At 42.6% G+C, this 144179-nt stretch overlaps 1 protein-coding gene and 1 long non-coding RNA gene across 2 annotated transcripts; one reads left to right on the top strand and one right to left on the bottom strand.

Moving 5' to 3' along the window:
• The first annotated feature begins 46723 nt into the window (after positions 1 to 46723).
• Positions 46724 to 108824, top strand: LOC139749433 (uncharacterized). Its single transcript, XM_071663285.1, has 3 exons — positions 46724 to 47037; positions 105214 to 106046; positions 106984 to 108824. The coding sequence occupies exons 2-3, from the start codon at positions 105214 to 105216 to the stop codon at positions 107441 to 107443; spliced, it is 1293 nt and encodes a 430-aa protein (XP_071519386.1). The 5' UTR covers positions 46724 to 47037; the 3' UTR covers positions 107444 to 108824.
• Positions 60390 to 94723, bottom strand: LOC139749434 (uncharacterized). The gene is made up of 3 exons (XR_011712972.1): positions 94639 to 94723; positions 94013 to 94275; positions 60390 to 60497 (listed from the first exon to the last, which is right to left on the bottom strand). It is a non-coding gene; the product is annotated as an uncharacterized lncRNA (long non-coding RNA).
• Positions 108825 to 144179: the final 35355 nt, after the last annotated feature.

The raw sequence follows: 144179 nt of genomic DNA on the forward strand, positions 1-144179 counted from the left end.
TTTTTTTTCCTAGACATCTCAGTGAGTGTGCGTGTGATGCCGACCTGAGTGCTGCAGGAGCCTCATAAAGATTTAATGGACTTCTGGGGAAGGAGGATAAGGTAAGAGTGCGTGTATAACTACCTACTTGTACTGTGCAGGAAAGGAGTTTTACACTTGTGGTCCCCCGCGTATTTGTGGTTGTGTGTGTGTGTGTGTGTGTGTGTGTGTGTAAACGGACTGTGCCTGCTAGCGATCACACTTTAGCAAGGCTGTATCATCATCACATGATGATAGTGATACAGTCTTGCCAAGAACCTTTTCGCTTCAAAGGAGTCGAACATTTCGCTGTAAGCCTTGTAGTTGGAACAACCCTATACAAGGAGCCCTGGAATAATGATAGTAATACTACTACTACTACTACTACTACTACTACTACTACTACTACTAACAATAATAATAATAATAATAATGATAATAATGATAATTAATGATAATGAAATCCGGAAAGGTGACGGGCTTGGATGGTATTGCTGTAGAATTTATCAAAAAAGGGGGCAACAGTATTGTTGATTTGTTTGTGAGGCTATGTAGGCATGGATCATGGCGAAGTGCCTGAGGACTGGCGGGATGCATGCATAACGCCATTGTACAAAAGCAAAGGGGATAAAGGTGAGAGTTCAAACTACAGAGGCATAAGTTTGTTGAGTATTTCTGGGAAATTATATGGGAGGGTACTGACTGAAAGGGTGAAGGCTTGTACAGAATGTCAGATTGGGGAAGAGCAGTGGGGTTTCAGAAGTGGTAAAGGATGTGTGGATCAGGTGTTTGCTTTGAAGAATGTATGTGAGAAGTACTTAGAAAAACAGAGGGATTTGTATGTAGGGTTGAGAGAGATGCTTTGTGGAAGGTTTTAATAGTATATGGTGTGGGAGGTAAGTTGTTAGAAGCAGTGAAAAGTTTCTACTAAGGATTTAAGGCATGTGCACGAGTAGGAAGAAAGGAGAGTGACTGGTTCCTAGTGAATATCGGTTTGCGACAGGGGTGTGTGATGTCCCCTTGGTTGTTTAACCTATTTATGGATGGGGTTGTTAGGGAGGTGAATGCAAGAGTTTTGGAGAGAGGGGCGGATACGCAGTCTGTTATGGATGAGATGGCCTGGGAAGTGCGTCAGTTTTTCTTAGCAGATAATACAGCTCTAGTGGCTGATTCGGGTGAGAAACTGCAGAAGCTGGTGACTGAGTTTGAAAAAGCGTGTGAAAGGAGAAAGTTGAGAGTAAATGTGAATTAAAGCAAGGTTATTAGCTTTAGTAGGGTTGAGAGGTTAGTCCATTGGAATGTACGTTTGAATGGAGAAATATTGGAGGAAGCGAAGTGTTTTAGATATCTGGGAGTGGACTTAGCAGCGGATGGAACCAAGGAAGCGGAAGTGAGTCACAGGGTGGGGAAGGGGGACAAGGTTCTGGGAGCGATTGTTACAGTTACCACCTATTTCCCAATAATAGTTCCAGTTTTCCATTATATCTTATTCAGTTTTCTTTGAGGAATGATATATTCAGTTTTCTAAGTTTCATTATCCAGGATACATTATGCTGTTTAGAGGGTCTTACTATTGTATGTTAATATAGGAGATTTTGTTTATTAGAGCGTTAACAAATTTAGAGTAAATATTTTCAATACCATTACAAATCATGGAAGGACAAAACATATGTAAGAGACAAAAGGAAGTGATATGAAGAAACTGGAAGAAGGCCAAGGTCAATCCTGTCTTACAGAATGGCCACAGAGAAAAGATGTGATACAAAACTGTTGGGTGGACTTATATTGTAATCTGTACACATCTCAGTCATTTCAAAAACTTATGTCATATAAATGAGGCCAGTATATTTGCCAAAGAGTTGTTAAGTAAAGTATCAAGTATGAGCTGTATTATTCATGTTGCGGGAGAGCCATCTTATTTTTGCTAGTATGAATATATTTTTATAGATTTTTATCTGTGTTTGGTATTTGACCATCGTAACAAAAATCAAAAGTAGGTATAGTATTACGGCTGTCAGCTGTCAGGAGATGTTAGCCAGATGGAAAGGGAATCTGTGTCTAGCTCGCAATTCTCTATTAACAGAAGTCCTTATATCAGAGTTTTCTGTTTTGATGGGCCTAGGGTGATTATACACCCTTTGATGTAAGGGGTGGAGGCAGTACGTAACATGGGGGCCAGTCCGCGATCTGAATACGTGAAAGCCTGCTTTCCGGGAGAAGAATATATGAAATAGTCAAGGAAGTTTAAATTGTGAAACTAATTGTATGTAATTCAAGCTGTCCGAAGTGTTGTAGGTTAGTACTCTACTGTGCCCTCTTGAAGTGTAAGAAGATTTCTCCAAACAAGTGTAATCAAGATGAGCTGAACCAGGGGGCACTTCATTTTTGAATTTCTCTGCTGACACATGTCAAGAGTGACATGCAAAGAGAATTGATAGATCAGTTGGTGTCCTTATCAATATTGAAGGAACCTCAAGATCATGCGGGACAAATAAGAGAAAAAATGGAAATAGAGAGATTAAGGTTAGAATTTGAACTTAAAAGAAAATGCAAACAGAGGCAGAAAAGGAGAGAATACAGGCAGAAGCAGAGAGGGAGAGAATACAGGCTGAAATAGAAAAAGAGAGAAATCAGGTTGATAAAGAAGTAAGGCTTAGACAATTAGAAATAGAGGAAAGGAAAGGGACAGAGAGAAGAATTGGAGATAAGATAATAGAGTAAGTCAGTCACCTGAGTTTATAGAAGAAAAAGCTGCGGACTTCTTTATTCAATTTGAAAAACTTGCAACTATTAAAAAATGGGGTGAAATTGACTGGGCTATGTTGGTACAGAAAATCACCAAAGCCCACAGGATTAAATGTTGCTTGGGAACAGAAACATGATATCAGCTAATATTCCCACCACAACCTCTCATGGTATCATTCCCACCACAATCTGACATGGTACCATTCCTATCATACCCTCATCAGGTACCATTCCCACCAGCACCTCCCGTGGACCATCTCCCACCACCACCTCTCGTGGACCATCTCCCACCACCCCTTCCAGAGGAGGAACACCCACCACCTCCTCCAGAGGAATTACTCCCAAAACTGCCTCCAGAGGAATTACTCCCAAAGCTACCTCCAGAGGAATTACTCCCACAACCGCCTCCAGAGGAAGTACTCCCACCACCCACTCCATAGAAGGCACTCCCAGCATCCATCCCATAAAACATTCAATTAGACTCTATCAAACGCTTTATGCAGATCCATAAATGCTCCATACACCTTCTTACCTTTCGCTATATACTTTTCCTGCTATAGACCACTGCACTTTTTTATCCTTTCCCTTCTATCCTCCATACCCATGCATGAAAGAAATGTTGCTATGCCTTCTCCCATACTGATATGTTCTTCAATATAGTCTTTCCATCTTCATTTTAGTTGCTTCTTTTGTTTCAGCAACTACCTTCCTCACATCTCAAATTTTTATTTCCACTCTTACATCCACGTCTTTCCTTTTGTCACCTCCTTCTAAAGTAATGTCTTATTTTCCCTAAACGATTATCTCTTTCCTTTCCTCTGTTAACTTTCCAACATTCCACTTCATTACTGTATCTTCAAGAACAACTGGATACAGTGACCGTCCAACTGTATCTTCCCTACCACTGAGATTACAGTAACTGCATTACTATATCCTTAAAACTGGATTAGAGTAACTTACTGTATCTCCTCTATAAACAACTAAACAACAGTGACCATCATACTGTATCTTCACTACCACTGAAAATTCAGTAAATGCATTACTATATCCATAAAACTGGATTAGAGTAACTTCCTTAATGAATCTTCACGAAAATCTGGACTACAGTGACCATACCCTTTATCTTCACTACCACTGAGGTTACACTAACTACATTACTATATCATTAGAATTATGATCGGAATATCTTCCTTACTGTATCTTCATCAACAATTGCAAAACAGTGATAGACTCACGTTATCTTCACTACCACTGAGGTTACACTAACTGCATTACTATATCATTAGAATTATGATCAGAATATCTTCCTTACTGTATCTTCACCAACAATTGGAAAACAGTGACCGCCTCACTGTATCTTCACTACCACTGGGATTACAGTAACTTCACAACTATATCCGTAAAATTCCATTAAAGTTACTGTATCTTCATAAACAACTGGGCAACAGTGACTGTCATACTGTATCTTCACTACCATTGAAATTACAATGAATGCATTACTATATCTATAAGACTGAATTAGAACAACTCCCTTAATATATCTTTATTAACAACTGGACAACAGTGACCGTTGAACTGTATCTTCACTACTACTAAGATTTCAGTAACTGCATTACTATATCATTAAAATTATGATCAGAATATGTTCCTTACTATATCTTCACTAACAACTGGAAAACAGTGACCGCCTCACGGTATCTTCACTACCACTGGGGTTACAATAACTTCACAACTACATCCTTAAAACTGGATTAGAGTAAGTTTCTGTATCTTCACAAACAACTGGACAACAGTGACCGTCATACTGTATCTTCACTACAACTAAAATTACAGTAAATGCATTACTATATCCATAAGACTGGATTAGAATGACTTTCTTAATATATCTTCACAAACAGCTTGACAACAGTGACCGTTCAACTGTATCTTCACTACTACTGAGAGTAAAGTAACAGCATTTCTATATCCTTGATACTGGATTCAAATAACTTCCTGATTATATCTTCACTACCAACTAGGGTATAGTCACTTTATTCATATACCTCCAATGCAGTACTTGTTTTCATTGCCAGTAGTGTACATATAACAAATATCTATTCATATATTCCCAGTCTGGGCTGTCATACACACAGTACCTAAAGAAGTTATTTCCTTTATTTGCTCTCGTTCTCTCAGTGTCCCCAAAGATCCAACACCAAAAAACATCATTGACCTAAGAAAGTCTCAGTCTATCTTTCGTGGTTTTTGTTTGAAACATATAACTTCACTACTATCTGAGAGTTGAAATTCACCATATTTCCGAAAGTATCCAGGATATACTTCGTAATGACTGGTTTCCATCTTGTTCAAGTTAAGAGTTGGAGATTATCGATAGCAATGCAAGACACAGTCGGTTATATAGAAAGACCAAGGTTTTGGGAAATGTTGGAACCAAAGCCCCAAAGAGATCCCCGAAGAAGACGACGACGACCACGACGACCACGATCACACCACCAGCAGAGAGTGGACTATTCCACATATACCGAGGGTTATGAAATAGGAGAACAATACACGACCATGCAGGTTCCAGAAGAAACTCCAATGGTGCCTGACATGGGACCATTCCCATCATACCCTGACATGGTACCATTCCCACCACATCCTGGTATGGTAGAATACATACCACAACCTCAGATGGTAACATTCCCACCACACACTCATATGGGAGAATACACACCACAACCTCAGATGGTAACATTCCCACCACACCCTAACATGGTACCATTCCCACCACACCCTGGTATGATATCATTCCAACCACACCCTGATATAGTACCATTCCCACCACACCCTGACATGGTACCATACCCTGAGATGGTACAATTCCCACCACACCCTGATATGACACCATTCCAACCACAACCTCTCATGGGACCATTCCCGCCACACCCTGATATGGGAGGATACCAATCACAGCCTCAGATGGTACCATTGCCACCACACCCTAACATGGTACCATTCCAACCACACCCTGACATGGTAGTATTCCCACAATCCCCTCACATGTTCCAGGGTCATATAGAAAGTCCAGGGGTTGGGGAAATGTTGGAACCTGAGACCCAAAGAGTTCCCCGAAGAAGACGACGACGACGACGACGACGACCACGCCACCAGCAGAGAGTGGACCATCCACCATCCCCTACAGTGGAAGCACTCCCACCACCCCCTCCACAGGAAGTACTCCCACCACCCCCTCCACAAGAAGTAATCCCACCACCCCGTCCCCGGGAACTTCCTACACCAACCCGTTCCCAGAAACTTCTCCCTCTACCCCGTTCCGTGGAGATTCTCCCAGTACCCCGTCCCCTCTCTCTACTCCCACTACTCCGTTCTCGCCAACTTCCACCACCCCTTCCCCTGGAACTTCTCCCACCACCCACTCCCCTGGTTATCATCCCACCATCCCGTCCCCTGGCTCTCCTCCCATCAACCAGAACCAGTCACCTGTCTCTCCTCCCACTACCCTTTCCCCTCCTTCTCCCAGCACGCCGTCTCTTGGCTCTACTCCCACCACCCCGTCTATTGACTACACTCCCACCACCCCGTCTCCTGGCTCTACTCCCACCACCCAAACGCTTGGATATCCCAGTACTCCTGTCCCCAGGTAATATTTCCACCACCCCGTCCCCTGGCACAACTCCCACTGCCCCTGTCTCCCGCCTCGACCTTGGAGTTTCCGGAGAAGCCTCCAGAGGAGACTCTTGCCATGGTCCTAGTGAGTCCAGAAGAAAGCCTCGCTCCACTTTCCGACGTACCTTATCCCGTTGTCTCAAGTGGCTCGGCAGGATCACTTGTCCCTGTTGTGTTAGACGTCCTCGGGTTTCTGGTCATTGAGAGCCAGGCAGGCACTGACAACTTTTAGTTATCCCCAACGCCATGACCTGGCAGCTAAAATGGATATTTCATTTTTAAAATGGCTGTAAATATGTACTGTAGCTGTAGTAAATAGAGAAACTCAACTGTGTCATATACACCCCAGCTGCAGTGAACAGAAAATGATGACAAGACATATGCATATGCAATCTGCCACAGTCAACAGAAAAAATAAAATTGCAGGTGTATATGTCCCGTCTACAGTGAAAGGTGTTACACGTGTCTACTAAGTTGGAGTATGTCATAAGTATCTATCCATATATCTATCTATCTTTCTATCTTTCTATTTGTCCATAACTCTGATACCTATTCCCATCAGGAACTCCCATCAAGGTGGTGGCCTCAGCAAAAGTCTCCACTTATCTCTGTCCTTTCTTGCCTCTCTCGTATATACCATTACACACATTCTTCCACTATTTCTATTCCACTCTATTTCTCCATGCCAGTTATGGTCTTCCTTTCACACCAACCCTTCTCTTTCATTCTCTTTCCCCATGTCACCGGTGGTCTTCCTCTCACATCAACCTTTTTAACTCTACTATCAAACACTCTGTAAACTCCACATCTTCAATTCCACCCACGAGCCCAAACCACCTCAAAGTATGTTTCACCTAGTCTTCCACTTCACAATTCATTCCATTTACATTCCCTATCGCACCAGATCTCTCATACACCCCATCATTTCATATTTCACTCCATTTAGTCATACCACATGCTCCTATCATATAGCTCATTTCCACAGCCTGGATTCTTTGTCTTTGATACTCGCTGTTCCTTAATTCTTCTTCACTTTCATACACATCTACCCTTCATTATTCTATTAAGGGAGCTAATAACTCTTCTACCCTCTACTAATCTTCTCTGCATCTCACTTATCATATCACCAAACTCATCAAAATTACCACACAAATACGTAAATCGTCTCATCTTTTCCAGTCTTTCTTCCCCCATATCTATAACAGAATTTAGTACACTTTCTTCCTTCACTGTATGGGGCTTTGGAAAATCTATACCTTAACTCTGTTTCCTTTCAAACAACATCACATTTTGCTTTTGATCATATTTACCTTCATTGGCCTACGCTTACAAATATAAATTGCACTTACAGCTTCTGGAGCTCTTCATACTTAGTAAACAAATGAGTAACATCCACAGTGAGGCTTTTCACTTGCCAGCAAACCTCACCACCACAATCAGTCCCTATACCCCAGTTCCTTTGGTTTTCATCTATTATCACTTTATTCTCCACATGATAAAACGCCACAGTGGCATCACACAACTCCACCTCATGCCCAAATGTATACCAAAACTTATACTCCTTTCTCAATCCACTCTTACAAATTAAGTTGTTCCTCTATAGAAGGCTCTCACACCATATATATACATATATATATATATGAAAGAAATGGCCCAACCCCCCCCCATACACATGTACATACGTCCACACACGCAAATATACATACCTACACAGCTTTCCATGGTTTACCCCAGACGCTTCACATGCCTTGATTCAATCCACTGACAGCAGGTCAACCCCTGTATACCACATCGCTCCAATTCACTCTATTACTTGCCCTCCTTTCACCCTCCTGCATGTTCAGGCCCCGATCACACAAAATCTTTTTCACTCCATCTTTCCACCTCCAATTTGGTCTCCCTCTTCTCCTCGTTCCCTCCACCTCCGACACATATATCCTCTTGGTCAATCTTTCCTCACTCATTCTCTCCATGTGCCCAAACCATTTCAAAACACCCTCTTCTGCTCTCTCAACCACGCTCTTTTTATTTCCACACATCTCTCTTACCCTTACGTTACTCACTCGCTCAAACCACCTCACACCACACATTGTCCTCAAACATCTCATTTCCAGCACATCCATCCTCCTGCGCACATCTCTTATATATATATATATATATATATATATATATATATATATATATATATATATATATGTGAAAAAAGGAGAGATAGATAGTATGTTTGAGGAGAGGAACCTGGATGTTTTGGCTCTGAGTGAAACGAAGCTCAAGGGTGAAGGGGAAGAGTGGTTTGGGAATGTCTTGGGAGTAAAGTCAGGGGTTAGTGAGAGGACAAGAGTAAGGGAAGGAGTAGCAGCACTCCTGAAACAGGAGTTGTGGGAGTATGTGATAGAATGTAAGAAAGTAAATTCTCGATTAATATGGGTAAAACTGAAAGTTGATGGAGAGAGATGGGTGATTATTGGTGCATATGCACCTGGGCATGAGAAGAAAGATCATGAGAGGCAAGTGTTTTGGGAGCAGCTGAATGAGTGTGTTAGTGGTTTTGATGCACGAGACCGGGTTATAGTGATGGGTGATTTGAATGCAAAGGTGAGTAATGTGGCAGTTGAGGGAATAATTGGTATACATGGGGTGTTCAGTGTTGTAAATGGAAATGGTGAAGAGCTTGTAGATTTATGTGCTGAAAAAGGACTGATGATTGGGAATACCTGGTTTAAAAAGCGAGATATACATAAGTATACTTATGTAAGTAGGAGAGATGGCCAGAGAGCGTTATTGGATTAGGTGTTAATTGACAGGCGCGCGAAAGAGAGACTTTTGGATGTTAATGTGCTGAGAGGTGAAACTGGAGGGATGTCTGATCATTATCTTGTGGAGGCTAAGGTGAAGATTTGTATGGGTTTTCAGAAAAAAAGAGTGAATGTTGGGGTGAAGAGTGTGGTGAGAGTAAGTGAGCTTGGGAAGGAGACTTGTGTGAGGAAGTACCAGGAGAGACTGAGTACAGAATGGAAAAAGGTGAGAACAATGGAAGTAAGGGGAGTGGGGGAGGAATGGGATGTATTTAGGGAATCAGTGATGGATTGCGCAAAAGATGCTTGTGGCATGAGAAGAGTGGGAGGTGGGTTGATTAGAAAGGGTAGTGAGTGGTGGGATGAAGAAGTAAGAGTATTAGTGAAAGAGAAGAGAGAGGCATTTGGACGTATTTGCAGGGAAAAAATGCAATTGAGTGGGAGACGTATAAAAGAAAGAGACAGGAGGTCAAGAGAAAGGTGCAAGAGGTGAAAAAAAGGGCAAATGAGAGTTGGGGTGAGAGAGTATCATTAAATTTTAGGGAGAATAAAAAGATGTTCTGGAAGGAGTTAAATAAAGTGCGTAAGACAAGGGAGCAAATGGGAACTTCAGTGAAGGGCGCAAATGGGGAGGTGATAACAAGTAGTGGTGATGTGAGAAGGAGATGGAGTGAGTATTTTCAAGGTTTGTTGAATGTGTTTGATGATAGAGTGGCAGATTTAGGGTGTTTTGGTCGAGGTGGTGTGCAAAGTGAGAGGGTTAGGGAAATGATTTGGTAAACAGAGAAGAGGTAGTAAAATCTTTGCGGAGGATGAAAGCCGGCAAGGCAGCAGGTTTGGATGGTATTGCAGTGGAATTTATTAAAAAAGGGGGTGACTGTATTGTTGACTGGTTGGTAAGGTTATTTAATGTATGTATGACTCACGGTGAGGTGCCTGAGGATTGGCGGAATGCGTGCATAGTGCCATTGAACAAAGGCAAAGGGGATAAGAGTGATTGCTCAAATTACAGAGGTATAAGTTTGTTGAGTATTCCTGGTAATTTTATATGGGAGGGTATTGATTGAGAGGGTGAAGGCATGTACAGAGCATCAGATTGGGGAAGAGCAGTGTGGTTTCAGAAGTGGTAGAGGATGTGTGGATCAGGTGTTTGCTTTGAAAAATGTATGTGAGAAATACTTAGAAAAGCAAATAGATTTGTATGTAGCATTTATGGATCTGGAGAAGGCATATGATAGAGTTGATAGAGATGCTCTGTGGAAGGTATTAAGAATATATGGTGTGGGAGGCAAGTTGTCAGAAGCAGTGAAAAGTTTTTATCGAGGATGTAAGGCATGTGTACGTGTAGGAAGAGAGGAAAGTGATTGGTTCTCAGTGAATGTAGGTTTGCGGCAGGGGTGTGTGATGTCTCCATGGTTGTTTAATTTGTTTATGGATGGGGTTGTTAGGGAGGTGAATGCAAGAGTTTTGGAAAGAGGGGCAAGTATGAAGTCTGTTGGGGATGAGAGAGCTTGGGAAGTGAGTCAGTTGTTGTTCGCTGATGATACAGCGCTGGTGGCTGATTCATGTGAGAAACTGCAGAAGCTGGTGACTGAGTTTGGTAAAGTGTGTGGAAGAAGAAAGTTAAGAGTAAATGTGAATAAGAGCAAGGTTATTAGGTACAGTAGGGTTGAGGGTCAAGTCAACTGGGAGGTGAGTCTGAATGGAGAAAAACTGGAGGAAGTGAAGTGTTTTAGATATCTGGGAGTGGATCTGGCAGGGGATGGAACCATGGAAGCGGAAGTGGATCATAGGGTGGAGGAGGGGGCGAAAATTCTGGGAGCCTTGAAGAATGTATGGAAGTCGAGAACATTATCTTGGAAAGCAAAAATGGGTATGTTTGAAGCAATAGTGGTTCCAACAATGTTGTATGGTTGCGAGGCGTGGGCTATGGATAGGGTTGTGCGCAGGAGGATGGATGTGAAGGAAATGAGATGTTTGAGGACAATGTGTGGTGTGAGGTGGTTTGATCGAGTAAGTAACGTAAGGGTAAGAGAGATGTGTGGAAATAAAAAGAGCGTGGTTGAGAGAGCAGAAGAGGGTGTTTTGAAATGGTTTGGGCACATGGAGAGAATGAGTGAGGAAAGATTGACCAAGAGGATATATGTGTCGGAGGTGGAGGGAACGAGAAGAGGGAGACCAAATTGGAGGTGGAAAGATGGAGTGAAAAAGATTTTGTGTGATCGGGGCCTGAACATGCAGGAGGGTGAAAGGAGGGCAAGGAATAGAGTGAATTGGAGCGATGTGGTATACCGGGGGTGACGTGCTGTCAGTGGATTGAATCAAGGCATGTGAAACGTCTGGGGTAAACCATGGAAAGCTGTGTAGGTATGTATATTTGCGTGTGTGGACGTATGTATATACATGTGTATGGGGGTGGGTTGGGCCATTTCTTTCGTCTGTTTCCTTGCGCTACCTCGCAAACGCAGGAGACAGCGACAAAGCAAAAAAAAAAAAAAAAAAAATATATATATATATATATATATATATATATATATATATATATATATATATATATATATATATATATATATATATATACATACACATATATGCATACAGCACACAAATCTACAAGCTCTTCACCATTTCCATTTACAACACTGAACACCCCATATACACCAATTATTCCCTCAACTGCCACATTACTCATATGTATATATATATATATATATATATATATATATATATATATATATATATATATATATATATATATATATATATATACATTGTAGTGGAATTTATTAAAAAAGGGGGTGACTGTATTATTGACTGGTTGGTAAGGTTATTTAATGTATGTATGACTCATGGTGAGGTGCCTGAGGATTGGCGGAATGCGTGCATAGTGCCATTGTACAAAGGCAAAGGGGATAAGAGTGAGTGCTCAAATTACAGAGGTATAAGTTTGTTGAGTATTCCTAGTAAATTATATGGGAGGGTATTGATTGAGAGGGTGAAGGCATGTACAGAGCATCAGATTGGGGAAGAGCAGTGTGGTTTCAGAAGTGGTAGAGGATGTGTGGATCAGGTGTTTGCTTTGAAGAATGTATGTAAGAAATACCTAGAAAAGGAAATGGATTTGTATGTAGCATATATGGATCTGGAGAAGGCATATGATAGAGTTGATATAGATGCTCTGTGGAAGGTATTAAGAATATATGGTGTGGGAGGCAAGTTGTTAGAAGAAGTGAAAAGTTTTAATCGAGGATGTAAGGCATGTGTACGTGTAGAAAGAGAGGAAAGTGATTGGTTCTCAGTGAATGTAGGTTTGCAGGGGTGTGTGATGTCTCCATGGTTGTTTAATTTGTTTATGGATGGGGTTGTTAGGGAGGTGAATGCAAGAGTTTTGGAAAGAGGGGCAAGTATGAAGTCTGTTGTGGATGAGAGAGCTTGGGAAGTGAGTCAGTTGTTGTTCGCTGATGATACAGCGCTGGTGGCTGATTCATGTGAGAAACTGCATAAGCTGGTGACTGAGTTTGGTAAAGTGTGTGAAAGAAGAAAGTTAAGAGTAAATGTGAATAAGAGCAAGGTTATTAGGTACAGTAGGGTTGAGGGTCAAGTCAATTGGGAGGTAAGTTTGAATGGAGAAAAACTGGAGGAAGTAAAGTGTTTTAGATATCTGGGAGTGGATCTGGCAGCGGATGGAACCATGGAAGCGGAGTGAATCATAGGTTGGGGGAGGGGGCAGAAATCCTGGGAGCCTTGAAGAATGTGTGGAAGTCAAGAACATTATCTCGGAAAGCAAAAATGGGTATGTTTGAAGGAATAGTGGTTCCAACAATATTGTATGGTTGCGAGGCGTTGGCTATGGATAGAGTTGTGCGCAGGAGGGTGGATGTGCTGGAAATGAGATGTTTGAGGACAATGTGTGGTGTGAGGTGGTTTGATCGAGTAAGTAATGTAAGGGTAAGAGAGATGTGTTGAAATAAAAAGAGCGTGGTTGAGAGAGCAGAAGAGGGTGTTTTGAAATGGTTTGGGCACATGGAGAGAATGAGTGAGGAAAGATTGACCAAGAGGATATATGTGTCGGAGGTGGAGGGCACGAGGAGAAGTGGGAGACCAAATTGGAGGTGGAAAGATGGAGTGAAAAAGATTTTGTGTGATCGGGGCCTGAACATGCAGGAGGGTGAAAGGAGGGCAAAGAATAGAGTGAATTGGAGCGATGTGGTATACCGGGGTTGACGTGCTGTCAGTGGATTGAATCAAGGCATGTGTATGGGGGTGGCTTGGGCCATTTCTTTCGTCTGTTTCCTTACGCTACCTCGCAAACGCGGGAGACAGCGACAAAGCAAAAAAAAAAAAAAAAAAAAAAAAAATATATATATATATATATATATATATATATATATATATATATATATATATATATATATATATATATATATTTATATATCCCTGGGGATAGGGGAGAAAGAATACTTCCCACGTATTCCCTGCGTGTCGTAGAAGGCGACTAAAAGGGAAGGGAGCGGGGGGCTGGAAATCCTCCCCTCTTGTTTTTTTTTTTTTTTCTCAAAGAAGGAACAGAGAAGGGGGCCAGATGAGGATATTCCCTCAAAGGCCCAGTCCTCTGTTCTTAACGCTACCTCGCTAACGCGGGAAATGGCGAATAGTATGAAAGAAAGAATATATATATATATATATATATATATATATATATATATATATATATATATATATATATATATATATATATATATATATATATATATATGGTGTGAGAGCCTTCTATAGAGGAACAACTTTATTTGTAAGAGTGGAGTGAGAGAGGATTATAAGTTTTGGTATACATTTGGTCATGAGGTGGAGTTGTGTAATGCCACTGTGGCGTTTTATCATGTGGAGAATAAAGTGATAATAGATGAAAACCAAAGGAACTGGGGTATAGGGATTGATTGTGGTGGTGAGGTTTGCTGGCAAGTGAAAAGCCTCACTGTGGATGTTACTCATTTGTTTACTAAGTATGAAGAGTTCCAGAAGTTGTAAGTGCATTTTATATTTGTGAGCGTAGGCCATTGAGGGTAGATATGATCAAAAGCAAAATGTGATGTTGTTTGAAAGGAAACAGAGTTAAGGTATAGATTTTCCAAAGCCCCATACAGTGAAGGAAGAAAGTGTACTAAATTCTGTTATAGATATGGGGGAAGAAAGACTGGAGAAGGTGAGATGATTTAAGTATTTGTTTTCTAATTTTGATGAGTTTGGTGGTATGATAAGTGAGATGCACAAGAGATTAGTAGAGGGTCGAAGAGTTCTTAGCTCCCTTAATAGAATAATGAAGTGTAAATGTGTATGAAAGTGAAGAAGAATTAAGGAACAGCATCATTCTCTCGACCGTAACCCATGGATCCGAAACATGGGAAAAAAATGAGTCTCAAAGACAAAGAATCCGGGCTGTGGAAAGGAGCTATATGATAGGGGCATGTGGTGTGACTAGATGGATTGAAATATGAAATGATGGGGTGTATGAGAGATCTGGTATGACAGGGAATGTAAAGGAAATGAATTGTGAAGTGGTATACTAGGTGAAACATACTTTGAGGTGGTTTGGGCTCATGAGTGGAATGGAAGATGTGGAGTTTACAGAGTGTGTGATAGTAGAGTTAAAGAGGTTGATGTGAAAGGAAGACCACATGTGACATGGGGAAAGAGAATGAAAAAGAAGGGTTGGAGTGAAAGGAAGACCATAACTGGCATGGGGAAATAGAGTGGAAGAGAAATAGTGGAAGAATATGTGTAATGGTATATACGAGAGAGGCAAGAAAGGACAGAGATAAGTGGAGACTTTTGCTGAGGCCACCCCCTTGATGGGAGTTCCTGGTGGGAATAGGTATCAGAGTTATGGACAAATAGAAAGATAGAAAGACAGATAGATAGATAGATAGATAGATAGATAGATAGATACTTATGACATACTCCAACGTAGTAGACATGTGTAAACCTTTCACTGTAGACGGGACATATACACCTGCAATTTTGTTTTTTCTGTTGACTGTGGCAAGATTGCATATGCATATGTCTTGTCATTATTTTCTGTTCACTGCAGCTGCGGTGTATATGACACAGTCGAGTTTCTCTATTTACTGCAGCCACAGTACATATTTACAGCCATTTTAAAAATGAAATATCCATTTTAGCTGCCAGGTCATGGCGTTGGGGATAACTAAAAGTTGTCAGTGCCTGCCTGGCTCTCAATGACCAGAAACCCGAGGACGTCCAACACAACAGGGACAAGTGATCCTGCCGAGCCACTTGAGACAACGGGATAAGGTACGTCGGAAAGTGGAGCGAGGCTTTCTTCTGGACTCACTAGGACCATGGCAAGAGTCTCCTCTGGAGGCTTCTCCGGAAACTCCAAGGTCGAGGCGGGAGACAGGGGTAGTGGGAGTTGTGCCAGGGGACGGGGTGGTGGAAATATTACCTTGGGACAGGAGTATTGGGATTTCCAAGCGTTTGGGTGGTGGGAGTAGAGCCAGGAGACGGGGTGGTGGGAGTGTAGTCAATAGACGGGGTGGTGGGAGTAGAGCCAAGAGACGGCGTGCTGGGAGAAGGAGGGGAAAGGGTAGTGGGAGGAGAGACAGGTGACTGGTTCTGGTTGATGGGAGGAGAGCCAGGGGACGGGATGGTGGGATGATAACCAGGGGAGTGGGTGGTGGGAGAAGTTCCAGGGGAAGGGGTGGTGGAAGTTGGCGAGAACGGAGTAGTGGGAGTAGAGAGAGGGGACGGGGTATAGGGAGAATCTCCACGGAACGGGGTAGAGGGAGAAGTTCCTGGGAACGGGTTGGTGTAGGAAGTTCCCGGGGACGGGGTGGTGGGATTACTTCCTGTGGAGGGGGTGGTGGGATTATTTCTTGTGGAGGGGGTGGTGGGAGTACTTCTTGTGGAGGGGGTGGTGGGAGTACTTCCTGTGGAGGGGGTGGTGGGAGTACTTCCTGTGGAGGGGGTGGTGGGAGTACTTCCTCTGTAGGGGATGGTGGATGGTCCACTCTCTGCTGGTGGCGTGGTCGTCGTCGTCGTCGTCGTCGTCGTCTTCGGGGAACTCTTTGGGTCTCAGGTTCCAGTATTTCCCCAACCCCTGGACTTTCTATATGACCCTGGAACATGTGAGGGGATTGTGGGAATACTACCATGTCAGGGTGTGGTTGGAATGGTACCATGTTAGGGTGTGGTGGCAATGGTACCATCTGAGGCTGTGATTGGTATCCTCCCATATCAGGGTGTGGCGGGAATGGTCCCGTGAGAGGTTGTGGTTGGAATGGTATCATATCAGGGTGTGGTGGGAATTGTACCATCTCAGGGTATGATACCATGTCAGGGTGTGGTGGGAATGGTACTATATCAGGGTTTGGTTGGAATGGTATCATATCAGGGTGTGGTGGGAACGGTACCATGTCAGGGTGTGGTGGGAATGTTACCATCTGAGGTTGTGGTGTGTATTCTCCCATATCAGGGTGTGGTGGGAATGTTACCATCTGAGGTTGTGGTGTGTATTCTACCATACCAGGATGTTGTGGGAATGGTACCATGTGAGGTTGTGGTATGTATTCTACCATACCAGGGTGTGGTGGGAATGGTACCATGTCAGGTTGTGGTGGGAATGTTACCATCTGAGGTTGTGGTGTGTATTCTACCATATCAGGGTGTGGTGGGAATGTTACCATCTGAGGGTGTGGTATGTATTCTACCATACCAGGGTGTGGTGGGAATGGTACCATGTCTGGCACCATTGGAGTTTCTTCTGGAACCTGCATGGTCGTGTACTGTTCTCCTATTTCATAACCCTCGGTATATGTGGAATGGTCCACTCTCTGCTGGTGTTGTGATCGTGGTCGTCGTGGTCGTCGTCGTCTTCTTCGGGGATCTCTTTGGGGCTTTGGTTCCAACATTTCCCCAAACCTTGGTCTTTCTATATAACCGATTGTGTCTTGCATTGCTATCGATAATCTCCAACTCTTAACTTGAACAAGATGGAAACCAGTCATTACAAAGTATATCCTGGATACTTTCGGAAATATGGTGAATTTCAACTCTCAGATAGTAGTGAAGTTATATGTTTCAATCAAAAATCACGAAAGATAGACTGAGACTTTCTTAGGTCAATGATGTTTTTTGGTGTTGGATCTTTGGGGACACTGAGAGAACGAGAGCAAATAAAGGAAATAACTTCTTTAGGTACTGTGTGTATGACAACCCAGACTGGGAATATATGAATAGATATTTGTTATATGTACACTACTGGCAATGAAAACAAGTACTGCATTGGAGGTATATGAATAAAGTGACTATACCCTAGTTGGTAGTGAAGATATAATCAGGAAGTTATTTGAATCCAGTATCAAGGATATAGAAATGCTGTTACTTTACTCTCAGTGGTAGTGAAGATACAGTTGAACGGTCACTGTTGTCCAGTTGTTAATGAAGATATATTAAGAAATCCAGTCTTATGGATATAGTAATGCATTTACTGTAATGTTAGTGGTAGTGAAGATACAGTATGACAGTCACTGTTGTCCAGTTGTTTATGAAGATACAGTAACTTTAATGGAATTTTAAGGATATAGTTGTGAAGTTATTGTAATCCCAGTGGTAGTGAAGATACCGTGAGGCGGTCACTGTTTTCCAATTGTTGGTGAAGACACAGTAAGGAAGATATTCTGATCATAATTCTAATGATGTAGTAATGCAGTTAGTGTAACCTCAGTGGTAGTGAAGATAAAGGGTATGGTCACTGTAGTCCAGATTTTCGTGAAGATTCATTAAGGAAGTTACTCTAATCCAGTTTTATGGATATAGTAATGCATTTACTGAAATTTCAGTGGTAGTGAAGATACAGTATGATGGTCACTGTTGTTTAGTTGTTTATAGAGGATGATACAGTAAGTTACTCTAATCCAGTTTTAAGGATATAGTATAGTAATGCAGTCTTATTTTCCCTAAACGATTATCTCTTTCCTTTCCTCTGTTAACTTTCTAACATTCCACTTCATCACTGTATCTTCAAGAACAACTGGATACAGTGACCGTCCAACTGTATCTTCTTTACCACTGAAATTACAGTTACTGCATTACTATATCCTTAAAACTGGATTAGAGTAACTTACTGTATCTCCTCTATAAACAACTAAATAACAGTGACCATCATACTGTATCTTCACTACCACTGAAATTTCAGTAAATGCATTACTATATCCATAAAACTGGATTAGAGTAACTTCCTTAATGAATCTTCACGAAAATCTGGACTACAGTGACCATACCCTTTATCTTCACTACCACTGAGGTTACACTAACTGCATTACTATATCATTAGAATTATGATCAGAATATCTTCCTTACTGTATCTTCACCAACAATTGGAAAACAGTGACCGCCTCACGGTATCTTCACTACCACTGGGATTACAATAACTTCACAACTATATCCTTAAAATTCCATTAAAGTTACTGTATCTTCATAAACAACTGGACAACAGTGACTGTCATACTGTATCTTCACTACCACTAACATTACACTAAATGCATTACTATATCCATAAGACTGGATTTCTTAATATATCTTCATTAACAACTGGACAACAGTGACCGTTCAACTGTATCTTCACTACCACTGAGAGTAAAGTAACAGCATTTCTATATCCTTGATACTGGATTCAAATAACTTCCTGATTATATCTTCACTACCAACTAGGGTATAGTCACTTTATTCATATACCTCCAATGCAGTACTTGTTTTCATTGCCAGTAGTGTACATATAACAAATATCTATTCATATATTCCCAGTCTGGGTTGTCATACACACAGTACCTAAAGAAGTTATTTCCTTTATTTGCTCTCGTTCTCCCAGTGTCCACAAAGATCCAATACCAAAAAACATCATTGACCTAAGAAAGTCTCAGTCTATCTTTCGTGATTTTTGATTGAAACATATAACTTCACTACTATCTGAGAATTGAAATTCACCATATTTCCGAAAGTATCCAGGATATACTTTGTAATGACTGGTTTCCATCTTGTTCAAGTTAAGAGTTGGAGATTATCGATAGCAATGCAAGACACAATCGGTTATATAGAAAGACCAAGGTTTGGGGAAATGTTGGAACCAAAGCCCCAAAGAGATCCCCGAAGAAGACGACGACGACCACGACGACCACGATCACAACACCAACAGAGAGTGGACTATTCCACATATACCGAGGGTTATGAAATAGGAGAACAATACACGACCATGCAGGTTCCAGAAGAAACTCCAATGGTGCCTGACATGGTACCATTCCCACCACACCCTGGTATGGTAGAATACATACCACACCCTCAGATGGTAACATTCCCACCACACCCTGATATGGGAGAATACACACCACAACCTCAGATGGTAACATTCCCACCACACCCTGACATGGTACCATTCCCACCACACCCTGGTATGGTAGAATACATACCACAACCTCACATGGTACCATTCCCACAACATCCTGGTATGGTAGAATACACACCACAACCTCAGATGGTAACATTCCCACCACACCCTGATATGGGAGAATACACACCACAACCTCAGATGGTAACATTCCCACCACACCCTGACATGGTACCGTTCCCACCACAACCTGATATGATACCATTCCAACCACACCCTGATATAGTACCATTCCCACCACACCCTGACATGGTACCATACCCTGAGATGGTACAATTCCCACCACACCCTGATATGATACCATTCCAACCACAACCTCTCATGGGACCATTCCCGCCACACCCTGATATGGGAGAATACACACCACAACCTCAGATGGTAACATTCCCACCACACCCTGACATGGTACCATTCCCACCACACCCTGACATGGTACCATTCCCACCACACCCTGACATGGTACCATTCCCACCACACCCTGACATGGTACCATACCCTGAGATGGTACAATTCCCACCACACCCTGATATGGGAGAATACACACCACAACCTCAGATGGTAACATTCCCACCACACCCTGACATGGTACCATTCCCACCACACCCTGACATGGTACCATTCCCACCACACCCTGACATGGTACCATTCCCACCACACCCTGACATGGTACCATTCCCACCACACCCTGACATGGTACCATTCCCACCACACCCTGACATGGTACCATTCCCACCACACCCTGACATGGTACCATTCCCACCACACCCTGACATGGTACCATTCCCACCACACCCTGACATGGTACCATTCCCACCACACCCTGACATGGTACCATTCCCACCACACCCTGACATGGTACCATTCCCACCACACCCTGACATGGTACCATTCCCACCACACCCTGACATGGTACCATTCCCACCACACCCTGACATGGTACCATTCCCACCACACCCTGACATGGTACCATTCCCACCACACCCTGACATGGTACCATTCCCACCACACCCTGACATGGTACCATTCCCACCACACCCTGACATGGTACCATTCCCACCACACCCTGACATGGTACCATTCCCACCACACCCTGACATGGTACCATTCCCACCACACCCTGACATGGTACCATTCCCACCACACCCTGACATGGTACCATTCCCACCACACCCTGACATGGTACCATTCCCACCACACCCTGACATGGTACCATTCCCACCACACCCTGACATGGTACCATTCCCACCACACCCTGACATGGTACCATTCCCACCACACCCTGACATGGTACCATTCCCACCACACCCTGACATGGTACCATTCCCACCACACCCTGACATGGTACCATTCCCACCACACCCTGACATGGTACCATTCCCACCACACCCTGACATGGTACCATACCCTGAGATGGTACAATTCCCACCACACCCTGACATGGTACCATACCCTGAGATGGTACAATTCCCACCACACCCTGACATGGTACCATACCCTGAGATGGTACAATTCCCACCACACCCTGACATGGTACCATTCCCACCACACCCTGACATGGTACCATTCCCACCAAACCCTGACATGCTACCATTCCCACCACACCCTGACATGGTACCATACCCTGAGATGGTACAATTCCCACCACACCCTGACATGGTACCATTCCCACCACACCCTGACATGGTACCATACCCTGAGATGGTACAATTCCCACCACACCCTGACATGGTACCATTCCCACCACACCCTGACATGGTACCATTCCCACCACACCCTGACATGGTACCATTCCCACCACACCCTGACATGGTACCATACCCTGAGATGGTACAATTCCCACCACACCCTGACATGGTACCATACCCTGAGATGGTACAATTCCCACCACACCCTGACATGGTACCATTCCCACCAAACCCTGACATGCTACCATTCCCACCACACCCTGACATGGTACCATACCCTGAGATGGTACAATTCCCACCACACCCTGACATGGTACCATTCCCACCACACCCTGACATGGTACCATTCCCACCACACCCTGACATGGTACCATTCCCACCACACCCTGACATGGTACCATTCCCACCACACCCTGATATGGGAGAATACACACCACAACCTCAGATGGTAACATTCCCACCACACCCTGACATGGTACCATTCCCACCACACCCTGATATGGGAGAATACACACCACAACCTCAGATGGTAACATTCCCACCACACCCTGACATGGTACCATTCCCACCACACCCTGACATGGTACCATTCCCACCACACCCTGACATGGTACCATTCCCACCACACCCTGACATGGTACCATTCCCACCACACCCTGATATGGGAGAATACACACCACAACCTCAGATGGTAACATTCCCACCACACCCTGACATGGTACCATTCCCACCACACCCTGACATGGTACCATTCCCACCACACCCTGACATGGTACCATTCCCACCACACCCTGACATGGTACCATTCCCACCACACCCTGACATGGTACCTTAAAACCCCGAAGGGTTTTCCAAATTCCCCCCCCACCCTGACATGGTCCCCTTTTTCCCGAGATGGTACTTCCCACCACACCCTGAATGGTACCATTTCCCCCCCCCAAACCCTCATGGGGCCATTCCCCCACACCCCGAATGGGAAAACCCAACCCCACCCCCAATTTGGTTTCCATTCCCCCCACACCCCAAAATGGTACCATTCCCAAAAAAAACCCTGACATGGTAATTCCCACCACCCCTACATGGGCCATTCCCCCCAAATGCATTGGGGGGAAATTTTCCCAAACCCCAAACCCCGAATGGGAAAATTTCCCACCACACCCCGACCCGGAATTCCCACCACCCCCCTACCCGGGAATTCCCCCCACCCCCTACAGGGTACCTTCCCCCCACCCCCTCCCCTGGTAATTCCCCCCACCCCTCCCGGGGGGCCTTCCCCCCAAACCCTTCCCCGGAAAATTCCCCCACCCCTTCCTGGGTTTCCCCTTCCCCCCCCCTCTTACCCCCCTACCCGGTTTTTCCCAAATTTCCCCCCCCCCCTGGACCTTTCCCACCACCCCTTCCCCCGGTTTTCCCTCCCAATGGGCCCTTCCCCCCACAACCCGAACCCTTCCCCCCTTTTCCCCCACACCCTTTCCCTTCCTTCCCCCACACCCTCTTTGGTCCATTTCCCCCCCCACCCCAATTTGGTACCCCTTTCCCCCCACCCCTCAGGTCCATTCCCCCCACCCCGCTTTGGTACCATACCCTGGAAGGTAAATTTTCCCCCCCCCCACCCTGGGGCATTACCTTCCCCCCCCCCTTTTACCTTGGGTTTTTAAATTTCCCAAAACCCTTGGATTTTTGGGAAAAAAATCCCCCCCACAAACCTTTTGTGGTTAAATTCCCAACCCCCCCTGTTGGGAGGGTCCCCCAAACCCAGGGGGTAACATTCCCCCAACCCTGACCTGGCCCAACCCTTAAAAAGGTACATTTTTAAAATGGCTGTAAATATTTTACTGGGCCCGCAGTAAATAGAGAAATCCCCTGTGTCCCTATAAAAACCCCCCGCTGCAGTGAACGAAAAATAATGACAAGAAAATGCTATGCAATCTTGCCCAGTCCCAAAGAAAAAACAAAATTGTAGGGTGTATATGTCCCGTCTACAGTGAAAGGTGTTACCCCAAAGTTACTACGTTGGAGTATTTTCATAAGTTTTTCTATTATCTATCATCTATCTATTATCTAATCTATCTTTCTTTCTATCTTTCATTTGTCCATAACTCTGATACCTATTCCCACCAGGAACTCCCATCAAGGGGGTGGCCTCAGCAAAAGTCTCCACTTATCTCTGTCCTTTCTTGCCTCTCTCGCATACACCATAACACACACATATTCTTCCACTATTTCTCTTCCACTCTATTTCCCCATGCCAGTTATGGGCTTCCTTTCACACCAACCCTTCTCTTTCATTCTCTTTCCCCATGTCACATGTGGTCTTCCTCTCACATCAACCTCTTTAACTCTACCATCACACACTCTGTAAACTCCACATCTTACATTCTACCCACGAGCCCAAACCACCTCAAAGTATGTTTCATCTAGTCTACCACTTCACAATTCATTTCCTTTACATTCCCTGTCATACCAGATCTCTCATACACCCGATCATTTCATATTTCACTCCATCAAGTCATACCACATGCTCCTATCATATAGCTCATTTCCACAACCTGGATTCTTTGTCTTTGTGACTCATTTTTTCCCATGTTTCGGATCCATGGGTTACGGTCGAGAGGACTATGCTGTTCCTTAATTCTTCTTCACTTTCATACACCTCTACCCTTCATTATTCTGTTAAGGGAGCTATTAACTCATGTACCTTCTACCCTCTGCATCTCTCCTACTATACCACCAAACTCATCAAAAGCAGCTCCCAAATACTTAAATTGTCTTACCTTTTTCATTATTTCTTCCCCATATCTATAACAGAATTTAGTACACTTTCTTCTCTCACTGTATGGAGCTTCGCAAAATCTAAACTTTAACTGTGTTTCTTTCCAAACAGCATCTCATTTTACTTTTGATCATATCTACTTTCAAAGTCCCTTGCTTACACATGTAAAATGCACTTACAACTTCTGAAACTCTTCATACTTAGTAAACAAAAGAGTAACATCCACAGTGAGGCTTTTCACTTGCCAGGAAACCTCACCACCACACTCAATCCCTATACCCCAGTTCCTTTGATTTGCTTTCATCTATTATCACTTTATTCTACTGCTGTTAAAACGCCACAGTGGCACCACACAGCTCCATCGCATACCGAAATGTATACCAAAACTTGTACTCTTCCCTAAATTCATTCTTACAAATGAATTTGTTACTCTATAGAAGGCTTTCACATCATCTAACAGCTGTGCCCCTACACCCATATATATATATATATATATATATATATATATATTCCTAACACATCTCATAAAGCATTCCATTCGACTCTGTCAAACGCTTTATCTGGATACATAAATGCTCCATACAGCTTACTTACCTTTCGGTACATACTTTTCCACAGTCTTTCTCATAACAAAAATCTGCACTATACATCCCCTACCTTTTCTAAAACCCCTTTCTCCTCTTTTAATCTGTATGCAGTTATTTCCATCACTCTTGCATACACTTTTCACAGTCCAGTTAACAGACTGTTTCCCTATATTTTGTGATTACATCCTTTGTACCTTTTCCAATATATCAAGGAACAATTATACCTTTCATCCAATCCTCTGCTGTTATGTAATCTATGTTCCTGGCTATGAAATCTAACATTTGGTTGCCTTTTTTACATGCTGCATCATACTGTTTAGCGTACTTCAGATTGTTGCTAATGACAACTCCAAGATCCTTTCTTCATTTACTTTAGTTAGAGTTTCCGAATAGTTTGTAGTCATAACGCATACTCGTCACTAAAGTGTATAACTTTACACTTGTCTACATTAAACTTCATTTGCCATCTGTCTGACCACTCTGCTAGGAAGTTAAGATTTTGTTACGAATCCTCCTGCTGAGAATGGTCGTCAGCTACGCACACGGATAACTCTATCTTAGTGTTATGGGATCAAATCAAAGACCAGTATGAAAACTACTTATAATCCAAGAAATAAAGAGTACAAAATAACAGAAGCACATTAATCAGGCAAAAATCATTTACGTTAACACTGAACATGAGTTCAATATTCCAGGTGAGATTTCAAGCAAGGAGATCTCTTCTCTTTATGACAATTTGACTCTAGCAACATGATTCAGGATACACTAATTCGTTGGACACTTCTATGACACGTTACAATATGCTATGACACTCGGAACTAAATGACGGAAGCAGTGCAACACCGTAGAGTTTCGTAAAGTGCCACTTTACAATGATCATAGGCTACGGGCTTGAGACAAAGGGGAAACCCACTTACCTTGCTGGGCTACGGGGTATGAGAGGAATCGTGGCCCAGCTGGTGACAGAGGTTTTTATTGTAGGGAGGAGCGAGCCAAGAGCAGCCTGCCCCGCCCTGCTGCCCTAGTCTCAGGTGGGATTGGCGAAGGGTGACCCATAGTGCCACTCTTGATTGGCTAAAGGCCTAAGGTCCAATTGTAATTGAAGGCGGGTGGTACATAGTGCCACTCCTACTTGGCTGGATTCCTAAGGTCCGGCTGTGACTGGAGGAGGGTGGCTCATAGTGCCACTCCTGGTTGGCTGGAGGGTCTTAGGTCCGGCCTTAATCTTGCCTAAGGCCCAAGCTCCTCTTGTCCTGACGGTAACGACGATATACAGGAAGCCACATTTCCTAGCTGACCTCCTGTCTTGACCCCGAGTCGTCTGGTGCCCTCGGACGGGGGAGTAATAACAGGCCCAAGTGTTGAGGGTGACTGGAATTAATGGCCCCGGCGTGACCCCTGCTCTTGACCTCGGCCATCTGGTTCCTCGTGTATGGGAGAGACGGCAGGCCTAAGGGTTGAGAGTGCCTGAACTGATGACCCGGCCAGGGGAGTGAAACCCAAGCCGAGATAACAGAGGCCCTGGCCCCTTCTCTACGTAATTTTCTTTGAATCATTTCGCAGTCCCGCCAGTTTACAGCTCTACCTCCTAGTTTAGTATCGTCACCAAATTTGGAGATCTTAAATACGAGACCGAGTTCTAGGTCATTAATATATATTATGAAAAGCATAGGGCCTAGGACCGACCCCTGTGGCACAGCACTCGTTACGTTCAGCCAGTCTGAAGCTTCGCCGTTTAATACTACACACTGCTTTCTTCCGGTAAGCCAGTCTCTGATCCATGTACAGCGTTCTCCACCGATTCAGTGTGCTTTGAATTTATGTAAAAGTCTCTTGTGTAGTACTTTATCAAAAGTCTTTTGGAAATCTAAATATACTACATCAGACGGTACTCTATCGTCTCAATTCTGATAATATTGATAAGAAATTCCAGCTAATTTGCCGGGAAGAATCTGCTATTGCGGAAACCGTGTTGGTTGTAATTGGACTGTAGTTCAAAGCATACTTTTTGTCTCCTTTATTTTCTCTATACATAGGAGTAAAATTTGCTAGTTTCCAGTCAGTTGGCACCTGACCATCCGATAGAGATCTGTTGAATTTTTTTGATATGGGGTATATCAGCTGTGTCCTGACCTCCTTTTAAAAATCTTGGATCTAAATTACTTGGACCCTTGGATTTGTTAAGATTTGATTGGTCCAGGCATTCAAGTACTTCAGAACTCTTTATTTCTCTCACCTTCAACTCTTCATCATCAGATCCTTGAAACATTTTCATTGGTTGCGGTGTTCCATTGTGAGTACAGAGTTTAAAAGATATTTTAGTATGGTGGCCATTTCCTTGTCGTCAGTAGTTAGTGTGTCATATTGGTTTCGTAATGGTCCAATTCCTTCTCTTACTGTCTTGCTTTGTCTTATATATTTGAAGAATTCCTAAGGATTATTCTTAACTTTCAAGGAAATTTTTTTTTCTTACTAGCGCTTACTCTCTTAAGACCTTCTTACACTCTCTTTGGATTTTGATCAATTCCTGGCGATTTTCATCGGTTCTCATGATTTGAATTTCTTTTATGTTTTCTTATTTTGGCAAATTAGTCCTTCTGTTCTCCTATTCATCTATGATGTCTTTGAAATATTGAAAGTTCTCTTCAAAATTTGTAGAATGTTTATTTTCAATCTTGAGTTGTGTGTTAGAAGTATTCCACATTTCCTTTACTGTGCGAACGTCGAGAAGTTTTATCCAATGGGAATTGCGAATTTCGTGTCTAATGTTTTCAAAATTTGCTCGTCTCTAATCTGGGATCAAGAGTTTGTTGTCATTTATTTCATAATCATATTTTTCCTCTAATCTAATCAAACGGTGATCGCTGTTTGACACACTGTCGGCCGTACTTCGCAAGAGTTGATGAGTTTGTGTCACTGGCGAGGACAAGATCAAGAATGTTTTTACTAATCTTTTTTAGTCAACCGTTCTAGAAAAGCGTCTTCAATCAGTTCCATTAGTCTCCGTTCCCTCTCGGTCTCCTGTTGAAGTCTCCTACCATTATAACCTCTTTACCTTTTACTATAATATTGATGTCAGTGTACAGCTTTTTATCGTCGTCTTCTCTTTGCTCAGAAGGTCTGTAAATAACGCTGAGACGTAGTTTAATTTTGAACTTGTCGGTAATGTTAATATAAAGAGTCGTAAGTATTTGTGTGCGTCTATTTTGCTGATCTTAATACCATTTAAATTATCAACGTAAAGCGAAACTCCACCACCTACCCTGTGTATAAGCGATCTTTGGTAAATAGTTTGTATCCGGGCACTGCTAACCCGGCGATTGTTTGTTCTCAGTGTTTCGTAATGATGCTCCGGGCATTTGTGTATATCAAACACATTTTCCGTTGTAATTATTGGACTGAATTTGCCTTTTCTGCTGTCGGTATGTGTTTGTATCATCACAGTTAATGTCTGCGTGTGTAGCAGCGGCTCGTCGCATTACTTCAGGACCTCACTTGCCTTAGTAACTGTGCTAACCCGCTGCTTATACTGCCTGAGTTGTCCCTAACTGACCCTGCTCGACCTTTCTTCGCAAATTCCTCTGCCTGTGAGGTTACTGCTACTCCCCAAGGATCCCTGTCGTCAAGGTCCCAGCCATCCTCTACCGCTACCCTTACAGTGGTCATATGGGAAGCCTTGTTCCTCAGATCCCTTTCACACTCAACCAACACCGAACCACCTACCACACCCTCTCCCTCACCCTCCCCCTCTCTCCTAGTTCCTTCGTTAGCTCAACCGTGATTTTCTCTTTTGAGTGGTTCATCTGTATCGGAAAAAAAGCCTAATTTTCTCAGCTAATACTCTGCCAAGGCGGGCTTTCCCTATTCCATTTACGTGAAGACCATTCCAAGCGTATGACTAAAATGGTCCCACAGGTCTATATTAAACACACTATCCTCCTCCGTACAAAGAGCTTCGATTCCTCTATTCAATCCCAGCATTCTACTGAGGGTACAGGAATCGACGTCATACCTTGGCAGCAATCCCGATTTTATAAGCTTCCTACGACTTTCTTTAAACTTACTAATAAGTTCCCTATACTTCGCTGATATTTCTTCAGATCCCCCATTAACTGCATTGTTCTCCCCACCTGAATGACAAAAATCACATTCCTGGGGAATGTTTTGAGACCTTGTCGTCAAACTTATCAAGGACGTGTTCAATCCTAGCACCTGCGTAACACTAGTTGTTAATATTTCTACCATTCGCACAGAACTCCAGGTGATGTCTGACTATAGAGTCCCCGACCAGGATGACGCTACCATCTTCCTGTACTTCATCATCTAGTGCGCTAAACCTAATATGAGTGGAGAGTTCGTTGCCAGTAGTTGTTTGGTAATGCAGCGGCAAATTTTCCTTGCAGGTTGGAAAGTATCTTCTAACTTCGTCTCAACAGTTGCAATCCTACTATCTATCTACCGTAGATGATATAGCTGTGTCTGTTTCCTGTATCGCAACCGCTTTCGCCGCTAAGAACCCAGTCTCCTCTTCCTACCCTTTCATCCTGACATTAGTTTCTTTCCAAGGCTTCGCTGTTTTTCTTAACACCCACCAAAAGATTATCAAACACGTTGAAGAACAAACAAGAAATGCGCTCTCCTCCTCTGAGGAGAAAAATCCCTGGTGAAATCTCAGTGGCATTTAGGGCAGGCAACTCGAGAAGCTGGAGCTATCTTCGAGGATTTCACTAAGATTAAAGATTTCACCCAAAAAAAGATCCAAAGATTTCACTAAGTCACGTGGGTCACTAAGCGGCACACAAAATGACCTGTTAGAAACTGGGTCTGCGAGAGCGTCGCTCGAGCACATCAGTCCTCGACAAGGGTTGGCGGGCCACTTATTTGGAATGGGTTCTGTTCAATGCCTGGTGTGAATAGTACATATGGATCAAATGAAAGGCGTGAAATGAATTTCCAAAAGTACACTAACACGCTTTTACAACTTCACTGGAGCCAGTAGCAGGAACACAACTCAGTCAACATTCGTCCCACTGTAAGATGTTACTTTAAATAACATCGAATACTTAAGTTCTGGGATGATGTCTCTCTTCTTGGTCTTATGTATCCTCAATGTCACCCAGGTTCACTTAATCTTATGGGTTTCCTGTCTTTCATAGTTATATTTATCTGTCACCGTAACTAATTGACAGAAATTTCGCTTCGCACTGTTTCCACCATAGCGCCGTCATGGGCTAGCTAGCAGCTGTCTCATGTGGTAGGCGATTGGTACTTGAGGGTTGAAGGTCAAGATTCGAGTGACCGCAGTATTTACCACACTGCGGTGCGGCCATGTCAGCGGGACGTTACTCCGCAGCCTCAGAGTTGCCAACTCAAAATTTCAGTTTGCGCTAAATTCACTCCCGAAAAACGTTAAAAAGCTCTAAACTTACTGAAATGACAGCGAAAAAATGCTCTTCGAATTATTTCTGCTCTTGATCGTGTCAAATTATGAATAACAGGTACGACTGACTGCTATAACACTAAAACACCTACCATTATTCTAGATTTGCTAATTTCCAATTTGCAATCTCTTCGTCCTCGGGTGTCCTGGGGTTGTGGTGGTCTATGCGAGGGTTGTGGTGGCGGTGGCGATGACCCGTATGGTTTCAATGACCAAATGTTTTTCAGTACTTCCTCAGGCAGTTTAAAATCATAACAACAGTCTGCTAATTCTTCTCAGTCCATACTTGATAGTTAGTATTGCATTTAAGCTTTAGATAGTCTATTTTGAAGCTTTCATTTCACGGTGTTCATATGACTAAAGATACGCTCTACATCAGCGTTGGAGAGGGAATGTTAGCACAGTCAAAGCCAACTCAGAGAAGTCACTGATGGGATTTTCTGCAGTTGCATCCCTGTACGAGGCTATTTCAGCCCAGATGCTAAGGTGCCAGTGTTCTGTTTCCACAATACATGATGAAGCTTCCTCCACTGGAACTCAATGCGTGTGAGAATTTCTTCGTTATCAGTAAACGTCTTCGCTGATTTCAATATTCCAGGCTTTATGAGTTGCAGGCATTCAGTTGTACTCAGTGATGACATCGACTGTAACACATGGACATTGTCTGGCAAACGTTGACGAAGCTGTTTCACCAGCTCCACTGCAACAAACTGTATTCATCTTCCTCGAATATCATATTCATTAAGAAACTTACATTGTGCCATCTCCTTTTCAAACTACGACGTACCCCAGGCGCGGATGTGGGTCTAAGTAGTTCTCTACTGAATCTCCTTCCTTTAATTTTTTGCCTTTAATGAGGACCTTAGAACTTAGAATCAATAAGTTGAATAGGATCACTTAGCATTTTGGTTGGATCCTGTTATCTACACGCTGACTTTCTCCAAGAATATGCTTTAGGAATATCAGGAGGGCATAGTTTTTCTTGTCACAATATATGTCAATAGAGTAAGCTGTGTAACAACTTTCACCATTTCTTGCCATGAAACTTTCAAAGTGGTTTGAAGTTCAACCCATTACTGCAGTATGCTGACAATTGCTGATTAGTTGACATCCATCAAGTCTGTCTTAACTGTATTGATTTCAATAGGGCTTGACCATCATTGATCAAAGAAAAGATCTCCTTGTACCTTGCTTGGCGAATGGCAGATTGGGAGAACCAATTAAAGGTCTCTCTGATCATAAAATCCAGGTTCCTAAGGAGACACTGCTGCAGCATGAGACACAGTTAGCTGTAGAGAATGGCACACACACTTGAATGAATCATACCGTAGCTCATTCTCAAGGCTGATGATGGTTGACTGTGTGGTTGAATGATTTTTACCGCAAGAGCAGCAAATTTATTGTACACACCCACCCATCTTGTGGACGGTGGCACGAAAGAGGATACAGGGTGCAAAGGTCCAGGTACTGGTGGGCCTCAATGAATCATTTGGCAATTACACGTTAAGTGAAGATTACAACAGCTGAACAACAATGATTGGGTTACCTATCTAGATAGACAAGAAAAGAACTATTTACAATGAGCAAAGCTATGATACTTTTCAAGTATCCTATGAAGAACATTGCTATGGATGACATGTTTGCACATATCTTGTAATGTTTGGTAGTATTATCTCTGAACTCAATGATTTTAAAATAATCAGAGATGACATGCACCATGGTATGAGCATTACTTTGTCGGGAAAGTTCACATTTGGTAGTTCCTTATCAACAAGAGGGACAAAAACTCCCATGGGTATCAATAGCCCAGCCTAAATCAGGCGACGATAACATCGAGGTGTCTACTGATCCTTTTGGTGGAACTATATGTATATGGATCTTTTCCCATGATACTGTGGTGGTCAGTGGACCTACTCGTGTTAATTTCACTGCTCTTTCAGTGAGAAATATATTATTCATGCTCTTTCCTCATGATGGCTTTTAAGGCTACTCAAAAGTCGACCCAGGGGGTAACCAACTTCATCTTTCAAGGTATATGTTTTGGCTAGGTCATCTGTTTTATCATGCATTCTGAGTCCAATATGGGATGGAACCCAGAGAAAGTGGACTCTTAGCCTAGCTAGACTTTGTTATTCCTATGTCGTGCTTCAGACACAAGCATATTACAATCATAACAAAGCGAGTTTAAGACAGTTAATTAATGAAAGAGAATAACTTACAATGAGACGATCACACTTAAAATTTTCAACATATTTAAGGGCCATAAGGATGGCAAATAAATCCGTTTGGAGTGTAACTTCCCAGATATTGACCCTAAGTCCCAAGGCTATAGCACAAACTGTAAGGACGTGTTACAACAATCGCACTTTCGGCAGTACCAGTAGTTTGTTGCAGTCTGTAGGGGATAACAGTTGGTGCATGGTTTCAGTTTGGTAATGAGCGTCATTATTTACTCTTAACACTAACTCAGGCTGTGATCTGAGAGGTTCTGGGAGGAATGCGATAATAGTTATATCAAACAGGTTAATTTCCCGTGGGGCAGAACAGTGCGATTCTTGTCTCTCATGGTAAAGTTCATGAATACCAGACATTCTAAGTCCATCCAAAGTTGTAGTAACCCATCTGGATGAATGTCTCCCATTTGAGAGAAGGTCTGGAAGATTTCATTACATGGACTGGGATATGTTTGTCTGAGCATCCGGATCCTAATTAAAAGACTGATTTCAGTTATCTCTGATACTAGGAAGACCAAGCTCTTTCCTTACGTGTAAAATCTTTGCTTTTAATGGAAGCAAAAGAATGATTCTCATAGCTTCATTTTTCATGTTATCAAGCCTTCCAAGCCTTTTCTCAGACGTTAAAGCAAACAGAGGCGCAGCATAATCAATCACAGAACTGATGTAATCGATGTACATATTCTAAACTATTCTTACATTGGCCCCAAATATGCTGAGGGTTGGGGCTAGCTACAGCTCTGAGTGCCTTAACCCTCTCTCTACATTAGTAGTAAAGTTTCGTTACGACATGTCCAAGGATTGATGCCTCTAACCCAAAATACCGGTACCTTGTTACATAATCAATCAGGGACCCGTTATATAACCGAATCTCTCTAATGACACCCTCTCTTTTAGGGAGATGTCTGTTGAGGATTTTGGTTTTGTTAGCAGAGATGACAAGACCTAACTTTTCACAGGTATCTGATACATGACTGAGTATAGTGAGTGTATTGTTATAAGCAGAGGTGTTAATCATGATATCGGCAGTATAACTATGTATTACGGTGTTCGGTATTCACGGGCGAGAACTGAAGAAGCGGTTAATTAGAACATTGAGTAGGTGGGGCTAAGTAAACCGACCCGCGGAGTACTTATTTCAATTTCTTTTATTTCACTTCTGTGTACCTGAAACAAAACGGATGATTGCCTGTTAACAGGTAACCAGAGCTCCATCGCAAAAGTTAGCGCCATATATCTATTTTGGTAAGTTCATACGTGTCGACTGGCTATGTTAAAGCAGCTTTAAGGTCAAGGAAGGTGGTTTAACTGTACTCTGTATGGAGAATTAAAAAAGTGATGATGCAGTGATGTATATCGTATTTGTATATACAACCATAAAAATTGGGCGACAGACGCGCTCTAATTCTATGTAGAAGACGACTGAGTACCATCCTTTCAAAGGTTTTGCAAAAGCAACTTGTCAAGGATGTGGGTCTAATAGCATCAGGTTGGTTGGGTTAGGGTACTGGAATGATACGCCTGTTATTCCAAGAGGTAGGGAGAATTCCTGTCACCATAGTCCGTGTTGTACAGTACAAGGAGAGGATCGCCGGGTACGTTGCGTAGGAACCTTAAAATTTCATAGATGATACAATCCGCTCCTGAGGAAGTAGCTTTGCTAAGCGTAAAGTTTGAAATCATTGAATAAGGTACTGGGTTGTGACACGACACTAGCGGCCTCAGTATCGTCTGCTGGTCGTCTATCCAAGATGATGATGACGTTGTGAGGAATTTAGACTGTTACCTTGGTTACGGTTCACACTTGATCCGATTCTCTGTAGCAGGTGACTCTTCCTCCAGAAATCGTTGAGAGGCGCGCGTGGGGGTTCCTTAGCATCTCTTCAACATAGCGTCCGTGGTCCGCTGGTCCCAACACGGCTGGAACTCGGCGACGTCTATGCTTTTCCCAACCCGGCGTCATTCCCTTCGTAAATTGCTAAAAGAAAATTTCGGTCTTGGCCCCCCTCGTATAAGAGGCGAACACGTCTCTTGTGGGGTCCTGTGTGGAATCAACTGACCTTGAGCCTCTTAGCAAGTTTCAGTACATGGGTACTGGCGTGCCCCTTCTGATTGGTCCTGGCACTCTAATGTCACTATAGGTCTCGTCTAAAATCACTGGGTGACTGGCCTATTGATAGACTGAGATATCAGCACTCACACATTACACACACACCCACACACACACACACACACAACATTAACATTGCTTGACAGCACTTGGAGTTAGTATGAGCCTCGATGTACTCTCGACAGAGTAGTCCATGTTAAATCTTGGTCGCTGGAGATATTCACAAAGCAGATAATTTTGCACCTACAATGATTTGCTGCAGGTTTCGATGCTCGTGACTTAAAGTGGATGTATCAGGCGCCACAGGCTGCAGGGTCATCTTGTCTAGCCTATCTTTGTGTACGCATATATCCTCGAGCGACACCGTGCCACCATGTTTGTCCCATCGTGGGACGCCTTGAGGCGGTGTAGGGCACTGAACCTATGTTCTGCCGTCGCTGTCATCCGTGGAATGATGTTAAACACCCATACCACGGAAGTAACCCCGCAAAACAAGACAGGTGGTTTATCAATGAGCCTAACTACCACCTTCATGTTCTTTGTTGTCTCAGTTGTTCCAACCTGATTCTTCATGTCGGAAAGCACAGTCAACTGGTACTCGAATCTCCTTGAGTCAACATTACCCTCATACTGAAGTTCGTTCGGTATACTCGATTCTTCATCGTAGATTTGCTGATCTAAGCAGATATGATTCCATGTGATTTGCCGGTAGGAAAGTGCTGGCCAAAGTTGACCCAGTGAATAGTTCAACACCTGATGAACTGACGTATGTGGTAGTCAGGTGCTGTCCATACAGAACTGACGTATGTGGTAGTCAGGGGCGATCCGTACAGATGGTTACGGTATCAGGAGTTTCGTCCAGTATTCTCTTTTGGCTTACGTTGACGGGTGGTGGGGTAGCCTTGGTTTTCTCTCGTGTTTTGCTATTTCACTTAGAATCGCGTCATATGTGAAACACGGACTTTTCCCACTCTTCTACAAATGCTTGTAACTTTTCACATTACACACCAAATCGACTCGATTGAAACAAGCTTTTCCATTCGTGCCACCTACACACACACCAGACTCTTCCGTTGCATCCATCCCCTATCATTCCTCTAGCATCTTCACCTGAAACATATGAAGCCCTTGACAATTCTCTTGCTCCATCTGTCCATCTCCACAGCCTTCTACTTTTCCTTCTTGCACCTTCTACTGTACTCTTGAATCCCTTCTTGACACGTTCTACATCACATGTCATCCATGCACCATCCTTTGGCTTCTCCACACCACATGACCTTCTCACATATTCATTCTATCTATCCTCCTAGTTTCAACTATATCAAACAAGTTATTCATCTCTATCATTAATATTTCTGACCAAGTCTGAACCATACACACTTGAATTTTACATCCATACATCAGCCATGAAACAAGCGGTAATCAAGGAGGCTTCTTGCACTCTGTACACTAGTAGTCATCATATAATCAATAACATTAGTAAAGGATTTAAAGGTAATTACCATCATAGTTACGATAGATCTAGTTACCATAGTTACCATAGATCTAGTAAGTGTCTTTCTCAAAGTTGAGTTTGTGTATCAATCAGTAGATACACAAAAACTGATCTGAATAAAAACTTATTACCACTTTATGCTGGACAGTGATGATGCCGCATTGGTGTCCCTAAACACAACACATATATGATACCGACTTTGGGGATCCATAGTCAATTTCATTAACTATTGTGTAAGTTTTTGCTTCACAAATTGACGAATCATACGATGACATTGAGGTACGATTATTATTATCTTTTTTCATCTTCAGTAGAGATGACGTTTATGGAGTTCAGAACCCCTCTTTAACCCTGTCATGTTGACCACACGAGACTTTACAAATGACTGAGAGACATTTCTCGCCAGTTTCTGGATTATGTTACTCCAACAAACAGTTTTATTTCTTTAGATGTACTAAACTCCTCTTTCGTGAAGTGAGGTAACAGATGATCCATAGGTATCTGTCAGCAGGACAGCATCTTGTCACAATAAGCTCACTTAGATCAGGAACTGTGGTATGTTTGACCAGCTTTGTAGTAAAGCCGTGACCAGTGCTCAATGGCCTCATGAATGGCTTTTCACCTATGTGAACCTTCATATGCCGGACTATATAACTCTTCTGGCGAAACGTGTTTTGGCAACGTAAACACTCTCTTAGATTATCTCCTGTTTAAACAATACAGTGCCTCAGTACATACCTCCTGAAGTCAAAGGTCATTAGGTACTGGTAACGTTTATAACGCTTTTTGCCTGTATGAGCGTCATATGATGCAATGAATCAATCCGGTAGGAGAATGTCTTTTTAACACTGAACAATGATATGGCTTCTTTCCAGTATGAATATCTGTGCTTTACTAAACTACTTTTCTGGAAGGTCTTTGCCTGTGTGAACATTATCATAACTTATTTCGTAAATGAATATATTTTGGTTCTCTAAAGTACTTCTTTATGAGAAGGTCTTGGTACTGTGAAAATTCGTATGGCTTGTCTCCTGTCTGCTACTCCAGGTGATTCCTCTGACAGAAGGTCTTAGGGTACTGTAAACATTCATATAGTTTGTCTCCTTTACAAACGGTTGTGAGGTTCGCATGAGTTCTCTGGGAGAAGGACTTCTGCCTATGTGAACACTTATGTAACTTCTTTTCTGTGCTGCATTAGATGAATATTCACAATAAAGATATTTAGATACCACAAACATTGAAATAGCTTCTCTCTTCTATGAGCATTCATGTGCCTAAATCATTCTTTTGGGATACAGCCTTTTGGTATTGGTAACATTCATGTGGCTCCTTTCCTGTATGAATACTCATATGCTCTACTAAAGTATTCTTCCAGGAGAAAAACTTGGCAACTTGAACGAGGCAATGTCTTCTCTCCTGCATAAATAGTTATGCGAGGCATTATATTACAAAACAGGGAGAGAAATTTGTCATTGGGAACACTCATGTGGTTTCTCTTCTGTGTGAATATTCATGTGCTTCACTAACATAATCCTCTAAGTGTTCTTCTTGTACTGTGAATACTCTTATGGTTTCTCTCCTATATGAATAGTTATGTGCTGCAGTAAATCATCTCTCTAGGATATATATATATATATATATATATATATATATATATATATATATATATATATATATATATATATGTGTGTGTGTGTGTGTGTGTGTGTGTGTGTGTGTGCGTGTGTGTGTGTGTGTGTGTGTGTGTGTGTTATCTGTGTGTCTTGAGTGCTCAGGGCCTGAATGTGCAAAGCGGTGTAAGGTGTGCAAGGGACATATTGAATTAATGTGGTATGTAAGGGACAAACTCCCATCAGACTGAACTAAGGCATGTGAAGCTATCAGAGAAAATAACTGAAACATCTGTGGGGCCTGCTTGATGTGGTTTTGAAGCACTACACATGAAAGCTAGAGAATGGACAGGGGCAAAAGAGGCCTTTTCTTCGTCTGTTTCTGGCGCTACTTTGCGAACGCAGGAGGCAGCGAACAAGTATATAAAAAGAGATGGTCAAAGGGCATTATTAGATTACATGTTAATTCCTAGGCGTGTAAAAGAGATACTTATGTGCTGAGAGGGGCAGCTGGTGGGATGTCTGAACACTGTCTTCTGGAGGAGAAAGTGAAGATTTGAGAGTTTCTCAAAAAAGAAGAGACGATGTAGGGGAGAAGAGAGTGGTGAGAGTAAGTGAGCTTGGAAAGGAGACGTGTGAGGAAGTACCAGGAAAGATTGACTGCCGAATGGCAAAAGGTGAGAGCAAATGACGTAAGGGGAGTGGGTGAGGAATGGGATGTATTTACGGTAGCAGTGATGCACGTGCAAGAGATTCATGTGACATGAGAAAGGTGGAAGGTGGGCAGATGAGAAAGGGTAGTGAGTGGTGGAATGAAGTAGCAAAGTTGTTAGTGAAAGAGTAAAGAGAGGCGTTTGGACAGTACTAACAAGGGAGGAGTGAAAATGACTGGAAGATATATAAGAGAAAGCGGCAGGAGGTCAAGAGAAAGGTACAAGAGTCGAAAAAAGGGCAAATGAGAGTTAAGGTGAAAGGGTATCATTAAACTTTAGGGAGAATAAAAAGATGTTTTGGAAGGTGTGTAAGACAATAAAACAAATGGGAACATCGGTGAAGGGGGCAAGGAGGGAAGTGATAACAGGTTGTGATGAAGTGAAGAAGAGATGGAGCGAGTATTTTGAAGGATTGTTGAATGTGTTTGATGTCAGAGGGGCAGAAGTACGGCGTTTTGGTCGCGGTGGTATGCGTAGCGAGAGTCAGGGAGAAAGGTTTGGTGAAGAGAGAAAAGGTGGTGAAAGTCTTGCGAAAGATGAAATCCGGTAAGGCGGCGGGATTGGATGGTACTATAGTTCAATTTATCAAGAAAGGGAGTGACTGTGTTGTTGAAAGGTTGGTAAGGATGTTCAGTATATGTAAGGATCATGAAGTGCCTGAGGATTGGAGGAATGTAAGTATAGTGCCATTGTACAAAGCAAAGGGGTTAGACGTGAGTGTTCGAAGTACTAATGCATAAGTTTGTCAAGTACTTCTGGAAAATTGTATGGGAAGGTATTGAACGAGGGTGAAGGCATGTACAGAGCATCAGAATGGGGAGGAGCAGTGTGATTTCAGAAGTGGTAAAGGATATGTGGATCAGGTGTTTACGGTGAAGAATGTATGAGAAATACCTAGAAAAACAGATGGATCTGTATGTAGCATTTATGGATTTGGAGAAGGCATATGATAGTTTTGATAGAGATGCTTTGTGGAAGGTCTTAAGAATATATGGTGAGGGAGGTAAGCCGCTAGAAGCAGTATGAAGTATTTATCAAGGGTGTTGGGCATGTGTTCGAGAAGGAAAAGAGAGTGATTGGTTCCCAGTGAAAGTGTGTCTGCGGCAGGGGTGTGTGATGTTCCCATGGTTGTTTAATTTGTTTATGGATGGGGTGGTTAGGGAGGTAGATGCAAGAGTTTTGGAGAGAGAGAGAGAGAGAGAGAGAGAGAGAGAGAGAGAGAGAGAGAGAGAGAGAGAGAGAGAGAGAGAGAGAGAGAGAGGGGGGGGGGGGTATGCTCTCTGTTGGGGATGAAAGGGTCTAGGAATTGAGTCAATTGTTGTTCGCCGATGATGGAGTCTGATTCGAGTGAGAAACTGCAGAAGTTGGTGACTGATTTTGAAAAAGATTTTGAAAAGAGAAAATTGAGAATGAATGTGAATAAGAGCAAGGTTATTAGGTTTAGCAGAGTTGAGGGACAAGCTAACTGGGATGCGAGTTTGAGGGGAGAAAAATTGGCGTAAGTGAAGTGTTTAAGAAATCTAGGATTGGACATGGCGGCGAATGGAACCATGGAAGCGGAAGTAAGTCACAGTATAAGGGGAGGGGGTGAAAGTTCTACGAGCGATGTAAAATATGTGGAAAGAGAGAAAGTTTTCTCAAAGAACAAAAAAGGGTGTTTGAAAAAATCGCAGTTCCAATAAAACCATGGAATGGTCTGTTGGGCCTGGATGTGGATTGGGAGCTGTGGTTTCGGTGCATTATACATGATAGCTAGAGATTGAGTGTGAACGAATGTGGCAGTTTTTTGTCTGTTTTCCTAACGCTACCTCGCTGATGCAGGGGGTGGCGATGCTGTTTCCTGTGGGGCGGGGTGGCGTCGGAAATGGTTTACCTCAGACGTTCCACTTGCCCTGGTTCAGTCCATTGACAGCACGTCGACCTCGGTATACCGTATTGTTCCAATTAACTCTATTCCGTGCACGCCTCTCACCTTCCTGTATGTTCAGGCCCCGATCGCTCAAAATCTTTTTCATTCCATCCTTCTACCTCGAATTTGGTCTCCCGCTTCTCCTTGTTCCCTCCACTTCTAACACATATGTCCTCTTTCTCAATCTTTCTTCACTCAATCTCTGCATGTGTCCAAACCATTTCAACACACCCTTTTCTGCTCTCTAAACCACGCTCTTTTTATTTCCACACATCTCTCTTACCCTTTCAATACTTTCTCGATCAGACCACTTCACACCACATATTGTCTTCAAACATTTCTTTTCCAACACATCCACCCTCCTTTGTACAACCCATCTCTAGCCCATGCCTCACAAACATATGATATTGTTTGAACTACTATTCCTTCAAACATACCCATTTTTGCTGTCCGAGATAGTGTTCTCTCCTTCCACACATTCTTCATCGCTCCCAGAACCTTCGCCCTCTTCCCCACCCCGTGACTCACTTCAGCTTCCATGGTTCCATTCGTTGCTAAGTCCATTCCCAGATATCTAAAGAACTTCACTTCCTCCGTTTTTTCTCCATTCAACCTTACCTCTGAATTAACTTGTCCCTCAACCCTGCTGAACCTAATAACCTTGCTCTTATTCACATTTACTCTCAACTTTCTCCTTCTACACACTTTTCCAAACACAGTCGCCAACTTCTGCAGTTTCTCACTCAAATCAGTCACCAGAGATGTATCATCGGCGAAGAACAACTGACTCATTTCCCAGGCCCTCCCATCCCGAACAGACAGCATACTCGCCCCCCCTCTCCAAAACTTTCATTTCCCTCGCTAACCACCCCTTCCATAAATATATTAAATAACCATGGGGACATCACACACCCCTGCCGCAGACACACCTTCACTGGGAACCAATCACTCTCCTCTTTTTCGACTCGTACACATGCCTTACATCGTGGATAAAAACTTTTCACTGCTTCTAGTAGCTTATCTTCCATACCATATACTCTCAAGATCTTCCACAGAGCATCTCTATAAACCCTATTATATGCCTTCTCCAGATCCATAAATGCTACGTATGAATTCATCTGTTTTTCTAAGTATTTCTCGCACACATTCTTCAAAGCAAACATCTGATCCATACGTCCTCTACCACTTCTGAAACCACAGTGCTCTTCCCTAGTCTGATGCTCTGTACATGCCTGGAAAACAGTGGTGGATTTGACTGTGCGCGATCGTTGAGACAATGAGGAGAGGATAGCTGTGACCTGCCGGATAGCTACAGCAAACCCTGTTGTAAATGCAAAGCAACGCACCGTATACGACGAGGCATCGGTTTTGGATGTGATCTTGGCTGGGATCTACAGAGTAGCCTGCTTGTTGAGTTAACGTCCTTGAACAGAGGTGCGAGTCGCAACACTCCGAGAGAGTGTTTGATTGGGGCGAGCTGACAGAGGAATATGCGAGGGAGAGGGAAACATCTGGGGTGTATGTGAGGGAGAGGGGAACGTGTGGGGTGCATGTAAGAGAGGGAAGGAAGAGGGTAGGGCTGAAGCCCTTGTGAAAGATGTGGAGATAGAACATAATATACCTCGGCTACTGTGTGATGTCTGGGAGAGTGCAGTTAACACAAGAGAGAAACACAGGACTATGACAGTAACAAAGGACTGTCACCGTAACGCAGGCGTACGGCTGTATCACAGGACTGTGAGAGCAACATTGGACCGTGAGAGTACCGCAGGACTGAGAGAATAACACAGGTCTGTGAGTTACATAAAACTACAACAGTAACTCAGGACTGTGATTGTAACATAGGCCAGAGTAACACAGGAATGTGACAATAGCACAGGATTGTTACAGCACCACAGAACTGTGACGTAAACGGCATTAACACAGGTGTGAGACAGAAACATGAATATGTGATAATAAAACAGGACAGTATCACACGACGAACTGTAAAACAGGACCGTGACAATAACACAGGTTTGTAATAGTAATGCAAGACTGTGACAATAAGACAGAACTGACAGTAATACAGGACTGTCACTACGACTGGACTGTGACAGTAACACAGGACTATAACAATAGTAGGACTGTAACAGCTGTAACAGCAACACAGGTATGTGACAGTAACAGAGACATGACAGCAACACAAGAATGTCATAGTAACACAAGAATACGAAGGTAAACACAGGATATGACAATAACACAGACTGAGAGAATAGCACAGTTTTGCAACAATGACAGACTTAAACCTCAACATAGATGATATAGGAGCTGCAGTGGTTACAGATTTCAGTCAAGCGGACTCGAGATTTGAGAATTCAAACACAGGAGGATGGGTATACGTGGGGAAAATTGTTGAAGAAAGTGTACATGAACGAATGTCTTGAAGGCGAGAAAAAACGGGAGCTGGCGATAACAAAACGTAAACAGAATGAAGGAGCGGTGTAAACACAGATAAATCTGGGGAAATCTTAAGAGATAAGCGTATAAGGAGGAGGTTTCGGCAGCTGCGCTTCTAATTACAGTGGGCCGCTGTGTGCAGGATATAGACAGAAGGATCCTAAGAGAGGCACATACGTATCTTGGCAAGTAAACACGAAGACGGAGATGCGGATTTCTGGGAGTTCTCGAGCATAACAATGAATAAGGATCACCGTAAAACCCACAGAATAATACATGTAATGTTGGTAGTGTTTTAAAGTTTCAACGGTTTACCCCTGCCACCACAAGACTGTTTCAAGATCTAGAAGTAATTGATAACCTTTGAGCACATCTGCGAGTTTATGGACTGTACGAAATGTTTCTGGCTTAATAGAAACAGCATCAGCACACGTCTTACAACAACCATACACATTACAAATAAGAATGGATCTCATATGCACTTTACCAATACAAGGCAAAATTTTCTACAAATAATTCGTTGTTGATGTAACGTCAATGGTAGCCATTACAAGGCTTCCTGCTGATAAAGTACTTCTCCGTATGGGCTCCCATCTCTATCTTCGAATGGTATATCACCGTCGTGCTATCATTTATACAACATTAGATCAATAAGCTCAATCACGTTTTATCCACCGACCGCTACGTCCTGTGTAAAGTCCCGCATCCATTGGCGACAGGGGTGGCAACTAGGCATGAATAACCCTGGGGCAGAATATTAAACCTAGAATCTTCGCAATAAGTACAAAAATATCCCACAGGTAATTGCAGTGATATAAAGATCACTAGAGAGAGACGTGTTTTAGTACATATGAAAAGGTAGTTAGATATTATGATTAGATGGATAGACGGAAAGACATACAGGTAGACAGATGAGTTCATATGTTTGCAGCTTCCTCGTGTGATGATTGAAGCCTCGCTTTATTACCCGGTAAACAGATCCTATGAACACCATGTATCTCGCAAAAGGCGCTTTTAGTTCTGGATAGAGAGAATACAGATATTGATTGGAAACTGAAGTAATCTTCATAAATCTGGAGAGACATGTAAAGTCCTCTCCAGCTTAGTAATGGAAGTAGACCTTATCTACGATGCTTACACAACCATCTCTTCCTGTGGTTGAAGGTACGTTCAGGGGACATGCGGTTCCTTGTAGACACAGGAGCCCCTGTCTAGGCTGCCACGCAGCGTATGCGGAGCTGCGTGTGCCACAGTCAGCGGAGAACGAAGATCTGCTCCCAGTACCTGCCCACCATCTTCAGCTATTTAAACGTCTTTCTAGGTTGCACCAGTGGCTCAGGACTTTTCTGGCTACTATGAAGACCAATCCTGGGACTGGAGAATCTGATGAACCATAGGTGCGTCCTTGCCATCAGCACATCAGTAGGTTATACCTCACACTGCTGGTGCATCAGTCCATCAGAAACTATCTATGCCGAAGTTCTTTCATGTAAGGTGTCACATTCAAGTGACCGGTCCGGTAGTAGTGCGCATACACTAACGGATATCAGTGCCTAACTTACTTTCGATTGCCGCTAGATGGCGACGGTGGACGGATGGATGGTGGACGGAGGAGGTGACCAATTTAGGCTGTGAATTCATTACTTGGAACGTGCCCTTACTCGAGTGTGCATGATTCACCTTCCTTATCTTCCTGGGCAAAACCAGAGTTCCCTCTTCCTCTGGAGGTCGAAGAGCTTATCGTAGCTGCTTCAGCAACAGAAGCTTATATCTTAGCAGAGCCTTTGCGTTCTTTGATCCTCTGGCAAGTTCTTATGCTTTCAGGGAATCTGACAGTCATACAAGAACAAATTTTTAGTCTTTTAATACTATCATCTTTTAACATATTTCATAATATCCAGTGATCATATACTAATCTTTCTGCGACTACTCTCATATTTTTTTGTTTAACACATGTTCCTACTGTCCCGTCGTGTATAGCAGATTTGGAGGATCATCAGGTGCGAAATGATGTGTGACTATGGCAATAAAACGGAAAGCTAATCCTGATAACTCTTGAAAGATTGGTGGCGATAAATCCAATATGGGGCAGGACTCGAACGCCTGTCGGACAGTGGGAGCAGTTGTCATGTTGCATCCGACTAGCTTTGACGCAGCTAAATTGCAAATAGTCAGCGTGACGCATCACACAGTGGTCAGGGTTTGGCTCTTCAAGTAAACGCATACATTATGTTAAGGCCAAGAGGATCCCATCAGTAACTGTCTTGCACACTCGTGAGTACATAATTCATTATACATCATTCTAATGAAGATCTGTGTTGCTTTGTCATTGATGTTTGACGAAGCCTCAGACTGATCATATCGACTTCCACACAAGTTTCAACAAGAACCTACAAGCCTAATGTGAAAGAGAACATCAATACACTGTATAATGTACAATGGTGTATCACACTTGATCGTCATTTCTCAGTTTTGAGCCTAAATATATATATCTTTGCGTGCGTACGTGTGTTAAAGTTGCTAAACGTGTATATGATTCCTTAGGGATGATAATTTCATAATTACTCATTTGGAAAAGACAGAACTTTTGCTATGACTCCTATTCTTCCAAAAGCACAGTCATATTTTTTCGGCCGAAACCTGGTGGGCATGTATGCATATGCTTGGCTCAGTTTGCCTTAACTCCCTCCTTATCTTAGATTTAGGCTTATTACTGAATTTGAAGGGGTCAAAAGTCTAACAGCCACGTTTTCTTAAGATATTGCACTGGTCGACTCTGTCACATACAGTTATTGTCTCCTTCCTTTGGGAGGCATTATTTTTCAAGTGTGTTGCGACTGTTTTTGGCTATCTATATCAAAAACTTTTTTTTTTTTCACGAGTTGGCTTATGTTCATGAGAATTGACAAAAAGATCTCTTCCATCACATATCCCACGAAATTTCAGCAAAAAAAATCCTGATGAACATTTTTTGCCGTCTTCAGATATCGAAGACTACTAGATACTCAAATCTATCGCCAGTCATTCAACCAAATTTAATGAGAATCACTCAGGTACTGTAAATGAGATCGTGGAGTCTAAGCACAAATATATCAAAGCCGTAGGTAATATGGAAGGAGACATACCCCATTCATGTACGAATGGTGGTCTTTGTTTATCTTCACTCGTAGGCTCCACCACTTAACCTCACATTCTTTCTGTACGGAACTTCGAATTTCTTGCTGCTGGTAGCATTTACATCCTCTTTACTTGTTCCAAATGTCTACCACTCTTGCTGTAGCAAGGCTCTCGCATATCCCCCATATCTCTTCTCTTTCCCAGTAAATCGTTGTTTCTTGTATCTTCTGAGGATTCTGAATTTCCAAAAAGCGGGTTTGTTAACATCATTTGGTCCTCGGGGAATTTAGAAGTGTTCAGCTTCACCCTGACTGTGGTCACTTTCATATCCTGTAAGTAAGATTTACTACTAACTGTGGTAATTTTGTGCGTGAATTTGCAAACTGACTCATCGCTCTTTCATGATAAAAGCACCAAGTTTATCAGCACAACTCAAATGAATCGAATCATTTCGGAAATATAGCAATATCGTCAGCATTTTACAGTAAACGAAGTTCAGTCGACGTGTAAAGTGTGCTTCTAATTCCTGTTGTGAAGCATGACTCAGACATTTCCACAAAGATTTGAGCGCCGTTTCTTAACTTTCAGTCATCAGCGTAAAGGTTTACCTTTAGATTTTTCGTGGTAAGTCATAGTGAGTGTTGCCTTCACTAGTCGATAGTCAACGCTTTAATTTCCATGGTTATTATTTCAAGCCGTTTCTTAGTTTCGAAGCTGAGATCTTATGTCTCTCATCGCAAAAAGTTCATTAGATGAGCGTGTTAACCCAATGTCTCCACAAGATCCGCCTGGCCACCATGACTTGGCAGTTCTTTGCTGAGTTTTGTTTCTGGTTATAGAAGTCACGAGTCTCAACGGCAGTTGACTGGCAACACAGCACGAGATGCCAGGCAGGGGAGTGTCTATAAATTGTAGTGGGTGGAAAACGTCTACCACCAATGAAGACAGCGCAATTTCCTATCTTCAAATTTCGTTCCACATGGGAATAAAGTTAAGTTTTATTATCTAGTAAGATGAGATTCGGTTAAAGTTGGTTGGCTTTGCATCAGTTGGGGCTATGACCCCAAAAACAGCGAGATGAAACAGTTGTGGGACAAACTTGTAAACGAACGAAACGTCCTGAAACGCAAGGCGAATTGAGGGCTGAGGCAGCGTCGCCTCAGTCCCTCTAAGACCGCCGCGCGTACAGTCTCTCTCCATTTGATCCTAGTCGCATAACAAGCCTATTCCAACGCAATACAGGTAATGTAATATATATATATACTTGTTATTGTAGAAGAATCTTAAGGCTAGAGACCATTTTCCTTAGAACTAATGTTAGAGATCCTGAAAATGAATTGTATTATGGGCAGATTAAACTGACGAACTGCAGCAGCATAAGGTTGGATTAGTAGACTTTGTCTGCACCAGTGTTAAAATTGAACTTACAGTTATGTTGGGAAGTTGTCTTGCTTTTGATAGTAATGAAATGTTTCAGAATAAGATTTGGGTGTGATAGAATTCCGAGGTTGATATGTAAGACGTCCTCATTGGCTTGATTTATTGGTGTCGGCGTTTGTATGAGGTCGAGTAGGTTGAGAAGGGGATGGAATTATAGCGGTATATAATATATATATATATATATATATATATATATATATATATATATATATATATATAGATAGATATATAGATAGATAGATAGATATAGATAGATAGATATAGGCATACATCGTAGATCTTCCAGTGGTCTGATTTTAAGATACGTGAAAAAGAACAACGCTACATTAAACACTAGGAACAATGACTCTTACAAATTGTAAGAGTCACAATTTAATATAACTGCAAGACACAGAGAAAACGGAATGCCACAATAAATTTGGGGTGATATGACATCCAACATAGGGTTCTACGCGACAAACAGCTACTACGGGAACAAAACCACAGTAACATAATAAGTTTCAACAAACACAGTTGACCAAAATGAAATCGGCCACAAAAAATTCCAGGCAGCAGCAACGATGGCAACAACACATAAAAAGGGATGTAAGAAACAGGTGGAGTCGCAAGGAAACAGCGAAGCCCTCGGCTTACGGCACAGTTCAGACGAATGAAGGCCACTTCACCAGTGACATTGCGGTTGATGGGTACTACTGGTCGTCCGTCCTGAGTTGCCCGAAACACCTGCTCCATTTGTATTCAAGTGTGATGCATGGATAGTACGAACGAGACGTGCATGAGATGGAAGTATAACAAGTGAAGTACCCACCTGACTCAAGAGATTACCGAGTGCGGTCATCTGAGTCATGGCTCCTCTGCTCCGAAAGAAAATAAACAATGAGGTTTACTGTGAGGGCAGATCGCTTTCGTTTCGGTTCATTTTTCATGGGGTTCGCACCCTGTGTCTGTAGTTGGTTAAAAGTTGTCACGTTTCTAGCTCCAAAAACAAGGTATACAGATAATACAGTCCCCCCCCCCCCCCCCAACAAAGTAAAGGATACAATCGGAAGGCTAATGAACGAACACACACACACACACACACACACACACACACACACACACACACACACAAAATAAACGATTACAGACAGCGAATGAATCTTTCACTTATAAGTTAACAGTCGAAGATGATACTTGCATACCTCAGCCACAAACGTTATGTGGGACTGGTAACGAAAAATCAAAAGTGGCAGAAATTAAGAACTTTAAAGTAATAACACCCTAAGAACAAATTAAACAAATCAGCTTACCCAGATGATATATCACAGAGTCTTAAAGGTCAGATGACAACTGATACTCGCCATAACCACAGCTATACACAAATCTCAAACCGATGTCAAGATACCACAAGACTGGGAGCAGGCAAATGTTAACTTTTGAATTTAGAAATAACAAAACGTAAGAATTGTGCCTTAAGTTGAAACCATATTAACCTTACATTGACTCAAGGTAAGGCAAGCACAAAAATAATTACACGAAACCATAATTTTCTAGATAACGATATAATATCGGACAATCAGATGACGTTTGCAAATAAAGTCCTTGTCTAACAATCTTATGTTTTACAATTGTAATATGACAAGTGGGATGAAATTGATAGCTTCGCAAGTGACATACTTACATTTTCAACTAAGAAGAGTGACTAGATGAATGGCAAATGAAATTCAACAGTGATTAATGCAAAGTAATTAGGTATATAACATGACTAAGAAATGTTCGGAAGTCCACTATTCACAGTAAATGGGGAAAAAGGATCTTGGGTTCGATGTCATTATCAGTCTAAAGTACACTAAACACTGCATAACAGAAGCATCTTGAATACTCTGTGTACTTCTGGTCTTTAACTCATAAAAGAAAGAAAAAACTGACCTACAAAGAAGCCACAAAACAAATTCCAGCTATATAGCACTTCCTCTGTGAGAAGAGGCTAATGAGACGAACTTACTTTTTTTTTTTTTTAGGAAGCACCGAATTCATGGGGACTTGATACAAGTTTTCAAAACTCTAAATGAATTGGACAGTTATAAGTAATAAAACCCTTTTTCGAAATGTAAGGCATTACAGTCGTCAGGAGAAATGGATTAAAACAAAGTTAGAAGATGTAATAGTGTAAGAAATGTTTTTCCAAATAGAACTATTGAACACTGAAACACGTTACCAACAAAGAATATTAATGTAAAGATTCTAAACACCTCAAAATACGGGTTGATTGATAAATCTTCGGTTGAAACTATGAAACAGATATAAGGATACACATTCATACAAATATGTTTTCTTTCAGCGCAGCGTAGTATAGAACAGTATAATGTAGTTGGATAGTACAGACAGTAGGCAGGGGGTATTGCACTTCAAATTTGTCTGGTAAAGTTCCGTGTTTGCTTCGTTTCGGCAATGCATTGATCGTTTCGGCCCTTTCCCTAATAGGTTGTACTGCCAAAGGGAAAGTAGCAGAAGAGAGATCCCTCTTAATGTTGTATATTTACCTCAGGAATCTAGAACAATCATAGTGAGAAAGATATCAACAAATAGATACGTCATAGGCTAACAGGTGTTCTGTTATCTGTTTTACCTACGTACAGGACCATCCGAAGCAAGGGCCCAAGGCAACTGCCTCATCCACCTCTACCAAAAGCCAATAATAAGCAAAGAAAGGATGTATCCATTTTTAGAGAACACTTTCACAGTTTCTGTACTAGGTAATCTGCGTATAGTTAATACCTGAAAAACACTTTCACAGAAATGTTATGAGGAAGTGTTCCTTTGCTTCGCCTACATGGGACCAACAGTTCATGCTGGGCAGGCAGCAGCAGAGCAGCTAACAGTACTTCATGCTTCCTGAATCAATTTTCCAATATCAGGAAAAAAGAGCCATTGTCATTTTGAGATCAAAATTTGAAACTGCGAAAACTGATAGACTGCAGTGAATATCAGAAAGAGCCTTGTGTCATTTCAATATCTAAACTTGAAACTGTAAAAAGAGACTGCCTGAACAGACTTAATCCTAGCTGACATCTGAAACGTGAAACATCTTTATAGCTAATAAGTTACCAAACTACGATGAATTATTCCCATAAATGTTGTTGAAATTTTGCCATTATAAGACCATCTAAGGTGACTCTTCATTCTGCTTTTTTATGTTTAAGGCTCCAGTCACGGACACAAGTCCGCATCAAGTGAAATATATGGAGGTTAATGAAAGGGAAAAGGAGACGATGTGAGGTATTTGCGAATTTTGGAGGAAGTGAAAAACCTATCTTTTGAGATATGCCAGGTCATAGTTATTGGGAAAGACATGAAAAGGTAGAGTTCCAAAGTCTGGAAGTGTATGGAGAAAAACAGTTATCAAAACGGCCCACCCTTGAGTTGCCAACGGCCACACAGTAATCATGTGACGCAGCAGCTTGCCGATTACTGCATGATCTAGCTGGTGGTGGGGGCGCACAAACAGTTAAGAGGTGGAATTGCAGAACCGTCAAAGGGTAGAGGAAAGTTTTAATCTTCGATAGAGAGATGGACAGGAACTGGGTCTTTGAGGCATTCATGACGGTTTTCAATGTATACTTCAAAATTATCATGAACTTGCATGTCGTTGTTTCAGCGGGAAATTTAGACAGTGAAAAACTGAATGTTCCCACCCTAGTATAAATATATATCACCGGACTAAGATGACTCAGTAACAGCTACATCATCCAGGTGTGTTATGACAACTGTCCACGTTAGTTCTGTGCTTCTTTGCTGCGGAATCGCGCATTAGCTGGTTGCTGTATTTTAGGGTGGTTAAAGTGAAGGAAAAAGATGTGTTACAAGGGTTTTTGGCGAAATATTTGATGCCTGTGGGTAATTTTCCTGAAACGAGTTTCTGGTGGCATGTATACATACTCCTGGCAAACTTCAGGCGTATATGCACTTACGTCGCATCTTTTGGGTTTTGAGAGGACTCGCTAAGCTAAGATAAACATTGTTCATTCTGTGCGTTAGTGGGTGACTGAAGCCTCCCTAAATGCTTAGAGGTTTCAAGGGAACTAAGGATGTTCCATGCTTGCACTGTTTTCGAGGTGTCGGATTTGTTAGTGGTTTATATCATCATTGTCTTCAAGTCTCTGCCATACTTTTTGGGCTGTTTTTCTTAGATATGAACCGTGTGGTGTAATATTCAGTCGTTCGTACTAGCCTTCATTTTTTTCGATGTAGGGGTATTTTTCATTTGTGACAAATGGTGTAGTCATATTGTATCCTCTGTAACTTCAGCATGCGTGATTTGAAGACGAGGAATGTTGTTATAAGCGAGTAGGTTAGGATATATATTATCATGGCTTTGAACTTTGGTTTTCTGGAAGGTGCCAGAATATGTACAGACTGGTCAGGGCTGCGAATCTTTTGATGATGTGATCTGTTATCAAACCTCTTGATGTTAATGTGTGAAAATGTGTGACGTAAATGTGCTGTCTTGTTATTTTGTAATTGTATCGTTGGGTTTTCTTCCAGGCGCCACTAATGTAAATTTGTTTACACCTCTCTTTATCTTCTAGTTCTTTTCGAATTAGTCTAGTTTTCTGATTAGTGTAGTTGCCTCTAACTGTACTAAACGGGTATATTCTGGTGCGAGTTGTCTGAGACTTCTATATGAGTGGCGTCATCAGCATAGATGTCCATGCTCATGGAACTAATTTGTGGGGAATGTCAGCTGTGCAAGTTATGAATAGCGATGATGATAGGACACTGCCCTCTGGCACCCCCCATATTAGGGGGAATCTTGGTGACTTTGGAGAGCTGATGATTTCTGCTGTGCGTTGGTTTAGAAAGTTTTACAGTAATCTTTCTATGATCTTTGATATACCCAGCTGTCGTAGTTTGTATTGTAGGACATTTGTCAACACTGTGCAAAAGATTTCCTTATGTTTGTATGTATAATTGTGCTGTTTTCCCCGTCCTCTGGACATAATACAAATTTTCTGCCGCAATTGTGATTGCTGAGGTGGTGCTGTTACCCCTCCGGATGCCGTATTGGTTAGGGTTATAGACATTTTTCTCGAGGTGTCTCCTTAGCATAAGGTTGTAATTCTTTAAGAAAGTCTCCGTGGGACTTCTAAGAGAAAATGGGGCAGCAGTTCATCGGACGTGTTTCTGGCATTGCTTAATTTGGCTTATGTGTTACTCTGGCCTCTATGGACGCTCGGGGAAAGTATCTTGTGTTTAGCGTAAAGCTGATGATACTGAAAAGGTACTGCTGATTTGCCTTTCTCTATTGTACTTTCTCCAGGGATGAGTTGTTGGCTTTGTGGATGGTTGTTCGAAGCTCCAGCAAGTTAATTACCACTGACATGCAGTTTGAGAGACTCAGGCTGAGTCTATGATTGGGTGTAGGATGGTTCTGTTTCTGGTCCATGTCAGCCAATAGGTTATTTCTGTTTTACGACCTTGTTTTCCATGTGTTCATGAATTTCTGTTGGCCATACCTTGATCGTCAGATTTGTTATTGCTGACCTTCAGATACACATGTAATGTTACCTCGAATCCCCCAGTCATTGATTCCTTCCCGGAATGCTTTCGGATCACTCTATTTCTGCTGTAGGGAGATTGTCGTATTAAGCGAGCGATGGTTATGTTGTCCTCTTATCTTTTCCGTGTTGAAGATCTTTACACTGATTCATTTATCAACTCCTACGCCGTACGAGTTGGTGTAAGTCAGAATATTACTGAAACTGTGTTTAGTTTCTGTTATTTCTTGAGTGGGCGGAGGATGTGATAATGTCTTGTATGTGTTGATGGGCGCTGTAGCTAATTACGCTTTTGTGTTCAGTTCATACCACCTTGTGTGTATCATCAGTTTGCTTTCCTTGAAGGTCGAATTGAAAGGATGACTTTTTCAACGAATGGGTTTTAATTGCTTTCTGGGTAGCCAGCTGCTGTGTAGCGGGAATGAGGACTGGAACCGTTGATATAGTGATTATCATGGGAGTATGATATCTGCTTGTGAGTGTACCTTGTCTGACGTGGATTTTGTGGTAAGTTTTACAGTTTCCAAGTATCATATCCTGTATGGTCAGGAGTTTGGCCCCAGATGTTAGGCGTCAAGATATTGTATTAATCTTGATATATTTCTAATTATGGTGATTATGGTATGGCGTCCCAGATGTGTGTGTCTAGCATTATATTCGCCGATGATATAGGGCAGGTTCTGACATCCTGAGAATTTTGTGATAATCGGGTAACATAAAATATCCCCGCCTTGGGGAGATATAGCTTGTAGCAGTGTTAACTAGGGCTAGTGAAGTCATGAGCTTAACTGATAAGGCGTCAGAAAACTAAAAATCATGGGAGGTTTTATGCTGTAGGCTCATCCTGACGGCTCTGGCCACTCCTGCGTGTAACTGGCTACTGTGGTTGAGTTGGTGGGTTGTGTCGGCCGGGATGATGACTGGTGTGTGGTATGAGACATCACGGCTGTTCATCAGGACAACAATGTCTGGCTTTTCCATCACGTAGTCGTTTATAAAGTCAGAGGGTCTGTTTGTTCAGTGCTGCACATTATGTTGGATTATTCATACTACTGAGATATAATGGGTGAAAATTATGACCGTTTTTATTCAGTTTCACTTATTTGTGAGTTAGTGCTGAGCCACTAGTGTGGAGTTGTGTGGTACATTCCTGGCCTGTCGTGGTGGGGTGGAGGTTTATGTATTGTCTCGTGAGGTTGAGAAATAATCTTTTTTCTTCGGAGGCGGGTGGTTTGAGGTTGGCTGGTCGTGTTCCCATGTGGTGGGGGTCCTGAGGTTGTGTATGTCTTCGGACATCCTCAGCGTGGTGAGGGACGGGGGGTCGGTTCAGTGGGTGGGCGGGGTTGACTGAGGGAGGCAGAAGGCACGGAGATCACAGCTGGTGTCATGTGTCTGGGTTCTGGTATATCGAGTCCACTTGATCTGTGTAGGTCCACGTTACGTGCGTGCCATTGTGAGTCGAGCCTCGTTTGCTGAATGCTTGTTGACGCTTTGTTACATGCCTGAGTTAAACAGTTGCTCTGCCTTGCAGGATATGAGCCAGAGTTTATTTTAAATCTTCTCTCAAGACGTATTATTGGGCTGACGGCCTTTAGTTGTTTTCATGAGTATTTAGGGAGAGTATGTTCGTGCCTGGGGTGTTTTGTGACCTTTGAGAAAGGAAGGTTTGGTCTGGTCTTATTTCGGTTCACTTGTTCATGTTTCTATTTGCCGTAGCTTTTTCTTCTTCTTTTTTCCCCGTTATGGCATTTGTTCGTAGTTTTCTTGGCGCCACTACCACATGAGGCTCGTCCTTTTTAGGTCTGTCATATTCTTTTGTAGTCGGGAAGCAGAGATCATTTGGTTCGGTTCAACTTGCTGGCCGGGGATGAGCAGATAGAATAGTTCGAGTTCATCCGGAAAGGCTTGATCAATTAAATGTACCGAAGTAAACTGAATTCTGTATGTGTTTGATCTGGGATCTACATATACCGAACTCGTGCCCAGGTGTGATGTCTTTCTCTGGCATTTTGATGTGTTAGAATCTAGGCCATAGTCTTATAGGGATCTGATGGCCTTCAGTACGATAGACTTATGACTGTGGATGTCTGGGGGAAATTGGCTTGTAAATCCTTCGTTTTTCCAGTCCTTATGTGACTTTGTTGTTGAGCATTGAATCCTTTGATATGACAAAATCAAGGTAAAGATTTCCTCCTCCAAAGCTGTCCGGGGAGGGAGTATGTTCCCTTTAGGAAGGAGCTCCAGTAATCTGATTTTCCTCTCCTTTTGCCCATTGTTAAAGTTTGCTTCGGCTTTGAATTTCATTTTCACTCGGAGCCAGGTTGACTTCCGTCAAGGGAATGAAGTGTGCCTACTGTAGCATAGATGCTCCTGCCGTAGACGTACGTTAGTAGGAAAAAGGATGGCCTACTGTGCCGCACGCTGTCGTGAGTACAGTTTATGAAACAAACTACAGTCCCTTGACCACTGGCTTTTACCTCTCTCTCTCTCTCTCTCTCTCTCTCTCTCTCTCTCTCTCTCTCTCTCTCTCTCTCTCTCTCGTTCTGGGACTGGCTCACAACCATGATTGTCGTCCAACCATGATTGTCGTCCAACCAACAGTTGGTATCGTATCATTATAGGCAATAGATTCACTGATATGAATACGTAAACAAGAAGTCAGTTTTCACATAGATTATTGAAATCTTTCACAATATTCGTAAGTCACGTCATGAATGCAGGTAACAAACCTCACATAAGATACTACTGCGAACGAAGAAAACTACAAACAGCAGCTAAGATACAGTATTAAGTCTGCATTCAGTTTCTTGTAACTGTGCCTAAATACTTAATGTACGAAAGATCTCCCAAATTTTCTTATTTGCTTTTTTTATGAATTTACAATGCACAAAACTGCGATAACATCGTGAAATATGTACAATTACTTACGCCTGCAGGGATTTCCTGGAAGATGAGCCTCGCCTTTACGAACTTTACGAACTGTATCGCAGTTCCAGGTCTTCTCAAGAGCCTCCACACGAGGCAAAATAACGACTTGAGAGTCGCCAGGAATGTTTACGTGTACTTTTCATATCTGAAATCCTTCAGAGAGGCTCATGAATATGGACGGCCAACCGTTTGATGACAACAAACAGCAGACCCTTAACAATGTGTTGAAGTGGCTGACGATTATGTTGACGAGAGATTGAACAATTCACCCAAACTATACTGGACAGTGTTTTGAGCCTAACAATAAACAGGCGTTGGAGAGCAACGAATTTCAACCCAGAATGCGTCATGAAACTCTGGGAGAAATGAAGACATCACGCTCGCTGTTTTCTAAGTCATGGTATCTCGTTTGCCCAAAGTGGAAAGATGGTTCCGATATGAGGAGTAATGTCTCTTTCAGATGGAGAGAAGCAACGATGACAATAGCGACCTTAGACTTTCTACAGGGTATAGTGCTTTGCCCACAAAAGAAAAAAACGGAAAAAAGAGGAATATCGTAATTACATCATAATGGGTGACAAGTTGGCACGAACAAGAGTGATTCCAATAAGATGATGATTAAAGTGTTGAGCGGCCGTGATAACCTACAGAGAACTACTGAACTGCGATTTCACCTTCATCTATATAAATAATAATTATTATACTTTGCCGTTGTCTCCCGCGTTAGCGAATTAGCGCAAGCAAACAGAGGAAAGAATGGCCCAACCCACCCACATACACATGTATATACATACTCGTCCACACACGCACATATACATACCTATACATCTCAACGTATACATATATATACACAGACATATACATATAAACACAAGTACATAATTCATAGTCTACCCTTATTCATTTTCGTCACCACCCCGCCACACGTGAAATGACAACCCCCTACCCCCGCATGTGCGCGAGGAAAAGACACGATGGCCACATTCGTTCACACTCAGTCTCTAGCTGTCATGTATAATGCACCGAAACCACAGCTCCCTTTCCACATCTAGGCCCCACAAAACTTTCCATGGTTTACCCCAGACGCTTCACACGCCCTGGTTCAATCCATTGACAGCACGTCGACCCCAGTATACCGCATCGTTCCAGTTCACTCTATTCAGTGCACGCCTTTCACCCTCCGGCATGTTCACGCCCCGATCGCTGAAAATCTTTTCAACTCCATCTTTTCACCTCCAATTTGGTCTCCCACTTCTCGTCCACTCTACCTCTGACACATATATCTTCTTTGTCAATCTTTCCTCACTCATTCTCTCCATGTGACCAAACCATTTCAAAACACCCTCTTCTGCTCTCTCAACCACACTCTTTTTACTACCACACATCTCTCTTACCCTTTCATTACTTACTCGATCAAACCACCTCACACCACGTATTGTCCTTAAACATCTCATTTCCTCTGCACAACTCTATCTATAGCCCACACCTCGCAACCATATAACATTGCTGGAACAACTATTCCGTCAAACATACCCATTTTTGCTTTCCAAGATAACGTTCTCGACTTCCACACATTTTCAACGCTCTCGGAACTTTCGCCCCCTCCCCCACCCTATGATTCACTTCCGCTTCCATGATTCCATCCGCTGCCTAATCCACTCCACTTCACTTCCTCCAGTGTTTCTCCAGTCAAACTTACCTCCTAACTGACTTGTCCCTAAACCATACAGTACCTAATAACCTTGCTCTTATTCACATTTACCCCCAGCTTTCTTCTTTCACACACTTTACCAAACTCAGTCACCAGCTTCTGCAGTTTCTCACCCGAATCAGCCACCTGCGGTGTATCATCAGCGAACAACAGCTGACTCACTTCCCAAGCTCTCTCATCCACAACAGACTGCATACTTGCCCCTCTTTCAAAAAACTCTTGCATTCACCTCTCTAACAACCCAATCCATATACAAATTAAACAACCATGGAGACATCACACACCCCTGCCGCAAACCAACATTCACCGAGAACCAATCACTTTCCTCTCTTCCTACACGTACATATGCCTTACATCCTCGAAAAAAAACTTTTCACTGCTTTTAACAACTTGCCTCCCACACCATATATTGTTAATACCTCCCACAGAGTAACTCTATCAACTCTATCATATGCCTTCTCCAGATCCATAAATGCTACACACAAATCTATTTGCTTTTCTAAGTATTTCTCACATACATTCTTCAAAGCAAACACCTGATCCACAAATCCTCTACCACTTCTGAAACCACACTGCTCTTCCCCAATCTGATGCTCTGTACATGCTTTCACCCTCTCAATCAATACCCTCCCATATAGTTTACCAGGAATACTCAACAAACTTATACCTCTGTAATTTGAGCACTCACTTTTATCCCCTTTGCCTTTGTACAATGGCACTACGCACGCATTCCGCCAATCCTCAGGCACCTCACTATGAATCATACATACATTAAATAACCTTACCAACCAGTCAACAATACAGTCACCCCCTTTTATAATAAATTCCACTGCAATACCATCCAAACCTGCTGCCTTGCCGGCTTTCATCTTCCGCAAAGCTTTTACTACCTCTTCTCTGTTTACCAAATAATTTTCCCTAACCCTCTCACTTTGCACACCACCTCGACCAAAACACCCTATATCTGCCACTCTATCATCAAACACATTCAACAAACCTTCAAAATACTCATTCCATCTCCTTCTCACATCACCACTACTTGTTATCACCTCCCAATCAGCCTCCTTCACTGAAGTTCCCATTTGCTCCCTTGTCTTACGCACTTCATTTACCTCCTTTCAAAAAATCTTTTTATTCTCCCTAAAATCTAATGATACTCTCTCACCCCAACTCTCATTTGCCCTCTTTTTCACCTCTTGCACCTTTCTCTTGACCTCCTGCCTTTTCTTTTATACATCTCCCATTCATTTGCACTTTTTCCCTGCAAAAATCGTCCAAATGCCTCTCTCTTCTCTTTCACTAATAATCTTACTTCTTCATCCCACCACTCACTACCCTCTCTAATCAACCCACCTCCCACGCTTCTCATGCCACAAGCATCTTTTGCGCAAGCCATCACTGCTTCCTTAAATACATCCCTGGGGACAGGGAGAGACAATGCTTCCCACGTACTCCTTGCATGTCGTAAATGTTGACTAAAGGTGTGTGTGTGTGTGTGTGTGTGTGTGTGTGTGTGTGTGTGTGCGTGTGTGTGTGTGTGTGTGTGTGTGGACGGGGGGGGGTGTTAGGGACAGGAAATCCCTTTCTCCCGTTTTTCTTTTCAAAGAAAGAACAGAGAAGGGGGCCAAGTGAGGATATTTCCTGTAAGGCTCAGTCCTGTGTTCTTGGTGGTTCTTCGCTGAAGCAGGTAATGGCGAATATATATATATATATATATATATATATATATATATATATATATATATATATATATATATATATATATATATATATATATATATTTTTTTTTTTTTTTTTTTTTTTGCTTGGTCACTGTCTCCCGCGTTTGCGAGGTAGCGCAAGGAAACAGACGAAAGAAATGGCCCAACCCACCCCCATACACATGTATATACATACGTCCACACATGCAAATATACATACCTACACAGCTTTCCATGGTTTACCCCAGACGCTATATATATATCATATAAAGTTTCCTAATGTGCATTAGGCTATGGTTTAAGTTTTGTGTGCTCTAACAGGGAAGCCAGCTGTGTTGATGTCACAAAGTCTTTTTGTAATTTTGAAAAATACAGTAATTTAAGTATTATCTGTAAGGGTTTAGTATATGCCAGTTTGTCAAGACCAGTGGTAGCTAATTGCCCTAAAAGATTCATAAGAGCTATTAACACCTTAAAAAAAGACAAGGATATACATATTACTAAAGCAGATAAGGCTAACTCTGTTGTGAATTTAGACAAAAGTAGCTATTTATCTGAAATGAATGATCTAAATGATGACACAACATATTCTAAACTTAGTAAAAATCCCTTAGAAGCAGTTAATTCTCATTTCAATAAAGAAATGAAGTTGTTGTTGAAAGGAAACACTTCTCTTATCAAAAGTTTGTCATATTTGTCCCCTTCACTGCCATATATGTATGGAATTATCAAAACATACAAACAGAATTTTCCAGCAAGACCTATAGTGAGTTCAGTAGGCTCCATCACATATAAATTGTCAAAATGGCTAGTTTCTTTATTAAGCCCTTTAGTGGGTAAGGTATCAATATATATATATATATATATATATATATATATATATATATATATATATATATATATATATATATATATATATATATATATATATATGCGTGTGTGTGTGTGTGTGTATGATTGCTGCCTTTAATCATTCCCGTCGTCACCCCGCCACACGTGAAATGACACCCCCCTCCCCCCGCACGCGCGCGAGGTAGCGCTAGGAAAAGACAACAAAGGTCACATTCATTTACACTCAGTCTCTAGCTGTCATGTACAATGCACCGAAACCACAGCTTGCTTTCCACATCCAGGCCCCACAAAACTTTCCATGGTTTACCCCAGACGTTTCACATGCCCTGGTTCAATCCATTAACAGCACGTCGACCCCGGTATACCACATCCCTCTACTGAATGTCGCAGCCAATAACACCTCTCCATTACAGTTTTACCAGTCTGGCCAACATGAATATGGTCACATACCTTGCATTTGACGGCGTAAACACTCCGAATGGTTGCATGACTTGGTCTATTATTCATCAAGATCTTGCTGATGGTGTTATTGCACTAGAAAGGAACAAGAACTGTTTCTTAGAACATGCCTTAAATTTGCTAAGTTGAGAGAATAGGGCAACACTAAACTTATAGACTTATCCATATTTGTGACTTCTTTGTTACAAGAAGCATAAAATGTCTTCCTGGCTTTCCAGTAAGCTTTGTTCACAAACTAATTGGGATTATTTAACTGCCTAAAGATGCGTCTTATATGACTACGTTCATCTACCAGGCCTTTGGGATCACATATCCGTAGTGCTCTTAAAAGCATAGACATAACTACAGACAGTTTTACAGAAGTATCACGTACTGAAAAATAATGAATATAACTCAGAATTGGAAGGCTTCCATTACTCAATCAAACCATCTCACACCTCATATTGTCCTCAAACATATAATTTCCAACACATCCACCCTTTTCCGCACAACCCTATCTATAGCCCAAGCCTTGCAACCATATAATAGCTGAAACAACCAATTCTTCAAACATAACCATTTTTGCTCTCCGAGATAACGTTCTCTCTTCCACACATTCTTCCCATCTCCCAGAACCTTCGCCCCTTCCCCCATCCTATGACCCACTTCCGCTTCCATGGATCCATTGGCCGCCAAGTTCATTCCTAGATATCTGGAAGACTTCACTTCCTCCAGTTTTTCTCCACTAAAACTTACATCCCAACTAACACGTCCCTCAACCCTGCTGAACACGAAAACCTTGTTCGCATTTTATCTCTCAACTTATCCCTTCAAACACCTTTCCAAACTTAGTCACCAACTTCTGCAGTTTCTCACTCGAATCAGCATTTTTCTTGGCCCCGAAATTCAGTACGAAAGGATGACCACAAAAATGCAATCGCTAAACACTGTTATGAAAATCCCGTCATTTTAACAGCCCTCTGCTGATTATGTCACAAGTAACGTCATTGAATCTGTCTTAATTGCTAATACTACGAACTTTTATTTTTTTTTTCCATCCTAGCATTAACCAAATCATTATGAGAGAATTATCGAAACACGAAAACATAAAAAAAGTCGTTTAAGACACACCCAGCTACCCAGGTCAACTCCCGCTACGTGACCCCCCTTAATCACTCTCCCTTAGAACGGTTACGACCAGACAAAGCGGACAGTGCTTGGTCTATAAAGACTGGTGTTGGACGGCGGGAATCAAGTGTGATGGTGGGATTTAAATAACTTTCTTAAGTAGTAGCACCTGATGAGGTGGACTTTCTCCATGAAACATGTCGTGCCACATGTACAGTAAAATTACATGTTAAATATAATTATATGAATTACGGAGGTGCGATTTCACATTCACATATATATATATATATATATATATATATATATATATATATATATATATATATATATATATATATATGAGAGAGAGAGAGAGAGAGAGAGAGAGAGAGAGAGAGAGAGAGAGAGAGAGAGAGAGAGAGAGAGAGAGCGTTAATGAGATGGCCTTAATTAGGACTAAGTGGCCAGTGCTCTCTCACCTAACTAACATAAAACCGACTGCTTGCGTGTTCAGCAGGATCAGTAACACCCAAACTAACAAATTTTTCATTCAAACTCTTGTCATCCTCTGTTGGTACACTATCTGACCCATTCCTTCGTCATAGTGTAGGTGTGGTCAGCAAACCCGTGTTTCTAAATGTTGACTATGAGTAGAAACTCGTGAGTTTCGACGTTACATCTCTTCACAAAAGTTCAAACCGTTGACGTATTGTATTTTCCCACAGATGTTATTCTAAAAATTGATGGAATTCCTACACATATCAGTGATGAATTGATTAAACTATGTGCCGCTCATTCATGATTCACTTTATTGGTAAATTCTGTTCTTGCGAACTTGTTCATGGAATATTTTGAAACTAGATTGTTAGTCTTTTCTGTTCTTGCTAACTCATACATGGAATGTCTTGAAACTGGATGGTTAATATAAAACCAGATAATAGTGTATGATGGTTCAGCTACGTTGATGCCATCTTACGTTTTGGGCAAGTCTATTAAGATATTGAGCTGTTCTTTTCTAAAGTATGTTACGTTAAAGTATTCTAAAACGAAAAAGCTAAAGCGTACCGAAATCCCTCACACATCCATTCCATCCCATGTTCATTTTCATTGTCGTTATCAAAATATATTATAATGTCTGTCCCTCTTTGTGTGTGTGTGTGTGTGTGTGTGTGTGTGTGTGTGTGTGTGTGTGTGTAATATGCTCGAATGATAACCTAAAAAGTTTTGATAATGATACACAATACAGACACAGCAGTAAACTTAAGTTGGTTGTTTTACCATTTCATACTTTCCTGAAACTGTTCTAGCTCTCAGAGAACTTATGTCCAGGTAACTTTCATTTAAAAAAGTACAGCGCAAAACCTCATCCAACTGGTAGCATGTACAAAATCCCGTGTAAAAGGCTTAGGTAGGTTTCATGCCGGTTAGACTGGAGGGCATTTAGTAACACGTATATACCAAGGGTGTAGCAGACGACACCATATAATAGGTGAGAGGCATCCACCGTCCAGGGCAGTAGTACCGCGCCGCTTGGGTTTCGGGAAAGTTGGTGAAGACGCCGCGAGCCAGCCAGCACTGCCTCACCCTGGTCCAGGTCGTTGTCTTTCGTTCGCTCGTTTTGCCTCGCTAACATGTGAGTTGTTGGCATTCACTCCGCTAACTCATACCTTCTCTACCTCTAACGCAACATGGAACAACACATAACACTCACAACCTCCCTAGGTTTTCCTTTCTATTTTTTTTCAAACAAAAGAAATTCATTAGTGTTCAACATGGATCAGTTTCTCAGGTACTGAATGGAAACGGCTCCGCCGACCGACATCAAGCGACTTTGACGTACCCATTCTTCAGGACACATCTCCCAGACCTGACTCTTTCTTGATTGATTTCTGCAATATTTGCAGTCTCAAATCTAACCTTCCCTCTGGACAACACCATCCTCCACTTCTCTCTAAAGCCCAGCTTTCCGCGGCTGATTCCTCTCTACCGTATCAGGTCTCTAGCTTCAATCCCTGCCATCGTTTCCGCTCTAAGGGTTTGGTGTTTACATCTGTAAAACAAAAACTCCCGTAGCTCGCCTCGTGGATCATGAGTCTCCCAACTTTGATGCTGTTTGGCTCAGAATTTCTCCACCTTCTTTAGCTCCGCTGTTATGTTTTGTATATCCCCCTCTCCCAAGTTCCACAAACTGTGTACAACTCTATGACTATTTCACTTCCTGACGAAGAGCATTGCTACGTAGTTTTACAGTCATGCGCTGAAGTACTCTATGCCGGGGATTTCACTGTACTCCGCAAAGAAAACATGATTATGCTCTACCCAGGATGATCTTGCTGATGATGAGGACTTTTCTTTGTCATCTCCTTAACGATCTGGAACAGATAACCAAACCTTTAACATAGATTCCCGACTACTCGTCCAACTAACTCCATATGTTTTTAACTTCTTGACCCTCTCACAGCAGTTACATCATTTATGCTCCTTTAGGATCCTTCGACTACGATCTTATCTCTATCAGTTCTAATTGGGGACACCCACCTTCTGCCCCCGTCTCCCGAAACGCCAACTGTGGCCAGTCTGGGAGTGCTCAGCGATCCTCCCCTGGGCGCCTTCCTTACTGACTCCCCGTGGGATGGGTACCGCTTCGCTGGCCGGGATGTCTCGTGTTGTGATCAATGTTCAGCAGAAGTTATCTTGGCTGGCATGGAGGCCTACATTTCATTTCCTCAAGTCATGGCTTGATCGCTTCAGCTCTGATGGCTGTCGCATCAGCGACGAAGCGCAACGGACCACGAAACTCCTTCCTTCCACTGAAACCGACTCTGCCGTCGTCCCATAAAGTTAAGCAAACTTTCAGGAAAAAGAAAATGTGTTGATTTGAATACTACTACTGGCAAATCTCTCTGGTCCTTAACCAAAAACATCCTCAAAAACTTCTGTAATTCTGCCTTTCCTCTTGTCTTCCGATTTGATCAATCTGTCGCTAATTCTCCAACTGATAAAGATGTTCATTTGGTAACTTGCGTTACTTTAATATAACTTTGGATGGTTCTAGTTTCCCGCCTTCATCCCCTGCCACTGAACCTACGTCACGTTTTCGTAAGTATTCACTTCATCAGGGATACAGAGTTTCTGAACATAGATATGTTTTACACAAATATATGATAGGAAGGGCACATAACCTTGTCAGCTAAGGATCAGACGAAGGTCCAGTAGGAAAAGTGGCCACCTAAGGTAAGGGTCAGGTCGTGGATTAGCTAATAAACTTGTACATGTTGACGATACTATTGATGATGTGACTGATTTATGAATAATGATGATGATGATGGATGTTGAGGTTATCATAAAAACTGTGTTTGACAGTGCTTGATTCTGATATTTCTTGCCACAACTGAACGACAATTGCCACAACTGAACGACAAGATACAATTTTCTGAGCGTTGTTCCAGTCAGTCGGATGGCTGAAGTCTCGCACATGCAGGAGCAGAACGCTGGATTCATTCCCGGTAAGGACCACTACACTGATGCTGTTTGTTTTCTAGACTCATTTCTTTTCCAGTCTGTCCTCAGTAAACTTTGTTGCACTGTTTTCGTCGTATCTGGTAAACACAACCAACTGAATATTTGGGTGAGTTTTGATAGACCAAGTGTCTCACTGTATTGCTGTTCATGAATGCAACAATGATTTTCAAATTCCTGAAGTAGTTTTAGGGCAGACCTAGAAATCTGTTTGGTACGGTAGTGTTAGATGGTGTTTAATGCTGTACGGTCGTATGGCTTTCAAGTTGAAAAATATCTTCCTCGCGTTATACAGAAGTTTGTCGGTGAAGGTCTTGCTAACTTTGAGGACAATTCAATTTCATACATTTTGCTGATTTCGTCATCAAGAAATTCTGGACTACAGTTGGGTACGGTACGCACGAAGTAACACTGAAGTACACACGGATTGTTTTACTTTATCATCATCTATATCTGGAAAACCCTTGAAGGTATGGTTCCCAACTTACGATAGGATATAGCATCCTACTGCCAAGACAGGCGTTGAAGACTTTGTAGAATATTTCCTCTGAAATCTAAAGATGTGATATGAAGAAAAGGAGAGAACACCATGAATATCAGGGGCCCAAGACTCTCCAACACCCTGCCTGCTATCGTCAAAAACAGGATCTACTGGACAAGTACCCATAAAGTGTACAAGACCAACTTGGCTGTGGGGGCTATGTGGGCCTGCGAACTGCGGCTTCCAACACCTTGGTCGGCAACTGACTTAATCCTGCAGCTTTGGCCCAGCCCGGGCTTTGTGGGTGAAGACCTCCGAAGACTTCACCAGGTATTCTGGTGAGCGGAGTAGAACAGAATATATGAGTAGACATATGTAGGTCTTGTAAAAAGTGTTCTACTTGAACTAGTTTCTATACGTGTAGCACACTGACATCCAAGAAAGGTGAAGTGACCTTAATTTTGTATTCACAGGTAAATTTCAAGGAAGTGACTGACGGGGCTGTCGAGTCTTGAGGGCAAATCGCCGATGTCTTCATTATTCGGCCACATTAACATTACGTCACCTACACAGGGAAACCATCTGGGGCCGGGAAATCATGTGGAGGAAATGCCTCCGACGTCCGGAGGAATACGCCTCGGAAACGCTTCAAGAACCGAATATCTGTGTAGACATTTGTAGGTCTTTTAAAAAGTTTTACTTGAACTAGTTTATATACATCTTGGACAATCACATGTCTACCAAATGGCGTCCTAGCTACGTCTCTTCATTTTATATCAACTGACTGTTACATTTCTCTCTTGTGTCTCCCTTGATGATGTGATTATTACACGAAGGTTCACTCGGGAACTTTTTGTGTTTCATTTTCCCACTGGACTCATAGGAATATACTTGATCACGCGCAAAATTGTGATTCTTTCCAATATATACATTTATTCATTTATTTATTTATTTATTTTGCTTTGTCGCTCTCTCCCGCGTTAGCGAGGTGGCGCAAGGAAACAGACGAAAGAATGGCCCAACCCACCCACATACACATGTATATACATACACGTCCACACACGCAAATATACGTACCTATACATCTCAATATATACATATATATATACACACACAGACATATACATATATACACATGTACATAAATCATACTGTCTGCCTTTATTCATTCACATCGCCACCTCGCCACACATGAAATAACTACCCCCTCCCCCCTCATGTGTGCGAAGTAGCGCTAGGAAAAGACAACAAAGGCCCCATTCGTTCACACTCAGTCTCTAGCTGTCATGTAATAATGCACCGAAACCACAGCTCCCTTTCCACATCCAGGCCCCACACAACTTTCCATGGTTTACCCCAGACGCTTCACATGCCCTGGTTCAATCCATTGACAACACGTCGACCCCGGTATACCACATCGTTCCAATTCACTCTATTCCTTGCACGCCTTTCACCCTCCTGCATGTTCAGGCCCCGATCACTCAAAATCTTTTTCACTCCATCTTTCCATCTCCAATTTAGTTTCCCACTTCTCCTCGTTCCCTCCACCTCTGACACATATATCCTCTTTGTCAATCTTTCCTCACTCATTCTGTCCATGTGACCAAACAATTTCAAAACACCCTCTTCTGCTCTCTCAACCACACTCTTTTTATTACCACACATCTCTCTTACCCTATTATTACTTACTCGATCAAACCACGTCACACCACATATTGTCCTCAAACACCTCATTTCCAGCACATCCACCCTTCTCCGCACAACTCTATCCATAGCCCACGCCTCGCAACCATACAACATTGTTGGAACCACTATTCCTTCAAACATACCCATTTTTGCTTTCCGAGATAACGTTCTCGACTTCCAAACATTCTTCAAGGCTCCCAGAATTTTCGCCTCCTCCCTGACCCTATGATTCACTTCCGCTTCCATGGTTCCATCCGCTGCCAAATCCACTCCCAGATATCTAAAACACTTTACTTCCTCCAGTTTTTCTCCAGTCAAACTTACTTCCCAATTGACTTGACCCTCAACCCGACTGTACCTAACAACCTTGCTCTTATTCACATTTACTCTCAACTTTCTCCTTTCACGCACTTTACCAAACTCAGTCACCAGCTTCTACAGTTTCTCACATGAATCAGCCACCAGCGCTGTATCATCAGCGAACAACAACTGACTTACTTCCCAAGCTCTCTCATTCACAACAGACTGCATACTTGCACCTCTTTCCAAAACTCTTGCATTAACCTACCTAATAACCCCATCCATATACAAATTAAACAACCATGGAGACATCACACACCCCTGCCGCAAACCAACATTCACTGAGAACCAATCACTTTCCTCTCTTCCTATACGTACACATGCCTTACATCCTCGATAAAAACTTTTCACTGCTTCTAACAACTTGCCTCCCACACCATATATTGTTAATACCTTCCACAGAGCATCTCTATCAACTCTACATATGCCTTCTCCAGATCCATAAATGCTATATACAAATCCATTTGCTTTTCTAAGTATTTCTCACATACATTCTTCAAAGCAAACACCTGATCCACACATCCTCTACCACTTCTGAAACCACACTGCTCTTCCCCAATCTGATGCTCTGTACATGCTTTCACCCTCTCAATCAATACCCTCCCATATAATTTATCAAGAATATTCAACAAACGTATACCTCGGTAATTTGAGCGCTCACTCTTATCCTCTTCCCTTTGTGCAATGGCACTATGCAAGCATTCCGCCAATCCTCAGGCACCTCACCATGAATCATACATACATTAAATAACCTCACCAACCAGTCAACAATACAGTCACCCCCTTTTTTGATAAATTCCATTGCAATACCATCCAAACCCGCTGCCTTGCTGGCTTTCATCTTCCGCAAAGCTTTTGCTACCTCTTCTCTCTTTACCAAGTCATTTTCCCTAACCCTCTCACTTTGCACACCACCTCGACCAAAACACCCTATATCTGCCACTCTATCATCAAACACATTCAACAAACCTTCAAAATACTCACTCCATCTCCTTCTCACATCACCACTACTAGTTATCACCTCCCTATTAGCCCCCTTCACTGAAGTTCCCATTTGTTCCCTTGTCTTACGCACTTTATTTTCCTCCTTCCAAAACATCTTTTTATTCTCCCTAAAATTTAATGATACTCTCTCACCCCAACTCTCATTTGCCCTCTTTTTCACCTCTTGCACCTTTCTTTTGACCTCCTGCCTCTTTCTTTTAAACATCTCCCACTCATTTGCATTATTTCCCTGCAAAAATCGTCCAAATGCCTCTCTCTTCTCTTTCACTAATAATCTTACTTCTTCATCCCACTACTCACTACCCTTTCTAATCTGCCCACCTCCCACGCTTCTCATGTCAAAAGCATCTTTTGCGCAAGCCATCTCTGCTTCCCTAAATATATCCCATTCCTCCCCCACTCCCCTTACCTCCTTTGTTCTCACCTTTTTCCATTCTGTACTCAGTCTCTCCTGGTACTTCCTCACACAAGTCTCCTTCCCAAGACATTCCCAAACCATTCTTCCCCTTTACCCTTGAGCTTCGTTTCACTCAGAGCCAAAACATCCAGGTTCCTTTCCTCAAACATACTACCTATCTCTCCTTTTTTTCACATCTTGGTTACATCCACACACATTTAGACACCCCAATCTGAGCCTTCGAGGAGGATGAGCACTCCCCGCGTGACTCCTTCTTCTGTTTCTCCTTTTAGAAAGTTAAAATACAAGGAGGGGAGGGTTTCTGGCCCCCTGCTCCTGTCCCCTTTAGTCGCCCTCTACGACACGTGAGGAATGCGTGGGAAGTATTCTTTCTCTCCTATCCCCAGGGATAATATATATATATATATATATATATATATATATATATATATATATATATATATATATATATATATATATATATATATATTATACTATACGCCATTTCACGCGTTAGCAAGGTAGCGTTAAGAACAGAGGACTGAGCCTTTGAGGGAACTTACAATATGAAGGCAGCTGCCGGCCTGCCTAGGTCAGAACCGATGTCTTCGCTGTGTGGGAGTTTTGTTTACAGTGACGATTCTTGCACAGGAGGTGTGTGTAAATTGTTGACCCGCATGTCTTTCGAGAGGGATGAATTTAAGAGTCCATGGCGGGAAGGACTGTTAGATTCATTTCGTCTATTTCTATCAGTTCCTGGTATGTCTGATTCATAAAATCGAGATTTTATAGTTTTCATGGGTTGATTCGTGTTCATAGTGGATAAATCGCTGAGGAAGCAGCGGTTGCAAATGAACGCAAACTGCCCTGAGGGCAAGCTGTATTACGAAACTGATCTTTCTTATTCACTTACAGCTCTGTGCTTACTCTCACATCGAAGTGCTCCTTGTACCTTCCATAAACATTTTGCTCACAAGATCATTAAGAATAGTAAGAACCCAGGTCACGACTCGAGACAGTAGCTCGGGCGCCACCGCTGCAGCGTTTGGGTTGGTGTTTGGGTACGAGGTTGTCAGACCCTGTAATGTTGTCCATCTCAATTCGGTGGTGAACGTGACTGGGATGTTAGTGGAGAACGCTGGCACCCTCACATGACAACTTACGCAAAGTACAGTCACTAGATTTTTTGAAATGTTTTTTTATTTACCAGAATGGATTTCACGTTATGTGAACGGTCGGTCGAAGTTAATATATGTATCAATTCAAATTGAAAAGTGTTTGTTCCAGAGTTTATATTCGCCGTTTCGAAACGTAGATATTTTTTTTTTTATTTACAATGTTCATTTTTTTCTTTATTTACAATGTTCATTGTTTTTTTCATTTACAAGTTCATGTGTTAAACTTACGCAGATTTACAAGACCAGGTACAGTGAATGGGTCGCCCCTTGAGAAAGAGCCAAACATACAACTAATAGAAAGCGATGGTAATATACATCTAATGATAAGTATATTACAGTCGAGAAGCAAGAATTAGCTTCGTACTCTCTGTAATCGAACCGATGGCAAAAACTCCGAACAGGTTCCATAAGACATGTGTCGTCTCCTCACTCCTAGGGCTGACTGTACTGTGTTCATACATCTCTCCAGTTGTCTGGTGGCGCGGTGATACTTGGGGGAGTGGGCTCCCGATTAACAGGGCCTCACTGTACCACATTCTCTCTGACGTAGTTTTTAAGCTCTCGATGAGTGACAGGCATTCCTCTTAGTCACTCAGGCTGGAGGGAGGAGGCTAGAGCTCCACCCGGCTCATAAGACGTGCGTCTGCTTCAGATAAGAATAGGATAATCGCTCTTAAAGACGCCTCGATTTAGAGAGTAATACAAACCGACTCATCATTTTGACCCACACACCCCCCTGCGTCGGACGGAGACGAAATTGATATATATTTTTCTTTTTTCGTTTGATATATTCTGTTTGTATCTATTGAATTATCATACACTTTGACTTATAGATGTAAAACTATTACAATTTTTTCACAATCTCATATTTTTGATAAGTGGTGATTCAGTTAGTTTGTAGAGTGTTATTTCTTCGTCTTTTTCCAAAGCTAAGCAGGACAGACTTGACAAGTTTGTCGTTGGCTTTGTGAATCAGATATTGTCCATCAGACCTTAAATGTAGTCTATGGACGGACACTTGACAGTCATACATATATTTTCATACTTATTCGCCATTTCCCACGCTAGTGAGGTAGCGTTAAGAACAGAGGACAGAGGGAATATCCTAACATGGCTCCCTTCTCTGATCCTTCTTTTGGAAAATTAAAAACGATAGGGGAGGATTTCCAGTCCTCCACTCCCTCCACTTTCAGTCGTAGTCGCGTTCTATGATATGGAAATACGTGGGAAGTATTCTTTTTCCCCTATCCCCAGGGATATATATATATATATATATATATATATATATATATATATATATATATATATATATATATATATATATATATATATATAAACCTCCAACAGCCAGGATCGAATCCGGGATCCCTGCGCCACAGGCAGGAATGGGGAGGTGATAACAAGTAGTGGTGATGTGAGAAGGATATGGAGTGAGTATTTTGAAGGTTTGTTGACTGTTTTATGATAGAGTGGCAGATATAGGGTGTTTTGGTCGAGGTTGTGTGCAAAGTGAGAGGGTTAGGGAAAATGATTTGGTAAACAGAGAAGAGGTAGTAAAAGCTTTGCGCAAGATGAAAGCCGGCAAGGCAGCAGGTTTGGATGGTATTGCAGTGGAATTTATCAAAAAAGGGGGTGACTGTATTATTGACTGGTTGGTAAGGCTAAATAATGTATGTATGACTCATGGTGAGGTGCCTGAGGATTGGCGGAATGCGTGCATAGTGCCATTGTACAAAGGCAAAGGGGATAAGAGTGAGTGCTCAAATTACAGAGGTATAAGTTTGTTGAGTATTCCTGGTAAATTATATGGGAGGGTATTGGTTGAGAGGGTGAAGGCATGTACAGAGCATCAGATTGGGGAAGAGCAGTGTGGTTTCAGAAGTGGTAGAGGATGTGTGGATCTGGTGTTTGCTTTGAAGAATGTATGTGAGAAATACTTAAAAAAGCAAATGGATTTGTATGTAGCATTTATGGATCTGGAGAAGGCATATGATAGAGTTGATAGAGATGCTCTGTGGAAGGTATTAAGAATATATGGTGTGGGAGGCAAGTTGTTAGAAGCAGTGAAAAGTTTTTATCGAGGATGTAAGGCATGTGTACGTGTAGGAAGAGAGGAAAGTGATTGGTTCTCAGTGAATGTAGGTTTGCGGCAGGGGTGTGTGATGTCTCCATGGTTGTTTAATTTGTTTATGGATGGAGTTGTTAGGGAGGAAAAATGCAAGAGTTTTGGAAAGAGGGGCAAGTATGAAGTCTGTTGGGGATGTGAGAGCTTGGGAAGTGAGTCAGTTGTTGTTCGCTGATGATACAGCGCTGGTGGCGGATTCATGTGAGAAACTGCAGAAGCTGGTGACTGAGTTGGGTAAAGTGTGTGAAAGAAGAAAGTTAAGAGTAAATGTGAATAAGAGCAAGGTTATTAGGTACAGTAGGGTTAAGGGTCAAGTCAATTGGGAGGTAAGTTTGAATGGAGAAAAACTGGAGGAAGTGAAGTGTTTTAGATATCTGGGAGTGGATCTGGCAGCGGATGGAACCATGGAAGCGGAAGTGGATCATAGGGTGGGGGAGGGGGCGAAAATTCTGGGATCCTTGAAGAATGTGTGGAAATCGAGAACACTATCTCGGAAAGCAAAAATGGGTATGTTTGAAGGAATAGTGGTTCCAACAATGTTGTATGGTTGCGAGGCGTGGGCTATGGATAGAGTTGTGCGCAGGAGGATGGATGTGCTGGAAATGAGATGTTTGAGGACAATGTGTGGTGTGAGGTGGTTTGATCGAGTAAGTAACGTAAGGGTAAGAGAGATGTGTGGAAATAAAAAGAGCGTGGTTGAGAGAGCAGAAGAGGGTGTTTTGAAATGGTTTGGGCACATGGAGAGAATGAGTGACGAAAGATTGACCAAGAGGATATATGTGTCGGAGGTGGAGGGAACGAGGAGAAGTGGGAGACCAAATTTTAGGTGGAAAGATGGAGTGAAAAAGATTTTGTGTGATCGGGGCCTGAACATGCAGGAGGGTGAAAGGAGGGCAAGGAATAGAGTGAATTGGATCGATGTGGTATACCGGGGTTGACGTGCTGTCAGTGGATTGAATCAGGGCATGTGAAGCGTCTGGGGTAAACCATGGAAAGCTGTGTAGGTATGCATATACTTGTGTATGGGGGTGGGTTGGGCCATTTCTTTCGTCTGTTTCCTTGCGCTACCTCGCAAACGCGGGAGACAGCGACAAAGCAAAAAAAAAAAAAAAAAAAGAAAATATATATATATATATATATATATATATATATATATATATATATATATATATATATATATATATATATATATATTTTTTTTTTTTTTCTTTTTTTTTCAAACTATTCGCCATTTCCCGCATCAGCAAGGTAGCGTTAAGAACAGAGGACTGGGCCTCTGAGGGAACATCCTCACCTGGCCCCCTTCTCAGTTCCTTTTTTTGGAAAATTAAAAAAAAAAAAAAACAAGAGGGGAGGATTTCCAGCCCCCAGCTCCCTCCCCTTTTAGTCGCCTTCTACGACACGCAGGGAATACGTGGGAAGTATTCTTTCTCCCCTATCCCCAGGGATAATATATATATATATATATATATATATATATATATATATATATATATATATGTCTGGTTTAAAAAGAGAGATATACATAACTATACTTATGTAAGTAGGAGAGATGGCCAGAGAGCGTTATTGGATTACATGTTAATTGATAGGCGCGCGAAAGAGAGACTTTTGGATGTTAATATGCTCAGAGGTGCAACTGGAGGGATCATTATCTTGTGGAGGCGAAGGTGAAGATTTGTAGAGGTTTTCAGAAAAGAAGAGAAAATGTTGGGGTGAAGAGAGTGGTGAGAGTAAGTGAGCTTGGGAAGGAAACTTGTGTGAGGGAGTACCAGGAGAGACTGAGTAGAGAAAGGAAAAAGGTGAGAACAAAGGAGGTAAGGGGAGTGGGGGAGGAATGGGATGTATTTAGGGAAGCAGTGATGCCATGTGCAAATATGCTTGTGTCATGAGAATCGTGAGAGGTGGGTTGATTAGAAAGGGTAGTGAGTGGTGGGATGAAGAAGTAAGATTATTAGTGAAAGAGAACAGAGAGTCATTTGGACGATTTTTGCAGGGAAAAAATGCAAATGAGTGGGAGATGTATAAAAGAAAGAGGCAGGAGGTCAAGAGAAAGGTTCAAGAGGAGAAAAAGAGGGCAAATGAGAGTTGGGGTGAGAGAGTATCATTAGATTTTAGGGAGAATAAAAAGATGTTTTGGAAGGAGGTAAATAGAGTGCGTAAGACAAGGGAACAAATGGGAACTTCAGTGGAAGGGGGCTAATGGAGAGGTGATAACAAGTAGTGGTGAGGTGAGAAGGAGATGGAGTGAGTATTTTGAAGGATTCTTGAATGTGTTTGATGATAGAGTGGCAGATATAGGGTGTTTTGGTCGAGGTGGTGTGCAAAGTGAGAGGGTTAGGGAAAATGATTTGGTAAACAGAGAAGAGGTAGTAAAAGCTATACGGAAGATGAGAGCCGGCAAGACAGCGGGTTTGGATGGTATTGCAGTGGAATTTATTAAAAAAAAAGGGGGTGACTGTATTGTTAACTGGTTGGTGAGGTTATTTAATGTATGTATGAATCAAGTGAGGTGCCTGAGGATTGGCGGAATGCTTGCATAGTGCCATTGTGCAAAGGCAAAGGGGATAAGAGTGAGTGCTCAAATTACAGAGGTATAAGTTTGTTCAGTATTCCTGGTAAATTATATGTGAGGGTATTGATGGAGAGGGTGAAGGCATGTACAGAGCATCAGACTGGGGAAGAGCAGTGTGGTTTCAGAAGTGGTAGAGGATGTGTGGATTAGGTGTTTGCTTTGAAGAATGTATGTGAGAAATACTTAGAAAAGCAAATGGATTGGTATGTAGCATTTATGAATCTGGAGAAGGCATATGTTAGAGTTGATAGAGATGCTCTGTGGAAGGTATTAAGAATATATGGTGTGGGAGGCAAGTTGTTAGAAGCAGTGAAAAGTTTTTATCGAGGATGTAAGGCATGTGTACGTGTAGGAAGAGAGGAAAGTGATTGGTTCTCAGTGAATGTAGGTTTGCGGCAGGGGTGTGTGATATCTCCATGGTTGTTTAATTTGTTTATGGATGGGGTTGTTAGGGAGGTGAATGCAAGAGTTTGGAAAGAGGGGCAAGTATGCTGTCTGTTGTGGATGAGAGAGCTTGGGTAAGTGAGTCAGTTGTTGTTCGCTGATGACACAGCGCTGGTGGCTGATTCATGTGAGAAACTGCAGAAGCTGGTGACTGAGTTTGGTAAAGTGTGCGAAAGAAGAAGGTTGAGACTAAATGTGAATAAGAGCAAGGTTATTAAGTACAGTAGGGTTGAGGGTCAAGTCAGTTGGGAGGTAAGTTTGATTGGAGAAAAACTGGAGGAAGTGAAGTGTTTTAGATATCTGGGAGTGGATCTGGCAGCGGATGGAACCATGGAAGCGGAAGTGAATCATAGCATGGGGGAGGGGGCGAAAATTCTCGGAGCCTTGAAGAATGTGCGGAAGTCGAGAACATTATCTCGGAAAGCAAAAATGGGTATGTTTGAAGGAATAGTGGTTCCAACTATGTTGTATGGTTGCGAGGCGTGGTCTGTGGATAGAGTTGTGTGGAGGAGGGTGGATGTGCTGGAAATGAGATGTTTGAGGACAATATGTGGTGTGAGGTGGTATGATCGAGTAAGTAATGTAAGGGTAAGAGAGATGTGTGATGATAAAAAGAGTGTGATTGAGAGAGCAGAAGAGGGTGTTTTGAAATGGTTTGGTCACATGGAGAGAATGAGTGACGAAAGATTGACTAAGAGGATATAAGTGTCAGAGGTGGAGGGAACGAGGAAAAGTGGGAGACCAAATTGGAGGTAGAAAGATGGAGTGAAAAAGATTTTGAGTGATCGGGGCCTGAACATGCAGGAGGGTGAAAGGCGTGCAAGGAATAGAGTGGATTGGAACGATGTGGTATACCGTGGTAGACGTGCTGTCAATGGATTGAACCAGGACATGTGGAGTGTCTGCGGTAAACCAAGGTAAGTTCTGTGGGGCATGGATGAGGAAAGGGAGCTGTGGTTTCGGTGCATTATTACATGACAGCTACAGACTCAGTGTGAACGAATGTGGCCTTTGTTGTCTTTTTCTAGCGCTACCTCGCACACATGAGGGGTAAGGGGGTTGTTATTTCATAAGTGGCGAGGTGGCGATGGGAATGAATAAAGGCAGACAGTATGAATTATGTACATGTGTATATATGTATATGTCTGTGTGTGTATATGTATATGTATACGCTGAGAGATATAGGAATGTATATTTGCGTGTGTGGACGTATATGTATATACATGTGTGTAAGGGTGGGTTGGGCCATTCTTTCGTCTGTTTCCTTGCGATACCACGCTAACGTGGGAGACAACGACAAAGCAAAATATATATATATATATATATATATATATATATATATATATATATATATATATATATATATATATATATATATATATATATATATATATATATATACATATATCTTACCCTATTATTGCTTACTCGATCAAACCACCTCACACCACGTATTGTCCTCAAACATCTTATTTCCAGCACATCCACCCTCCTGCGCACAACTCTATCCATAGCCCACGCCTCGCAAAAATACAACATTGTTGGAACCACTATTCTTTCAAACATACCCATTTTTGCTTTCCGAGATAATGTTCTCGACCTCCACACATTCTTCAAGGCTCCAAGAATTTTCTCCCCCTCCCCCACCCTATGATTCACTTCCGTTTCCATGGTTCTTCCATCCGCTGCCAAATCCACTCCCATATATCTAAAACACTTCACTTCCTCCAGATTTTCTCCATTCAAACTTACCTCCCAATTGACTTGACCCTCAACCCTACTGTACCTAATAACCTTACTCTTGTTCCCATTTAGTCTCAACTTTCTTCTTTCACACACTTTACCGGACTCAGTCACCAGCTTCTGCAATTTTATCACATGAATCAGCCACCAGCGAACAACTGACTCACTTCCCACACTCTCTCATCCTCAACAGACTGCATACTTGCCCCTCTTTCCAAAACTCTTGCATTCACCTACCTAACAACCCCATCCATAAACAAATTAAACAAACATCACACACCCCTGCCGCAAACCAACATTCACTGAGAACCAATCACTTTCCTCTCTTCCTACACGTACACATGCCTTACATCCTCGATCAAAACCTTTCACTGTTTCTAACAACTTGCCTCCCACACCATATATTCTTAATACCTTCCACAGAGCATCTCTATCAACTCTATCATATGCCTTCTCCAGATCCATAAATGCTACATACAAATCCATTTGCTTTTCTAAGTATTTCTCACATACATTCTTCAAAGCAAACACCTGATCCACAAATCCTCTACCACTTCTGAAACCACACTGCTCTTCCCCAATATGATGCTCTGTACATACCTTCACCCTCTCAATCAATACCCTCCCATATAATTTACCAGGAATACTCAACAAACTTATACCTCTGTAATTTGAGCACTCACTCTTATCCCCTTTGCCTTTGTACAATGGCACTATGCAAGCATTCCGCCAATCCTCAGGCACCTCACCATGAATCATACATACATTAAATAACCTTACCAACCAGTCAACAATGCAGTCACCCCCTTTTTTTAATAAATTCCACTGCAATACCATCCAAACCAGCTGCCTTGCCGGCTTTCATCTTGCGCAAAGCTCCCACTACCTCTTCTCTGTTTACCCAATCATTTTCCCTAACCTCTCACTTTGCACACCACCTCGACAAAACACCCTATATCTGCAACTCTATCATCAAACACATTCAACAAACCTTGAAAATACTCACTCCATCTCCTTCTCACCTCACCACTAATTTTTATCACCTCCCCATTAGCCCCCTTCACTGAAGTTCCCATTTGTTCCCTTGTCTTACGCTCTTTATTTACCTCCTTCCAAAATATCTTTTTATTCTCCGTAAAATCTAATGATACTCTCTCACCCCAACTCTCATTTGCCGTCTTTTTCACCTCTTGCACCTTTCTCTTGACCTCCTGCCTCTTTCTTTTATACATCTCCCACTCATTTGCATTATTTCCCTGCAAAAATCGTCCAAATACCTCTCTCTTCTCTTTCACTAATTTTTGTTTTGTTTTGTCGCTGTCTCCCGCGTTTGCGAGGTAGCGCAAGGAAACAGACGAAATAAATGGCCTAACCCACCCTCATACACATGTATATACATACACGTCCACACACGCAAATATACATACCTACACAGCTTTCCATGGTTTACCCCAGACGCTTCACATGCCAGATTCAATCCACTGACAGCACGTCAACCCCGGTATACCACAACGATCCAATTCACTCTATTCCTTGCACGCCTTTCACCCTCCTGCATGTTCAGGCCCCGATCACACAAAATCTTTTTCACTCCATCTTTCCACCTCCAATTTGGTCTCCCACTTCTTCTTGTTCCCTCCACCTCCGACATACATATCCTCTTGGTCAATCTTTCCTCACTCATTCTCTCCATGTGCCCAAACCATTTCAAAACACCCTCTTCTGCTCTCTCAACCACGCTCTATTTATTTCCACACATGTCTCTTACCCTTACGTTACTTACTCGATCAAACCACCTCTCACCACACATTGTCCTCAAACATCTCATTTTCAGCACATCCACCCTCCTGCGCACAACTCTATCCATAGCCCACGCCTCGCAAAAATACAACATTGTTGGAACCACTATTCCTTCAAACATACCCATTTTTGCTTTCCGAGATAATGTTCTCGACTTCCACACATTCTTCAAGACTCCCAGGATTTTCGCACCTCCCCCACCCTATGATTCACTTCCGCTTCCATGGTTCCATCCGCTGCCAGATCCACTCCCAGATTTCTAAAACACTTTCCTTCCTCCAGTTTTTCTCCATTCAAACTTACCTCCCAATTGACTTGACCCTCAACCCTACTGTACCTAATAACCTTGCTCTTATTCATATTTACTCTTAACTTTATTCTTTCACACACTTTACCAAACTCAGCCACCAGCTTCTGTAGTTTCTCACATGAATCAGCCACCAGCGCTGTATCATCAGCGAGCAACAGCTGACTCACTTCCCAAGCTCTCTCATCCACAACAGACTTCATACTTGCCCCTCTTTCCAAAACTCTTGCATTCACCTCCCTAACAACCCCATCCATAAACAAATTAAACAACCATGGAGACATCACACACCCCTGCCGCAAACCTACATTCACTGAGAACCAATCACTTTCCTCTCTTCCCACACGTACACATGCCTTACATCCTCGATAAAAACTTTTCACTGCTTCTAACAACTTGCCTCCCACACCATATATTCTTAATACCTTCCACAGAGCATCTCTATCAACTCTATCATATGCCTTCTCCAGATCCATAAATGCTACATACAAATCCATTTGCTTTTCTAAGTATTTCTCACATACATTCTTCAAAGCAAACACCTGATCCACACATCCTCTATCACTTCTGAAACCACACTGCTCTTCCCCAATCTGATACTCTGTACATCCCTTCACCCTCTCAATCAATACCCTCCCATATAATTTACCAGGAATACTCAACAAACTTATACCTCTGAAAATTGAGCACTCACTCTTATCCCCTTTGCCTTTGTACAATGGCACTATGCACGCATTCCGCCAATCCTCAGGCACCTCACCATGAGTCATACATTCATTAAATAACCTCACCAACTAGTCAACAATACAGTCACCCCCTTTTTTAATAAATTCCACTGCAATACCATCCAAACCTGCTGCCTTGCCGGCTTTCATCTTCCGCAAAGCTTTTACTACCTCTTCTCTGTTTACCAAATCATTTTCCCTAACCCTCTCACTTTGCACACCACCTCGACCAACACACCCTATATCTGCCACTCTATCATCAAACACATTCAACAAACCTTCAAAATACTCACTCCATCTCTTACTCACATCACCACTACTTGTTATCACCTTCCCATTATATATATATATATGTATATATATATCCCTGGGGATAGGGGAGAAAGAGTACTTCCCACGCATTCCTCGCGTGTCGTAGAAGGCGTCTAAAGGGGACGGGAGCGGGGGGCCAGAAACCCTCCCCTCCATGTATTTTAAGTTTCTAAAAGGGGAAACAGAAGGAGTCACGCGGGGACTGCTCATCCTCCTCGAAGGCTCAGATTGGGATGTCTAAATGTGTGTGGATGTAACCGAGATGAGAAAAAAGGAGAGATAAGTAGTATGTTTGAGGAAAGGAACCTGGATGTTTTGGCTATGAGTGAAACGAAGCTCAAGGGTAAAGGGGAAGAGTGGTTTGGGAATGTCTTGGGAGTAAAGTCAGGGGTCAGTGAGAGGACAAGAGCAAGGGAAGGAGTAGCGCTACTCCTGAAACAGGAGTTGTGGGAGTATGTGATAGAGTGTAAGAAAGTAAACTCTAGATTGATATGGGTAAAACTGAAAGTTGATGGAAAGAGATGGATGATTATTGGTGCATATGCACCTGGGCATGAGAAGAAAGATCATGAGAGGCAAGTGTTTTGGGAGCAGCTGAATGAGTTTGTTAGTGGTTTTGATGCACAAGACCGGGTTATAGTGATGGGTGATTTGAATGCAAAGGTAAGTAATGTGGCACTTGAGGGAATTTTTTGGTATACATGGGGTGTTCAGAGTTGTAAATGGAAAAGGTGAAGAGCTTATAGATTTATGTGCTGAAAAAGGACTGGTGATTGGAAATACCTGGTTCAAAAAGCGAGATATACATATGTATACGTATGTAAGTAGGAGAGATGGCCAAAGAGCATTACTGGATTACGTGTTAATTGATAGGCGTGCGAAAGAGAGACTTTTGGATGTTAATGTGCTGAGAGGTGCAACTGGAGGGATGTCTGATCATTATCTTGTGGAGGCTAAGGTGAAGATTTGTAGGGGTTTTCAGAAAAGAAGAAAGAATGTTGGGGTGAAGAGAGTGGTGAGAGTAAGTGAGCTTGGGAAGGAGACTTGTGTGAGGAAGTACCAGGAGAGACTGAGTACAGAATGGAAAAAAGGTGAGAACAAAGGAGGTAAGGGGAGTGGGGGAGGAATGGGATGTATTTAGGGAAGCAGTGATGGCTTGCGCAAAAGATGCTTGTGGCATGAGAAGCGTGGGAGGTGGGTTGATTAGAAAGGGTAGTGAGTGGTGGGATGAAGAAGTAAGATTATTAGTGAAAGAGAAGAGAGAGGCATTTGGACGATTTTTGCAGGGAAAAAATGCAAATGAGTGGGAGATGTATAAAAGAAAGAGACAGGAGGTCAAGAGAAAGGTGGAAGAGGTGAAAAAGAGGACAAATGAGAGTTGGGGTGAGAGAGTATCATTAAATTTTAGGGAGAATAAAAAGATGTTTTGGAAGGAGGTAAATAAATTGCGTAAGACAAGTGAGCAAATGGGAACTTCAGTGAAGGGGGCTAATGGGGAGGTGATAACAAGTAGTGGTGATGTGAGGAGAAGGAGTGATTATTTTGAAGGTTTGCTGAATGTGTTTGATGATAGAGTGGCAGATATAGGGTGTTTTGGTCGAGGTGGTGTGCAAAGTGAGAGGGTTAGGGAAAATGATTGGCTAGATAGAGAAGAGGTAGTAAAAGCTTTGCGGAAGATGAAAGCCGGCAAGGCGGCGGATTTGGATGGTATTGCAGTGGAATCTATTAAAAAAGGTGGTGACTGGTTGGTAAGGTTGGTGATGTGCCTGAGGATTGGCGGAATGCTTGCATAGTGCCATTGTACAAAGGCAAAGGGGATAAGAGTAAGTGCTCAAATTCGAGAGGTATAAGTTTGTTGAGTATTCCTGGTAAACTATATGGGAGGGTATTGATTGAGAGGGTGAAGGCATGTACAGAGCATCAGACTGGGGAAGAGCAGTGTGGTTTCAGAAGTGGTAGAGGATGTGTGGATCAGGTATTTGCTTTGAAGAATGTATGTGAGAAATACTTAGAAAAGCAAATGGATTTGCATGTAGCATTTATGGATCTGGAGAAGGCATATGATAGAGTTGATAGAGATGCTCTGTGGAAGGTATTAAGAATATACGGTGTGGGAGGCAAGTTGTTAGAAGCAGTGAAAAGTTTTTATCGAGGATGTAAGGCATGTGTACGTGTAAGAAGAGAGGAAAGTGATTGGTTCTCAGTGAATGTAGGTTTGCGGCAGGGGTGTGTGATGTCTCCATGGTTGTTTAATTTGTTTATGGATGGGGTTGTTGGGGAGGTGAATGCAAGAGTTTGGAAAGCGGGGCAAGTATGCAGTCTGTTGTGGATGAGAGAGCTTGGGAAGTGAGTCAGTTGTTGTTCGCTGATGATACAGCGCTGGTGGCTGATTCATGTGAGAAACTGCAGATGCTGGTGACTGAGTTTGGTAAAGTGTGTGAAAGAAGAAAGTTAAGAGTAAATGTGAATAAGAGCAAGGTTATTAGGTACAGTAGGGTTGAGGGTCAAGTCAACTGGGAGGTAAATTTGAATGGAGAAAAACTGGAGGAAGTAAAGTGTTTCAGATATCTGGGAGTGGATTTGGCAGCGGATGGAACCATGGAAGCCGAAGTGAATTATAGGGTGGGGGAGGGGGCGAAAATTCTGGGTGCCTTGAAGAATGTGTGGAAGTCGAGAACATTATCTCGGAAAGGAAAAATGGGTATGTTTGAAGGAATATTGATTCCAACAATGTTGTATGGTTTCGAGGCGTGGGTTATGGATAGAGTTGTGGGCAGTAGAGTGGATGTGCTGGAAATGAGATGTTTGAGGACAATATGTGGTGTGAGGTGGTTTGATCGAGTAAGTAATGTAAGGGTAAGAGAGATGTGTGGAAATAAAAAGAGTATGTTTGAGAGAGCAGAAGAGGGTGTTTTGAAATGGTTTGGTCACATGGAGAGAATGAGTGAGGAAAGATCAGACACCCCAATCTGAGCCTTCGAGGAGGATGAGCACTCCCCGCGTGACTCCTTCTTCTGTTTCCCCATTTAGAAAGTTAAAATACAAGGAGGGGAGGGTTTCTGGCGTCCCGCTCCCGTCCCCTTTACTCGCCTTCTACGACACGTGATGAATGCGCGGGAAGTATTCTTTCTCCCCTATCCCCAGATATATATATACCAACAAATCTCTGACATAGTGCCAGCTCTGGGGGCTGTCAAACACATGACCACGTGCCTTCTTTATCATTATAGTTACTAATACAAATATTCTTAATATCATTCTAATAATTGTTCGCCGGTTCTCGCGTTGGTTAGATAGCGTCAGGGACAGGCAAACAGAGGTCACATTCGCTCACATCTCTTCCCTAGCTGTCATGCGCAATGCGTCGAAACCAAAGATCCTACCTACAACCAGCCCCAGCAAACTTTTCCATGGTTTTCCCCGGCCGCTACACATGCGTTAGTTCACTCCATGGACAACACAGCGATCTCTGTGTACCACATCGTTCCGGTTCACTGTATCCCGCGCACACCTTTCACCCTTCTGAATGTTTAGGCCTCGATCGCTCAAAATGAACTTCACTTCATGCTTCCATCTCCAGTTTGGTTTCCCCTTTGTCCTTGATCCTTCCACTTCTGCCACTTATATCCTCTTTGTCAACCTTTTCTCAACAGGACTGAGATATTACCGTCCGAGGTTTCGTGAATCTGCTGCAGAAGGCACGAGAAGATGCCGAAAACTCGAAAGTGTGTTGCAAGAGGGATGAGAAGAGGCTGAAATCCTTGGCTTATGCTACAGTAGAAAGAATGCGTGGTCGGGGCTTTTTGATCTAGCTGGAGGAGATTTGAGTCTTGGTCGAAGTCATGGTGGTTTGAGATCTCTTGCGAGGTTCGTGATAAACTGAACGATAACTTGGTGTTCCTATGAATCTTAAGTGTGCAATACTTGAGGTTTCGCAAGACACTGGGTTCCTTCACATTATTTTAGGTGTGACTGATGACTGCGAAGTTTCGGGGCTGTGGAGGGACGTAGGGGTTGAAGTTACGCAAAGCACCAAGTGCAAAGTTATAAACACCAGTGTTGTGGTCAACATAGGAACTCTGAGAATCATGGCTGTTTACAAGAAGGGCTTCGAAATGAAGGAAGGAGTACGTGGATATGAATACTGGGATATGTGATACACATCATTCCATTATAGCAGATGTTCTTTGACTAAATTTAACAACCGAAAGATTTCCATATTTCAACAGGAATATCACACTCTCATTGGCCGAAATTATCTTTTATACTTACTGGCTAGAGATAACATGACTCTCATCTGGTGGTACTCCTTAGTTGTCTCTTGACCAACATCCCTGCAGCCGTTCCTCGTTAGCTGTCCACCTCGTCCCTGTTGCACTGTTCCTCATACCACTCACCTCCCCACAACTAGGCTGTTCCATCGGATGTCCATCCTTAACTAATAGGCTGTTTCTCCTACTCATGATTTCTTGTCTGTTTCTTCAGTCTGCTACTTCGCTGTTGTTCGTACTATGGTACATCTCACCACCGCTGAACTGCTCCTCCTCCTGTCCACCTACCTACTTCTGGGCTGCTCATCCCATCCACCATTCCCCCACTACTGAGCTGTCCCTCCAATTATCCACTCTCCAAATGAGTCTTTTGTGGGGTCTTGGAAGTTGCCCAATCCTAAGATGATGATGGGTGACCTTGTGTGGATGGGTCGTTATGTATGCCTGCAGTAGAACTTGCTGGTTCGTTCTTAAACTATTCGTTGATCATGTTTCAAAGTGGTATGGTTCAAGGTGTTGGTGCCAAGTGAAATCCAGCTCTTTGATATTTCCGCCACACGTGTCTCAGCCACTCGTTTTCGGCCTCCATGCCTTTGTCTGATGGGAAGTTGAGTTTCACTTTTCCGAGCTGAACGTGAGACCTTGAACACGAGGAATGCTCACCACGTCCGTCATAAAGGGTTGTTAGTGTATTATGGTGGTGAGTACCTGAATCACTGTCAATGTTTTTCGTTTCTTCCAGGTAGACACCGCTGCCGTGTTCTGCTCCTTCTGCTGAAGGATGTCGTCTTGCCGAGTATTCAGCCATTACTGTTGGTCGCACGTGAAATACAGAGTAATAGTGACGGTGACGTTGACTGTAATACAGCTGTCAGCCAAAGGTCTTGGCCCAGGCTTCCCAGACAAGGCAACGCCCTCTGTACACGGTGGAACTGGGGTTAGCTTGGGCATCAACTATCGTCTTATTATTAATTCAACATTTCTACAAACGAATGAAGTCCCCTTGTGTGGTGTAGACTATACACAAATTTAGCGTCGTTTCTAAACTGTTTGACTCTAACTGTTGTTAAATATTGAAGTGCACTGATGCGTAACGAAACTACGAAGATAAAAAAAAACGTATACCATTGCATTGATCATGAGAAGAGCAACAGTGTTAATAAACACCTTAAATCACGTGCTGACCATCAGTAAGACAACTGTTGATAGACCTTATAAGGGATCTCAGGCCATCCTCATCACGTAAGACCAAGAGTATGAACAACATGGAACAAATGCGTAATACTGACATAGTTCCTTCTACTTGACCATGGTCCCTGAGCCTTACCATGGTCTCTCTATCTGACCATGGTCCCTGAGCCTTACCATGGTCTCTCTATCTGACCATGGTACCTGAGCCTTACCATGGTTTCTTTACCTGACCATGGTCTCTGTACCTGACTATTGTCCCTATACCTAACATTGGTCCCTATACCTGTCAACGGTTCCTATACCTGACTACGTTCCCTGTACCTGACCATGGTCCCTGTACCTGACCATGGTCCTTGTACCTGACCACGATTCTTGTACTTGACCATGGTCCCTGTACCTGGCCATGGTTCCTGTACCTAACCATGGTCACTGTGCCTGACCATGGTCCTTGTAACAGACCACGATTCCTGTACTTGACCATGGTCCTTGTACCTGACCACCCGTCCTATAATCGACATTGGTCCCTGTACCTGACCACGATTCATGTACTTGACCATGGTCCTTGTACCTGACCACGATACCTGTACTTGACCATGGTCCCTGTACCTGACTACGATTCATGTACTTGACCATGGTCCCTGTACCTGACCATGATTCCTGTACTTGACCATGGTCCCTCTACTTGACCATGGTCCTTGTACCTGACCACCAGTCCTGTAATCGACACTGGTCCCTGTACCTGACCATGGTCCCTGTACCTGACCATGGTCCCTGTACCTGACCACGATTCATGTACTTGACCATGGTCCCTGTATCTGACCACGATTCCTGTACTTGACCACGGTCCTTGTACCTGACCATGGTCCCTGTACCTGACCATGGTCCCTGTACCTGACCACGATTCCTGTACTTGACCACGGTCCTTGTACCTGACCAGGTCCTTGTACCTGACCATGGTCCCTGTACCTGACCACGATTCCTGTACTTGACCATGGTCCTTGTACCTGACCATGGTCCTTGTACTTAACCAGGATTCATGTACTTGACCATGGTCCCTGTATCTGAACACGGTTCTTTTACCTGAAGTAAAGCATTCTTAGATGTGGTTATAAGTATGAAGACGCAGAGAAACATAAAGAATGCAACACTTCTTTAAAGGATTAGTGTCGTAAGAAAGGTGAAAAGGAATTGTCAGAGGAAAGGGCCAGGTTGGCTTGATGAATGAATGACTTAAACGTAAGAGGAAGGTTTAAAGTTCATCTAAGTGGTGAAAACCAGGAGCATGAAATGTAATCAAGATTAGCAGAGAGTATTGTAAGAAAATCAGACCCAGGAAGAAAACTCTGAATAAAGAAAAGAACCTTAAAATATCTTTTACTAAAAAGAAAATAAGAAAAAAAAATTAAGGATAATATTGGCCTGTTATCAAATTATAATCGTACATTAAGGAGCAACAATAAAGAAATGGCAACTCCTCTCAATAAGCATTTCCATTGTATTTTCCATAGAAAATCTGTCTTCCATATCACAAGCACCAAACGTATTTCTGGGCACTGACAGACAAACAAAAACAAAACGCATTAAAGATACTGAATGTCACAAAGTATCTAAATACCTAGAGTAACGAAACACGAAGACATCATCCGGTGAGAGCGATATCTTCCCCAGAGCAATGACAGAAGCTAACCTACAATTATCTTTTCTGATCAAATTATGCAACAAATCATTACAGGACAGAATAGAAGATAGAAAATGTGCTTAGAATTGCCACCGCTTCACTTCGGGTCGAGGTAAAGCGTTTGAAACGATAATCAGAGACAAATTTGTTATGTTCCCAGAATATAGAATGATAACAGACCATCAACATACAAGGGAATACAAAGGCATTCAAACCGCAACAGACCATTTGGTTCCTTCGAGACTGATTGAATTCATTCGTCATATATACGATAACCGGGAATCCAAAATACCCTCTAATGTCATCTATTTGGACTTTCGCGAAGCCTGTAGTGAATCACCACATAAAAGATCGCTGTATGATGATAAAGCTCACGCCATAAGAGATCGAATTTGTGTGTGGATTGCAGACTGGATCTCCAACGGTAAACAAAGAAACGCAGCATCCTAACTGGCTTGTTATCACCTGCGTTCATGGCCTCAAGATCATGCATCAACAGCAGAAAATCGAAACCCACCCACATGCACATTTACATACATAAACGCCCACACACGCACATATACATACCTATACATTTCAACGTATACATACATATACATACACAGACAAATACATATATAAATATGTACATATTCATACCTGCTGACTTCATCCATTCTCGTCACCATCTCGCCACATATGAAATCGCCCCCACCCCCTTCCCCCGCACGCGAGGTAGCGCTAGGAAAAGACATGAAGGCCACATTCGTTCACACTCAATCTCTAGCTGTCATGTGTAATGCACCGAAAGTACACCGCCCTTTCCACATCCAGGCCCCACAGACCTTTTACAAGGTTCACCCCAGACGCATCACATGCACTGGTTCAATACACTGACAGCACGTCCACCCCTGTATACCACATAGTTCCAATTCACTCTGTTCTTTGCACGCCTTTCACTCTCTTGTATGTTCAGGCCCCGATCCCTCAAAATCTTTTTCACTCCATCCTTCCACCTCCAATTTGGTCTCCCGCTTCTCCTCGTTCCCTCTCCCTCTGACACATATATCCATTTCATCAATCTTTCCTCACTCATTTTCTCCATGTGACCAAACGATTTTCTATGCCCGCTCTTCTGCTCTCTCAACCACACTCTTTTCATTACCACACATCTCTCTTACCCTTTCATTACTTAATCAAACCACCTCACACCACATATTGTTCTCAAACATCTCATTTCCAACACATCCGTCCCTCCTCCGCACAACTTTATCCATAGCAAATGCCTCACAACCATATAACATTGCTGGAACAACTATTCTTTCAAACATACCAATTTTTGCTCTCCAAGAAAGCGTTCTCGCCTTCCACACATTCATCAACGCTACCAAAACCTTCGCCCCCTTCCCAACCTGTGACTGACATCCGCTTCCACGATTGCATCCGCTGCCAAATCCACTCCCAGATATCTAAAACACTTTACTTCCTCCAGTTTTTCTCTATTCAAGCTTACTTCCATGGTTGTTTAATTTGTTTATGGATGGGGTTGTTGTGGAGGTGAATGCAAGAGTTTTGGAGAGAGGGGCAAGTATGCAGTCTATTGTGGATGAGAGATATTGGGAAGCGAGTTAGTTGTTGTTCGCTGATGATACAGCGCTGGTGGCTGATTCGGGTGAGAAACTGCAGAAGCTGGTGACTGAGCTTGATAAAGTGTGTGAAAGAAGAAAGCCGAGAGTAAATGTGAATAAGAGCAAGGCTATTAGGTACAGTAGGGTTGAGGGTCAAGTCAACTGGGAGGCAAGTTTGAATGGAGAAAAACTGGAGGAAGTGAAGTGTTTTAGATATCTGGGAGTAGATTTGGCAGCGGATGGAACCATGGAAGCGGAAGTGAGTCACAGGGTGGGGGAATGGGCGAAAGTTCTGGGAGCGTTGAAAAATGTGTGGAAGGCGAGAACATTATCTCGGAAAGCAAAAATGGGTATGTTTGAAGGAATAGTGGTTCCAACAATGTTATATGGTTGCGAGGCGTGGGCTATAGATAGAGTTGTGCACAGGAGGGTGGATGTGTTGGAAATGAGATGTTTGAGGACAATATGTGGTGTGAGGTGGTTTGATCGAGTAAATAATCAAAGGGTAAGAGAGATGTGTAGTAATAAAAAGAGTGTGGTTGAGAGAGCAGAAGAGGGTGTTTTGAAAGGGTTTGGTCACATGGAGAGAATAAGGGAGGAAAGATTGACAAAGAGGATATATGTGTCTGGGTTGGAGGGAACGAGGAGAAGTGGGATACCAAGTTGGAGGTGGAAAGATGAAGTTAAAAAGATTTTGAGCGATCGGGGCCTGAACATGCAGGAGGGTGAAAGGCATGCAAGGAATAGAGTGAATTGGAACGATGCGTTATACCGGGGTCGAGGTGCTGTCAATGGATTGAACCAGGGCATGTGAAGCGTCTGGGGTAAACCATGGAAAGTTTTGTGGGGCCCGGATGTGGAAAGGGAGCTGTGGTTTCGGTACATTATATATGACAGCTAGAGACTGAGTGTGAACTTTGTTGTCATTTCTTAGCGCTACCGCGCGTGCATGCTGGGGGAGGGGGTTGTCATTTCATGTGTGGCGGGGTGGCAACGGAAATGAATAAAAGCAGCAAGTATGAATTATATATATATATATATATATATATATATATATATATATATATATATATATATATATATATATATGTATATATATATATATATATATATATATATATATTGACTTTCTATAATGGGAAACAGAAGAAGGAGTCACGCGGGGAGTGCTCATCCTCCTCGAAGGCTCAGATTGGGGTGTCTAAATGTGTGTGGATGTAACCAAGATGAGAAAAAAAGGAGAGATAGGTGGTATGTTTGAGGAAAGGAACCTGGATGTTTTGGCTCTGAGTGAAACGAAGCTCAAGGGTAAAGGGGAAGAGTGGTTTGGGAATGTCTTGGAAGTAAAGTCAGGGGATAGTGAGAGGACAAGAGCAAGGGAAGGAGAAGCACTACTCCTGAAACAGGAGTTGTGGGAGTATGTGATAGAGTGTAAGAAAGTAAATTCTAGATTGATATGGGTAAAACTGAAAGTTGATGAAGAGAGATGGGTGATTATTAGTGCATATGCACCTGGGCATGAGAAGTAAGATCATGAAAGGCAAGTGTTTTGGGAGCAGCTGAATGAGTGTATTAGTGGTTTTGATGCACAAGACCGGGTTATAGTGATGGGTGATTTGAATGCAAAGGTGAGTAATGTGGCGGTTGAGGGAATAATTTGTATACATGGGTTGTTCAGTGTTGTAAATGGAAATGGTGAAGAGCTTGTGGATTTGTGTGCTGAGAAAGGACTGGTGTTTGGGAATACCTGGTTTAAAAAGCGAGATACACATAAGTATACGTATGTAAGTAGGAGAGATGGCCAGAGAGCGTTATTGGATTACGTGTTAATTGATAGGCGCGCGAAAGAGAGACTTTTGGATGTTAATGCGCTGAGAGGTGCAACTTGAGGGATGTCTGATCATTATCTTGTGGAGGCGAAGGTGAAGATTTGTAGGGGTTTTCAGAAAAGAAGAGAGAATGTTGGGGTGAAGAGAGTGGTGAGAGTAAGTGAGCTTGGGAAGGAGACTTGTGTGAGGAAGTACCAGGAGAGACTGAGTACAGAATGGAAAAAGGTGAGAACAAAGGAGGTAAGGGGAGTGGGGGAGGAATGGGATGTATTTAGGGAAGCAGTGATGGCTTGCGCAAAAGATGCTTGTGGCATGAGAAGAATGGGAGGTGGGTTGATTAGAAAGGGTAGTGAGTGGTGGGATGAAGAAGTAAGATTATTAGTGAAAGAGAAGAGAGAGGCATTTGGACGATTTTTGCAGGGAAAAATGCAAATGAGTGGGAGATGTAAAAAAGAAAGAGGCAGGAGGTCAAAAGAAAGGTGCAAGAGGTGAAAAAGAGGACAAATGAGAGTTGGGGTGAGAGAGTATCATTAGATTTTAGGGAGAATAAAAAGATGTTTTGGAAGGAGGTAAATAAAGTGCGTAAGACAAGGGAACAAATGGAAACTTCAGTGAAAGGGGCTAATGGGGAGGTGATAACAAGTATTGGTGATGTGAGAAGGAGATGGAGTGCGTATTTTGAAGGTTTGTTGAATGTGTTTGATGATAGAGTGGCAGATATAGGGTGTTTTGGTCGAGGTGGTGTGCAAAGTGAGAGGGTTAGGGAAAATGATTTGGTAAACAGAGAATAGGTAGTGGGAGCTTTGCGGAAGATGAAAGCTGGCAAGGCAGCAGGTTTGGATGGTATTGCAGTGGAATTTATTAAAAAAGGGGGTGACTGTATTGTTGACTGGTTGGTAAGGTTATTTAATGTATGTATGATTCATGGTGAGGTGCCTGAGGATTGGCGGAATGCTTGCATAGTGCCATTGTACAAAGGCAAAGGGGATAAGAGTGAGTGCTCAAATTACAGAGGTATAAGTTTGCTGAGTATTCCTGGTAAATTATATGGGAGGGTATTGATTGAGAGGGTGAAGGCATGTACAGAGAATCAGATTGGGGAAGAGCAGTGTGGTTTCAGAAGTGGTAGAGGATGTGTGGATCAGGTGTTTGCTTTGAAGAATGTATGTGAGAAATACTTACAAAAGCAAATGGATTTGTTTGTAGCATTTATGGATCTGGAGAAGGCATATGATAGAGTTGATAGAGATGCTCTGTGGAAGGTATTAGCAATATATGGTGTGGGAGGCAAGTTGTTAGAAGCAGTGAAAAGTTTTTATCGAGGATGTAAGGCATGTGTACGTGTAGGAAGAGAGGAAAGTGATTGGTTCTCAGTGAATGTAGGTTTGCGGCAGGGGTGTGTGATGACTCCATGGTTGTTTAATTTGTTTATGGATGGGGTTGTTAGGGAGGTGAATGCAAGAGCTTTGGAAAGAGGGGCAAGTATGCAGTCTGTTGTGGATGAGAGAGCTTGGGAAGTGAGTCAGTTGTTGTTCGCTGATGATACAGCGCTGGTGGCTGATTCATGTGAGAAACTGCAGAATCTGGTGACTGAGTTTGGTAAAGTGTGTGAAAGAAGAAAGCCGAGACTAAATGTGAATAAGAGCAAGGCTATTAAGTACAGTAGGGTTGAGGGTCAAGTCAACTGGGAGGTAAGTTTGAATGGAGAAAAACTGAAGGAAGTAAAGTGTTTTAGATATCTGGGAGAGGATCTGGCAGCGGATGGAACCATGGAAGCGGAAGTGAATCATAGGGTGGGGGAGGGGGCGAAAATTCTGGGAGCCTTGAAGAATGTTTGGAAGTCGAGAACATTATCTCGGAAATCGAAAATGGGTATGTTTGAAGGAATAGTGGTTCCAGCAATGTTGTATGGTTGCGAGGCGTGGGCTATGGATAGAGTTGTGCGCAGGAGGGTGGATGTGCTGGAAATGAGATGTTTGAGGACAATATGTGGTGTGAGGTGGTTTGATCGAGTAAGTAATGTAAGGGTGAGAGAGATGTATGGAAATAAAAAGAGTATGGTTGAGAGAGCAGAAGAGGGTGTTTTGAAATTGTTTGGTCACATGGAGAGAATGAGTGAGGAAAGATTGACCAAGAGGATATATGTGTCAGGGGTGGAGGGAACGAGGAGAAGTGGCAGACCAAATTGGAGGTGGAAAGATGGAGTGAAAAAGATTTTGAGTGATCGGGGCCTGAACATGCAGGAGGGTGAAAGGCGTGCAAGGAATAGAGTGAATTGGAACGATGTGGTATACCGGGTCGACGTGCTGTCAATGGATTGAACCAGGGCATGTGAAGCGTCTGGGGTAAACCAAGGAAAGTTCTGTGGGGCCTGGATGTGGAAAGGGAGCTGTGGTTTCGGTGCATTATATATGACAGCTAGAGTCCGAGTGTGAACGAGTGGGGACTTTGTTGTCGTTTCCTAGCGCTACCTCGCACACATGAGAGGGGAGGGGGTTGTTATTCCATGTGTGGCGAGGTGGCGATGGAAATGTATAAAGGCAGACAGTATGAATTATGTACATATGTATATATGTATATGTCTGTGTGTGTATATTTATGTATACATTGAGATGTATAGGTATGTATATTTGCGTGTGTGGACGTGTATGTATATACATGTGTATGTGGGTGTGTTGGGCCATTTCTTTCGTCTGTTTCCTTGCGCTACCTCGCTAACGCGGGAGACAGCGATAGAGCAAAATGAATATATATATCAAACCAGTACCAGAAAAATCTTGGAGTAATCATCATTAATAAATTTGCAATCAGTAATAGAAACGTGTACAGTGCCTTCCTACACACACAAAGCCAATACGATGGCAGCTTTCATCGCTAGGAATATAACACGTTGGTTAAAAGTCTTCACCCGTAGTACACCGTTCAGCTCGGACCTTGGTAACAAACTCCGTCAAAGATGAAGAAAATTTTGAGCAAATTCAAAGATGAGCAACCAATCCCTCATACGAAAAATGACTCAAATACCTAAAATAATTACGTGAATAAAGGGGCAGATTCAGAGTTGAAGTGAATTTTAAGAAATATATACGATTCTAATATGCCATACGAAAATTTCTTAACTTGAAAAGAGACTCAGCGATCAGAATTCTAACTACGAAAATAAAAGATGTTACAACACCGTGGCAAATAGCACTGGAATGAAGTAATTCCCGATGTCATAAATGCTAAAACCATAAATGCCTTCAAATAAGAAAAAAAAAAAAAAACTTACCGGCAATTCATCGTGTCTTTCTTTTCCAGAACTCATCCGAAGAGCAGACGTTGTCAAAGTGATGAGGGCACTTCTTCCAGTCCACACTTTTTTTATGAAATATCCATGTCAGTAGTACCTCCCCATATTGCTTGGTACTTTATTTCTTATCTTTTCCACGATGGTAGTTGAGCCGGAGGGGTAGGTGGGTGTGTAGCTGACCATTATGTCCGTCAGTGTCCTTGACCATGGCCTCTGCACCTGACTGTACGTCACGCCCAGGACTGAAATTCCCAAGTGATCATCCATTATAGTGTGCTAGGGTGGTAAGAAGGAAAGGGATATCCTTAACATAATAAGTAACTTATCCTTCATAAAAATCATACCAGCCAAATTAACTTAAAATAAGTAACTTATCCTATGTAAAAACCATACCAGCCAAACTAAGTTAAAAAATTATATGCAAACTATTTAAGAAATCACATGTCACTTTTACCTAAGACGAAACAGCATTTATATCTCATCACTGAAACAAAATGTAAGGTAGAAATTCTCATTACAACAACAACAACAAAATAATTATCTGCAATCATGAAAAGTAAAGTTGCCCAGCAGGTAGGCTTCAGTCAGGCGTGGCCAACACTCACTTCTCAAACTCCCTCGTGATGATGCATGCCTCACCCTCCCTACAGTCACGAGAGACTGAAGGACGTGAGGTTTACCTGATTGCCAAGAGCGTGAACGACTCACTGCCCACCTCTGCCCGCGCTCTCCACTATCAACTCTTGTTTGGAACTTCAGCCAATCACATCTCTAGCGAAGTTCCACATCAGCCAATCAGCTTTTTACCCTCGAGTTGTTCCTACGTACTTGTATTCTCTGGTATTATGGACCCTGAACTCAGAAAACTGCATAGTCGGTTGGTTAACTGCCGCAGTCCCTTGTTTCCTCTGATAGTTTGCTGGTTATACATATTCCTATAAAACTGACATTCCACGAGACTTAATGCGTCACGTTTCGATTGGCCAGTACTTTGATCACGCCTTTATTTTCCTGCCTCGCGCTGTTATCACAGAGATCTGTCTTCTCAAACGACATATAAACATACGAGATGATTAATTCGCGATACGTCAATAAACTCTACATTACATTTCTGGAAGAAAAAAATATACGATCGTCCTGTTGATAGATCCTCGATGTTAGTTCATGAATAGAAGAAATGATAAATGATATGAAAGGGGAAAAATAGTTTAAACACGATACTGCCCATGGTTCCTGTAACTGACCATGGTCCCGGTGCCTGATCACGGTCCATATAACTGATCAAGCCGCTGTACCTGACCTTGTTCGTACACCTGATCATGGTCCCTACCTGACCATGACCCTTAAATCTCTCCAAGGTGTTTTACCTGATCATGGTCCCTAACTGACCTTGGTCCCTGTACCCGACAATGGCTCCTGCACTTAAACAGTTTGTTGTGACTGACCATGATCCCTTTATCTGACCATTGTTCCTATACCCCGGTGTGGTGTCTACCTGATTATGGAAGATGTGGGAGGTGGGCCGGTGCGGGGAGGAACCTGAGTGTGAAATGGATCTGAGGAACAAGGCGTCCAGTTTGACCACTATAAAGGTATCGGTGGTGGATGGAGAACCGCCTGTCTCCCGCTGCTACACACGCAGACATTAACAGTGATGATATAAACGCGCATACTGACAGTATAAGAACAAAAAATAAAAGGAAAATTCACTTCGGAAATCAACTCCAAGAAAAGTAAGATTAGTATACACAAATGCCTGGTGCATCATTACTGAACGCGATGAACTTGTATCCTAAGCAGTTACTGAAAAAATGAACATTATTGCCATCTTAGAAACGTGGGTAAACACTGTGAATAAACGCTTAATCGCCGAGTTAGCAATACCTGGATACAAACTATATACGAAATATCGCTTATACATAGGGTAGGTGGTCGGACTGTGTTTTCACCTATTCACATATCCTGGACGGCAGGCTTCCACATAATCAGCTCTTTGACAGCAGGTTTCCCAGTTGACAATCCCAGACAGAGGTGTCTCAGTTCAAGATCCCGGACAGCAGGTTTCACAGTTCAAAATCCCGGACTGGCCCCCATGTTACGTTCTGCCTCTACCCCTTACACATTAAAGGGTGTATACTCAGCCCATAGGCCCATTAAAACAGATAACTCTTGAAATAACGGCTTCTGTTAACAGATAGATTTGGGCTAGACAGATTCCCTTACCATCTGAATAACATCTGACAGCTGACTGCAGTAATGATACACCTGCTTTTCCCTTCTAAAGTTGGTCAAATACCAAACACAGAAAGATCTATAGAAATATATTTACAATAGCAAAATAAACATGGCTCTCTCGTTACATAAATAATACAATTTATACTTGATACATAGATATCTCTCTACATTACTTTACTTAACATTTGGCAGATTTACTAGCCTCAATTATATAAGTGTTTGAAATGACTGAGATGTGTACAGAGTACATCATACATTTACCAACAGCTTTGTATCACGTCTTTCTTCTTGTGGCCATTCCTTAGAGACAGCTTGAATTTCGCCATCTTCCAGTTTCTATACAATTTCTCAAAGAAAACTGAATTAGATAAATGGGTAACTATAACATTTACTGGTAAATGGGGGAGATAACTTAACATTTCACATGACCTCTCACTAAAACCTTGCTGTCTCTCAGTTCCTGATCCTGTAGACAAAATCATGAGCCCAGTACTTGGCCAGGGATCCGGTACCTAGCCATGATTTCAGTACCTGGCCAAGGATCTAGTACCTTTTCATGACCCCTGTGCCTGACAACGATCGCTGCATCTGAACCAAGGTCTTTGTACCTGACGCTGGTCTCTCTGCTATATTTACCATAGTACCTGTACCTGATCACAGTTCCTCTACCTGACCATGGCCATTTAACCTGACTATGGCTCTTCGTTTGACCATGTTCCCTTTACCTGACGATTGTCCCTGTGCTTGATCATGATCTATGTACCTAACCATGATCCACGTACCTGACAATGGTCCCTGGACTTACTTTGGTACCTGACCATTGTCCTTATACTTAACCATAGTCCCTGTGCATAACTATGGCCCCTGTTCTGAACCGTAGTTCCTATACCATTTACAGAACACTGTATCAGACCTTGAATCCTGTGCCTCATGATAGTCCTTGCACATAATCATGTTCCAAGTACTATCGCACGGTCGTTGTATCTAATCACAGGTCCTGCACCTAGTCATGGTCACTAAACTATGAACCCTGTACCCATCCATGGCACTCTACCTGACCAAGGTCATTGAACCTGACAGGTTTATAGCGATTCTGTCACTCCTTACTGACGACGCCTTGACCGGGTGGCAGGTGATACCCTGTGACCTCACCTGACCTTGTCATCCTCGGAGAAATGTGTTTGGTGGCCCATCCTTCAGCTGCACCTGTAGTATTAATCCCTCACACCTACAGTCGATGTTCGGTGTTAGCAGATCACAAGCTGCCACTCTTACGGACTTAGCCTTAAGTCCAACAGCATGGAGAGAGGTCAGAAGCTTGCGATATTTGGCTTCGACGTCTCTGATTTCTTTTGGGAATTGGCTACCCCTCCCAGACTTGACCTCGCCGTCTCTTAAATACCTGGGTATCACCGTAAGCAAGTCACAGAGGCAGTCGACTCACCACTAGACAAGAGTACCACTCCGGTACCCTAAAGTCTTGGCGATGTAACTCCAGACTCAGCCGCCCTTAGGGTGTCCCCTCCGTCATTTCATCTCCTACCTTAACTCTTAGATTTCGTCTTCCAAGCAGGTTGCATTGCGGTGCCTCGTCTGCGACGTCCGCCTTCAGCAGGACTCACGTGAGACATCGCCTTCGCCCGTCACGAGCAGCAGCTGTAACAAGGGACCTACGGCCACGCCCGCGACACTCCTGAAACCCTAGCACAACTCCAGGAACCTCTTGCATGCCAAGCACAAACCGGCAGTCGCCACTCACTCCAGAGACCTTCCTGCAACCCAAGCACAAACCGGCAGCCGCAGCACACTCCAGGAGCCGCGATTCGTGCCACACCCACTTTCTCTAACAGGGGTTCCGCGTCGACTCGGCAGCCACGCACTTTCTCCAACGTACATCTGCTTCATCTGGCATTCTCACCTACAACACGCGACCCCTGCCAAGCCTGTCTAGTATTTCTCCACCTGCCACAGCTAACCTTTCCCATTATAATCCTGCATCTCCAGTAACCCATTGCCCTGTGTTAGTGTTGTTGTTTGACATGTTTCCGTGCTCTTCTCTCAGTTATGCCACACCAATCAATCCAACCAAGAACTCTGCTGAAGTTTCTTACCTGACCATGTTTTCCGTATTTGACCATAGTTCCTCAGCCTGACAATAGCGCCTGCACCTGACATTGTTCCCTGTGCGTGACCAGTGCTCTTTGTAAATGATTATGAACCCTTGTTCCTGTCCATTGTTCCGATAGGTAACCATGGCTCCTGTACCTGACCATGGCCCTTGTATCTGACCATGGCCCCCATGATTGATCATGGTCCCTGAACCTGATCATGAACCAATATACTTGACCATGGTCCCTGTTCCTTATTATGGTCCTAGACCATGTTCCCTGTCCCTAACCATGGTTCTTGTACCTGACCATGGTCCATGCACCTGACAGTGGTCCCTGTAATTGACCCTGGTTCCTCTCCATGACCATGGTCTCTTTAACTGACCATGGTCACTGTACCTGACCATGGTCGTTGTACCTCACTACGATCCTTACCTGATCAAGGTTAATGTGGCTGACTATCGTCCCTATACCTGATCTTGTACTTGATCACGGCCTCTACCTGGTCATGGGCCTAGCACCAGTCCATATTCCATTCACCCGAATGTGGGTCTCAAGTGAGCAGCGCCCCTTTTCATCACAATGATCTCTGTCTCTGTCCATGGCTACTGTATCTGGCCATGGCCCTTGTACCTGACTATAAGCCCTGTCCCTGACCATATCACTGTACCTTACCATGGTCTCTGTACTTGACCAGAGTAAATAAAACAGCAGGTCAGATAAGTCTTATCCAAGGACACTGAAGGAGGTGAAAAATGAGGTGATTACACCCTTGGCAGCTCTTTTCAGTACGTCACTTGCTGCGGGAAACGTTCCGGGGGAATGGAAATATGCCAAAGTAACATCGATATTCAAAAATGCAATAAATCATCGCACGGAAATTATCGTCCAATCAAACTGACGTCTGTAACTGATGAACTGATGGAAATCATCATTCGGGTTAAGATCATTAACCATTTAGGGGACCACCACTAAATGAATGGTTCTCACTATGGTTTTTGTCGATAGAAGACACGCTAAGATGTATGATATTGGCCGGACAGATAAATCGGAAACTGAGAGATGCTATTGGCACAGTCATTCAATACGCAGAGGTGACCACGGTAATGTTATTGCTATACATTAGCAAGAAAACGATCACCCAGTAGACCTTAACAACCCAATCACATTGTACCTCTCTTCGGATTACGCTACCTGTAATATCATTAAAACTGTCTTAATAGCTAATATAAATCATTTCAGTTTGTCCCCAGGTAAACTTTAAAACACATCTGATTATCAACCAAATTATTATGAAAGAAATTTCAAGACACGATAACACAAGAAGAGTAGATGAATACGCATTTCGCTAACCCAGGCCAACCCGCCTGCCACCGAACACAAGTTACGCTTAACCACAAGGCACCGCAACACACTTAACCTTTTAACAGCCAGGTCAGTGTATACTCCGGCACGGCGGTAACAGGATGCACAAGCCTTTACGTCGGTGCTGCGCTTTAAAACTTTATGAATTGTTTACACTTGATGAGGCGGATTGTCTCAGCAAAATAATGTTGTGTTGTGTATTGTATTGTACAAGCAAAGAAAATCATCTGCGTTCCTTCATTCCTACCGAAGTGCGATTTCGCCTTCATATATATATATATATATATATATATATATATATATATATATATATATATATATATATATATATATATATACCGATCTCGTAGAGAAAAAATCACTTTACATACCTAGTTCTAAACACACAGGAAACACTGATTCCCAAGCTACGGTGGTGTGAGAAGACACGACACAAGGGGGCGGAACCCGGAGATCCTTGATCTCTCGGTGTGGGGAGGTCTGAGTTCATGGTCTGCCAGCATATTTCCAGGTGGAAAACCCCGCTCAGACAAGCACAATGCATGAATGTTGTATTACTCACAAACTCTGTCTTCAGCGTATTGAGGTGTCAATTGTGGCCCAACAATGATTTAGATATTATATATCTTTTTCTTTTTCTTTCATACTATTCACCATTTCCCGCGTTAGCGAGGTAGCGTCAAGAACAGAGGACTGGACCTTTGAGGGAATATCCTCACCTGGCCCCCTTCTCTGTTCCTTCTTTTGGAAAATTAAAAAAAAAAAAAAAGGGGGAGGATTTCCAGCCCCCCGCTCCCTTCCCTTTTAGTCGCCTTCTACGACACGCAGGGAATACGCGGGAAGTATTCTTTCTCCCCTATCCCCAGGGATAAGCTATTATATATATATATATATTTTTTTTTTTTTTTTTGGCTTTGTCGCTGTCTCCCGCGTTTGCGAGGTAGCGCAATGAAACAGACGAAAGAGATGGCCCAACCCACCCCCATACACATGTATATACATACGTCCACACACGCAAATATACATACCTACACAGCTTTCCATGGTTTACCCCAGACGCTTCACATGCTCCGATTCAATCCACTGACAGCACGTGAACCCCGGTATACCACATCGCTCCAATTCACTCTATTCCTTGCCCTCCTTTCACCCTCCTGCATGTTCAGGCCCCGATCACACAAAATTTTTTTCACTCCATCTTTCCACCTCCAATTTGGTCTCCCTCTTCTCCTCGTTCCCTCCACCTCCGATACATATATCCTCTTGGTCAATCTTTCCTCACTCATTCTCTCCATGTGCCCAAACCATTTCAAAACACCCTCTTCTGCTCTCTCAACCACGCTCTTTTTATTTCCACACATCTCTCTTACCCTTACGTTACTTACTCGATCAAACCACCTCACACCACACATTGTCCTCAAACATCTCATTTCCAGCACATCCATCCTCCTGCGCACAACTCTATCCATAGCCCACGCCTCGCAACCATACAACATTGTTGGAACCACTATTCCTTCAAACATACCCATTTGTGCTTTCCGAGATAATGTTCTCGACTTCCACACATTCTTCAAGGCTCCCAGAATTTTCGCCCCCTCCCCCACCCTATGATCCACTTCCACTTCCATGGTTCCATCCGCTGCCAGATCCACTCCCAGATATCTAAAACACTTCACTTCCTCCAGTTTTTCTCCATTCAAACTCACCTCCCAATTGACTTGACCCTCAACCCTACTGTACCTAATAACCTTGCTCTTATTCACATTTACTCTTAACTTTCTTCTTTCACACACTTTACCAAACTCAGTCACCAGCTTCTGCAGTTTCTCACATGAATCAGCCACCAGCGCTGTATCATCAGCGAACAACAACTGACTCACTTCCCAAGCTCTCTCATCCCCACCAGACTTCATACTTGCCCCTCTTTCCAAAACTCTTGCATTCACCTCCCTAACAACCCCATCCATAAACAAATTAAACAGCCATGGAGACATCACACACCCCTGCCGCAAACCTACATTCACTGAGAACCAATCACTTTCCTCTCTTCCTACACGTACACATGCCTTACATCCTCGATAAAAACTTTTCACTGCTTCTAAAAACTTGCCTCCCACACCATATATTCTTAATACCTTCCACAGAGCATCTCTATCAACTCTATCATATGCCTTCTCCAGATCCATAAATGCTACATACCAATCCATTTGCTTTTCTAAGTATTTCTCACATACATTCTTCAAAGCAAACACCTGATCCACACATCCTCTACCACTTCTGAAACCACACTGCTCTTCCCCAATCTGATGCTCTGTACATGCCTTCACCCTCTCAATCAATACCCTCCCATATAATTTACTAGGAATACTCAACAAACTTATACCTCTGTAATTTGAGCACTCACTCTTATCCCCTTTGCCTTTGTACAATGGCACACTATGCACGCATTCCGCCAATCCTCAGGCACCTCACCATGAGTCATACATACATTAAATAACCTTACCAACCAGTCAACAATACAGTCACCCCCTTTTCTAATAAATTCCACTGCAATACCATCCAAACCTGCTGCCTTGCTGGCTTTCATCCTCCGCAAAGCTTTTGCTACCTCTTCTCTGCTTACCAAATCATTTTCCCTAACCCTCTCACTTTGCACACCACCTCGACCAAGACACCCTATATCTGCAACTCTATCATCAAACACATTCAACAAACCTTCAAAATACTCACTCCATCTCCTCCTCACATCACCACTACTTGTTATCACCTCCCCATTAGCGCCCTTCACTGAAGTTCCCATTTGCTCCCTTGTCTTACGCACTTTATTTACCTCCTTCCAGAATATCTTTTTATTATCCCTAAAATCTAATGATACTCTCTCACCCCAGCTCTCATTTGCCCTCTTTTTCACCTCTTGCACCTTTCTCTTGACCTCCTGTCTCTTTCTTTTATATATATATATATATATATATATATATATATATATATATATATATATATATATATATATATATATATATATATATATATATATATATATATATATATATATATATATATATTTTCATACTTAGTCGCTGTCTCCCGTGTTATATATATATATATATATATATATATATATATATATATATATATATATATATATATATATATATATATATATATATATGATGGTCACACTTGTCGTTGACGATAGTATGAGGGTGAAATCGCACTTCAGTAGTTCATACAAATTTATCTAACATGTAATTTTTCTATGCATGTGGCACGGCATGTTTCGTGAGACAGTCCACTTCATCAGGTGCCAGTGCTTAACTAACTTACTTGAATCCCAGCATCACACTTGGTTCCTGCCATACAGCACCAGTCTATCTAGGCTCATTCCTGTCTGCTATGTCTGGTCGTGAGACTTGTAAGGAAGAGTGATTAAGGAGGGCCAGGTATCAGGGGTTGACCTGGGTAGCTGGATGTGTCATGAACAACTTTTTTTAAGCTTCTTGTAACAAAGATATGACCAATCAGGATAGGTCTGTAAGTTCAGTGTTGCCCTATTCTCCCAACTTAGCCAATTTAAGACATATTTTAAAAAAAATCACTGCTTACAATGTTGCTTTCCAGTACAATAAGACCATCAGCAAGATCTTAATAAATGATAGACCAAATCATGCAACAATTGGGAGTGTTTAAGCCGTCAAATGCAAGGCATGCAAATATATCTATGTTGGCCAGAGTGGTAAAATTGTAACGGAGAGGTGTTATTGGCGCCGACACTCAGTACAGAGGGATGACCACAAAAATGCGATCGCTAAACATTGCATGAAAAAGATGACCTCATAGATCTTGAAAATCCCGTGATTTGATACTTCTCCTCTGATTATGCCACACGTAACGTCATTGAATATGTATCAATTGCTAATAGTAAGAACTTCATTTTGTCCTCAGGCAATTTTCAAGCTCATCCTAGGATTAACCAAATCTTTATGAGAGAAATGACAAAACACGAAAAGCACAAAAAAGTTGTTTCAGACACACCCAGCTACCAAGGTCAACCCCCCGCCACGTGACCCCTCTTAACCACTCTGCCCTAACAAGGGCTACGACCAGACATAGCAGACAGTGAGTTGGCCACGAGAGATTAGTGTTAGATGGCGAGAACCAAGTGCCGTCACCTGATGAGGTGGATTGTCTCCATGAAACATGTCGTGCCACTTGTATAGAAAAATTACATGTCAGATGAAATTGTATAAACTCCTGCTAAAGTGCGATTTCACCTTCATTGTATATATATATATATATATATATATATATATATATATATATATATATATATATATGCTGTTGCAAGTCAGTATGTTATAAGGTGGTGCGCATTCCTATGCACCATTTACGTATATATATATATATATATTTCTTTTCTTTTAAACTATTCGCCATTTCCCGCGTTAGCGAGATAGCGTTAAGAACAGAGGACTGGGCCTTTGAGGGAATATCCTCACCTGGCCCCCTCTGTTCCTTCTTTTGGAAAAAAAAAAAAAAATAGGTTACGTCTGTCGCAGTGACATCTTGCCTCGATCTGAGTTCACGGGGTTAGATAAGGGGAGGCATGACGTACATCTAGCTCGAAAAGATGGTGAGGATTTTGAAGAAAGTGATGGAATGCAGCAGAGTTGAGTCTTGAGCTTATGAGAGTGCTACTATGAAAATTGCATAAGGAAGAAGGTGTGGTCTGGAAAAAGTACCCCATCAGTTTGATGAAATCTACTCTACGCATGGATTCTGAAAAACAAAGAATAATTCATGGGATTCAGGATATTTTCAATGACTTGAAATGACAGTTAACTATTTGTCTAGTAGCATTAACTACTTCTGGAGGAGGTTATACAAGATGAAGTGAGAGGAAAGAGAGCCAAAAAGAGTTGCTTTGCTACTGGCAGAGATAGCCAGAGTGTGTTGGAAGTAAGCGAGGGAAAGATAGCATGACAGAAGGTGTTAGGGCTACTCTTAGCTAAAGAGCAGATAGGCCTGTCGGTGGAAGGCGGTAGGCTGTATCACTTCCTGTGGATAAATGAAGTGTGGTCTGCTGAGTGTGGTTTGCTGAGTGTGGTCTGCTGAGTGTGGGTCTGCTGAGAGTGGTCTGCTGAGAGTGGTCTGCTAAGTGTGGTCATCTGAACTAATGAATAAATTTGGGAGGAGATTATGTCGCTATCGCATATCCAGAATGTTGTAAGAGTGGTTGTGACGATCTGGAATATGGCTTCATCCTCCTCTGTGTGTGTGTGTGGTGTACGTTATGTATATCATTAAGAACTTTAGATTGTGTTCGTGTAACTTCATTAATGTCTACAACAAAATTTTGGTAGTCTGTCATTACTGTGAGACCTGTTAAGTTACTAAGTGTCGGGTTGATGTACTCATTACTACTGACGTATCCAGTATTCAAGCAGGAAATATTAACGGCACCTCATGTTTCAGATGACGGATGGGCAGACGACAGATGGTGGCGGCGTCAATGCCTCGTACGTCGGTCCACAGACAAACATTGCTGGTGTGACGGAGGCTCGTGTAGTGGAGGCGCTCCAGCACGACCATGGGCAGGACGCTCGCCTCCTCTCCTGGTCGTGCCACGACTTCACCAACAAGGGCGACAACTACGTGGCCGCCATCACCAGCGTCAACGTCAACTTTTCTAAGGACGGCCGCGACGAAGAGGCAACGTATGTGGTCAAGATCAAACAAAACCGAAACAGTGATTTTGACAACATGGTTTTCATGAAGGAGAGCGGGTTTTACACCCAGCTGTTGCCGCTACTCAACGCCGAGTTGACGAACGCTGGCATGGCTCCTCTGAGGATCCCTCGTTGCCTGCACTCTACGTGGCATGAAAGTCAGAGTCAACTATTTCTGGAGGATCTGCGGCCGCTGGGTTTCAAGCTATACGATCGCAGAAAACCACTGTGCCCGCGCCACGCAACTCTTGTCCTACAAGAACTGGGTCGACTCCACGCAGCCTCGCTCTTGCTCCAGTCCAGATCCCCTGAAGGGGACCTAGAGAGCAGATTCCCGTTTCTCACCTGGGAGATGTTTAATTACTCAGAGAAGATCAAGACTGCCTTCCGTGTGCTCATCACCGGCAGCCTTCACACGGCTTCCTTGCTGGCAGAGGCGGTCGAGAGGGAAGACATGAGAGCCTGGTTCGAGTCTCTAGGGCCAAGGGCAGTGGAGGCGCTGGTGCAGGTAATGGGGAGCAGCCCGCCCTTTGACGTCATTGGTCACGGGGACTGCTGGATCAACAACATACTGTTCAGGTCAGCACTTGTACAAATGTAGAATCTAGTCATCATATCATCTGTATGATGTACAGCTCATGAAAGTATTGACCAGTGAGACATCTTTTCAGAAACGAAGTCTTTTAAAGGGAATTTCTAACAAATGTATCGTTGCTTTATATTTCGCTGAGAGCGAAACTTGCGATTCATTCTGTGTTTTCTTTTCGTATTCCTTCCCACAATCAGCACCCTGCCGCTGGTCTTTGACCTAGTCTGCAAGGGTCAGGTCAAGGGGCAGTTGCATCGTGGGTGTGGTGAACATATGACCCTGAATTACTTGTGAGAACGGTGAGCGACGAGATTTTAACGAAGGTGTGTTTGACCTGACCATGACGGTATGGTTGAGATGCGTTTGGTATGGTAGTCAACATGATGGTGAGTGAGGAGGGAGACGTATGTCTTTCACTCACGAATGTCAGTTTTGCTAGTTTGATGGTGTCTACCTTATCACGTTCGTATTACTGTTGTTCACTGCTACTGCTACAAGGAGACAAAGTCATGATAGATATATGTTCTAACCTTCTGTGTTATTCCTACGAGGTACAAGTTATTCACACGTGATCAAGGAGACGTGTGGTGGCTGACACCCACACCCCACGCACGCCCGTTGACAACATGAGTCCGCCCGTGTCAACACTTGTGTAATCTGATGACTCAGCTTCTGCATGGTGGCAACAGTCGTTTCCTTCATGAGATATGTATCGTGAAATCTACGTGTGTGTGTGTGTGTGTGTGTGTGTGTGTGTGCAGTTGCCTATCTATTTACGTACATATTTTCACCGTATGAGGAAGGAGTGAGGGGCCCCATCTTTTGAACTTCTACAATTATGATAAATTTTTAATCATTGATAACGTTCATGTACACCAGGTCGACTGGGTCTACATGTAGGCATTAATAGCGTTTCCTGTGCCGCAGGTACGACGCTCAGGGGCAGCCCGTAGAGGTGATGCTGCTGGACTTTCAACTATGCAGGAAGGCTTCGCTAGCTGTCGATCTCAACTACTTCCTGTTCAGCAGCATGGCGGCAGCCGAACGGAATGACAAGCTGGAGGACCTGCTGGCCACTTACTATGCCGCCCTCAGGGAAGTGGTGGAGGCTGCAAGAGTCACCGTGCCCTTCGCTCTAGAGGAAGTCATAGCTGAGTTCTACAAGAAGACCATATTGGGCTTGATATTCGGCACCTTGGCCATCCCAGCGTTGTTGTGCGAGGCCAAGGAGGCACAGGAGTTTACTGTTGCCTCCGGCGAGCACACGCACAACTACGTGGTCAAAAAACGCGAGAGTGTACTTAAAATGGTGAAGAACAACCCGCTCATGCGGCCCAGACTGATGAGTTTGTACGAAGACGTAAAGCTGTACGCCGCCAACACATAGAGCGGAGCTCGATCAAGAATCTAGATTTAGATTTCGGATATCTTGTCATCCTTACACCGACTGGGGATGTCTGTTAACCAGGTAAATGATTAAGGGAAACAGTTCATGGGAAAGAATTTACATTGATTCAGATCCGTAGTTAAACGGGGTTACTCTTCTCTGATACCAGCAGACCAGAAAATTCTAAAGGCTCGCTGGTTCTTGGAATGAAAGTGATTGTTGCGTTCACCATCTTAATACAGTTACAAGGAATCCAAAAACAACCGCTGATATTGGAATAAGAATGTTATGGGTTACGATGCTGGTAGACAGTTGCTTCTAAGCTTCTGCTGAGCTCCATGGCTTTCTCTAACCATAAGAGCACTAACGACCGCCATATCCTTGGTTTCCTCAGTCTTGATAAATACTGTAACCCTGCCTTTCCCAGCAAAGGTAACGTCAACTTGAGTCAACTTTTGGGCCCAAACCACAAATTTCATTCGTTCGAATGAGTTCATCAAGTAGGCTTTTATCCAGCAGTAGGAGTGCATGTTGTGGGCTACGTCATATCCGCTACGGGTTTTTTTTTGTGGTTCGCGAAAGATATGATAATAGAAACGTTCCCCCGAACTGCTCGGTAGTTGACCGCTGGTGTACACTCAAACAACGAAACCAGATTCATTCAGCCACTGAGTGAGAAGAACTTAGGATTGTATTTATCGTGACAATTGCGGTATCAAGGAAACCCTTCAACTACAAACTGATAACTTCGCTGTAGAAATTCCAGTGAAACAAATGGTTCGCTGAGGGATAAAGGATCTCGATTCGCCTTACGGGACGTTGATTTGAGCTTCACTTGTTGGACGATGGGGTCTACATTAGTTACATGTGAGCTGTGGAAGTTTGTCTTGGGCTGTGGAACCTTTCTTCGGGTGATATTTGTAGACTACGGAACACAACTGACTATATATGCTTTTGATGTTGTTGTTGTTGTTGTTGTTCTACGAGACCTTGATACAAACAACTGCAACACTACACTTATAAGACGCATGCGGTCGGATCTTAAGATACAGTTAGACAACTGAATCTCAAGACGGAGCGTGTGTTCTTGGCTACCGGACCTTGACTCTTGCCAGACGTGAAGAACAGCTGGTGATGACAGGATGGTCTACCTCAACCTGCGAGGCGAGATCATGGTGACCCAACGTGCACACGTCCTCCTGGGAATCCATAGCGGTAATGTTCCGTGGAAACAGTCGTTTGGCCAAGGCTGCTGCACTCCGGCCGACAAATATGGTCTCGTCTGACTATATCTACTCATTGTATTGACACAGAAAATGAGGATACTACATTCATACATGAACATCGTAACAATATTATGTAAATATATTCCTTTCCTTTATCTTTCTTTCATTTATTCCCGTGATTTTTGTGAACACGCCTGTTATTCTAACGCAAGATATCCTAATAAGAAAAGTGATTTTGTTTTTAACGTCCCTAATCATGATTTTATAGTTCTTACACGAAGGTTTAGCTAACCGGTCTGGGAGGCGGGATGAGTTTAACGACCATCTGCACAAAAACTCGACACCTGGCCGGAGTCCCAAGCTCCTACGATAACGCACGTTCAATTTTACCAACTTCTTCCTGATCGCCAACGTTCCAGGATCCCTACAATATGCCCCTTTAAACTCATGGTCTGGAATCCGTCCTTCCAGTTCACTTGCAAGAGAGGTTTTCACAAGGCTTTGCCTTCAGCTACCTCGACCGGGAGGGTGGAGGAATAATTGAGCAAGATGGACACTGCCCACGAAGTTTCGCGTCATCAGCGTGAGCGCGCTGTGATGTAAATACCGATAATATAAACGAGTAAATGAATAAGTAAATAAACATTAGGCCCCCGGGGAGGTCTTCTTAAGTATGACGTTAAGTCTTTATATCAGATTATGGAAAGTTTGCTCACTAGAGGGAGTTGAATTTGTAAACTTGCCACAGCTTCTTGACACTTGATATATTTGCGGAGGATGGGTTACACCCGGGCCAAGTGAGGGTCGTGTGGTATGGCAGGCTCCGTAGTAAGTTGACACGTACGTTGTGGCCAGAAATCGGAGGCCGTGTGGAGCAGGCACCTCAATAAGTACTCTAACAACAGGTCTTAGTCGTATATCAGAATATTTTCGAGTTAATTCATGCAACATAACCAAACAAAAATTTCCAGAGTTATAGAACTACGCTGGACCAAAATGCAAAACTGTGACATGATTGATATACCTGAGTCTTAGTAGGAGGTTAAAGAAAACAAAAACTCTTGCTGAAAACGCGATTCCAAGGACGTTACTCAACAGTGACAGTGAATACAAAATAGTCGAAGCTCTCCTGTTTTACGTTAAGACTGCTCTTAATCCTGTGCTGAGGTATGGTTGCAGCTATTGACGCTATCGATTCTGGTTTTGTAGAAGTTAAAGGCAAGATTTTATGACTGGACACCAGAGACTTACAATGAACACGAATCTCCTGCAGTGGGAACATTTAACATACAAGTAGATTAGTGAGGAAAGTCGAATTCCAATAACTTCGAGCTTTGGCTCTGCCTCATCTTGCGTGATAGCGTCACAAGGCAACTCTTTGAGAAACCAACTCAAGACGTGAGCACACTAGATTTACTTCTAGTTACAGATGAGCGTCTTGTCCGTAATGTTGAAGATGGAGAAATGTTCGGAATAAGTGGTCACCAACAAGTGACATTTGAGGAACTTTGAACACCTCGTGTAACGCTGGTCAATATGAAAGTCGTGAAGAAATACCAGATTTTAGACTTGCCTATCATCATCCTCGCATTATTCTTGAAAGGCAAAACTGGGATGATTTCGTCAATGAAAGCGATGCGGAAACAGGAAGTTTCAGTAAATTGTGCCAAGTAACACGTAGCAGACGGTCATTTTCCAGAAATATACCAAGACAATGGTGCAATGTGTTAAGGAGGAAGTGTCTGTTATGTAAGAATGTGGCATGTGAGAAACTCAGAGAGTACAATAACAATGAACCTCCGTTGTGTTGAGGTTAGCGTTGCTGACCGTGACGCATTCACGGGCCACCCGGGGGTTACGTCATATAGGTTCGAATACTGATAGTAACTAGCCAGCCCACATTAAACTCAGCCGTTTCCTACCCTAGAAGGGTGGTCGATCGCATTATCAAAGGAGATACAGAAAAGAAATATAATAGTTGATATACGTCGAAGAGACGTAGCTAGGACGCCATTTGGTAAACAAGTGACTACCCGAATGTGGGTCGGGTGCGTTCAAGTCTGGCGACATGCGTCTCATAAGATTTATCATCTGGGCAAGAAAGGGAACTGTTTGCACATTCTATCAACAATAAAGGTATCAAATTTGTTTAGACCTTCACTAATATTAATGTTACAAGTCTTTGCGCATTTAAAAGTAGAAGATTCAATGATATTTCTCGCGGTACAAGAGTTAGGTTAATAACTGAGACGGTATTACTCCAGTCAGTACAATGATTATAATTTTCAACATGATTGATCAAGGCATTTGATTTTTGTCCTGTTCTTATACTATATTTAGGTTGCTTAAATCTAACAGAAAGATCCTAACCAGTCTGCCCAACGTAAAACTTATCACAGTTTTTACATGGTACTCTATAAACGCACCCTGCGGAACTTTCTGGTGAGCTCCTAATTAAGATATTCTTTAATGTATTGTTGTTGCTGAAGGCAACATTCACATTAAAGGATTTAAGCAATTTGGGAATGTGTAACCATTACTAAGAGGGAGAACTAAAAGATTCTTGGTGTCAAAGGCATGTTCGGGTTTAACTCTATAAAATGATTTCTCTGCCAACTTAATAGACTTATCACGAAAAGATCTAGGATTCTTCAACTTGGATCCAATAGAAAATATCTTCTTAAAGTCATCATCAATAAACTCTGGACTGCAAATACGTAATGTCCTAAGGAATGTAGACTGGAATGATGATAATCTAACCCTGTCATGTTAAGCTGAGTAATAATGAATATATGAGCATACATTGGTAGGTTTTCTGTATATGCTAAACTTAATCTTGCTTCCATCCCTATGAATCATGCAATCCTAAAATGGTAATATACCATTATTTTCAATTTATATAGTAAATTTGATGGAAGGTACTAAATTGTTAAGGGGAAAATGTTTGTAAATTTTCATTTGTTGGCCAAACATAGCGAAGATCATCTACATACCTACACCAAAGATATCCTTTAGTAACTTTGTTTCAAAGAATTCCATGTAAAGATTACTTAATACAGGTGAAAGAGGGTTACCCATTACCGTGCCAAATTTCTGAGCATAACATTCTCCATTGAATTGAAATACATAGTCTTTTAAACATAATCTTATCAATTTAATGAAAACAGACTTTAAAACAGGTGAATGAATATTGTCCAAGACTACAATCAAATACTCTAAGAGGTCATCAACTGGAACTTTTGTGAACAGAGATGAAACATCAAAGCTAACCAGTTTGAAATCAAAATCTACATTGATGTAATTAAGCTTGTTAACGAAATCTACATAGTTCATGATATTAGAATTTGATATCTTACCTATCAATGGGCTTAATAAAGAAACTAACCATTTTCACAATCTACATGTGATGGAGCCCGCTGAACTCACTATGGGTCTGGCTGGAAAATTTGGTCTATATGTTTTGATAAATCCACACATATATGGCAATGAAGGGGACAAAGATGACACACTTCTTATTAGAAAACCTTTTCCTTTCAACAACAACTTCAGTTCGTTATCAAAATGAGTAAAGACGAACACTTTAAAAAAGCAGACAGTAACATATAGTTACTACAAATAGTGTGTCTATATTTGTAAAATCCTAGAAGGTGTGATACACAACTTACATTTGGAAATCACATCCTCCTGGCAGGATTGGCATAAAAGACTTGGTTAAACACTACTTCTGAAATCCAAAGGTACAACATGCACATAAAGTGAGCAACATCATAAACACCTGAGGTCCAAGACTCTTCAACACTTTGCCACTTACCATCAGAAACAGCATAGGATGCACGGTAGGAAAGTTCAAAAGAGCACTGGATAAGTACCTACAAAGTGCACCAGACGCTAGACGTTACAGTTCTGACGAAGCAGGATCTTGCTTGTGCAGTCACTTAGGTGGCAAATCAAGCATATTCACTCAAGGCAGTTGGAGCATTACAAATATCGGAAGCAGTGTCCATCGTTTTTACTTTTGTATTTTCAATCATGCCATCAAATGAAAGAACTACACTTTCTTGTGTGACTCTGCTGCCAGCGAGGGGGAGGGTTCAGAGAGTACAGTAAAGCACCTCCCACGAAACTTGCAAATTTAAGGTATACTCCTAAGGCTACACTTTTTCATGTGGCTCTCCTATCAGCAAGAGGGAGGGATCAGGGGGTAGTATAATGGCCCCTCCCAATACCCCAGCCCTCGGAGCAATCTATTTGGTCGAACAACAGCCACCAAGGATGGTACTACCGACCTGACTGATGAGCGTTAAAGTGGTGCCCGGAACATCGTACATCCGCCATGTCAGGATTGCTGGTCTTCCATTCTGTCTCGTCTGAACTGGGCTGCCAGGCTAAGCCCACCAGCGTCTGCTTACTGGCACCATATATCTGCTGAAACCTCACTTGCTTTCTTCACATATGTACTTTTGCCACCTCCTGTCTGCACAATCGTTTTTTTATTATAATCATGATAGAGTCCGGCAGATATATGGCCCCTAGTCTCCAAACACCCTGCCCGGGGTTCGAAGCCGACCCATGGTGTATATACATTCCTCTCTTTATTGATATATATATATATATATATATATATATATATATATATATATATATATATATATATATATATATATATATATATATATATATATATATATTTGAAAGGATTACAATTGTGCGCGTGATCATGATATTCCTATGAGTTCACGGGGAAAATGAAACACGATAAGTTCCCAAGTGCACTTTCGTGTAACAAGCTTGTTATCTGTCTTGGACAATCGCATGTTTACCAAATAGCGTCCTAGCTTCGTCTCTTCGAAGAGAGATTTTTGGATATCAATGTGCTGAGAGGTACAACTGGAGAGATGTCTGATCATTATCTTGTGGAGGCAAAGGTGAAGATATGTTGAGGAGAGACTGAGTGCAGAATGGGAAGAGGTGAGAGCAAATGACGTAAGGGGAGTGGGGGAGGAATGGGGTGTATTCAGGACAGCAGTGATGGCTTGCGCAAAAGATGCCCGTGGCATGAGAAAGGTGGGAAGTAGGCAGATTAGAAAAGGTTGTGAGTGGTGGGATGAAGAAGTAAGATTGTTAGTGAAAGAGAAAAGAGAGGCATTTGGACGAGTTTTGCAGGGAAATAGTGCAAATGACTAAAAGATGTATAAAAGAAAGAGGCAGGAGGTCAAGAGAAAGGTGCAAGAGGTGAAGAAGAGGGTGAAAGAGTATCATTAAATTTTAGGGAGGATAAAAAGACGTTTTGGAAGGAGATAGATAAATTGCGCAAGACAAGAGAACAAATGGGAACATCGGTGAAGTGAGCTAATGGGGAGGTAATAATAAGTAGTGGTGAAGTGAGAAGGAGATGGAGTGAGTAAATTTGAAGGTTTGTTGAATGTTTTTGATGATAGAGTGGCAGATATAGTGTGATTTGGTCGAGATGGTATGCAAAGTGAGAGGGGTCAGGGAGAATGGGTTGGTAAACAGAGAAGAGGTGGTGAAATCTTTGAGGAAGATGAAAGCCGGCAAAGCGGCGGGTTTGGATGGTATTGCAGTGGAATTTATTAAAAATGGGGGTGACTGTGCTGTTGACTGGTTGGTGAGGATATTCAATGTATGTATGGTTCATGGCGAAGTGCCTGAGGATTGGCGGAATGCATGCATAGTGCCATTGTACAAAAGCAAAGGAGATAAAGGTGAGAGTTCAAATTACAGAGGTATAAGTTTGTTGGGAGGGTGAAGGCATGTATAGAGCATCAGACTGGGGAAGAGCAGTGTGGTTTCAGAAGTAGTAGAAGACGTGTGGATCAGGTGTTTGCTTTGAATAATGTATGTGGGAAATACTTAGGAAAACAAGTGGATTTGTATGTAGCATTTATATAAAGATCTGGAGAAGGCATATGATAGAGTTGATAGGGATGCCCTGTGGAAAGTATTAAGAGTATATGATGTGGAAGGTAAGTTGCTAGAAGCAGAGAAAAGTTTTTATCGAGGATGTAAGGCATGTGTACGTGTAGGAAGAGAGGAAAGTGTTTGGTTCCCAGTGAATGTCGGTCTGCGGCAGGGGTGCGTGATGTCTCCATGTTGTTTAATTTTTTATGGATGGGGTTGTTAGGGAGGTGAATGCAAGAGTTTTAGAGTGAGGGGCAAGTATGCAGTCTGTTGTGGATGAGAGGGCTAAGGAAGTGAGTCAGTTGTTGTTCGCTGATGATACATCGCTGGTGGCTGATTCATGTGAGAAACTGAAGAAGCTGGTGACCAAGTTTGGTAAAGTGTTTGAAAGAAGAAAGCTGAGAGTAAATGTGAATAAGAGCAAGGTTATTAGTTTAGTATGGATGAGAGACAAGCCTTTTGTGAGGTAAGTTTGAATGGAGAAAAACTGGAGGAAGTGAAGTGTTTAGATATCTGGGAGTGGATTTGGCAGCGGATGGAACCATGGAAGCGGAAGTGAGTCACAGGGTGGGGGAAGGGGCGAAGGTTCTTTGAGCGTTGAATTATGTGTGGAAGGCGAGAACGTTATCTCGGAGAGCAAAAATGGGTATGTTTGAAGGAATAGTGGTTCCAACAATGTTTTATGGTTGCGAGGTATGGGCTATAGATAGGAGGAGGGTGGATGTGTTGGAAGTGAGATGTTTGAGGACGATATATGGTGTGAGGTTGTTTGATCGAGTAAGTGATGAAAAGGTAAGAGAGATGTGTGGTAACAAAAAGAGTGTGGTTGAAAGAGCAGGAGATGGTGTACTGAAATGGTTGGGACACATGGAGAGAATGAGGAAAGATTGACAAAGAGGATATATATGTCAGAGGTGGAGAGAACAAGAAGCGGGAGACCAAATTGGAGGTGGAAGGATGGATGGAAAAATATTTTGAGCGATCGGGGCCTGAACTTGCAGGAGGGTGAAAGGCGTGCAAGGAATAGAGTGAATTGGAACAATGTGGAAATCGAGGTCGATGTGCTGTCAATAGATTGAAACAGGGCATGTGAAGCGTCTGGGGTAAACCATGGAAAGGCATGTGGATCCTGAATGTGAAAGGGAGCTGTGGTTCCGGTGCATTACACATGACAGCTAGAGACTGTGTGAAGGAATGTGGCCTTTTTTGTCTGTTCCTGGCGCTACCTCGCTAGAGGGGGGATGCTATTTCGTGTGTGGCCGGGTGGCGACGAGTGTGGATGAAGGCAGCAAGTATGAATATGTACATGTGTATATATGCATATGTCTGTGTAAGTATATGTATGTATAAGTTGAAATGTATATGTATGTATATGTGCATGTGTAGGCGTTTATGTATATACATGTCTATATGGGTGGGTTAGGTCATTCCTTGTCTGTTTCCTTGCGCTACCTCGCTAACGCGGGAGACGGCTGTTAAGTATAGTAAAGAAATATAAAGATATAGATAGAATTAGTGGGTGACTACGAGAGGTAGACCGAGCCGTCTATATGCCTCCGTGCCCATCTCCGCGGCCAAGGACAGAAATATTGCCATATTGTTTTCGTTTCTCTTTCCCCAAAAAACGAAACACAAGCCAAGTCGAACACCAGCCTCGTGTGTGCTGTCAGACGCTGTGTGACTTTAGCTCAGTCATTTCTAAATGTCTGGTTCTCACGTGTTTTGTCCCCTCTCTCTCACACACACACTTGTCGATAATTTCCGTCGACATGCTGTCTCCTCCACGAAGGCTCTTCTAAACGTGGTTTCGGCGGGACTCCCCGAAGGCCATCGGGTTTACCGTACGCAGCACAGTCCTGCTGTGTCTCAGCCCTGCTGTGTCTCAGCATGTTTCTTTGTTATCTTTAGAATGTCTTCGATACATGACGACAGTTCAGAAATAGTGACCACCAGTAACAAGCAACGGTGGCCATGTAATTTAGATGATTGTAGAGTGATCTCCAGCAGGATCGTTACGAGTCAATCACAATCGCTGAGTTGGCAACACTGGACGCTGCCGAGACATCCTCCTCGGACAGAGTTGCAAACAGTTTTCCAGGTTTTCTTGGTAACTGCAAGATGCATCAGTAGGATCAAGGACAACAGGTCAGCCAGGATCTCTTCCTTCATATATCACTTCTTGTTACGAGACTGAATACCCTTTTTTTTTCTCGCTAAAGGCATATCTATTTCTCGTGATATTGTAAGATGTTCATAGATTCTGTACATAGCTTATTTGCCAATAGTATCCAAGAATATAAGAGTATATTACTGCTAATATTCTCCTACGTATAGTTACGCGTTAGATCCTTGATTTGCGATTCAGTCAGCATCTCACATTACACTGATCATCTATGTATGGAATGTTATGAACCCGTGAACACTCCTGAGGTTAGAGAAGCAGATCAGTTGAGCTTTGATGAACATGCACGTCAAGTCAGGAAGACTGTAATGATGTCATGGTGCATAGCCGAACGTTCGGTGAGGCCTCCGCTTCCTCCTCCCTGCGAGGTTTACAAGTCAACGGGGGGTAAGGGAGAGTTGGTATGTGCTCAGCTATACCTCGGTGTGTGGGAGTAGGACATAGCTATACCTCGGTGTGTGGGAGTAGGACATAGCTATACCTCGGTGTGTGGGAGTAGGACATAGCTATACCTCGGTGTGAGGGAGTAGGACATAGCTATACCTCGGTGTGAGGGAGTAGGACATAGCTGTACCTCGGTGTGTGGGAGTAGGACATAGCTATACCTCGGTGTGTGGGAGTAGGACATAGCTATACCTCGGTGTGTGGGAGTAGGACATAGCTATACCTCGGTGTGTGGGAGTAGGACATAGCTATACCTCGGTGTGTGGGAGTAGGACATAGCTATACCTCGGTGTGTGGGAGTAGGACATAGCTGGACTGGACGAGGCAATGGTAGGCACGAGAATAACCTAGTCATACACATGGGAGTAGAAAGTTCAGAGGAAGATTGGCTGGAATCGTGATCCTTCCACTGAATCTCACAGATCACCTTCACATGTGTTCCGGAAGAGACCAGTTACCCACACAGTATCTCACCCCACATAGTATCTCACCCCACTCAGTATCTCACCCCACACAGTATCTCACCCCACACAGTATCTCACCCAACGTTGTGTCTCGCCCCATGTAGTGTCTCGCCCCACGTACTGTCTCGCCCCACATAATGTCTCGCCCCACGCAGTGTCTCGCCCAACATAATGTCTCGCCCCACGCAGTGACTCGCCCCACACAGTATCTCACCCTACGTAGTGTCTCTCCCCCACATAATGTCTCGCCCTGCGCAGTGTCTCGCCCCACAAAATATCCCATCCCACGTAGCATCTCACCTCACATAATGTCTCGCCCCACATAGTGTTTCGCTCCACACAGTATCTCACCCCCACGTAGTATCTCACCCCAAGTAGCGTCTCGACCCACACATTATCTCACCCCACCTAGCGTCTAGCCCCACACATTATCTCACCCCACGTAGTGTCTCGCCCCACGTAGCGTCTCGACCCACACATTATCTCACCCCACGTAGTGTCTCGCCCCACACAGTGGGACCTCTGCAGTATGATGAGTAACTTCTGGTGTGAAAGGAGGAAGGTGTTTTCAGATGTATCATGGTGAAAGTCATCATATTCACAACCGTTTCACTGTCAAATAAATGTCCAAGTTCTGACCATAGCTTATTGGTCACAGGTGAATTTCTATCCCTAGGGGACGTCATCCATCCAAAGTATTTGTGCACTATAGCAGTCCGGTAATATTTCACCAACAGACATATTAACTTTATATGTCAAATATTCTTATGCTTCTATTCTCAACAAAGCCTGGTCTGCTTCTGCTAAGTTACCGAGTTAGCGGTTGATGCTTCTTATCTGATAAAAGATATTCAGGTCTTCAGGTTATAACATCGCTAACATCTGTCAATACACTTTTCCATCACTTTTCCATTCTGACGGTACTGTAGCTGTCTCTTCCGTAAACAAAGCAACTCTCTTTCTCCTTTAACTCCATCTTGGATGACTCTATAACATTCTTTCAGCCCCTGATGCTCCTCTTACTAGTCTTATGTCTCTTCCCGTAATCTCTTTTCGAACTGTCCGAGAAGCGCTTCTCTCGCTTGACACAAGCAAGGTTTATTGTCCTGATGGCATCCACCCCCGTGTAATGAAAGAGTGGGCCTGTGACCTTGTGCCTGTGCTTGCTCGTCTGTTCTGCTTCTCTTTAAAAACCAGAACTTTTCCTTCTTTCTGGAAGCATGCGTTGGTACATCCCATCCCTTAAGAAGGGTAACTGTTCTGAACCCTGTAACTATCGTCATATTGCTTTGACATCTACTGTTTCCAGAGTCTTTGAATCCGTCCTCAACTCCCTTATTGTCAGACATGTTGAATCTCACACTCGACTCTCTGATCACCACTTCAGTAACTTCCATTAGTGATAGTTTTCCTATCTTATTAATGTCATTCATCAGACCTGAAAGGTTTCGGGAAATCCTATGTAGCTGCCCTTCACATATCCAAAGCTTATGGTAAGATGTGGCATTAGGGTCTCATATCTAAGTTCTCCTCTTTTGGCTTCCATTCTTCACTTTGCTCCTTAATATCTGGCTTCCTGTCTGGCAGATCGGCCTCAATGGTTGTTGATAGATCAGCCTCTCCCTCTTTTTCTAACAACAACGGTGTTCTTCAAGTTTCCGTCCTGTCTCATACTTTTTCCCTCTTTATCATCGGCCTCCTTTCTTCCATAAATAATCAAATGCATTCATGCACTGACAACTCAACACTTCATTCCTCCACATCCTTCGGGTCTGTTTCTCATTTTCTCACTCGATCTGCATCTCGTCTCGCCACAGCTTCCTCAGTAAACACCTGGAGAGGATACCTCAGCAGGGTAGACGAATTCTGGTTACGTTTACTGCCTCTTAGATCTAGTTTCTGCCCATCCCTCCGTCGAAAACTCCTCATAGCTTTCATCTCTCTTTGAACGGTTCGGCAATTCCACTTCTTGACTCAAGGAACATAAATGGTATTACTGTACCATCCACTGTATCTTGAAAACACAGTATGGAAATAATTATGATTGCCTTTAAGAAATTGGGAGTCCTGTTTAGCTATCGAAATTTCTTTTCGTCTGATCAATTGTTTCCGTTTGTATAAAGGATTGATTCGTCCTTGTATGGAGTACTACTCTCACATTTGGGGTGGTTCAACTCTGCATCCGACTCATTAACTCTCGCAGGCTAACCTTCGAAATTTGACCCGCTTGCCCTACTCCGCAATTTGGTTCACATTCCCTCCTCTATATGTATTACTTTCGATTTTGCTCTCGAGAGCTGGGTGCTTGTGTTCCCCCACCACTAGGTAGACCAAGCAGTCAGTACTCGGCAAGCTGCTTCGTCACATACGTCCTGTGTGGCCGTTGGTAACTCAAGGGTAGGCGGTTTTGGCATGGGTTTCTTTCCCTACACCTCGAAGCTTGGAACTCTAACCTCTAATGTCTTTCCCAGTAACTATGATGCAGCACATTTTAAAAGAGAGGCTTTTTACTTCGTGCAAAACTCGAACATACTTTCCTTTTGTCTCTGTGTTTCAGTTAAGCCCTGCCTTCATGTAAAAACAAAAGATAAAAAGATAAGGCCCCTCTGCAGGAATTAGGAGGAAGGGAATACGAGAAGACTGACCAAGGGAACCTCTATGGGCTGGAGACTTACCCAGCTTCTTTGTATTGGAAATTATTTGGTGTGTTGGCCAGAGTCCAACGTTGAGATAGTCGGCCAGAGATCATGCCATAGTGAGGTAGTTAGCCACATGCCAGTCGTGAAATAGTTTGCCAGAGGGCATGGTGATATGTTTAGCCAGAGGCCATTGGTGCTCTAGTAGAGCTGTTAAATTCAACAGGGTACATACGCACATACCGTTACAGATGACAAGGTTGGTAGGGCAGCTTTAATGAGAGACTCTGGCTGGCTGGAGACAAAAGGAAAATGTGAATCATCAGCAGTAGGGCAAGGAGGATGACTGGAACACACTCCATCTTGGGTTAGTTTTCTTTTTCCGGTGACGCTATTGTCTTTGCAATCTTGCATACTAAACGTAAGACAGCATTATATTATTTCCCCAAAGGTTATGTGAAATCTTTTTCGTTTTTCCCCATCTGTCTTCAGTGAAAGTTTGATATATCGTCAATGCCAGCGGCAAGAGGTGTTCCTCAAGGTTGTAATTGCATTTGATTGTATCACAGGAGCTAACGGATGACTGATATAATGACATACAGAGGCTATTGATTCCTCCTTGAAAATGCTTACCGTTTTCGACTTGAGCATAAGGAAGCAGAAAGGCTTCGAATGAACTCTCTTATAAACAAGAGAGAAAGAAGATGTGGTGAAGAGAAATAATCAAGCCTTCATATCATAAAAGCAACTGGTAACATCAACATAAACATACACATCCACTACACTCACGAAAAATTCTTTTTGATCGTCAGTGAAGATCCTGTTGACAATCCTTGAAAGAGGATTCAATCTCATAGGAGATGTTTAAGCCTGAATGAAGATGATGCGGTCAGGAGGAGTCAAGGTGAACCATCACCTCCGGGCATACCTTTGCTTATTTACATTCAACCCTCAGTTTGTAGACTATTTATAATTCGTGTGGAGAGAGCTGCGCTTGTCGGAGGTGAGGTGATACGCACTGTGGAGGAGAATGAGGTGCAGTGAGGGTGAATTTACACATCATGATGATTGCACTACAGACAACCTGACTCATATGATAGCCGCGTCAGCTTCATAACCACTTGGGCAAAAACTAGACCCAGCAACTCTCGGCGGCAGCAACAATCGAGCCACCAAATGTTTCAGCGTCATTTCTGTGATCTAATTTCTATCCAGACATTACCTCATGTTGGCCAGTGATTCTAGTATCGTTGCATGAATTTTACTTTGAATATATAAGGTTTTTAACTTATGCTTCTAAATCATAATGATAGTCTTTTCCATTCCTTTTCTCATACCCATCACAACTTTCTCATAACCAATGATGGCCCTTTCACTACCGCCACTTAACAACAGTACTTGGTACCTCTTCCACATTTAAACCCACAGACTAAACGTAGAGTCTATATCCCTACGTATGCAACCCACATTGAACTAACAGCTAAGTCTATCTCTAAGGAGACGTCGAAGATCCTCCTCCGCTGAACAATTGCTTCTATTGTATCACAGTTTGATTCATTTATGTATGATGTGCCGCTCTCACAACTGGATAGGTTGTCGCTCTACATGCAGAACTTGCATGATAGAGTCAAATGCAAAGCAATCCGACTTGTCAACTCTTTTCTATGTCCACAATAAATCTTGATTCACCTGCCCTCCGCCGCAATGTAAAATTTGTTTCTTTATACTACATATATCACTTTGGTTTCTGATTCCAAAATTTGGCAGCTTGAATGCCTCCACCACTAGCTAGATATCGTAATTCTCAACAAACCACTGCGTTATATAACCATCGTGTAGCCGTTGGCAATTCAGGGGTGGTCAGTTGCCATATTTGTTTCTTTCCCTTCATCGCTAAGCTTTGGAACTCTTCATTTTGTTTATGACTTTCCTAACACCTGGAATGACCTGTTTTTGAAAGGACGTTTTCCGCTCCCTTCAGAATTCTTGGATTATTTTTCCTCTTCTTTCTTTACTTCTCCGCCATCTTTGCCTTATATATATCTTATCTAAAACCAGACCTCGATAACGACTCTCGTATATGACCAGAGCTGACGACATAAGAGAAAAATCAGGGAGAAATGTGTCTATCATTTCGAAAATTATTAATCATTTTGATCATAGTATTACCGTGATATATATGGGACGCTTGACACTTGACAGATCTGATCGCATACAGTTACACGAATCACGATGAAGATGAGGTAAATCGCAGAGGGGGTTGAGGGGAGGGGTTAAGGGCCTCATGCACTTTGAAAACACAGAGACACATCTCAGGCTGGATCACTTCGCATGTATAAAGACGAGAGCAGAATATAAGGCAAGTTACAGAGGTGGGCTGAAGACCCCATTCACTCAATACGTAAATATCAGGAATGAAGAAATGTTAGAGTGTAAGAAAACGTACTTCAGCAAGTTATTTGCATCATGGGGTAATAAGTTACAGTTACATTAATGAGGTTTAAAGGCTTGCAAAACAAGAGTATAGGAGCTAAAGTTCATTATCATGTCTCTGTCGATGAAGTATTTTCAGACTTAATATAATCTGAAACCTGAAGGACTAAAGTAGGTTACAAAATGATATTATCCAGTGTACATGCGAGGGTTTATACAATACATTAGATAACCCACAACGAGTTATACCTGGTTTAGGACCATAGCCTAAATGCCGGATATACCTGTATACTGAGATAATCCTGGATGTCAAAAACACAGTCCATACTTCTGGCTCTGTACTTACTATAAGTGTAGTCACTGGTAAACTACCTGACACAACGCTTGATCTTCAAGCTATCTGGTGCCTCAGCATTTCTGTCTTCAGGTTTTCTAAGGCATCACGAATAAAAACGAATCTCATTACTGATCATACTTTGAATGAGGTCTATTCATGGCTCAGAACGGCCCGTTTGGCCATTTGATCAGCATGAAGTTTATAGTTTAAAGGGATTTTAAAAAAGTATATGTCAAAGTCTCTGTCTTTGAGGGCATTAAGTTGGCTTTGCATGCGGTTTCATCAATGACACGTTAAAGGAGCACGACTTACAGACCTTAACACAAAGCAAGTTTAATTAAAAATAATCTCACCTCTGGTCGAGAAATTGACCAGCACAGGGATCAAATACCAGCACCTGGGTATTTGCCCAGCACAATGATCAGTGCCTTCAGGTCAACGGCTAGCCATGCACATTAATGATCAGCACCCAGATCAATGAACAACACCTACATTAATGAACAGAATGAAAATTAATGACAGACACACGTACTAATAATGTTGGAAAGGATCACAATTTTGCGCGTGATCAAGATATTCCTATGAGTCCACGGGGAAAATGAAACACGAAAAGTTCCCAAGTGCACTTTCGTGTAATGTGATTATTACACGAAAGTGCACTTGGGAACTTTTCGTGTTTCATTTTCCCCGTGGACTCATAGGGACGTACTAATAAATAGGCACCCAGATCAACGAACAGATAACCAGATCAACGACCAGTATGCAATGACCAAGCATGCAAACTGATGTCACGACACTAAGCTTAATGACCAAATACAAGCACTCAGCAGGATACAAAACCAGAACCGAATTAATGATCAGCATCTTGACCAATGACCAGATATCGAGGTCAGTGACAGCCACTCCGGTCAACGACCAGTCACTCAATAGCCAGAATGTAAATCAATGACCAGATACCCATATCAATGAACTGGTACCTGTGTGAATGGTCAGGCATAAAGACCAATGAACGGCTGTTACGTCACATGATCACTGTGTGGCCGTCGGCAACTCAAAGGTGGGCTGTTTTGAGAGATGTTTTTTTTCCTTTCATCTCAAAATTTTGGAACTCTTTAGGAAGCTTTAGAACTCTTTACCCTTTCGCGTCTTTCCCAGTAACATCAACCTGGCACTTCTTGAAAGACAGGTTTTTCACTTCCTCCAAAATTCGTAAATACTTTCCCTCATCACTTCCTTTTTTCCCCCTTTGCATTAAAACTCTCTTTACTCCAATTAAGGCCTGGCCTTGATGTGGACATTTGGTTGTGATTAGAGCCTCCATCGTGAAAAGAGGCACCCAGGTACTCATATCAATGACCAGAACGTATATTAGTGACCTCTGACCAGACGGCCAGATGAATAACCAGCAGATCAAACACCATCGCCTAGATTAATGTCCACGACCTCGATCAATGACCAAGCACCCAGACTATATTGTCCAGATCTCAGATCAATTACACACCCTAATCAATGTCCAGCACTCAGATATACGACAAACAGCGAGATCAATGAACAGATAGTTAGATCAATGACAAGATAGGTAGATCAATGACCAGACAGGTGGATCAGTGACCAGACAGGTGGATCAGTGATCAAACAGGTAGATCAGTGACCAGTAGGGTGATCAATGACCAGACAGCCAGGTCGATGGCTAGGTCCGGGTCAATGACCTGCACGGATATTATCGACCAGGCACCCACATCAGTGTCAAGCACCGAGATCAAATACCAGCGGCCTCATAAATGACCAACATCCACATCAGTGACCAGTACCTAGACAAAAACTAGGCGCCGAGAAGAGTGTGATGTAGGTCAGATATTGAATAAACTGTTATACTAATGTTAACCTGGGGAGGTGGGAGACGTCGTAGAAGGAGGAGGAGGAGGAGGAGGAGGAAGAGGAGGATTTGTAGATGTGCATGAGGGAGTTTTATCCCTCTAAACGTGATGATGACAGCTGTCCCACCGACAATGAATTCAGAAATCATTCCGGGAATGTCCTTAATCCCTCGGGCGTGGTTGACACTGCCGTCCGTAAGGTCACTACCATCCTGGCGGTGCCAGAGGAACCTGATAAAGCAAGCGTGTGGACCAGACCGGTCTTCCCTAGGTCTGACGTCATTACTGCCAACCCAGTGGATGTTCAGGAATCATCACATTGTTTAATAATGTATTTGTATCTGGATCATGCCCTCATTCGTGGGCCAAGGTCAACTTGTTTCACATTTTCAAACGAGGAGACACAACTCACCCTAGCAACTACCGAAGAATCAGCGTGATAAATTGTCCAGCCCAGTTCTACGACGTGGTGCTGTGCGACCGCCTGAATCTCTGGTAGAGACCGTGTCGAGAGGAGGCAGGAGTGTAGAGTAAGCTGGGTTGTCTTTGATTGTTGCTAAATGTTGCCATTAGCAACAATAATACTATAAAGAATATCTTAATCAGGAATTCACCAGAAAATTCTCTTGGATGCATCTATAAAGTGCCTTGTGGAAATTGTGATAAACTTTATGTTGGTCAGACTGGTAAGGATCTTTCTGTTAGACTTAAGCAACATGAATATAGTATACGAACTGTGCAAGAATCAAATGCCTTGTTTAATCACGTTAAAAATTATGATCATTGTATTGACTGGAGTAATGCCATATCAGTTATTAACTCTAACTCTATTACCAAGAGATATATCATTGAATCTTCTATTAAATATACAAAGAATTATAATCTTACTGTTAGTGATGGAAATACAAATTAGATAACTTTGTTGTTGATAAAATTTGTAAAATGATAAGTTTATGAACGCTCGTTGTATGTTTTGGACAATCACATGTTTACCAAATGGCGTCCTAGCTTCGTCTCTTCGATGTATATCAATTGACTTTTATTTCTCTCTTGTGTCTCCCCTGATGGCGCTATCTCACTAAGTAGGGAAACGGTGATTAAGTATGAAATATATTTATAACATATTTCTTTTTTTTTTGAAAAAAAGAAATAGACCCATCTTGAACAGACTGCTACTTCCAGCGCACAAAGGTGAATTTGACAAAAATACGAGAAAAGGAAATTAATCAGTAAAACGAGCTTTTTCGTCATCATCTCTGCGCGTGAGAGGGACTCCTATCCACGGTGAGACCTGGCCATGTTTCCTATTTGACTACTGAAGAGAATGTAATTGACTCCAGCGAATGTGATCTCAGCTTTATCATCCATCGATTTCGTGGAGGGAAAAGTATCTATTAACGGCATCTCCCTGTCCAACAGCCCCTTCTTCTAAACGTAAACTTTGGCACCTCAACAAAGCTGACTGGAAGAACTTATGAGAATTCTTCTTTGACTTGCCTTAGGTAAATTACTCTCATATGTGGTCATGCATCTATCTTCGCCAAACACATGGCAGACGTTATTGTTGTGGGAATTGAAGCATCTATCCCCACTTCTTCCAATCTATGGTTCAACCGCTCCTGTTCTGAGGCCATTCAGGAAAAGGATTAGGCATATCGGGTTGGAAATACTCGTTCCTCCGATTCTCATTCAGTTTTTGTCACTGCCCGTAATCACTGCAAGCACGTTACCCGTGAGACAAAGCGTTCCTTTATTCAAAGGAAGTGTGATAACCTCTCGTCATCCACTGATAGGTCTTTCTGGTTTTTAACTATGGGCATCTCCAACAACGATTGTTCTACCTTTTCTTCACTTTTCCGTTCTGACAGTACTATAGCTGTCTTTCCCAAAGACAAAGCAACTCTCTTTGGTTCCCGTTTTTCCTAACTCCACCTCAGATGTCTCTAACATTCTCTCACCCCATGATGCTCCTCTTACTAATCCTATGCCTTTCCCTGTAATCTATTTTCGAACTGTCCAAAAAGATCCTCTTTCTCTGGACACAAGCAAGGCTTATGGTCCTGATGGCATCCATCCCCGTGTACTGATAGACTGTTTCTCTGAACTTGCATCTGTTCTTGCTCATCTGGTCCGTTTCGGTATGAAAACTAAAAATTTCCTTCTTAGCATCATGCAATGGTGCACCCCATTCCTAAGAAGGGTGACTGTTCTAACTCCTGGAATTTTCGTCTTGTTGCTTTGATATCTACCATTTCCGAAGTCTTGAATCCCTCCTCAGGTCTCATATCTTAAGAAATCTCGAAAATCACAATCTTCCAACTGATCACCAGTATGGCTTCCGTAAGGCGAGATCCACTGGTTATATTCTTTCCTATCTTACTAATGTCTGGTCATCATCCCTGAAATACATGGGAGATCCTAAGTAGTTGCCTTTGACTTATACAATGATTTTGACCGTGTGGCAATGGGGTCTCGTCTCTAAGTTACCCTATTTTGGCTTCCCTCCCTCACTTTGCTCCCTCACATTTAGCTTTCTCTCTGACAGATCTATTTCCGTTTTTGGTGACTGATCGCCTTCCCCCCTTTCTCCATCAACAGCGGTGTCCTATAAGGTTCTGTCCTGTCTCATACACATTTTCTCATTTTATCAATGATTTCTTTCCTTCACAAATAACCAAATGCACTCATACGCTGACGACTCAACAATGCATTCCTCCATATCCTTTAACTTCTCCCTCTTCTCTCACTCAATATGCAGCTTGTCTTGACGTAACTTCCTTCGTTAACTCAGTCTTTGACAGGATATATCAGTGGGACAGACGAAATCTGGTTAAGTTTAATGTTCTAAGACCCAGTTTCTACACATTTCTCCATCGAAAACTCCTCACAACTCTTGTCTCTACTTTGTTCTGTAATTCCACCTCTTGACTCAGTGAACATACTTGGTATAACTAAAACATTACTCTTTCTTGGAATCAACACATCACAGAAAATGCTAAGTCTGCTTCTAAGAAACTGTAAGTCCTGTTTGGATGTCGAAATTTCTTCTCTTCCAAACAGCTTTCCCGTTTATATACAGAATTGATCAGTCCTTGTACGGAGTACTGCTCTCATGTCTGGAGTGGTTCCAGCTGTGCTTCATTACTTAAGGAGTCGAAAGCGGTCTGTCTTATTCTTCTGCGCTCCCTGACGAACGAGGGATTTTGACCACCAGTAACTAGGAAGGAAGAAGAGAGAAGAAAGAAGGAGAAAGAAGAAACAAGAGGATACTAACATTGCCTCCCGCGTTGGTCCTTCCCGCGGTAAACCGTTAGACCGTTACACAAGACCCCAGTGACCCGCCTCACCACCCTCGCCGCATCCTCTACTCCCACGTCGCCTCCAGTCGTTACGCACTTCTTTTTTTTACCATTCGTCTCATCCTCTTCGAACGCACGGCTTGAACAATTTCTGCCCTAGCTTCCCCACTCCATTCTGGAAATGTATTTCTCAAGGAGCAGAGGCTTGGTGTGGATCTGTTCTTGGTTAACGGGTAGAGAGCCTGTTATTCTCTCCTACCATTCCCTTCTTTCGTCTTGTGACACTACTGTTATTGTACCACTGAGCCTTCAGGATACCCTGTGATCGTGGGTCATGGTCCCTCACTTTTTTCCTCGACGTTAGGACACATCATGCCTCCCGACATTAGAGTGAAATTTACTAAACCTGATAGTCTCCCCCCCCCCTCCCCTCCCCTTCCACCACCGACCTCTTAACAGTTGTATATAGGACAACTGAGGGCCGTCCCAGTAGGGTTATTCAAAACCCTACAAACAAATGCCAGTTCAGGATATGTTTAAGCAAGGATAGTGATCTTGGTAAGATCCTATCCAAGTCATTGCTTAATGAATTAACTAATAAGTATTTTCAGCTCATTCAGGACGGCCCCCTTCAAGCTAGATGCACCGTCATCGGCAATAACATTGATGCATCTATCATGTCACTAAACCCTACATTGTTGAAACCATCAGTCAGGAAAACTGACATTAATGTCATCAACGTTTACAAATTGAACACGTCACGTTCACTTAAAATACAATGCTCCAACCCTACCGAGGCAGATCGCCTGCTGTCACGAGGAATTCTGTTTCCCGTGATCTCAGTGCCTGCCAAATGCCTCAAACCCGACCAGTACTTTGATATCCAACAACTTTTCATATACTTTCAATATGGACACGAGACGAAGAGCTACAAAGCTCAGCATCAGACATGTAGTCACTGTGCGGAAGTTGGGCACAGCTTTCGCGAGTGCAAGGCTCAGGCAGCAACCTGTGTTAACTGTAAAGGTCAACACGTTGCTATATCTAGGCAATGCCCGCGAAAGAAGGAACAGCTCCGCACAGCGCGACAATCCCTCAAAACTTCCAGCTCGTCCCCAGCCACAAACCAACCTCACCTCTACGCAGCAATTACTGCTAAACTGACCAACTCCATCCAAGCTTCTCCAATCCAAACCACAAACTCCTCCGACCTCCTCACTCTACAAGGAAAGATGCATGCGTGCTACCTCAAAGCACTATTCTTGAGCAAGGGAGACCAGTCTGAATTTGTCAGAATTTTCGACTTGCTGCTAGCACACGACAACCTTCCCACAGTACAAACTCCACCCGAACTCCTCACTTCCCTCGCCAACAACCATCCTTCCCAGATTCCTGTCACACCCGCCTCCCTGACCCCCTAATGCAAATGTAACATCCCAGGCAACCTTAAGCAACACTTCAAACACCTCCGCAACCCCTAACACAACTCTCTCCGCCACCCTCCAATCCAACAACACCTCACCAACTCATCCATATCTCCACCTACCAATTCCTCTTCCTCATCCACCGAGACAACTCCCCCCCCCCCCCCCCCACTGTCCCCTAAGCCTCCCCAAACCTCCACTTTCCAACCCTTCCCCCTCCCTTCCTCCCGCACCTAACCCTCCCAGAGGAGCTTCAGAACCAAACCCTGCTGACTCACCAGACAACTTACCTCAAAACGCACCTGCTTACAACATCGACATTTAATTCGTCGACAATGACTCTCCCTCCCTTCCTAACCCCTCCTCAGGAAGTTGCCGACCCAAGACCAGACAAAACTCCGCCAAAATTGTAGTCAAAACCGTTAACGGTATGCCAACGGTATTCATCGACCCCAAACTTAAAAGAACGGTAAACTTCCAAAAATGCCATAATGCTTAAAATCTTACACTTTAATGTGCTCAACTAATACAATACCGTCAACTGATTGCCACTCTCCTTGAAGAGAAAAGACCCGATGTTGTGATACTTAACATCACATGTATCACCAACACGTATAACATTAGACACCACGGCTATACATCTCGACGGTTTCCAGACGATAGACATGAGGGAGTCGCCACTTACAGGCAACACTATCAAACATAAATACCTCACCACTTCATGACACTGCGAACACTTTCTAGCAGTAAAGATAAACACATTGCACGGCTCCATTATCTTCTGCACTACATACTCTCGACCCAACACTAACTTTCCACTACATGATCTTTACACAGTATTCAGTCTCACTCACATCCCAGTCTACCTTCTTCTACCTGACCTCAACGCTCAACACACAACATTCCACCATAACAGAAACAATATTCACGGTGATGATCTATTCGCTTTATACTCCTTCAAACGTCTCAATTTCCTAGGACCTTAATTCCACGCCGTCTTCACTGACCAAGGTGGAAAAGGAAGACCCGACCTTGTCTTCTCCAACAGAGCCAGTAATTATCTTCATTATTTGTTGTCTCCAGGACCACTGTGCGGTTCCGACCACATCCCTCTCCTTCTTCACCTCTCATCTACCCCTATCCTCATCCCATCACTCTCATATTATCACTACAACAAAGCAGACTGGGACAACTTCAAAGGCACTCTTTCCAATTGCACTTACGCCACAAACTAAGAAAATCACCCAATAACGCTAATAGATACAGAAATAGAACATATGCATCAAACAGTCACACACGCAGCTGACGCATCCATCCCAAAATCCTCATTTACCACAAGATACACCTTCCCATCTACCAAAACAACAAGACTCCTCTCGTGCTACCGTCGATGGTTTGATCATAACAGACATCGGTTGGTTCTAGTATGGTGGGACCTCACCTCCTTACGCAACTACACACTCAACAGCCTTAAAGATCACAATAGACACTGGAAATCACTCATCACCACAACAGAACAACAACGAATCAGATCCCCTCAGAAGTTCTGAAATCGAATCCGGGAACTCAAAGGAATACCCAAAACAGACTTTAATGGGCTAAATGACAACAACACTACATCAGAACCCATAAGACATCGCCAACATCCAAAGACATTGGGAGGGTATCTGTCAACCACATCCCTCTCATCCTCTGGCATACGAAAACACTCAATTCTCACACAACACATACAAAACAGACCCAGTCACTTTTATCCAGAACAATTCATACACCTGCAGTCCCTTTCAGACGACCACCTACTCACAGCTCCCATAAGGTCGAACGAAGTCAAAGTCCTCCTACTGAAATTCCCCAAAGTAGCCCCAGGTAACTGAGGCATTGGTTACCAATTACTTACTCACCTCCCTGACAACACTATCAAAGCCATAACATCCCTCTTCTATGCGACAGGCTATTTCCCCGCGACTTTCAAAATAGCAACGACCACCATGACACCTAAACCCAACGAATCAAGCAGAGACTCAGTCAACTATAGACCCATTAGCTTACTTGAATCCACCGGGATGACATTTGAAAGGGTCATAAACAACAGACTCAGACAACACCTAACGCACAGCAACCTACTCTCACACAAACAGTTTAGCTTTCGACAACATCACTCCACGCAAGATGAACTCAATGCAATCACCAACTACATAAAAAACAATATCTGGCCATACAGAATGACTGCCTTCATTACAAAAGATGTAGAGAAAGCCTTTGATACGGTCTGGCACGAAGACTTGAGGTATAAACGAAGCACCCAGTTTCAACTCCCACGACCCACCATTAAACTTGTTTCCAATTACCTTAGCGACGGAAAAACTCGAATTAAGTACAGAAATTCTTATTCAAATTACTTCTCCCTCAACGCCGGTATACCTCAAGGCTCCGTGCTGGCCCCCAACTCTACATACTCTACACAAATGATCTTCCCGAACCTACACACCCGGACTCCATCACTCTACAATATGCAGATGACGTCACCCAACTGATCAGAGCCAGAGCCATCACACACTTAACTAGAACTCAGGAGAGGAGGAAATTGACCACGTCTCGCTTTGATGAGTGAAATGGAGGATTAATTCAAATCCTGCAAAATCCAACATATACTTTAACGTACGTCAGAGACACAACATAATGTCTACTTACACTCCCGTATGCACCGCCATTTACTCATACCCATCTGACATACCAACACTGTACTGGGCCTAAATTGTGATGTTCGCTTACGAATGAACCGTCACATCCAATCTAAGGCAGCTATTGCGAGAGCAGTGCTTGCGAAATTGTACAGATTTAGAGAGGCGCAATTAAAAGCCAAATTGCACCTATACAAAGCATTGATACGACCATTAATTACTTACGCCCCTTCAACTCTTGAACTCGCAGCCAAAACCAACATCCGCGCCCTCCTAAAAATTCAAAATAAAGCTGCTTTGCGTTGGGTCTTCATCCCCAAATGGCACGAGTTCATCAGGAATACATAACTCCACGAGAGAGCGCGACTGCCTTTAATAAACATCTATTGGAGAAGACTTTACGAAAGACAGGTGGAGCGCTTTAAAGCACACCATAACTTCTGGATTGACAACTTCAACAATCTCCTGGGAATAGATCACCCAAACATTATGTTCAGTGTTAAACCTGAACAGCATCCAATCCCCCATATATTAAGATCTAAAAACTAGAAACCCTTAGAGAACTTACAGCCAAGTCCGTGCAAGGAACATCATGGCAAACTCAGTGTTTCCGAATCCCAACCTAAAGAAAGAGAGAAATAAACAACTACCCCTTCCTTCGCCCTCCACTCACCAGCCCTATCCTAACTATCCCCACAACCCAATGCACGCTGGGTCGAGCCTTGGCTCTTTGCTTCCTACTAAAATTCACTTCCTCTAACCTATATCTTGCTCTCCCCCCCCCCCCCCCCCTCCTTTCCCCTATCCCTTGGAAGGGACTTTTCTATCATCATCATCATCATTCATTCGTGCGGGATAACTTCAAAACTGGATCTGCTTGCCCTACGCCGCAATATTGGTTCACTTTCCCTTTTCTTTATATATTAATCTGTTTATTGCTTCCGTGAGGTGGCTACTTGTGTGTCCCCCAAAATAGCTAGACCACGCAATACTCGGCAAGCTGCTGCGTCACATGATTATTGTGACCGTTGGCAACTCAAAGGTGAGTCGTTTTGATAACTGATTTTTCTCTATGACTGGAAGTTTTGCAACCCTGGTCTTTTTCTGTCTTTCCCAATAACTATGACGCGGCATATCTTAAAATACAGATTTTTCGCTTCCTGTAAAATTCATAAATACATTTCCATGTCACTTCTTCTTCTACTTCATTCATCTCTCCATATTGCAATCAAGGCCTGGCCTTGATATGGACTTTGCCTGTTGGCGGCCCGTTGGTGAGTGAGGCGCGCTCAGACCTAAGACACCAGTTGGGATCTTGGCCCTGGGAAGACCAGATATAACTGCACAAAGCATACCTCGCCCTGTCTACACCTTAGATTAATTTGTGCTAGGCTTTTTATATCCCGGGTATAATCTGGGTTGAGATGTTTTACACCCTTGGGTATATTTTGGCCTAGGCCAAAATATACTCCCACCCCTAGGCCAGATTATTCCCCTCAAAAAAATGATAGAACAGTATTTGATAAATTACTTGCATAACACATACTAGATATTGAGATTATTCTACTTATGGCGGAGGGTATGTCACAAACAACCAGTGCCTAATCTCAAGTTAATCAGATTTCAGGGTTCAGTATTTGATGTTTCGGTGACCAGATGCCAGGGTTCGGTTATTGTTTAGGTGAGCTGGTAATGGTGCTTAGGGTTGTTTTCAGAGTTGTGGGAGCGGGTAGCGTTTACACAGTCAGTCACCTGGAGACATGGACGATAAACCTGTATGGCCAAATTCGAGACTTTTAATACCAGCGCCAGCAAGAAACACCCACAGCACATTTATGATCTGGATCCTGAAAATGCACGTTAACGCTAAGTAGCAGTTTCAACCTACGGCCAAGCCTTTCCATGTGAAAAATGGAACTTTGCTACATGGTGACCTGGAAGTGTTGGTGAGAAGCCGACTGCCCACCATCCTGAGGCCCTGCCATGACTACTCAATGGCAGGAAAACAATTTAGCAGAAACAAAACCTTCAGCAACATTTTCCAACGCTACTACTGGAAGGGCAGGAAGAATGGTGCTCAGGAGTACATGAAGAGATGTCCCATATGGTTTGCTGTGTTTCCTAAAATCAGCATGGAGGCTCCACCTTATCCCTGTTCATGCCAAGGTCTGGAGTATGGCAGGGCATAGATATTATCGGCCCGCAGCATGAAGCAACCCAAGGCAACAAGTATATCGTCGCCTTCATTGATTATTTTTCCAGGTAGTCAGAGGTTGCTGCCATCCCTGACAAAAGTGCCCTTAGTAGCCCAGTCCTTGTTCTTGTGGTCTGCATAGACGCTCTTGACACACTTAAGGCAGCTCTCTGTAAACTCGTCAGTGACAAAGGTGACGACTGTGTCCAGTACATTCCAAGTGTCTTGCTTGCCTACCACACCTCAATCCATGCGTCAACCAAGCATGTGCCATTTGGAGTGATGTATGGCCGTCTTTGTAAACTTCCCTTTGATCTGAAATCTTCCCAGCACACCACGAAGACAGAACCAATCTCTGTGATTGCTGACCTAATAGAGAGAATCAACTTAGGCAAGGACAGCTCCTCGAAGGTGTCTTCCATCATCGGCAGAGAATAAACTCACCATAAGTAATGATACGACAGTCAACATGACAGCCACAAGGAAGTTCCAGCTGGGTCTACAGTCTACATAAAGAACACCAGAATGATGTATCGCGTGGGTTTCAAGGTGGAGCCTCGCTGGACTGGTCCATGTACTGTCATTGAGATTTTCAGCAAAGGATATGTAGAACTTAAGAATACCAAAACAGACAAGGTTTTGAGCCATGTGTATCGGGCCATACTGCACTGATGATCATCGAATGATCCCAGGTAGTAACAACACCGTCAAGTTCCACCAAGGTGACAGCAAGATTATGGACACCCCAAGGCCAAAAGGAACCAGTAGTGGACGCCCTGACCCTGTCCTACTAAAAGGAAAAAAAGTCGGCACAAAACATCTTACCACCGATAGCAGTTGTTCGTAAAAGCTTAGCGAGTGCACCGGGTCTTCCCATTAAGTAAACTGTCAGCTTTGGACGGACGTGTGAACATAGCCTAGACGGATGTTTACCACGAAAGGGGATGGTAACTGTTACTTTCGTTTGATAAGTAACATTCTTACAGGATCAGAGAACAGTCACAACATCGTTCAGGATAAGGTTGTACATCACATGAAAGACAACATGTTAGCCAAAATGCAAATCTACCGCCACGAGAATGTACACAACTACATGACACACAGGCAGGATTCTGGCTAGATGGAACATGAGCAGCAGACGCGGAACTCATGGCCACAGCCAATTGCAGCGAATGTGACATCATCACGTGCAGTAACTATGGACAGTCACTGAAGTCGTTATCGTTTTCAGCAAGTTTTAAGTGTAACAAAACCACCGACCATTATTTCTACCTTTGTAACATTTCTGAACATTTAAATGAATGTTGTGTAAGTGTTTGTATCAGTTTTTATGAGGGGTGTAATGTTTTGGGGATAGGCCAAAATCTTAATGTTGTTAATGACCATTGTGTAATCATCTATATGCGGGATGAATGAATTGAATTAAACGATTTGTGAAAATTTCTTTTTCATTGTAATGATGATTGTTTAATCTTATATGGAAATTATATTTTCACTACATATTATGTCTCTTAATTATTGCTCTTGTAGCAGGAAATTATATCATATATCTTTTAAAATGGCTTGTCATGTTGCATGGAATTAAGGTGCTATTCTGTATTGTTGAAACAATATCAATACTTTAGCGCCGTTTATAGAAACGCAGTTACTCTCAGTCCTTCAACCTTCTTCACCTTGAAGCCGCCTTGACATGCCACATATCATATCTATCACTTCTTATGAGGGAGGTTGTAATCTGGCCTAGACGGGTTTATTCTGGGCTAGACCAAAATATACCCTGAGGTATACAATGTCCTAACCCTGAGCATAGCCGAGCTATAGAACAGCCTAGCTGAAATTAACTCTAGACACATCCTGGGTGGGGCACACTCTGGGTTGTTTGTTACACCGGGTTCCAGTAAATGATTTCCGTACGATATCAACAAAGATTCCTCTTCAGTTCTAACAGAAACAAAGCAGCATCAAGTTGAGAAGTAGGTAAATAAATAACTTTATAATAAATCTGCTACAGTATCCCTACAAAGTTACTGTCACGCACTGCACTAGTACACATGGTGAAGTTCCCCAGTGGTTAGCGACATACGATGAGCAGCCAGCCTAACACGTTTTTCTAGGCGAAAAGGAAATGCAAGCGAAATTCCAACATATTGGTTATCAGCTGACATCTTACAAATGCTGAAAAGAATGTGATAAACAAAAGAACTCACTGTTCTTATCTTCTCTTTCTAGTGGTGATGGTGCATGTACACACAACAAAAAAACTATCGCGCAGAGGGGGTCTGAAGACGTCTGTAATGATCACTGACCTACCTGTTGTACCATGCCGGTAGGGTTGGTATACGTGCCTGGAAGCCACAGGTTTCCAGAGTCCTATGCTAGACCCATGTATGTTACGTGCCACAAGAGCGGCATTATATTATTAACAATAAAATTACATCATACAAGGCAGTGCGAACCCCCACTTTTGAATTGGTGTGTGTAATATAGCTGTGAGACACACACAGCTATATGCGGCAACCCCCGGGGGCATGTGGTAGTGCAGCATACCTCAATGTGATGCCAGGTAAACACAATAGCTTCATATTGTATAGGTGTAATTTGGGAAGAATATGTTTTACTATTGATATTGTATTATTCTATAGCACATCTGGGTTCGTGGCAGTCCATAAAGGTTATCTTACACCGCCATTTCGTGTCCATGCAGGAAATGTAATGAGACATGCGATATATTTTTGAAACAATGAAACAGCGCGGGTATAGTTCACTGGGAGCCAATGTCGAAAGGTTGTTTTTGTGGTATATCTAATTTTACCATGGAAACCTCACAAGCGACACGTGAAGCTATTCTACAGCTTCATAATGAGGGCTACAGCGACTCTGAAACTGGGAGACGTCTTGGTATTCACCGGTCAACCGTAGCACGATGGATTCACCGACAGGCAGAGTTGGGCAACACAGACAACAGGCATCGGCGTGGGCGCCCACGTTGCACAACACCGGAAGATGATCAGGTAATGATGTTGCATATATAGGTATACTGGACCACTCGATGTTATGTAAACAACTACATCACATGTTATATTTGCAATATGTCATCCTTTCCCTAGGCCATAGCAGCTGTCATTGCTGCTGCCACCTTCACGCCCGCTAGCAACATTCGGGATACTCTTGGTCTGCAGTGCACGCCTCAAACTGTCCGAAACAGACATCACTCTGAGGGGCTACGTGGTCGCATACCAGCAACAAAACCTGTGTTAAGTGAGGCAAACATGGAGAGCAGGGTGAAGTATGCGTTGGAGTATGCGGACAAGCCACATCAGTTTTGGGAGAACGTCATCTTTTGTAAAAGATGAAAAAAACCTTCTGCAGCGATGGTCCTCCTGCAAACAAACATGTTTGGCGGCATCCTAACACCAGGTTAGCTCTTTGTCTGTCTGTCTGTCTCTCTCTCTCTCAGAAACACACACACACACACACACACACACACACACACACACACAGAGGTTATGCTATATAACATATTTTCCATTTTATAATGACAATTTATGGTGAGGCCAACATGAACAACCGTTCCGGAAGTGCTTTGAAACCATGGTGCCACGGCCACCACAGTGATTTGCTGCTTGAAACGTCCTGTTGTGCTGCAGTATTACATTTGAGTTATGCACACTCATTATTTTTTAAGTGAATAACAGTGATCATGATCACTTTATACGGCATATGTAAATACTGTAGCAATAATCTCCATTTACGATGTGATATCATAATAAATAATTATTACATATTAAGTTAGTTAATATTTTTTAATTTAGTTATTATCTTAATCTATATTGCAGCAACAGTTGCACTAATATGATTAAGACACACGTGTGTCTTATGTAATTTTATACATTTTATATAACCAGATACGAGACACAACATGTGGTGGGTAGCAGGAGGAGTGGGCGCGCGCGTCAGTGCAGGACTATTTGGTTGGATCCATCCATGGTGCTGGTGTCGGTGAGTTGGTGGATGTCGGGCCTGGCCACTTGACCGGACCTAGATCCGTTGAGATACTGGAGGAGGTCCTGCTACCTTCAGTGGGGGCTATGCTGTTTCCAGAGCCGGAGCCATTTTACCTCGTCCAAGATAACAGCCCAGTTCACACATCCAGGGTTGTAAAGGCGTGGTATGCTCGCCATCCACGGATAACAGTGTTGCCACATCCTGCAAAATCCCCTGATCTCAACCCGATAGAGCACGTATGGGCGGCCATGCAGAAAGGCCTGCCTGACCGACAACATCGATGTCGTGCTACAGTCGTAAATGATGCTTTACAAGCATGGGAACATCTACGAAGCCCTTCTGGTAGGAACTTAACGCAGACGTTAGTGGCATCCATGACTCGAAGGCGCAATGAAGTGTTGGCAACGGGAGGAGGTTATACCAAGTATTGAAATAATAAAATTTACAGTCAAAGATTACTTTCTTAACCTCCAACAACATGTCTATGGTCATGTTATATAGAAATCTGATTTTCACTGTTAAAGGGAAGTTAACCAATGCAGATCCATGAAAAGAGTCATTACTTTTCATGTTGGTTTACTAAATACTATGATGTGGTGCCAGGTTTGTGACATACTGTTATCAGTCACACAGGTGATACTACATATTACGTGAGGTTGCTGATTAATCTAAACCAGCAGAGAGATAAATCACCTCCGGTATGAAGCAGGGTGTCGTAGTTACCATGTACTATATTATTTTACACCACGAATTTGACACTTTGCAAGAGATATTGATCACTGCAATATGCCTTACTGTGCAGAATATTACATTTACATGCTCAATTTACGTATCCCATCTACTGTACTACATACGGAAGGATATATCGTTGTCATTAGATAGGTGAGGACACCCACAGGCAGGGACATCAGGGCTACCACCATCTCACAGGAAAATGTTGACTGTTCCATTATTCCACGTCTGGTGCGTCATTTTGTTTCGTACAAAAAACGCGCGATAGTTTTTTTGCTGTGTGTACCTCTCCACGGTGAAGTGAAGGTTCTGCAGATAATTGGTCACTTATTCAGTGGACCTGTTGGGTGAGACAAGTAAAGATTCGGAGATATAAACTTCAGTTTCACCGCTGTAGAAAGATTATTAGTGATGATGGAAAGCATCATCAAGCTTATATATAAGGCGAATTATGCCTCTATTTATATATATATATATAGTTTTTTTTTCGCTACTATCTATACCATACATCTCTTAACCAGGCCTGAATTCTACTACACAAAATCAAGTGCATGAAAAAGAAAAAAAAGTCAATATCTATCAAAATTGTTTCAAGCTGTACCGGGATAACAGATTATATACAAAACGTTAGCTAAGTTATAGAGGAAAGTCTGCTATCTACTTCTAGTACATTGGATATAAAAGATTCAACATAAAATAACAATGTTGGTTGCGGAAACTTCAGATCCTTATGATAGTCTGCATCCTGAAAAATGTGTCAAGTCAACAGACTGAAGATTGTGCTAAAACTGGTCCTCAATCATAGTGCAATCATATTTCTTCAGACTGTAGGAGACAATCACTTCTAAAGTTTTCCAAGTGAAGTGACCAGCTGGTTAGGTTGAGAAACTGGACTGGCAAGTTGTTAACATACTTAAGGGTGTTTTTTTTTTATGCTTCCCTTGCCAAATCTTCCCTGATGGAGTTATTCGGACACCTAGAACTCGCCTAGCAACTGGTCGATCTCGTAAAGAGTCTGTATGACAAAAAAAACACTTGTTAATAGCCTTTCAGAGTATGATACAGCACATGTAAAAAGTGCGGTCTTGAATGGCGTCCACTGCGACGGTGTTTGGCAAGCAAGCAGATAAAGCTAAACTACTCAGCAAAAATACAAGAAAAACACACACGATGTCGTCATCACTGGCGGAAGAGGAAGAGGACTTTATTTTTAGGGTGAGCCGAACAGAACACTTGATGTGGGCAACGGCAATTATTTTGCGTTCAGTGAGCTTTGATCTTAAAGATGTACTTTTTTCATGGATATTCTGAAACAGAGGAAAGCATCATCAGGCGTTTACTTCTCGTCTTATTTCTCACAAAATATGAATTTACTCAGTTATGCACCGAGAAGGACAAGCCTTCATGCTGTCAACTTGAAAAGGCTAAGTGATTTTATTTACGGATAGTGCCACTCCAGATGTGACAAAGAATGAGAAAAGTGCATTCGTCTTAAAGTAATTGGTTCGTGCATCCATGAATACAAAAGCCACGGGTAACAATGGGTTACCAAGGTTACGACAACGCCAAAATAAATGTTTGGATTCTTTGACACTGTGAGTTGTCATTTCCAGCGGAAAAAACTATAATTACACCTTCTTCCATTGTGGCTAACAGTTTCCTTTTTCTTCACGGATGATAACTTTATTGTTGTGGAGTAGGGATAGGGGATGGTGGAAAGTGTCTTTAAGAATCTAGAGTTCAGAATATATATATATATATATATATATATATATATATATATATATATATATATATATATATATATATATATATATATATATATATATATATATGTATATATATATATATATATATATATATATATATATATATATATATATATATATATATATATATATATATATATATATATATATATATATATATATATATATATATATATATATATATATATATATATATACATATATATATATATATATATATATATATATATATATATATATATATATATATATATATATATATATATATTTCTTTCCTTCATACTATTCGCCATTCCCCGCATTGGCGAGGTGGCGTTGAGAACGGAGGACTGGGCCTTAGAGGGAATGTCCTCACCTGGCCCCCTTCTCTGTTCCTTCTTTTGGGAAAAAAAAAAAAAAAAAATATATATATATATATATATATATATATATATATATATATATATATATATATATATACATTATCCCTGGGGATAGGGGAGAAAGAATACTTCCCACGTATTCCCTGCGTGTCGTAGAAGGCGACTAAAAGGGAAGGGAGCGGGGGGCTGGAAATCCTCCCCTCTTGTTTTTTCTTTTTTTTTAACTTTCCAAGAGAAGGAACAGAGAAGGGGGCCAGGTGAGGATATTCCCTCAGAGACCCAGTCCTCTGTTCTTAACGCTACCTTGCTAATGCTGGAAATGGCGAATAGTTTGAAAGAAAAGAGAATATATATATATATATATATATATATATATATATATATATATATATATATATATATATATATATATATATATATATATATATATACATATATATATATATATATATATATATATATATATATATATATATATATATATATATATATATATATATATATATATATATATATATATATGTGTGTGTGTGTGTGTGTGTGTGTGTGTGTGTGTGTGTCAGAGGTGGGGGGAGCGAGATGTGGGAGACCAAATTGGAGGTGGAAAAGTGGAGTGAAAAAGATTTTGAGTGATCGGGGCCTGAACATGCAGGAGGGTGAAAGGCGTGCAAGTAATAGAGTGAATTGGAACGATGTGGTATGCCGGGGTGGACGTGCTGCCAATGGATTGAACCAGGGCATGTGAAGCGTCTGGGGTAAACCATGAAAGTTCTGTGGGGCCTGGATGTGGAAAGAGAGCTGTGGTTTCGGTTTATTATTACATGACAGCTAGGGACTGAGTGTGAACGAATGTGGCCTTTGTTGTCTTTTCCTAGCGCTACCTCGCACACATGAGGGGGGAGGGGGTTGTTATTCCATGTGTGGCGAGGTGGCGATGGAAATGAATAAAGGCAGACAGTATGAATTATGTACATGTGTATATATGTATGTGCTTGTGATGTATAGGTATGTATATTTGCGTGTGTGGACGTGTATGTATATACATGTGTATGTGGGTGAGTTGGGCCATTCTTTCGTCTGTTTCCTTGCGCTACCTCGCAAACGCGGGAGACAGCGACAAAGCAGAAAAATATAAATATGAATAATATGTATATATATATATATATATATATATATATATATATATATATATATATATATATATATATATATATATATATATATATATATATATATATATATATGTTTTGGAAGGAGGTAAATAAAGTGCGTAAAACAAGAGAATAAATGGGGACATCGGTTAAGGGGGGGGTAATGGGGAGGTAATGACAAGTAATGCTGATGTGAGATGAATTATTTTGAAGGTTTGTTGAATGTGTTAGATGATAGAGTGGCAGATATAGGGTGTTTTGGTTGAGGTGGTGTGAGAAGTGAGAGGGTCAGGGAGAATGGTTTGGTAAACAGGGAAGAGGAAGTGAAAGCTTTGCGGAAGATAAAAGCCGACAAGGCGGCAGGTTTGGATGGTATTGCAGTGGAATTCATTAAAAAAGGGGTGACTGTTTTGTTGACTGGTTGGTGAGGCTATTCAATGTGTGTATGGCTCATGGTGAGGTACCTGAGGATTGGCGGAATGCAAAGGGGATGAAGGTGATTGTTAAAATTACAGAGGTATAAGTTTGTTGAGTATTCCTGGGAAATTATATAGGAGGGTATTGATTGAGAGGGTGAAGGCATGTACAGAGCATCAGACTGGGAAGAGCAGTGTGGTTTCAGAAGTTTGCCGCAAGGGTGCGTGATGTCTCTATGGTTGTTTAATTTGTTTATGGATGGGGTTGTTAGGTAAGTGAATGCAAGAGTTTTGGAGAGAGGAGCAAGTATGCAGTCTGTTGTGGATGAGAGGGCTTGGGAAGTGAGTCACTTGCTGTTCGGTGATGATACAGCGCTGGTGACTGATTCGGGTGAGAAACTGCAGAAGCTGCCGACTGAGTTTGGTAAAGTGTGTGAAAGAAGAAAGTTGAGAATAAATGTAAATAAGAGCAAGGTTATTAGGTACAGTAGGGTTGAGGGACAAGTCAACTGGGAGGTAAGTTTAAATGGAGAAAAACTGGAGGAAGTGAAGTGCTTTAATATCTGGGAGTGGATTTAACAGCGGATGGAACCATAGAAGCGGAAGTGAGTCACAAGGGTGGGAGAGGGGACGAAGGTTTTGGGAGCGTTGAAGAATGTGTGGGAGAACAATATCTCGGAAAGAAAAAAATGGTATGTTTGAAGGAATAATGATCCCAACAATGTTATATGGTTGCGAGGCGTGGACTATAGATAAGGTTGTGCGGAGGAGGATGGATGTGCTGGAAATGAGATGTTTGAGGACAATATATGGTGTGAGGTGGTTTGATCGAGTAAGTAATGAAAGGGTAAAAGAGATGTGTGGTAATAAAAAGAGTATGGTTGAGAGAGCAGAAGAGGGTGTATTGAAATGGTTTGGTCACAAGGAGAGAATGAGTAAGGAAAGATTGACAAAGAGGATAAATACGTCAGAGGTGGAGGGAACGAGAAGTGGAAGACCAAATTGGAGGTGGAAGGATGGAGTGAAAAAGATTTTGAGTGATCGGGGCCTGAACATACAGGAGGGTGAAAGGCGTGCAAAGAATAGAGTGAATTGGAACGATGTGGTATAACGGGGTCGATGTGCTGTCAACGGATCGAATCAGGGCATGTGAAGTGTCTAGGGTAAACCATGGAAAGTTTTTTG

The sequence above is a fragment of the Panulirus ornatus genome, chromosome 7, assembly GCF_036320965.1.
Source record: "Panulirus ornatus isolate Po-2019 chromosome 7, ASM3632096v1, whole genome shotgun sequence".
In the NCBI taxonomy this organism is placed as follows: Eukaryota; Metazoa; Arthropoda; class Malacostraca; order Decapoda; family Palinuridae; genus Panulirus; species Panulirus ornatus.

Bases quoted from the DNA above. Each gene is read 5' to 3' on its own strand.
- LOC139749433 (XM_071663285.1), top strand. From the start codon at position 105,214: ATGACGGATGGGCAGACGACAGATGGTGGCGGCGTCAATGCCTCGTAC. The intron at 106,047-106,983 runs GTCAGCACTTGT...CCTGTGCCGCAG, and splicing joins ATCAACAACATACTGTTCAG to GTACGACGCTCAGGGGCAGC.